General features: G+C 38.9%; 1 protein-coding gene across 1 annotated transcript; it reads right to left on the bottom strand.

The window, feature by feature from the left end:
- Positions 1 to 12,587: 12,587 nt before the first annotated feature.
- ST8SIA4 (ST8 alpha-N-acetyl-neuraminide alpha-2,8-sialyltransferase 4) lies at positions 12,588 to 68,085 on the bottom strand. The gene is made up of 5 exons (XM_005232819.4): positions 67,586 to 68,085; positions 62,934 to 63,065; positions 52,997 to 53,254; positions 39,965 to 40,258; positions 12,588 to 14,220 (listed from the first exon to the last, which is right to left on the bottom strand). Exons 1-5 carry the CDS (start codon positions 67,696 to 67,698, stop codon positions 13,938 to 13,940), a joined length of 1,080 nt encoding a protein of 359 aa, XP_005232876.1. The 5' UTR covers positions 67,699 to 68,085; the 3' UTR covers positions 12,588 to 13,937.
- Positions 68,086 to 113,410: the final 45,325 nt, after the last annotated feature.

The following is a 113,410-nucleotide window of genomic DNA, read 5'->3' as shown; positions in this document are numbered from 1 at the left end:
TATATATATATCTAATACATGAATAGAATCACCATTGTGCTTTGTCAATGCTAGCTAAAGCTCAGAAAAAAGTGTTTTGTCTTGCTTTTTCATTTCAATAGACAGGTGTAACATTGTGAGTTGTAACTAGCGTAATCTTCAAGGACCAGTAAACTGAAGGTAAAACCAGAGATGTTTATAAAGCTTCTGCATTGATGAACCTCATTTAAATAACTTAACTTTCAAACAGCTTCAGTACCGTAAATAACACTAATGGCTTTATTTTGCTGCTACTGTAAAACATACTCACACAGACAGTATATGCTAGAAGCACTTTAAAAAGCCACTCCTCTGTCACTCCCCTCCACCAGCCCCAAATCTCCTCAGATCAAAATTGACCACCAGCAGCTGCAACCCTGTCCCTTGCCTCACACCTATGAGGATGTTCTTGCAGCAGGGCTGTCCTAGCTGCTGGAAGGGGACATTTGCACAACTGACTGCACTCTGACTTACACAGCATCAGCAGCAGGGTCACACTATTGACATCAGCTTTCTAAGCACACACTGCCTCTACCTCTTGTTGCCTTTACAGTCCTCATAATTTTTTCATTAACTCATTATTACTGACTGCTTCTCCTGGACAAAGTTTCCTTTTACGTACTTATTTTTGCCATTGTTTTCAGTCTTTATTTCAGAATGCCTTTCCTAAGGCAGCAAAACCTCTATTGTTTGATTATATATATATATATATATATATATATATATACACAAATAGTAGCTACTCGTGACATCTGCCAAACATCACATCTTGGTCACTTTGCTCTTGCTGCATCTGCTTCCCATCCACACTCCAGGCTGACTGCAATGCAGTGGCCACAACATGTTCTAATTTCACTGTCTCCAGATGATACATTTCTGCTGGAAGGAAATATTTCAATTTATCCTACACACCACAAGAGAGAAGCTGCAAATACACTGTTGGCCCAAATCAAATTAGAAAACAAAGTATGTTTCTCAAATATCCACACTAAATGTTTGGATGTTTTGTGTGTGAGATGATACACTGACAGCTACTGGTTTTCTAAGGAAAAACTGGTTTCACCAACACAAGAAACTTGCAAACATCTAAAATCTCAACCACTTCTCTGCGCATATTTTATATGCTGTAGGATAAGTCAAGACCGTGACTCAGGTGACCCTGAGGACTTACCTCAGTCATCAAGCAACAGAAGTGTAAGCATCTTCCATATTACCTGAGCATAAGAAAATCAGGGGACAGCAATCCTGCCTACAGCATTATCAGAAAGTAAGCCGGCGACATACATAGGCGGATAGTCTAAAGTAATCACACCTACCCAATGAGGTTTTTTGCTCTGTTGTCTGCATAATATAATACATCTACTTTCTATCTGGCCTCTTTTTCACTTTAGATTTTGTCTCCATCATAAGAGAAGGAAAAGAGAAGCATTCAGGAGAGTTCTTTGCCAGCTGCATCATCAACCACTGCAACAGTGAGATCAGTAACAAGTGAGGGAATAATCCACAGTTCTGATGTATCACATGAGCTCAGTCTGAAGTCACATACATTATGGCTCTTTCCTGATTTACAATGCATTCTGCATTCAAAAGTAACAAATTTTGCCTTCTGCCAATGTGAAGTTTGGTTAAAATTTTTACTGATCAGCTTTATTGCTTCAAATGCATTTAACTGATTTGGATGGTCAGCAATATTTCTATACTTCATAAATCAAGTAAATATCTATCTGCATGTATTATCTATCCCACCCTGTGAAATATTTACTACTTTTGTCAAGGCAACTCAAGAAGAATTGGCTTAAATTAACACCTGTATGCTTCTCTTCTACAGCTAAGCAGAACAGTGCTACTGCAAACCAGAGTTTTTTTCAGAGCCACAGTCCTGCATACTGTGTCCTGCCAGAAGGTACTGTCACCTCCTGTGAAGTCCAAAGACTGATATAACAACTGAATCATTTGCCATAGATCTTTTACTGTTTCTTTCACACTGTCTGCACGTTTAACCTTCCTTTCCAGAATTTCGACCTTCAAGTAGGAAACTGTGTCTGTATGGTAACTAATGGTAGATTGCTCACAGTTACTGACTTCTTGCCCCATGTTACATAATTTTCACATTGATACGCTCTCCTGCCTAGCAAGGTGGAACTGAGGACCTTGCGAGGATGGAGTGATTGCCCTGTGACAAAAGATTGGCTGCACACTGGTTTTTTTTCCCAGTTTACCAGGTTTCCACTAATATTCCTCTTAATGGTTGTGGTTATATATAGGATATAGACCTTCTAAGTTCTGTAACATTTATCAAAGAAGCAAGCAAACAGAAAAACCAAAACCAAACACCTTCATTAAAACAGTACAGTGTTTTCTTAGCAAAATACCCCATACAATGAAGTCAGAGCACCATCTTCAAACTTTCCATTATAAATTTTCACTAACTAGAAGTATTGCTATAGCAGATTAGATCCTCTGCTTAGTGACCAAGATGCCATTTAGATGTGTACTATAAAAAATAGAAGGGCATTCATTTTTGCTACTGCTTTTCTGTCTTTCTGTTGTCTTCCACTATGGCAGCAAATATCTGAAACTGAAATTTATCAACACTTGGCTGTATAGTAGTTATAAAAAATAACTAGTTATAAAAAATAGTTTATACAAGCTATTTCTATGCCAAATAATTACAAACTAATTTTCTATTGCTATGTGCTATTCATATAACCCCACAAATAAACAGGACACAGAGATGAAAAATCTTTCTTTCTTTAGAGCGCTACTGGTTATCAAACCACAAAGTTCTCTTTTTCATATAACTGCTTGCAACAGAAAATTGGAGAAAATCCAAATCATCATCTTTTTTGGACATAAGTCTTTGCCTGCAAGCTGGCTGCCAGACTTATTGGTCTATTTAGCTCTGAAAACAAAGATCAAAACAAAGTCATATGTTTTTAATAGATTTTCCATGAATTGACACATTTCCAAAATATGAAAGTAACCAATACACAAGTGTACTTAGAATCACTTGCTTCATCATAATAACCTAAAGCTGGAAGCCATGCTAAGTCTATACAAATATAATCTGGTCTAGTGAAGCACAAGAAACTAGGAACAAAATTCTCCTGGACTGCAAAACAACTCTCATACTTGGAAAGCAAGTTACTCTCCCTATCAGGAATTGTGCATCATCTTTCCAAACTTTGTCATACACACCAGATAAGAAGCTACTAAAATTAAAGGGAAAGAATATGCACTGGATTTCTACTTACTTGCCTTTGTGTCATAACTGATACTCCAGTAAGGGGTTTCAAATACTAGCAGTAGTAGTAGAGACTAGGAACTAGTACTTACTTCTATTGAGAAAATAAATTTTCTTTAGGTATTTTTCTGTCCTATCTACAGCCACATAGCTCTGTCTTTACCTACAGCTCACTTCAGCCTGGTTTGCTAAGGCAGTAAGGCTTATATGATGCCATCACTTGCCTGTCAGTTCATCTTAATAACTTAGCCAGTGAGTCCAGCACAGGCTCATGGAGGAGATTAAGGGACAAAAGCATCTTTCGTATGAAGAAAAGCTGAAACAGCTGGGACTGTTCAGTCTGAAGAAGGCTCAGGGAGGTCTCATCAATGTGTATAAATACCTGATGGCTGGGAATGAAGAAAAGGGAGCCAGACTCTTCTCGGTAGTGCACACTGACAGGACAAGAGGCAATGAGCACAAATTAAAAGCTGGAAAATCCATTTGAAGACAAGAAAATGCTTTTTTTACTGTGAGGGTGGTCAAATACAGGACCAGGCTGACCAGAGTGGTTGAGGACTCTCCATCTTTGGAGGCTTTCAAAACCCAACATGGTCCTGAACAAGCTGATCTAGCTGACCCAGCTTGAGCAGCAGGATTTGGACTGAATGATCTCAAGAGGCCCCTTCCAAGCTTCTGGGATTCTGTACTAATGCCTTGATCAAATTCAGCCACATTCACTAGAAAAGTAGCTGTCTTAGACATCTAAAATTCCTAAAACATTTGGGAAATAAAGTACTTACAAAGAGAGTGAACACTGCTGCTGCAGCAAAGACAAGTAGCACTCTGCACTCCCTCAGCAGCAACAGTCCACTCCCTGAATGGGACGCGGGTTTGTGAGCATGGGCATATTAGTTGCATAGCTGCAAACTGGCATCACAGGCACCTTTACTTGCCTGGCTTGTGAGCTTCTCCCACCTTTGCAAGATAGGTCCTCTGTCCCATGCTGTAATGGGAGGGATGTGAGATTATTGGAAGAGGACAGTGACAGGAGTCTGGAAGACCCTGGAAGTGGAAAGGTGGAAGGTGGAAAAGCAGTGATGCAGCTGGCATGGGAGTAGCTAAGGTTACTTGAGGACGTAACTTTGTGTACAATCAGGCTTTACATGTTGTACTACTCATAAGGGTGGCTTCTCTGATGAACAGACTTAGACCTACTACAGCACTGAATGCTGTTTGTGTATCACTCAGCACTCTTCTATGCACTGTGAAAGCAGACCAGAGAGCATTACCATGATGCACTGCTTAGGCTACTCCAACCTTCTCATAAAAAAAGCAATTCATCCACATGGAGTACCATACTGCAATAGCTATTCTTCTTCCAAACTGGTGTAGTCCTGCATAACACTTCCTCAGGCTTCTAATAGTCTGTCTCAATACATAGATTTAGGAGTGTGCTTAAACTTGCCAATGGTTCAGCAGGAGTTAAGAACAGAGAGGTTGGAGAGCAAATGGACAACTCTGGAGAGGAAATGGTGAATGCCATGCAGTTGAGCATTCAGGAGAGGGGCATTTGAAAGCATCTGCTGTTATTTTATTACTGTTTTTTTTCTTGGTATCTTCCTGTGTCATAGCATCATTAACCTTCATTTTGCTTTCCTGCAGTCAGAGGATTATATAGGAAAACAATGTGAGAACTGGCTGCTCAGCACTGTTCTTGAACTTACTGAACCTGAAGCTGTTTATCATTAGTGCCATGAAGCAATGGATGAGACAAGGATTTGAATGCTCCAGAACATTCTGATGCTTCTGAGTCATCAAGGTGGGTCTGAGAAACTTGATAGTAAAACCTAGCAGATTAGTTGCATTAAATAGCATCTGTCAGTCTCTGAAAGGAACAGCTACTGAGAGTAATGTTCATGAGGTAATAGGGAAGCAGAACTCTTAGAAACACTATCTGGACAGCACAGCTAGCTCATCAAGGTGTTTGGGTTTTTTTTGTTGTTGTTGTTGGGGTTTTTTTTTTTGTTAAGGTACTGTTTGAAAGGTATGCACCAGTAAACAGAGAACTTACATCTGCCTACCAGCTACCATCCGGGGAGACAGCCCTTCTGTATTAGCAAAACACTTTGTGAGACTGAATTCCCTTTGCCAGGATTTCAGAGATCAAATGATTACTTAACTTGAGACAAGAAAACCACTAGAAAAAGCATATATGTCCTTAAAGAATGTTACAGATACACGTTCAGGATAATGGTGACTATTTGGAAGGATTCCTTCTGTATATAGAGCAAATTTTCAGACAGTGAGGGCTTTGGCTGACTCTCCATGCCCATTCTGATGCTGGGATGAATTACTTTCCCAGCTTTACTTTGGTCTGTGGTTTAACTCCTGGATTGCATCCCAGTGTGTTAATAAGCTTTCTTAAGGCGGGAGGATTTCCAGGAATGCCTTTCAGTGTCCATTAGAAGGGGACTATGTTTAAAGACAGGAGTTGAACTTTACTTCAGTAAGGCTCACAATTGTTCCCTGTAGTTATCCACACACTGACATGATAGTAACACTCAGAGCTGAGTAACAGAAGATTATTAATAATAAATTAATAATAAAGACCTACAAAATGGTCTTGTCCTGATGAGAAATACAACGGTCCCACGTAAGCTGTTCTGGAAGAACTGGAAGGATTCTTTTATGAAACATAAAAATCTGCATTCATCCTCAGATACACAATCCAAAATGCTATCACTTAGACAAAATATACTATTTTGATATTTATTTTTCTATTGAGCAAATAAAGAGCAGAGAGACTGAAAAATGTTTACATTATATTTAGAAATATCCATACATGTAGTTTTGATATTTTGAGTCCTAGCACAGCAGCTTGCCATTCTTGCCTGGAAATGTTTTGGTTTGTAATATTTGCCTGAGCTTTATAGAAGTTGTATTTTGGACCAGTGTCTGCATTTTCCACTCTGGGATAGAAAGGCAGTCTTCACACTGCCTGTCATAACGGAGAAGTCATGAGATGCCCCCTGGCTTTTCAACAGAGGCTGCTCCTTGGTGCACCGCAGGACACCCTAGTCCATAGAGAAGAAAGGGGACAAAAAATCCCATCTAATTCTAGACTGTAATTTTAATAGCAACAAAGTGAAGGCTGTGGTTTTATTCTGAGTTCTTGATGTGCAGGTAATATCTGACATGTCTATAGACCTGTTTTTTCTCTTTCTTTCAAAAGACTAAATCCCATTTTATTTTAAAGACACTCTGTGCTGAACAGAATCAGCTCCACTATTTCCACTCAAATTATGGCAATGTAAAATGAGTGGAAAAAGGTGAGAATACCCAGAGTATATGTATACAACCATCTAGAGAACATGAAATGACCGTGAGGACACTAAGGCTGACCTGTAATCAGCCTTTTAATGGGAGATGTTTCCTGTGCTCTAAAACAATGGAAGAGCATTGAGATTCAGGCAATAATGTCTCCTTTAGGGTGGACCATTCTCATTCCATCTTTCTCACTGCACTTCCCTTGGAATACCTTTTAGTCTACAGAAAAAGAAGTATTTTTCTTTGAGACCACAGCCTCACTACCGTGCTGACTAGCTACCTGTGCAGTTTGGCTGGCCCTGTTATCACCTGAGTGCCATAAAGGGACAACTAAATTACACTACCTCTGGCAGTACTCCTTTGAGAAGCAGTCTTTCATATTGTTGATCAGGTTTCTTAATGCTTAGAAGCAGCACTCGAATCATATCAAATATCTTTAAAGTTTTGCAATAAGAAATGGTGAAATTATCTCCTTGATTTATACATGTACTTATTTTGGGGCATAAAAATCAAACAGAAGGTAAGAAGGCATAAATAATAGAATACATAAAGGTGGGCTCACAAGGCTGCTTGTAAAGGCTGCAGGAGAAAGCACAGCTGAATATTGCTGCTGTAAGCAGATCTTCATTACAGTGCAAGAATTTTTCATGGCACAGTTACTGATTATCAATGATATTCTTATATGCTGTAGTAAGTAATCAAAAGACAGTGCTTTCCCAATAAAAATGGATGGCAATTTAAAATAATCTAATTGATACTACATAGGTATAAGTAGGATTCAGCAAAACATGGTCTCTTGTGCATTGCCATGAAAAAAGAACACAGCTCAGCAAAGTATGGACTGCCACAGCATTTCCAAATACACAGGTTTCAACAGTGTGTGAAGACTGAATGTACAACTATCGAATAAAAACATCAAATTCATTAGGGGAAAAGTTGGTAATTTTTTATAGTTTCTATCATCAGGGTGGAGTTGTGTATTTGCTTTTGCAGTATGGCTGGTAAAGGTTTAGAACGCTGTTGTTGATTGAAATATGATACTGATTAATAGGCATTAAAGCATAGTGTATGTTTTTTGCATTATTATGTATGATCTAATATTTCTTTTTTTTTTTTTTTTTTTTTTTTTTTAATTCTGAAGTGTCTACAGAAACTAATGCTGGCCCTCACTGGGTAAGTTTTGCAATATTGTATCAAACGGGCATTACAAGCAGCTCCCGATCCCGTCCGGGGCGGCTCCTGCCCAGGCCGAGGGACGCGGGTGGCGTCACCCCGCTGGCAGGGCAGCCAGGAGTGGCGCCGAGTGACGTCGCGGTGACACACCGGGCACACACACCCCGGGGGCACACACCCCCCGGGGGCACACACACACTGGGGGCACACGCACACTGGGGGCACACATACACACCCACACCCCGGGGGCACACACGCACACTGGGGGCACGCATACGCACCCACACTCCAGGGGTGCACACGCACACCCCCACCCCCACCCCCCGGGGGTGCACACACAGGGCACCCCCCCACACCCCCCCCGCACGGAGGGCAGCGCCCCCGGCCCAGCCCCAGCCTGCAGGGGCTCACGCACAGACGCGCACACACGCCCCGCCCCCCCCAACGGGCTGGGACCCGCCGTCCTGCCCCGGGCACCGGCCCGAGCCCCTCGCCTGCCTCGCTCGCGCCGGGGACCCCCAGCAGCCGGCGCGGGGACACGCGCCGCTCCTGCCCCACGGCCGCGGGTTGAAGCCCCCGCCGGCTCCAGCCACGGGCACCGGATCACGGAGCCCTTCAGGCTGCAGAAGACCTTGAAGACCAAGTCCAGCTGCCAACCTGCCAAGGCCACCCCTCAGCGTCCCGAAGTGCCACACGTGCGCTCTTAAAACCTCCAGGTGTGGTGACGCGGCCCCTTCCCTGGGCAGCCTGGTCCGGGGCTTGACAACCCTTCAGCAAGGCAGTATTTCCTCATCCGACCCAAACCTCCCGTGGGCAACTTGTCCTGTCACTTGTACCCCCCCCCAGCCCCGTTGCAGGTGCTCGCAGCGGGTGACTGGGCGCCCCGGCCTGTTCCAGCACCCGCCAGGGCCAGGGCTGCCCACGGCCCGGGCTGAGCCCAGCAGCCGGCACCCACTGCCCCGGCGCCAGGCCCGCCGCTGGCACGGAGGCCTCGCAGCGCCACACGCACGGGACAGAAAGGTGAAGCAGAGAGGTGGCTGAGAAAAGATTTAATGGGGAGTTAGGAGAGACTGCGGCCATGGGGCGCAGGGCTCAGCCAGACAAGCATACTGACCTGCCACAACTTACACACGACCAGCCCCTTTTCTGTCTGTTCCTCTGTTCTTCCTCCCCTGCACATTGCCTGTCAGTTTGCACATTCCCACCCAGTCCCCGTCACCATCCTGGACCCTCAGGTGTGCATCCTCATCAGTTCAAAGTCCCCTTGGCCTGCAGTTGCTTGATAGCTGTTCAATTACTGTGACTAACAAGGTTGGCTTCCTGTCTTTGCCTCCATTATTATTTGCCTGTCAGGCTTGTGTCTCTGTATACTTTATTGCTTCCCCCTTTTCCTTAGTACCCCATTTGAATAAACACACCTGCACTCCACATTTAGTGCGACCAATCAGTTTTGGTTCTTACCGCGGCCTCCCGTACAATTTGTCCGTCAGGTTTGTGTCTTTCTTTGTGTTCTTGTTTATGGCTTCCTCCTTTTTTTAATATCCCCCTTTTGTGTTGAGAAAGTCCTTGACCGGACACCTTAAAGAGGCAGACACTCCTCTTCCACATAGCCTTACAACTAGCGCACAATTGAAAAATATTATCATAACTGTGTTACAAAGGAATATGGAACAGAATATAGCAGAAAAAAACAAAAAAAATTTCTTTATTTTACACTTATACAAATAAGAAACAATCCCCATAGCTGTACTTGAAATAATATTAACAGTGTCAAACATGACAATCCTGACAGAATACATATCAATACTTTAAACCACAGAAATTGTATTACATATGCTCAGTAGCAATAGTACTGTGCAGGAATGAAGCTTTCTGTAAACGCTCTTTGTTTTATCTACATTTAGAACAATTGTGCTTTACCCTACACAAAGTAACAGTGCTCTTAAAAATAAATAATGTGCAATTTCAGAGTTATATCCTGAAATATGCTAATCTAGATCCCCATCTGAATCCTGGACATACCTCTCCCAGGAAAGTCACTGTAAAGAGTGCTCAGCACTTTGCTGGATCAAACACTAAAAAAGTTACTGAATGCACACCTGCTTTTCTTCAAATTGCAGTCAATTAGGTAAAAGGTGCTGACCTCAAGCACAGGTTGCTTATATTGTTTAACAAAAGAATTGTACAGTCTTTTTTACACATCAGATTGTGTAAACCAGCCAAGGTTTGAAAGGTTCAGTAGATCTTGTACCTGGAGAGTAGCTCAGAGCTGTGGGAGAAAACTGTCCCCAAAGCTGAAAACTTAACAATCAAATATATTTATCTATTATTTTTATGAAATATGAAGGACTCTCTGCTTCAGAAACATTAACATGTACATTAATAAACATTTTACAATAAAATTATTGAATGAAATCAAGTTGTTCAATGTAAAGCTGCCATAAGATTCAGAAAAATACACACTGCTGTCTTTCCCAGTTCTTATTTTTAACATACATTTAGGAACCATAGCCGTCAATTGATATGACTGATATGAGGATAAATTTGAGAAATGCTAAACTGATGGCCATTCCTCAGTTGTTCCTCACCAGGGCAGATATCATTACAATATCAGGGATCCTTTTTCTTTTTATGCAATCTACTTCACATTAGTTGTTGATAGTGTTGGATGATAAAAGTGGTAAGTATAATAAAGCCTGTTTATCTGACCTATGCCGTAGGCAGGACAGGAGGTATGAATGTACATAAAACAGCAGAAATCATCCAAGGCAGTTACGGAGGCTTGAGCTGTTGACTCCTGCCCAGTGAAGACCACGAGGTGAAATTTTTTCCACTATAAAATTCCTATACAGCAACTATGACTTTGGTGCTATGCCCCCAGTCACCCTTAGGGAAAAAGATGCGTTTTTTTAATTCAGGAGCTAGGGTGCCTCAATGGAAACGCACAAAGAGCCCCAGGGTAATACAGAGCCAGGAGGCAGAAAGGAAAGGTAAGTCAGGGTGTCTGCAGTAAGTCCACTGCTATAGCTTCCCAGCAGTGAGAGGGCTAACAACGAAGGCCATGTAGACTAACAGGAAAACCTCTGGGTATGTCCCACCTCAGATCACCCTAAAGTAACCAGCAACTCAAAACAGACATAAGCTTTAGGGCACACAGATACTACACAAGAGCAACAGAGTAAAATGACTCCTAGTGCTTGTGAAAACCTGTAGTGTCAAACACTACAACTGCTACTTGCCTCAGAGGATGGTTTAAAACCTACCACTCGCTACTACATCACAGTTCAGTTCAGAATAAGGCTGAGGCAGGTAAGGCGGTAGATGGGTTAGTGAGGAATCCTGACCATAAAAAGCCATGAGACCATGGCTCATGGTGCCAGTATGCAGTACTGAAAGCAGAAAGCCTGCAGGAGATGAGGTTAAGGCCCAGTTTTGAGAAGGTATTGCCAAACACTGTTGTCATGGAAGTAGGTGCTACTGTCATGTTTTATGCCAAAGGAAGTCAGACAAACCTTGCCCTGCATCACTCCGTTCTGTCAGATTTCACAATATGGTAAAAATTTGGACTCCATGGCTTGTGTACTAAAGCTAACTTCACTTGCAGAGAATCAAATGTGAAGCTTGCAAAAGAGGCTCAGGCAAATTTTTCTTCATCTGCTGACTTCTAAACACAAACTTTCTCATCTATTTTCCTATTTACATCTCATAATTTTAACTTTTTCAATTATACAAGTAATTTTTTTTGTTTACTACAGCAAAGAGTGTCTCTGTCTATTTTGCTCTGAGTGAAATAATCAATTGGTATATTAAAACCTTCCTTGAAGTGAAAAAAATCATCTGTCAGTTAACATTTTAGTCTACTTGAATTCCCTTTTTGTTGATGGCCTGACACTAAATGGATGAAAAGACATTCCCAGAAGAAAAGATAAAGCTAAACAAATGCTTCTCTGAGCTTCTGTGAGACTGGCAACTGTGAATTCTTTATCTCAACAGACATTCTGTTAATGTATATGAAATAAGTTTTAAAAGATCAACAGCAGCAAAACCCTGACAAAAAGAATAGGAATATGCCCACCTTTCATCAAGGAAATAACCTTGTATTAAACTGCAAGTTCACACAGCATACATATAACACCCTCTGGCTTAGCAACAATAAAATAAATATATACCAGTCTGTATTGCTGTTTAGTTCCTCGTGATTCCTTGGTTTCAGTGGTGATCATGTTAGGACCACACCCCACACCTTAGCATAAAGCCAAAGTAAACTGTACCGGGCAGGAGAGAGTGGTGAATAAGGGAAGACAGCAGTGTCTTAGATATAGCAGAATGACTTTCTATTTCTCATTAAGTTTTGGCAAAACTGTCTGCAAGGCAGTGATTTAGCTACTAAATTTGCATAATCACAGATGAAATACATGTGAACTTAAGAGGAAAAATTGGTAATAAATGGCACTTTGAGCTAGTAAATGTTTGAGTGCTGTGCTACATATGAAATTGCTTAAGTTAGTTCAGAATTCAATAGAAACACTAAATACCATATTCAGAGATGAGGACCTAACGTAGAGCTGAAAACAAAAATACCAATATATTGTATCTGCATGCTTCCTCCTTAGCCTAGCCTGGCAGGAAAATGATGGAACCATGGTAGTGCTGTTCTTCATTCACTTGCTCCAACAGCACTAGAACATACCGTGTGCAGACAGGTTTTGTATCTTTGTATATGCTGCATTGACAGTCCACCCTCTCCTACCTTCCAGTAATTTCTTGTTCTCTTTTCTGAAAAAAGAGAGTGAAAGAATTCTTGGTTTCATGGATAAACAAGAATGATGCTTAGAGAAATCACTGTGAGACAATGCAGATCTGTTATTTCCGTCAATTACGCGTCAGCTGATACAAAAGAGGTATATTAGAGAGATATCATCCAACACCATTAGAAATTTAAGTTTTAAAAGAACTGTTTGATCTACAGTTATTTTATTTTCCATTTAATTGGCTAGGTCTTTTCTTTTTTTTCTTTTTCTTTTTCTTTAGATGTGTTCCAATGCCACCTGAGCTCTTTTAGACTTTGTGTTTTCCTTTCAATCAGGAATAAAAATTGTATCTATATGTATTTGAATGTATGAAAGTTTCTTTACTCCTGCAGATTTTTTTGAAGAATTAAATTCTATATGCAAAGTCAGTAAAGAAGTTTTGTTTTGAGATGCTTAATTCAAAGATTTAAATAACATAAAGAATATGTTCCCTTCAGCAGCAAAGAAACATCATACTAAATCTACACCATTTCTTCAAGGGAAGGAAAAAATGTGTGCAAGAGTAATCTTTGGTACCAAAAATAAGGGCACCTTCTTGTACGTCTTCAAATCTGAACTCTATAGAAAAAAAAAAAAAATTCTTCAAAAATGCATCAAAATGATGTCTGAGTGGTTCCATGTAGTGGTATTAACAGTGGTAGCTAGAAAAATGATTGGGTCATTAAGGGTTGTGTGACAGCAGGACACAACACAATAATAATTGATGAAATATTTGATGTTTCCCTTCACCCTCCCACCCTTATGATTTTTTTTCCTAAGACAATTCCGTAAGATATACACTATTAATTACTCATAACATCCTCAAAATCCTTTAAGGGCTCCAATACTTAAAAGCAACAAAACCCAACGAACAGCAATAAGAAAAACAGCAACAAAAGCTGAGGTTATAATACAAGATCAGAAACGGTCCTCTGACTGAAGGCATTTACTGATTTGTTTGATCTTATGGACTTCACTTTCTCTACTCAATTGCATCATGACCTTTTCTGCCAAAGCCTGGTTTATTTGCTCAAGAAAATGTTCCATCCACTGGGGACTTCTGTGGGCTGTCAGACCACATTGGCAAGTCAGCAGTAAGCAGGCTGTATTTTTCTTCTTTAATTCATGATGAATGTGTCACTGGATCCTGTAAACACTACTGAGTATACATTCAAGCTTTGTTCTTAGTGAAAGTGGCACTTACTTGAACCCTTGCAGTCAAGATCTCTTGTTATATAGCACTTTACAGGTATAATAGCTGGTTATGTACTTCTAATAAAATTCCTTTTTCCGATGGCTTAGTGGGTATCGAAACATATCCTCACTGGGATCCCATTGCCATTCCACAACATCTTTATGATGAAGTGTGTGTTCTGTACTTCTTATTGTACTTTACATGTGCTTTATTGCTGTACGCATTTCCCTGTTGTTAGTTTAAGTGCTCCCCTGTTATGTAATACATACAACGTTTTAAACTCTAATGGCATCCTATGAGGACTGGCATTAGAAAAGTACCGATACTTCAGATCATCATAATAATGATACTTCACTGGCTTTCCATGTAAATCCTTTGGGAATGGCCAAAATCCATACAGGTGAATTTCATCACAAAATCTGGTGGCAAGTGTATACATAAGGAGACCAGTGCTGGGTCGTTTAATGTGAACCTTGTTTGTCAGCCAATAGCTGCAAAGAAAGAAAAAATACATTAAGAAACTCTCATACAACTTGATGCAAATAAATCCTGAAACTTAATTTTATCTATTATGCCATTCATTTTAACACTATAAAAAAGGAAAATTTCCTTCTTCCTTCTAAACTAAGGTAATAAATTATGTTTAAATACAGTAAAAATATGAACTGTTTTAACACACCTTTATTCCACCTAGAAGAAAAGTGAAACACACACAGTACTGAAGAAAAGCTGGCCAACTAACGTTCTTAGATCAGGCTTTAACCCTAACAAGAAGTCACGATGCCTGCTAATGCTAGAAAACTGCAGTTAACCTCCTCAGCCAGATCACGGAACAGACTTCTGCCATAAACTTTGACCTCTTGCAGTATCCAATTCACCTCAAGTCAGCCCTGCACTGAATACTTGATTGGCCTAGTGATTACTTCACAGTTTGCTTGTCTAAAGAGAAAGTAAATAGAAGTAATAAACACAACACATTAAGAATGTAATTTTCAGAAGTAAACAGAAGTGAAGATTTAATTACTTTGCTTGTGATTAAGTACTTAAAGCTTCCTGGTTGCTAACAGCAGTCTCCACACAAGCAAAATCTTACGTTAATAATTTTAGAAAGGTTTTGCTTTGTACTCAACAGTTCACAAATCCAACTGAAGCTATGGGACAGTTTTCCTGAATCAGTTGGGTTTAGAAGCTGCAGAGGTTTTTTTCAAAGAGGCAAATGGTGGATAGGTGCAGAAGGAACATGGGAACTGAATTCCAGCACATAGCTCACATTGGTACCTTCAAAATCTGCCAACAACATTGTTTTGCATAGTCATTCCTTAAAATCAAAATTTCATTAAAACGGTGTGAGCCTGTTACTGGTAAAACACTTCTGCCAAGCCTGATTCAACGGAAAGATTGTTAGTACTTTATAGAAATAAAAAGGGGTATTTAGAAACTTAAACCTAGTCATTCTACTGGTCAAACTGGGGGAAGAGGTGGCTGGCAAGTAAGGGAGGTAAGCAAATCATTACATAGCGTTACCACACAAACCCAAATCACTGCACTGTACTACTATATTCTTTGTCCGTGATAGTCTGTGAATTGTTTCTACCATAGCCTAGACATGAAGTCAAGGCAGGTAAGCCTCATCAGATCAGAGTTAGCCTTGTGTTAAACAGAGTTACAATAAAACCAGATTTCTTCAATGGCATTTAGTGGTGTACCAGAAGGAAACCCTCACCCCTCACTATGAGGCAGGATAGCAAACCCACGTCTTTTAATTAAAACTTAGAACATCTTAAAAGCGTCAGATGCTGTGCAACATTAAACATGAGCATCCCATTGAAACTGGCCTTTTCAGTTTGTCTTGTTTTCAGCCGGGAGAGAGTCAATTTTCTTCTTAGTAGCTAGTGTAGTGCTGTGTTTTGGCTCGGATGTGAGAACAGTGTTGGTAGGACACTGATGTTTTAGTTGTTGCTGGGTGATGTTTATACTAAATCAAGGACTTTTCAGTTCCTTGGGCCCTGCCAGCAAGAGGGCTGGGGGGGCACAGAAAATTGGGAGGAGACGCAGCCAGGACAGGTGACCCAAGCTAGCCAAAGAGGTATTCCATACCATATGACATCATGCTGAGTATATAAGCTGGGGGAAGAAGGGGGAAGGGGGGAGACATTTGGAATTATAGCTTTTGTCTTCCCAAATAGCCATTATGCGTGATGGAGCCCTGTTCCCTGGGGATGGCTGAGCACCTGCCTGCCCATGGGAAGCGGTGAATGAATTCCTTGTTTTGCTTTGCTTGCATGCGCGGCTTTTGCTTTACCCTTTTTTCCCCACCTTTCCATTTTGTTATTGTTATTATTGTTAGTATATTATTATTGTTATTATTGTTGGTCTTTACCTCTTTATTCTGTTTAAATTATTAAATTGTTCTTATCTGAACCCTTGAGTTTTACATTCCTTTCCAATTCTCCTCCCCATCCCTCTGAATGAGGGGGAGTGGGCAACTGGCTGCGTGGTGCTGGGTTGCTGGCCAGGGTTAAACCATGACACAGTTTCACTCCTTGCCAAAACTACAGGGCCTAAAGGCTCATGTTTTTGAATCACAGATATATGCATGTGAAAGATTTTTTTTTTTTTTTTTTTTTTTTTGCATTGTACTCAGTTTCCTTTTTGAAAGCTGAAGGACTCTGCAAACAGGAAGGAGTTCTAGGCTGGGTGATTGCTTCTCCAAAGCCAACCAAGGGAATGACTCAGATTTTTGTTTGGCTGTAAAAATAGCATGGTAAAAAGCATATTTAAGAAGCAAATGCAATCAGGAATGGTTACATGTACAAATGGCAAACGTATTTCATATAACTTTTTCATTGTTTTCATAAACCTGAGTTTTCAGACAGAGGTTTCTGAGATAAGTTTCTAAGTAGTCTGCTTCCTACTCTGAGAAACTACAACATTTTAAAACAAGACAAGCCAAAGGAGAGACTCCAATTCCAGAAGATTTTTTAAAAAATGTTTGCTTATAAAGAAGTTACTGAAGAAACAAACCTGACCACTTTTAGTACTTCATAACATAGATACAGCGAAACAGATTAAACATGAAAGCTAATTTTTTTTTCTAGAAACTGGTATTTGTCTCTTCAAAAGTTGGTACTGGCTATAATCACACACAGTCAGTCATCTACATGAGCGTCTCTAGCCAAACAGCAACCAAACCTAATGCATCTGGTACTACAGGGACAGGACACAACTACCATCCCAGCTGAATTTTATCATTCCGGGGATAGGATGATCAAGGCACAGAGTGAAATGAGTAGTAAATAAGCAGCTCTAAAATATCTGAAAAGGACACTACACCTTCTTACGTAAGAGTTTCTATAGAAGATTAAGTATGTAATGAACGAGCAAGATGTAATGAAGAGTCTCACAATTTCAGAACATAAACACAAATCTTTTCTTCTGCTTGTCATATTCAGATATCACACAAAACAGAAGTTTAACTGTTTGGTTTCTCTTAAAGATTAAAAAAATATCCAAGTTCTGTACTCAAAATATAGTACTTGCTGTGCTTCCTATAAAATTTTTGCAACTTGGGATCAATTCTATTTCAGATGAAAAAACACAAGTAATGCAATGAATGAAACAGTTAAGACACATTCAGTGCTCCAGGCTGAAGCTTCCTGCAGACCATCTGATCTCTGCAAATCTCTGGCTCCTAGCCTCTGATTGAATTGATAGTCCTCTTTGTGTGGTGTAACAAGTCTTTGTGATTTGGGCTAAAACACATACATTATCTTCTTAATCACTCAAGTAGCTACTCTAATATGAAACTTAGCTAAGGCTGATTTTTAGATAGACTGATGCTGTAAATGTTGCAACCAATGACCATTTTTGCACCTGCTTTCAGTTTCTGAAGTTTTGTTATAGCTTCAGTTTTAAGCCTAAAGATACCATTCTTACCTGTTTGTCTGGGATGTGCTCATTTTCTGTCTAAGATTACAATGTGAGGGAAGCAACTTCACAGACATCTAAAAGGGAATCTCTGGTTTCTCATAACTAATCTCTAGATCTTCACCCATACCAATTCCTGATTTTCAGACTGGATAGAGAAGTAAGTTTAACTGACAAAGGAATAGGTGCATCTTGCCATGTTAGAAAATGAAGTCTGCTACTTAATAAGCATGACTATTAAGCCCTTAAGTGGAAGGCTGTGGCCACACAGTGGACCAGTACAGTGCTTCAGTCGCTTGTTCTCTTGGCAGCAGTGCTAAACCAACTCTTGTGGGGCCACGCTGCGAAACAGACCACTGGATTTACCCAATGTGCCAACATGTTAACACAATTCATTTCCGTAACGTTGGTAACTTGAAGTTGCGTGGCTTGAAATCTCACTTCATATTACTTTTAATTACATGACTGATGGTAACTTAGTGAAGACACTGGTAATATATTATTACCTTCAGCTTAATACTCAGAAGGCAAAAATCCTCCAGTGGTAAGGAAAAAATTCAGCATCACTAAACATGAAAAAAAAGCATGCAAAAACAGAGTTATGTTGAACTATCTGAAATGAAAGGAAGGCCAGTACAGTACTTAGTTAATGTAGACAGGTTCATGTATGCAATTTTTATAAAATTACATTTAATTCTCAGGTTTGTAACAGGTAACCAAAACCAGCACAATGCACTGTAAGACTAAAAGACACCCTGCTGATAGCAAGGGGCCACTAAAACTCTCTCTTTCATGAAAAGAAGGTATGCTCAAGCAGGTACTGGTTCTTCTAATGATGCCCTTCTGCTCCTACTCCTTTCTTCTGATATCATCCTGTCTATTTTCACGTCAGCTCCTCATCCCAAATCCAAGCATTTTTGTCCCCAAAACCTTTTTACCTGCCTCAGACATATTATGTAGTAAGTCATGGCCACACACCTTAGACCTTCTCTTTCATCCAGTCCAATATAGATCTCTTTTCCACAATCCTTTCTTTTTTTACTGGGCGTACACACTTCAAAGATATTTCACGTGATTTTAGAATTTGGAACAGTGCATGTTTCACCGTAAGTTACATATAAAAGTGAAAATAATCAAAGACATATTTCAGTATTTCTGTTAAGACTGGAGATAAGTACTGTTCATAATGGATTTGTGCCAGTGTTATTTTAATACTTTTTGATGTTTTAGGCATAAAGAAAATGTTTTTTTCCTTCCTTTTTAATGGTATTATCTTACTGAAATGTAAGGCTTACAGGTAGTTCCACAGCATAAGTAAAAAGACTTGAATGTTTTAATATTCTGTATGTATAAATGCAATCGTCTTTATTTCTACCAAGATAATAATAAAAACTAGGGTAAAAGAGAAAGACTTCTTTGTTAGATAAAATAATTTTATTTTAAATTGAGACATGGGTATAAAAACTATACAACTCAGTGGTGAGTTTTATGAGAATCACAGGATCATTCAAGTTTAAAGGGACATCAGCAGATCTGTAGCCCAACCTCCTTCTCAGAGCAGGTTCCCTCAGCCACTGCTGACAGGGCCCACACTGCAACCCAGCTACCTCTGCAGCCCCCAGATCAACTTGCTGCAGCTGGCCATGATCCTTCCTGTACCGGGGGGGCCAAAACAGGGCACAGTACTCCAGATGTGGTCTAACAACTGCTGAGTAAAGGGGGTGGCAGGACTGGTGCGGAAATCACTTTCCTCACGTGACCGGCTATGCTTTTGTCAATACAGCCCCAGATATTTTTGGCTTTTTGCTACCAAGGAGCACTGATGGCTTGTGCTTTTGCTGCCTGCCAAGATGCCCAGGTTCCGTCCAACAGAGCTGACTCCAGCTCCTTAGTCAGCCCCCAGCCTGCACTGCTGCAAGGGTCAACCCTTCCCAGGTGTGGGACTCCACATGTGTCCTTGCTGAATTACATCAGGCTCCTGTTGGCCTATGCATCCACCCAATCATCCAGCTAGACTATGACCCCTCTAGTTGTCCAGTCATCCAGATGACAACATCCCAACCTGGATACAAGAATACTGTAGGAGACAGTGCTGAAAGCCTTGCTACCGCTGAGGTGTATGCCACCCTGTGCTCTCTCCTCACAAAGTGTTAGGATGTTTATAAAATGCTCAGTTATTTTACCAGCTAAACTTAGTAGAAGTGTACAACTGTCTCTTCACAAAGCAAGTCCATTTTAAAAGAAGCTTATCTTTGGCAGGTAAAATCGTGTTCTGTTCCTATTCATACAGACAACAGATTCTAATTGCTACTGTTAGAAACAAAAAGATTGTAACATTTTCTGGTGGAAGCTAATTTTTGTACCACTACAAGCAAGCTAAAACCCATGGCGTCTTTGTAAAATATTTCAGTTTCCTACTATCTAGGAGAAAAACTGGTTTGAAAACTATCATCAGTAGCCACTAGTAGTTCTCCACCAACAGAAAGCTGCACATACCACAGGTGGAAAGTAGAGAGTAAGAGTGAAAATACAAAATAAGCCTGACTGATTTGAGATGGGGGAAGATACAATCTAACGATCAGGAAGTCTAAGTTATGCAGAAAATTGCCTGCAAAGGCTGGCAAAAACTCTTCAGCTGGTACCTCTTCAGAGATGCATGTGGAGGTTAGAACTGTTTGCAAACTGCAAATGAGTCAACAGGGCAAACTACAGATACCTTTATTGTAACATGTTTCTAATCTGAGGTATTTGCATGCAAGTTCTTGACATCCCAGGAGCTGCAAGAAGGCTTTCCACTCCAAGTAAATTGATGGAGAAACTGGAAAAGTTCTTTGCCAGGAACCTCCAGTCCCACACTTGCTGTACCTCCATCAGAATCAATGGCATGACATTGGGAGACTAAGAATTAAAGAGTTTGTTTCTGTTCATGGCAACTAACTCTCAGTCTACTTGAGCTTTCTACATATACATCTAAGTATATTTCTGGTGGGATTTTTTAACATTTTATTGTGTCCTTCAGTCCCCACAGGTGTTCATCTTTTCTTAACATCTCCTGACCTCAAACTATTTAAGTCAACCTTGCATGAAAGAAATCTGAAATAAAGTGAAACCGAATGAAGAACAGAGTGTGAGCAGAATATAATATAAAACATTCCTTCTTTCATCAGGAGTAACCTTCTAGCAAAACGACTGCTCCCAGTCACTAGTAAAACACTTCAATAGTTACAACAGATTCTTTCAGGGTTCTGAAACAGTTACAATGCAGTACAAGTTATGAATCAGGTGTACTGTACATTGGTCTTAAGGCTACTATCAGCAGTAAATTGATGTGATTTGTAAAGATCTAGAAAAATTAAAGAAACTAAGAAGGTATTTTTCTACTCATACTCCTATCCTTCAATACTTGAAAACTGTACAAAAAGCAATTAAAGATGTAAAAGTCTGCTCTGATGAATATGAGATATACCAACTTTTTGCATCCACAATCACTGTTAAAAGATTGCTTTGATATTTACATTTGTCTTACTGTTTACAAAACCTCAGTATTTTGGCCTTTAAAAAATACTGAACCTGTTCCTCCCAGGTCAAAATATCACCTATGGTTTAACCTACAATCAAAATAACAAGACTTTCACCTATATCTAGCAGGAAACCTTTACATTTATAAAATTTGAATGTACTATCAACATGATTGCAGAAGAAATGTTAATTGAATAGAAAGTTGCTACCAGATAATGACTTCTTGCAGCTGAACTGACAAAAATTAAATTAAAATAAACATATAAAAACATAGACATCTGTTTTTAAAATAGTTGATGTTAAAATGATCTTCTGACAGGACTCTATTACAATGACTAATGCAACAATGGATGCTGATCATTATTACATTAAATGGATACTGGGGAATTCCAGTGACAGTCATCTGCTCTGCTACTGTGGAATAGATGACTTCTCACTAGATTAAAACACGAGATGTGCTTTCCCAAGGCTGTACTCAAAATCTTATGTGTCGTCTCAGACAAGGAAAACCTTCTATGATGAGCTACATTAAAATATCAGATAATTTAGCATACCTAACTTCTTTATTTGCTGTATCTACAAATTCCATAGAATTTCCAAGTATAAATGAGATTAGAATCTGGTTGTGTATATTTCAATGGAGTTTTAACTCACATCTCTCAACAGGCCTGACTCTGAAGAAACATTTAAGTTATAATCCTGAACAGCTCCAGAAGATTATATACCAAGAACTGAGTGGCAAGCTGATCTCAAAGTAAACCCACTCATACACATTTGCCAGTCACTGAAAATCTGTTCCTTCAACAGCTATTACAAGGCAAGAGTATTTTTTGAAAGAGCTTTCTGTTAAATCTTATATGGTATTTGAAAGGTTGAAGTATTAGCATTAATAAGAAGATAGGGGGAAAAGATTATGAGAACAAAGACAAAACATTTCAGTGTTACTCAAGAGTGTGTCAGTGGGAGAAGCTAGAGGATGTATACTGTCTTGACTACATTCAAAAAAATACAGGATAAGACACAGAGTAAAGCAACATTGGCTATCAGAAGAATGAAGTACCTTCTGTATGAGGACAGAGTAAACTCATAGCTTGCAAAAGACAACTAAGAGCGTGTATGCCAGAAAGCTCCAAAATTATGTAGTGTGTAAAGAAAGCAAACAGGGACTTAATAACTACTTTAACAGAAGCACTGTAACATAAAAACTATGGACCTATTGGAGTTACTCAGTGGCAGGTCTAAAATAAACAGATGAAAGTACTTTATTATACAACACACCATTGAACAGTGGAACTACTTGCAACAGGAGGTTTACGATGACAACAGCCAACTGAATAAAAAGATACAAATCGTTGAAGTTCACAAACACAGCGGTGCAGATGAAGCTCCTTCTCTTGGGTTTGATAAGCAGCTGGCCATGGGAGCACATATCACAGGGTAAACACTTGACATTTCCTCTGTTTCTAACTTTTCTTCTAAGCCTCTGTGCTGGTACCTGGCACACATAAGACCACAGCCTAGACAGGAATCTACTTAAACCAGCCACTTCTACCTTCTGAGTCAGCATCTGCTTTCTCAAGAAGGTGTTAGCTCAAATACCTTACTCAAACTCAGAGAGAATAAAGAATTTGCTTGTGCTTTTGTGTCTTCAGTGGGATTAATCACATTAACGATATGAACAACCCTTCAACTGGCCCCCTCAATTTATGTAAATGTATTAATTAAACATGCAATACTCATCCTTTTCTTACTGAGATATGCCTTGGGCAGGAGGCTGCACAAGGAATCTAGAGTGTGAAAGTATTAAAGAAGGAACAATAACAGAGTGTGACAGCCAGCACAGAAACACTGTTGAGTATTTGCACTAAGATCTACTTCACAGTTTTCAATGTACAATATTTTGAAATGGCATACACAAAATCCATTGACTTAAAAGGAATAATGTACTTTATGAAGAGCTGAAACTCCTCAAGATTGTCATTTGCTTTTTAGCAAACTTAATTCACTACTTCAGTGTTAAGGGTTGTGGGTTTTTTTGTTTGTTTGGGGTTTCCTTCCTTTACCCTGTAAATTACACCGTCAAGTAAATTCAAATGCTTGCTTAAAAAGCACATTTCAAGGACCACTCAAAGAGACTGGACTCTGCCTGGCAATCTTCCTTAGAAAGAGAAAGAAAAGATCAGTGATACCAGTGGTGAACAGAGTCACGTTACATACCTTGCACTACCACAGCTAAATCAAAGCATGGCCAGCAGGCTGTAATTCAGTGTCAGCGCTACCACAGAGAATTTTAACCAGTGTAAGCACAGTCCTTACCGGCTATGGCAAAATAATTTAGAATATGTTATAGCTCACTTTCGCCTATCTTAAAATAAAACGGTTCAGTTTCCCTGCTGTAGGAGACTATTCTGCTTTGCACCATTGCTCTAGCATGATCTGCTCCAAAAGCTGCTTTAATAAACTTTTGGAAAATCACCTCAATAGGAAAAAGATCTGCTAAAGATAAAGAAGTATCAAAATATAGCATAACATTGCCCTTCTATTAACAGCGAATTAGGAAACACAACTTGCTAAAGTTAAGACCAGCTAAGCCTATGAACTCTTTTTTCATACATAAAGATTTTGAAGCAAGGAAGCAAGGAGATGGATTGGAGCAAGATAGAAATCACCATCAGATTGGAAATGGCACAAGAATATTTTATGGGTTTTAACTACCTTTGCCTTCACAACTGATTTTCTATTCAGTAAAATAAGACAACCTACCAAACTTTTTCACACACAGAAACATATGTACAGGTGGGAGAAATAAGGCAAAAGAGAGAGTGAAAGTATGGAAAAATGACAGACAAAAGAAAATGTGTAGTGTATAGAAAAAACAGCATTTCCTAACTGCAAAATGAGAAGACAAGTCATAGAAGACAGGTATTTTACTTCGCTGAGATGTTCAGTTTCAAGATGCAAGCTAAACTTGTATTTTGACTCACAATCATGCTGTGCCTGTTTTTGAAGCAGAACTCTGTCCCTCTGCTAATGGAAAAGCTCTGCCCCGAGCAGTGATAATTGCTGGGAAACCATCCTATCCTCTCCGTTCATCTTCTGGGGCTCCTTTCCCTTTCAAAGGTGGCACGAGACAGCACGGCAGCTCCCTGCTGCTGGCACATTTCATGGACGGAGTGGTTGATCCAGACCAACTGTGATGGCAGGCTGGTTTCCTAAGCAGAAATTTGGTCTGTGGCATCAGCAGGGTTGATACCAGAGGTCAGACTCCAGCTGAAGGGTGGAGACACAAGCCTACACTGGGACCTCACCTACTACTGCTGGAGCTAAACCTGAGAAATCAGAACCCAAGAGTGTCTGATCTCACCTGGCCCACAGGGGCAGTATTAACAGGCAGAGGCCAGGCAGGGATAAATAAGCAGTCTGCTTTCTACCAGCCATATTTGTTCCTGAAAGAGCCTTTATTTATGTCTTAGAGTAGCTATTCAAGCCTCTGAAAGGCTACTGAAGTAGGCTCTTGACAGTAAACCTTCATAATGGCTTCAGTCAGCAAAGATACACAGCCATAAAATAAATTTGACTCAAGTCCTGCATAGTAACAACAAATCCTCTAATAAATAGAAAATGATAATTTTCCCACTGCATGACTATTAAATATCTATTATATGATGCAAATTGTACAGATTAACTTCTGTTATATCTGAAATATAAGTAATTTTGAATTTTAGTTTCAGTTGAAAAAATACACACCCATGTAATTGGAATAATATGTAAAACAACATAACTACATGTTCATGTTAATCTTGAACTTACATGCTTTGTCGAGCACCTAGGCACTGCATCTATGCATTTCTTTAAACACCTCCAGGGATGGTGATCCCACCACTTCCCTGAGCAGCCTGTTCTACTGCTTCACCATCCTTTCAGTAAAGAATTTTTTCCTAATATCCAATCTACACCTCCCTCGGCATAACTCGAGGCTGTTTCCTCTCATCCTGCTGTTTGTTAACTGGGAGAAGAGACCAATCCCCACCTGCCTGCAGCCTCCTCTCAGGTCGTTGTGGAAATCAGTAAGGTCTCCCCTGAGTATCCTCCAGACTAAACAACCCCAGTTCCCTCAGCTGCTCCTCTTAAGACCTGTGCTCCAGACCCTTCACCAGCTTTGCTGCCCTTCTCTGGACATGCTGCAGCACCTCTACGTCCCTCTTGATGTGAGGAGCCCAAAACTGAGCACAGGATTCGAGGTGTGGCTTCACCAGGGCCACGTACAGGCTATCACTTCCCTGGTCCTGCTGGCCACATTATTTCAGATATGAGCCAGGATGCTACTGGCCTTCTTGGCCACCTGGGCACACTGCGGGCTCATGTTCAGCCGGCTGTCAACAAACACTCCCAGGTCCTTTTCTGCTCCTTGTCCCTGTCTTCCAGCTCAGGGGGCTGAGTACCCAGAGGGAAGCTGGTTTTGTTATTAAAGACAGAGGCAAAGGAAGCATGAAGTACCTCAGCCTTTTCCTCACCCTTTGTGGTAATGTTCCTCACTGCATCCAATAAAGGTTGACTATTATCCTTGGTCCTCCTTCTGTTTCTTATGCATTTTTAAAAACATATTTTATTATCTTTTATGTCAGTGGCAGCCTGAGTTCTAGCTTGACTTTCGTCTCTCTAATCTTCGCCCTGCATAACCTTGTGACATCCTTGTGGTCCTTCAGAGCTGCCAGTCCCTTCTTCCAAAGGTGGGAAACACTCCTTTTTATCCTGAGTTCCAGCCAAAGCTCTCTGTTCAGCCAGGCCAGTCTTGTCTCCCACTGGCTCATCTTTTGACATATGGGGACTGCCTGCTTCTGCACCTTTAACACTGCCTTCTTGAAGAATGTCCAGCCTTCCTGGACCTTTGGCCCTTCAGAACTGTCTCCCAAGCCACTGTCAATCAGGCTCTTAAACAGGCCAAAGTCGGCCCTCCAGAAGTCCAAGGCAGCAGTTCTGCTGACACTCCTCCTTACTTCTCTGAGATCACTTTGTGATTGCTATGCCCAAGATATCCTCCAGCCACCCCATCACCCAGAAGCCTTTCCCTGTTTGCAAACATCAGGTGTAAACATCGGGGCTGGTTATCTTCCACACACTCCAGAAACCTCCTAAACTGTTTCCTCTCTGCTGTGTTGTATTTCTAGCGGACATCTGGTAGGTTGATGTCCCCCACAAGAACAAGGGCTAGCAATCTTGAGACTTCTCCCAGCTGCTTGTAAATGTATTTCTGTAACAGAAAAAATCCTAACTAATTTTCTCTCTTTTCAAAGCAATGCAAATGCTGTCACGTTCAGTAAAAAAAGAAAGAAAAAATATACGAGGAATAAGAAGAAAACAGTGATCCCACTATGTATATTAAGGAACTAGAAACACAGTAATGGAATTCCCTACTTGAACTGTTAAATTCTGTCTTTGTCACTTCAGAAAACCCTGGAAGAAGTTATCTGCTCCCCAGAACATCTATTACAGAGGTATGTATTCTTGAGATGCCATTTTCTAACACCTTACATCAGCTGTTAACTCCACCCTAAAAATGAGAAAAAGACACAACTATGGGACATTCTGCTGTGGAGTATATTCTGTGTTTCTTGACTAGGGGGTTATGTATAAAGATGATCCCAGGATAAGGACTATGCCCTGTACCATGGAGCATTTCATGAATGGCACTGGTACTGAAACTGACATCGAAAAATGTAGCCTAAAATGTACCTTGTGAACTTAAGAATATGTTCAGCATGTTCTTTGCTCGGTTGATGGATAAACAGGTTAAAACTGCTTTCAGCTTGTGCCCCACTTCCCTTGACAGCTGAAGTCAATAATGTCTAACATCAGCTCTGGATAGATACAGTAAAACAACATGTTCGATGCTATTACTCATTAGACTAACTTCAATTATACAGAAGAAAATCTGACCCCTTTTGATTTATTCAGTGCAATCTGAAGTCTCCCTTTTAGAGATTATTATATAAAATGTCCATTAAAGGCCCTTAAATTTGGTCAATGCAATGAACTAGAGCAGATTAATCAGATATAAAAGCTATTGATTTTACCATAATAAATCCCACAGCAGTCACTGAATTAACCAACTATAAGAACCAGACATCATACAAATAAAAGTAAACTACTTCAGTAGAGTAAGCGGGCAGAAGTTACTCCTTAGGATAAAGATTACATAAAATCTTTAACAGTTAAAAAGCATTCACTGAAGCATTTGCAAGCATGTGTTGAAGAACGTGACTGAACAGAAGGAATTTGCTGCATCACAACTTAATGTGGAGCTCAAAAGTGAGAGATTGCCTTACAAAGGCTATTAAGTATGAAAAGCATGCCCTGCCACACCAAGGACCAGCACCTTTAAAGAATGACTATTGCTCACTTTTCACATCCCATTAAGCCCTAGCTTCAGTGCAAACAACACCAACCAAAATGCCAATTAGTAGCAATGAAATGTGTTTGGAGTTCTGCCAAGCCTACCAACTGGTTTCACAAGGACACACGACATGCAACACACCAAGAAAAAAAAACTGCTTTCGGTCAGTGCTGCATTTGGTCAGAAACAAATACATGATCCTTATGTGAGAAGCTGCAGATCCCACTACTGATTTTACAAGCAGTAACTTCCTAACAGAAATTACTGTGGTTTTCAAGTAAAGAGATTAATGGCTGTTTTTTCTCCAGAAAGATTTCCTGTCTTTAGCTTGCTTGCCTCCAAGATTTGCTGATATGACAGCCTTCTGCATCAATTTCTCCCTTCTACTACATATTTCAGAAAGGACTACAGAGAAATATGACAAAAGGCTTTGCCAGGATTGGCTAGTATTTGCCAAAAAATTTAGAGATGTGTCCTCTCCATTGTGTAACTTATTTTATTTCTGTGAGTTTTATGCACTTTAAAATGTATCAATAGAGGCATACAGCAGGTAGCTGACCACCATTATAAAGAAGAGAGGAATTATGACAATCCCAAAATAAATCAGCTAGCCAGTTCACTAAATTGTAAAATTACAATAAAGAAATAATAAAAGAAAAAAGGTTGTGTGAATGCATATTAAAAATTATTTTTAAAGGAAAAGAAATACTTGTCACTTCCTTGATTAAAGCCTTTAAGCAAAAACTGAACTGTCTTACCATTACTTATTATGCTAAAAGTCATGGTACATTGCCAGTGGCTTTACTAAGTTACCATCAGCCATGTAATTAACAGTAATTTGAAGTGAGATCTTCAGTCTAAATTCAAGCTACTCAACTTCAAGTCATCAATGTTATAGAAATGAAGTATGTTTACACATTGGCACATTTCCCAGATATTTTGTGCCCGGAACTTGCTTTGCATGTTACAAACAAGTTTATAGAAATTGAAAACAAAACCAGAAAGACAGATTTCCTCTTCTCTTTGATCTGTTTCAGAGGATAATCATCATACCAAAATAACAACAATGGCTTAGCAATCCCACCAGGAGTTCTCAGGCAAATTTTGCACTCTACAACAGCCCTTCTGCATTACCCTCGTCATTGACGAGCCTACTGTTCTCTGAATGGATTCAGTAGAAAAAGGACAGATGTTCGCTACTAACAACTTCAGAGAGCTCAGATTTCCAAATGCATGAGCCAAATCTTTCTCTACTCAAATCCTCTCAAACCCATCCTTCTCACTCCCCAGAATTCGTTCAGTTCACCTTCTAATTGACTCCACAGCCAGCCAGCATCTTTTGTGTGGATCTATTCCCATTGTGAAAAGTCCCTGGGGACTCAGAGACACCCACAAACTACTGAAAATCAATTCCTGTATGAAAACCCATGACAACCCCCTTGCAGGTAACAGAAATCCCAAGTGCCATCAGCAGTCTGCAGGTTAAGCCCTGCATCTGTTTCCAGTGCCAGCTTACAGCAGTCCCCTACAGCTGGCCACACTGCACCATCTCCTTGGCACAGTCTCCACAGCACAGCGCACAGCTACACTTGTGAGATTTCATCCAGCCATGCAGCTTCCCAGCTCGTGCAGGCATGTGTACCTCACTGTTCAGAGAGAACACACTGCTGCACTGAGGGAGGGGTTCCCTCCTTGATCCTGTCTTTGTCAGCCCTCAGGATTTTGCTTTAGTGATTTTAAAATGACTGCTAGCTCTTGAAAGGAAGAGAAAAAGAAACACACTATTTTCTGAAAGCTTTTTGTCATCGAGAGCTATAGTCTGTAGCCTCACTTCTCACTGTTGCATCTTCTTCTATACTCTGTCTTTAATCTTACAGATTAAAGGTGAGAAAGGAATGTTCATGACAAACATGAGTTTTTCAAACAGTTTGCAAAGCCCACAAGATAGATCATACATTATAGGAGCAGCCTGGAACAAACTGGATACTGCCCTCTTAGCCCTCCTGTACGTTACATTTCACCTGAAGCTAAAGATTTTGATAGAAGCATAAGTTGTGCCACCTGTTGGTTTCAATATGACTAATACACACATTACCTCCTCTCTGCCAACACTTCTGGTGAGTATGCCCACATTTATACTGAAAAATAAAACATAAAATAACCCCTCACGAGCTTTCAAAGTGTTCTGACACCAGCAGCTGCACTTGTTCTCAGAAAGGTCTTATCTCAGATCCTTTCATAGGTCGTCCTTGCTTGCAACTTGTAAAAGAAAATGATGTCTCATTCTGGTTGGAAATTCTCCTATATCCCACTGTTTGCCAATTACAGTACAACTATGTTTAAAATGAAGCCGCAAGTTCTAGCAATAACTTTTTCTAAGTCAACCTTCTTTGACTAATTTACTAAAAATATGCTTCAAAAATGCAAAAGATTACTCTTGTTCCCACTAAATACAGAATGAAAAATGTAAATAAGCTGCTTCCACAGCGCTCATGAGGTATATCAACTATTCTTTCAATACAGAAATATTGTTTAAAAAAAGGTTGAAATAAAAGTAATGACTTTTTACACTTTAGAAGTAGTGGTTATTTTCTTAATTTTTCCTGTGGCTCATTAGTTCACTTGTTGAAAACTGAAGGAAAAATCTCAAAAAAGGACTTAAATACAGCAATCTCACTTTATTAAAATCACAATGTGAATCCATACACAACATTAATCTCCCACACATGTATAGACATGCCCTTGAGCCTATACATGAGCGTAAGAACAGCAGGACGCGTAAGAACAGCAGGACACCTAAGAACAGGATTCACAGGAGAATCTCTGCTCAAAGAGATGTATAAAACAGAATGCACAGAAGGGCAGAGATTTCAGACTAGCCTGGTAAGGAAATGAGGACTGGTGAGAGATTTAAATGTCATTCCATCCAAAATGCAGACACCTAGCAGCTAACTCAGCTATGGTACCCCTTCCAGCATCACAGAGGCAGAATCCAGACCCATTGCCTGATGAATCAGTTGTTTTCTTTCAAAACATGTTCTGTGCTTAAAACATCACCAGGTATGACAGCACTGACCTAACCACAAGGCCTCTTTTATCTTGCAAGTATCTGAAATACAGTAATGCTCACCCCTTTTCCTACCTTCTAACTCAAGTCTCTTAATTCTCTGATGCAAACTGGAACAGGCTAGTAGGCTCTCCTTAGTCTCTGAAAAGCTTGTACTCGGCTGATGTAGCGAATACTCACAAAAATTCCTTCCCTCTCACATGGTGGGATGACACTGGCCAGCAGCTGAGCACCCACAAAGCTGCGCTCTCAGTCCTTGCTCCCTCTTGGGTGGGACAGTCGAGAGAACAGGAAGAACAAAAGCAAGAAACCTAACGGATGAAGATAACTGGCAGCTTACTAGGTGAATAAAAAGGCAGGGGGGAGGAACCAATTGCTCACCACCACCCACAAGCAAACCAAGGCCCACCTCGTCTCACAGCAGCAGCCACCCTGGAAGACATTCCCCTAGGTTCTTCTGCTACCGCAGTCCTATTACTGGCTGAGCATGATGCTGTAAGGTATGGCATTTTGCTTCGGTCGGGCCAGGTCAGCTGTCCTGGCTCTGTGCCCTCACAGCTTTTTACCCACTACCAACCTACTCACTGGTGGAGACGAGTGAGACATGGAGAACACTTTGAGGCTGTGCAAGCACTTTTTCAGCAACAGCCAAAACATTGGCATGTTACTAACAGTTTTACCCACAAGTCTAAAACACAGCACCTTCATTTTGGCACAGGACTGTTACGAAGAAAGTTCACTCCATCCCAGCCAGAACCAGTACACCTCAGAAAGAGAAATGAACAGGAGCTTTTCTCCTGCACAGCAGAGAAATACTCTAAATCCTGGGCTCCTTGTGTAAAAGGAAGAGACAGACTCCTTCCCCATAGGCAGCGTTTGGGAGGAAGGTAGCCATTAGCCTTGGCATAAAATGCCCAAATGCTACTCAGTGCTTCTGACCGAAGCACTTAAGCCTTTCTCCATATATGAACAAAAACACAGGGACTTCAAACAAACCCATTAAAGCATTTTTGGAAGAAGCTTGTGTGCAAGAAAAAGTGAGGCTACAGAAGATACTAGGACAAACTGCTCATTCCTATACTGGCACCACTGTAAGGATTGTCTCAGTGTATTATTTCACTGAAGGACTGGACTGTTTATTCATTTTCAAAACTAACCCAGCGACCTGGAGTATAAGGTAACTGACAGCACCTGGTAGCACCATCTTTCATCTGTTATGATCACCTGTGCAGAAAACAATGCCATACTCTCTTCCTGATCTAACTCTGCTAACACCAATGTAGCAGCTAGAAACAGAAGATAAACAAAAGGAACAATCACAGGAATCCATTTGTGTCTTCTCTCTTGGTTTAGGCTTTTTGTTTTGTCCTACCACCACATCCCCCAAAGACATAACAAAGAGCAAAAGAGAAAACCTCAGTCTCAGATTTTATTTTTCTAACTTTTCTCTTTTCCTCTCTATTTTTATTATTTTTTCCAGATGAAGGAATCAATTTGGAAAAAACGTTTAACAAATACATTTAGAACTAATAGAATTTTTCATATAACATGGTATCATAATGATTCTCCACTGAAAGGTTCAGATCCAAAGGCATTTTTAGCCAGATGGTAGTGAGCAAAAAGCTAGGAAGGGACACAGTCAAGACAGCTGACCTGAACTGACCAAAGGGAAATGCCATACCATACAGCATATAAAGCTGTAGCTTTGTTTGCTTATTTCCATGTCACCTCAGTAACCAATTAAGCATTTGAAGAAATCTGTTACTGGCTGGATGCTCAATACAACTGCTCCTCATCACAATAGTTCAACGAGATCAAAGCTAAATGGACATGTCTTTGAAAGCTCTTACAATCAGAACAAAAAATAGAAGAATCAAAATTATTCTAAGGTTTACTTTAGAAACATAACTTTAAAAAACGAAGGAAACCAGGCAAATTCCTCATGTACATGTATCACACTGAATCAACAGACAGCTCACCTCACAGGTCTAAACAAATTGAGAAGCTACATTTCATCCTATTGGTACTATCTGCCCAACATGACTCTATGGACTTTAGTCCCCTCTGTACTTTGGTTGTCAAAGAAAGACTATAAAAACAGTTTCTGGTTTGCTTCTCAACTGCACAGCTCGAATCTTCATTACAAGAAGTTACATACAGTAAAATGAGAATTAATTTTGCACATTTTTATAGTTTTCAGAAACACAGAAATTAACAGATTTTATGTAAGGGAATATAAAATAAATAAAAACCCTAACATTGAAAAATAATAGTAGCAACACAGTTTTCAAAATAAATGTGTCGCAAATACACTTTTTGTATTTACTATATGTTATTTATTCCCTGCTTAGCTGCTAACAGTCATTAGCTTTAGGTACAGTGCTGTTGCTCATGGCAGATAAACTAAGCAGCAAAGCTTGAAAATGGGTGATTTCATTACTGTTCTTCTTATGACTAGTTCTGTTTGCTCTCATCTAGTTGAAACCTGAAATCCAAACTTAGAAGAGTAAGTTTTACAATTCTTAAGTATGTATGTTGCTGACAATCAGGAACAAAGGAGATGCCACAGCAAAAGAAACAGAAAAAACACCCACCCAAACCAAAGAATTTTATTATCAAAAGGTAAGGTTCTTTCCCTACAATCATGACCAGGTTTTCATGGCCTACTTGCAGAATGGACCAGGCAATGTAAAATATCAAAAGCAGTTTAGTGCATATTCAGTTTCCTCCTTGTGTCCTCCTCTACTCCAACCATTTGCTCCCATCACAAATGCTCTCCTTTCTACCAAAAAGTGGCGTATCTTGTGACAGACCTTGCTAAATCTTCCTGAAACACAATAAAATAGGAGATACTGTGCAGAGGAAATAAAAGCTCATCCTGAGAAACAGATGAGGAGGCACACTCATGAGGTGCACAGATCCTGCAGCCCCAGTAATTAGCTGCTAGGCCGGAAGATCAACTGTGGAGTGTAGCCACTTCAGGAATGGAAGAACCACCTCCTGCTCTCCTATTAGGACAGGATCCTGAGATCTGAACAGGTTCACACAACAGATTAAGTTCTGAACAAAAAAAAGTGGCATCCCATTTGTTCGTATAACTTACCAAACAAGGCCAGCTCTACTGATGTTATGCAGGAGCACAAGGATACGGTAATACAGAACTCCTGTTTTAAGATCCACATATATGAAGAATGGGACTGTACTCCACTGAAAAGTAGGGAAACATGATTCTTTTTTCCCCTAATACTTTGCATATTTATATGACATGATGCAAAATACATGATCATTTTATATTAAGTATAGTATTATATTTTTAGCTTAATGGCCACTTTTTACATTGCTTTCTACAGTAATTATTTATTCATCCATGCACTCCAAAATGTCTTTTCTGCAGAAATGTATTTTAGCATAAGGAGAAAAGTCTGTTAGCAGTAAGGAAAAGAAACAGAAGTGTTTACAATGTAGATTGCTCCCAGCAATTGTTTCTTTATTAGCACAGAGCTGCTGAAGAACTATTTGATTTCTGCATGTTTGAGTTTCTCCAAGTATTTTTTCTGTAATTCCCTTAGCAAAGGACTCTGGAGCCATGGTGAAGTTGTGTAAAAGGTCACTACATGCAAACAACAGCTGTTTGCTTTCACTAATAAAAAGACTGCACTGAAAAGCGACCATAAATAGGCACAGCATACTCTTTACACAGGGAAAACAGATTTCAGTGGGAATTCTGCCATGTTTAATGCAGGATCAACTCTAATACTGCTCTTTTTGCAGGCAGTATCAAGGAGGAAACAAGCTGAGCACAGGCAAATCCCACAGGATGTCCACATGACTGTTCCATACCCAGAAGACAGGAAGGAATCATGTGAAGCAATTTATATTTTTGCTGAGTGACTAGTAGTTCATGAGATGGCTCCAATAGGAAAGACAGCCAAGAAAACATTCCTACACACAAAGATGAGCGTGAGAATTTTGTTTTGTGGTGTTGGGAGAGGAAACATGAGAAAAAATTCTCAGAAAACTACTGTATTGTGAAAGACCGCATTGCTTGGCAGCGCGGGGAGATGGTGTTCTGCCTCTTCAGCAGCTACCTACAGATACTCGCCAGAGAAGCAGGAGAGCAGCAGCTGTGCAAGGCTCTCGGAGTTAACTCTGGCCTCCACCTAAAGTACCAAAAACATGCTTAAGTCTCAGGAGCCCTATCTACTCCCTCCAGGGAATTGCAAGGCAGGACCCATAGCAGAAAGCATCTGCTGATGCTACTTTCAGGTCTGGTTGTTTGCCACCAGTGGAAGCACACACCAAGATGCGGACTCTGATCCCAGCAGGCTCAGTTCCTGTTTGCCTGCCTTTCCACCCACTTCCCACTAGCATGCTGCTGTGCTGAGGGTCTCTGTGCAGACACTGTCCACACATCAAGGCTTATCATCTCACTTTGAAAATATTTTTTAAAGTAATCCTAATGAAATAATTCAGTATTAAACCTCAAGCCCATTAATAAATCAAAGTTTCTGAAATTTGTTGTTAAATTCAATTGGGGGCGGGGAGAAAAATAGTTGTGTGGTTTGCTTATTATAATGACTTTATAATTAACCTTCCTGACAGTGGCATTAGAGAACAAATACATCCTTTAATCAATTAAGCTCTTCATTTATAGATTTTAGTTCCATCTTGAGCTTTGTTATATGTATTGATTACCTCAATTATTTTGTCAGTAGTAAGTGCACAATTATATAAAAAGTTCCATAAACCAGCCTTTAGAAACACTTTGTGAAAACAATCATGCAGCTGCCCCCAAATTACTTTCCAAATCCCATATTCTAACTTGAAATACAAACTCACTGATCAAGAAGTACAAAAGCAAAATAAAGAAAATGAAAAAATCTAATCCTACTGAAGTAAAACATTTGACTCCAACAGCCACTTACAATGTAGTACTGATTATAAGAGTAGTTACCATGTTGGACTTAGTATTTACAAAATCTGTTCTTGAAACTTCAAATGCCTGAGATTCTAGAGAAGTGGCCATCACTCACAGAGGTTAAATAAGGCATCAAATCTGCATAAGAGAGATTTATTTTCAATACCACATTACCTTTTTTATGACCCCCAAAAAAGTAGTTTTTCAAAATGATCTCAGAATATAGTCATTATGCTGCTGTCTGACCAAAATCAACTCCCAAATACTATGTGCTGCTCAGAAAGTGTCTTTCATTAAAAGAGGAAAAATAGGAGTGAGAATTTCAGCGCCATATGTGATTGCAGCAAAACTGCCCTGTTTTTACATAAAACAGTACATAGTAATACAGAATCTGGCCTCACTAGATCAGAAAAGAAGTCTAAGAAGGTTAATTTTCTGTCTTTAGAAACTGCCTATGCCTTCTGCTTTAAAAACTGATGAAGGAAAAGCCAATTTTGCCTGAACAATTTAGCAGTGTGATACACACAAAAAGGAACTGAGACAATACTTTGCAAACTTTGTGGCCATAAGCCTGCACCCTTCAGCATTAAATATCTCTATTAGTACTTAATATGTCAGGTTAGAATTATGAACTTTACTTTATTGATGACTAGTTACTAATTGATTTAGCCCATAATATACCACATTTCTACATTTTTACTAAAATTTTAGGTGGATTAATTCAAAGAACTCCTGATACCAATTTAAAAAAATGGGAATTTGTTTATTCTTCAAAAAAAGATGACTTTATAAATGTAACTTTTTAGGCTAGACACTTCTCTTTCTATGCAGTTTTCAGGCCTTAGCAGAGCGTTTTATATTTTTAGATTATGAAGTCATGTAGTTGCAATATAGTATGTTGAAGTTTCAAATAAAAGCCTCATTTCAACCAGCTGAATGATATGGATATGGTATAGCCCTGTGGTATACCACATCTACAGGTGGTATAGGAAAAACAGCACGGGTGCATAAGTCTTCCAAAACAACTTAATGGAATTTTTCAGCTTATTAAACATAAAATTGCACCTTTTATTTGTCTCCATAAGAATATGCTTTCAAATTGAGGATAGTTCTTTAGTAGACCCTCCTGGTATTTATGCGTTTGGCATGGTCTAACAAAAATCTCACTGTGTTTAAGTCGTTATGAATTTGGGAGGGTTTCAAGATACAAAAAGCAACATAAGACCCACACTGACTTTCTTGACTGATTCTCTTATCATTAAAGTCTAACTTAAACCAGCTGTAACTACCTTCATATAAATTATTATTTAATGCAAAATTATGCGTATTCAAATAAAGAGTAAAGACAGAATGCTTTGGAATTACCAACCAAAAACCAGAATCAATAGTGAGTACTTACTTGTATGGAGTTTAAGAGGAGTTTGGGGATGTGAGAAGTATTAATACAGCACAGTGACTGTAAATGCTACATTCCCATGTGCCTGCTCTAAACTTTCGTAGCTTTTAATGAAAATCATTGAGTTACATTCAAGCACAAAGATGCAACTACCCGAGAATGCTCACAATATACGAAAGTTGCAGATGCAAGTAGCTTCCTTGTGTAAAGTCAGACAGCCTACAAAACCCACCTTCTTGCAGTTCAGCTTTCATTATCATGTTTTCATCAATAAATCAAACTCCATCTCCCTGCTACAGCTTAAGAGGCTGAAAGAAGCAGCATAAGCCTTGCATTCTCACAGTCTTGCACATATGTTTAGGCACCTATAAAGAAGATTAGGTGCTCTGCATGGGTCTTACTATGTGTTTTAAGGTGCAGGTTTTGTGGGTGGATTTCCTGTTTTTTGCTTGACATTCAACAGCAATCATTCTGTTTATTTTACCCTTTCTGTTTTGCAGCACCACAGGCCTCCACTAGGTCATCAATTAACATAGTCACAAAGACATACTTGCAAGCAGAGAGCTTGCAAAAGCATCAAATATACAAACAAATATATATATCAAAACAAATACACAAAAATAGTTCAGATTCATAAAACAAGGAGAATTTTATAGCAGTTCCTTTTAGGCAGTCCCTTCAGAGGTCATAAATCACTGGTTTACACTGAATTTGAAATAAACATGAGCACAATAGATAGAATACAGAATTATGAAGATTTTCCTTACAATTAAATATGTAAGTAGCACACACAATTTTAAGTGGCAGCTGACTGAGCTGTCCATTAGTTTCAAACTGAAGTTAGCAGTTTTAACTTGCTTGAACTTCCCCAGGTCTTACTGTTCAAAATGGACTGATTTGATAATCAGGTTATGCAGCTTTAAAATTTACTTTATTTTTTAAGTTACTTACTTATTTGTAGAAGATACTAATTTTTAGCTCAGGTACATTTTAATTTAATCACAATTTTTTCTTATTAATTTCTCATACTACCATGGTATTCCATTTAACATATAAACCTAACAGATCTTGAGAGATGCAATTCAACCTGTGAAGAGAAGACACTTTTTCCCTAGATTTAATGCTGCTATAATACAACTTCATTATTATGGCCTGGTGTTTTAAGACTGCCATCTAAGAAACCTAAAGAATGTTTGTTCCAAATGTATTACTGCTAACTTTATAATTTCCAAACTTGACTCACAAAGACATATTCACCTCAGGCACCTCACTTTGTAAAGTCAAGAGTTAGACCAAAGATAAAAATTTATCTTTGGTCTAACAAGATAAATTCTTGTTTTGTTCTTACTCAAATTACAAAAAGGAACAGTAAAGACATCATGATATTTGGCTAATTCCCATAAGAACAAAAAAAAAAAGAAAGAAAGGTGATTAAACAAGATTTTAAGTGGATGACCTAAAGTTTAGAGCACAGATTCAATAACCTGACAAGTCTGTGCAGTCATATCAGATGACCCTTGCTAGGTACAATCTGAAATACAGTATTAGTCTAATTTTCAAAACCAATTCTGATGGTGGAGCTTTTGTTGCCTTTCTTTCAGAGAGATAATGTAGGTGCTAATTCTTTTTTTAAGACAAAGCCGCCTAAAGGACCTTCAAGTCAGCCAACTGAAAGACTGCACATTCTGAATTACCATTCACAACTGATAATTTTGCCCAGATTTAACAGATGGAAATGAGAACAGCTGTTTGTAAACTGGTTTGTAAACCACCACACCCATCTAAGTGTTATAGGCATTTTGAACACTTGAAAATGCAAAACAATCAGGGCCCATAAATAGCTAAATTGTAACTGTATAACAAAACAACCATCTGAACAACTGCGGAAACTGAGCAACTCCTAAAAATTTAAAGGATTTCCAAATTCCAAAAGGGAACATACCAGTTTTTTTTCCAGTGCCAGAAGCGTACCACATGATACAGCCATTAATCTATTTGAAACATGGCAGAAGGAGAAAAGCACATTCAGAAGTCCCACTGTCCTGAAGAACAACATATTCTAGGTTTTGCTCTCATACGCTCATGCCAGACTGGGGTAACATTTCAAACATCCCCTCTAAGCTTATCTCTGCTGCTGTAACAGTAACAACTCTTCAGGCAGATACACAATCTGTGTACAAACTGGTGTACAAGCCTATTCCAATACTTTAAAAGGCATCTCCCCAAACCCCACAAACAGATACCATAGTTAAGGAATGCAAGCAGAATATTATCATACTGTCATAATTCACTGCACAGATACTGCATTGCCATCATCTTCTGAATGTTTTTTACGTATAGCCCTATATATCCTTACTTGTAGTGACAAAGAAATTGGAGCCTTCACCTGAGAGTCTCGTTTAGTATGGGATTAAAAAAAGTCTGCACAAATCATGGATGCATTTTATTTAACACCTGGTTACATTAATGTTTGAAGTGATTCTGATCAATGTTTTTTAATTGCCCGAGCATCTGGCCAAATTCAAAAGATTGCTACAAAATCCTAGACGTTTTAGGAAGGAGCTCATTATTTTCACATCTGCCAGACTTCATTATTTACATGGTTGTTACTTTAGCGCCTATGCTATTTAAATTATATCTATCTCCACAGTCTTCCCTAAAAGAAGACATGTAGCACTTTCAATGTCCTCTGATTTGATGACTCAACAGATATCCTCTGAATTCAGACTACTTTTTCATTAATTTATCACTATAATGATATTTTAAAAAATTGCATTGAAAGTGAAAAGTTGTTGTGCTAATGCATTTCAGTTTTTTGTACTACAGCAGGCTAAATAAGTAGATGACATTGATTACCAAACAAACTCACTTTATCATAAATGCAATCCATTAGAACAATAATGGAAACACCACACTCCTTTCAATGTTTAACATTAGCTTTTTTCTGTCTGCCAAGAGTTCTAGTTATGAGCTTCATTGTGCCAAGGACAGACCAGTCTTTTCCAGACACTTACCCTCTGACAGCATGAATAAGTCTCAGTGATGGATAGGCGGTTCGCACTCTCAATTTATTCTTAAGGATTAATGCATTAACCCACTCCACATGCTTCTCTCCACCTTTGACCATGAAAGCAGGGATCCAAAGGACACTGTCATTCAGCATGGATAGTCTATGCACAAATTTTTCTCTGTCACTCTCATTCCGAAAGCCTCCAAATGCTCTTTGTACAACTGATGGGTTCATGGTAATAAAATCAGATTTAGTTCCCACATCGGCAGCAAACTCCACCACAGGAGCTAGATTGCACCTGAAGAGGAAAAAATTAATGGAAAAATGAAAATAAATATGAAACATTAACTCAGAAAAATGTGTGCATGAAGGGAAAGCTGAAAATGAACATGCAAGCTTTTTTCAATTTAACATGAGAAATAAATACTAGTGGTAATAGGTGTGATTAGACATAGCATTTTACCCAACTTAAGGCACTCATTAGACACATTTTCAAAAAGCATTAAATGTACACAATGCTGTGAGAAAAAAAAAGTTCTTTGTACATTTGAAAACCATGTCATCATGCTTTAAAATGCACTGACAGCTAAAGTAGCACTTAGGAAGAAGAGTATGCTTCCTAACACCTGTTACCTTTCATCTGCGTTCGTTTGTCAACATGTTACCAACAGTTCACACTCTTAAAGGAAGCCATGCCAGTCAATTAAGGTATAATTTATACAGGTCATTGCATTATTTATTTTTTTTACAATAGAGGATTGAAATATCATTGACAAAAAACTTTACTCCATACTAAATGATTTTTTTTTATATTAGCACTACAGCTGATTGGATGTCTTGAAATTTAGTATTTTCATTTCATTTAGAAATGAAATTTTGGGAAAAAAGTATTAAACTTTCCTCAACGTCTGTTTAATTTTGCAACAACTTTGTGCCTTTTTCCTAGGCTTGACAAAAAGGTCTCATCAGGCCTCTCTTCAGCAGTTTTCTACCTCAGTTATATAAATACATACATATGTATATATCTATCTATAAAAAAATCACAGAGGGGCAGTGTTCTCCATGGGCAGCACTGGATGCAGATGACAAAACACAGTTCAGAAATTAATTAGGACTTCAGTCATCAGTATGGTCTGACTGAAACAAATAACCTCTACAACATCCTCAGTGAATTAGCCTGTAGCTGGTATGCCCCCAAATAAGTATCCTGTCACAACAGTATTTTCACAGTTTATTAAACTGCTCTGTTGAGGTGAAGGATGCTAAGAAGCAATGTCAGAATTGGGTCCTTCAAAACATTTGCATGTTATTATATTCCTAATATAAACAGTATTCTATTAGTTCTGCAATTTTTTCTGTTACAGTAAACTTTTTACTTAAGCTTATCCTTTAGCATCTTCTAATGGCCAGATCTCCAATGTCGTATAAAATTAACTGAAGTCAGCAAGGCAATATAGATTAACACCAACGGATGACATGACCTAGTCCTAAGTTCTTCAGAACATTTTCATTCTGTAATTATCAACTAAAGAAACGGTCCTATCTTCTCCAGAAAGAAATGTTCTGAAGACTGTAAAGCCTATACATTCTTCAGAGATAAAGCTGCCCAAGTTTCCAATATGTGGGCAGCTGTAAGTGTTCTTAGGGAACAGATTTACATTCTTCACTGTCTTTACACATCTATTCCACAAACCATCTGCATGTATTACAGGATGCTAAGAGTAATATCTTTTAGAAAATGGTAGTTAGGGCACAAGAAAAACACACTGATTTCAATATTGGCCTTGAAAATTCTTTCTAAAAATCTTAATGCATGAACCTGCCACCTGGAACTGTCAAAAGTCTGATGTCACATACAATCTAGAAAAAAAGTATCCAACCAAGGACGTAAAATTAACCAAACAAATTCACTAAATTAATTACCACTGCTCTTGAAAATACCTCTTTCAGGGACAGACTGAAAGTATGAAGGAGTATTGCACAGCAGTGGTTTTTTTGGCAGTCACACACATGCGCATGAAAACATCTATTACTTACAAACATAAGATAGAGCTTGACATTGCAAATCCTGCCATGTCCAACTTTGAGAAGCACCGATGTACCAACACCACCTTGTTGGAAAAGCTGTAAGCCACATGCAAAATGTGCACATATAACATAGGCCCTATGGTCCTAACATGATTACATGTCTTTCGACAGCGCCTTTCTAATCTACCAAAAGCATCAGCGCCTGAATCTTAGAAGTGTATATAGTTTGAAACTAGCATATAAATGTAATTTCACCCAAATACTGAAAAAAATCACCACAGGCATACCAAATACAAGTTATGCGTACCTTACATGCCATTACTGCTTCACTAGTAATATACTTCATATCAAATACAGTATTTTATAAAGGTATACAGCGTATGCAATATAAATTCTTAACACACTGCATATTCAGATTTTTCAAGTGTAACTTCAGAGAGTTATGAGTAATCCAAATGCACACAGTAACAGTAAGGTTATCTATGAACAGTTACTTTAGAATATTAGCCACATTTTTAAACCTTTAGTGTCTCAAATCAGACACCTAATTATAACATTAAAGGCAGGTAAGGCATTTTGCTTTCCAAACAGTAAGCACCTCTTAACCTTTGATCTTTTAAAAACTCAATTACATAAATATGGATTAGTAGCTGTGCTGGTTTGAAATAATGTGGTAAGTACATGTGCACTTTGAAAGGCTCTGTTTTCAAAGAAGTAACTAGATGCTGTTAGCAGTAAGATTGTTATTTTAGTAGAACATGAATACAAGACCCACTCTGCACATATTTCTAGCTCTGTTAAGAAAATAAACATTGCTAAAGTAGCTGTAGTTGACCAAGTTATAAACATATTACCTTACTAAGCCCCTTCTCATTTTCTTTAGAGGTTACTTCCTTCAAAGAAATTATTCTAGTGCTTGTTAAATTGGAAGTGTTAACACTGAGTATTTATGTATTCACAGAAATGGAAAATTAAACACACCTGCCAAAACCCATCAATTAAAATCAGCATATTCTTCAGTAGGGAGTAAATCGAGCACTTATGTCAGGAGTGTTTCTCCATGAGTTCAAGAGTTTATGTGCTAGTGACAAACGGTAATACTTAGCCTAAACTGCTAGTAACAGCTAATTATTTCCAGTTTGAGTTCAAGAAAATTTTATACAAAGGTATCACAGAATTAATCATAGGATAGTTTGGGTTGGAAGGGACCTTTAAAGGTCATCTAGTCCAACCCCCTGCAATGAGCAGAGACATCTCCAACTAGATCAGGTTGCTCGGAGCCCTGTCCAACCTGACTTTGAATGTTTCCAGGGACAGGGCATCTACCACCTCTCTGGGCACCCTATTGTTGTGTTTCACCACTCTCGTTGCAAAAAATTTCTTCTCTGTACCTAGTTTAAATCTACCCGCTTTTAGTTTAAAACCGTTACCCCTTGTCCTATCACAAAGGTCCCGCTAAAATATTTGTCTCAATCTTTCTTACATGTTTCAGGGCTAGTAAAACTAGCTATGGCATATTTGCATATAGACCTGACTATGTGTAAATAATTTTTGTTACCTGTTTCAGAGTTTTTATCTTAACATCTTATGCATCTTTATGCTATGGCCACAGTTTCATACAGTTGGAATTTTTAAGTCTGTTTTATTAGCCAATGTCAATAATCTCCTATCAATTTGAGGGGCTCTTTCAAGAAAACTTCATATTCAGAGACACACATAAACAAGTACTTATTTTAAGTCAAATTAAGAAGCCTGTTATCTGAACAGCTTTGAAATAGCAATGCCCTTGTTATAGTCTTTAGTTCTAGCTCATTTGTCGCAAGGCACAGAATGCTAAATATACCCTTAACAGTGATCAGGAGGGGCAGGGGACTGCACCACTAGCTTTACCTAGGAATTTGTACACAACAAATGAAACCATGCTTTTAAGTTGTTATTGCTATATCAGATCCAGCAGGAAGAAGACTAATTTAGTGAGCTTCCTCTCTCTCACATGCCACATTACTGATACATTGCGACTATATGAATGCTTAAAATATCACTCCAAAACATATTTTTCTGTAACGTACCATCATCTTCCATTCATTCTATAAAAACTTCAGTGTCACCTGCAAGTTAGTTAACCTGCAAGTAAGCAGGCTGATGGTCAAAGCTGAGGACAAACTTACTATGAGGTGACTAACGCTGAGGATATATGAACACTTTGTAATTAACAGTCACAGACAGCACTGAAGATTGATGACCAATTAAGCAAACAGCTGTAAATATAAGCACTGAGAATATACATCACATTCACCAAGGTCTGTAAACCTCTTTCTGCTGAGCCTAAGCTATTGACTGCTTCCAGAAAAAATGACGAAATGCAGCTTGCCCTAGCAAAAAGTTTTGCAAAATAATGGTTTCCATTAGTTCCTCTTTTTTCTTTTTTTTTCCCCCCATAAAAATTCACTATAAGTGTATTCTTTGAAACTAACAAGCTAGTGGCTATTCTATGTATTTTTTTTTAATCAGAAGCTCTAGCTCCTTCTTTTTTTCCCTTGCACTAAGCTAGCGAATAACAAGAGTCTTTATTTGCTCCCTTACTTCTAAGCACGATCTACAGCAGAAGTGTTCAGGAACTGTTCTAATGAGACAAAGCCTGGTACATCTGGGAGAGGGGTTTAGGAAAAAAACCCAAAACTATGTAAGTGGGATACTACCAATCACAGATTATGAATGTATCATATGCAACAATATATAAGGTGTTTCTAGTGCTGCAGACCTTGTTTTCCCCATGACATCAGCCCAGACCACATCCAAAATCCCAGCACAGCCATTTCAACAGGGTAGTTAGTCTAAACTTACTATCAGGCATCAATTACACCATTTAGATAATCAGTAAGTTTACAGGGCCACGTAATTTACATACTATTGATATATATTCATGATACTCAATTGCAAATATATATAGAGAAAATATTCACAGGAAAAATGCAGAGGTTCCCACACACAAGCTTGCAGTGTGACAGCAACAGATTTAACAGGAACATGCACCACAATGCTATCACTAAAGAGATCTGCCGTAAATGGAAAAAATTAGTTCACATCTGAAATACCACATAATATTTGGGTATCTGTAGAAATAACCGAGATGCTAAGACACAGACTAAAAAATCTCAGTGACTGCAATCCTGCTTCTTCCACAACCATGTGTTGCATATGTGAGTTACAGTGGGATATATTCAGAAAAAGTGTGAGGAAAAAAGAACCAGACAGCCAAAGGCTGGGCTTGCATGCCATGAGAAAAAACTGAAGAATGGAGTAAGCACTTTTATATCACATTTACACCAAAGTAACCAATACTGGGTCTGCTGTGACACCTTTATGGCCCAAACACATCCATAACATGCTTAGTCTTTTAGAGAGCAGAGCTTAACAAAGAAAATAATGATATCATATTCACAAAATAGACTCAAATGAGAAGTCAGTTATTCCACAGAGCTTCAGTTGAACATGTTTGGTCACTAATAAGCTTACAGCTCATGTATATGCATGTAAATGTCCAATACATAATATGCATAGGCCATATATCGGTATTTTCACGTTAATTTTATTTAAAAGCCATAAAAATTTGCTTGAGTAAAAGCGAGTACTGTTTCCACTTTATTTGACACTAAGAACTGAAAGAATATTCCTCATACAGTAACAATACAAGAATTGGCCATGAATCTGTATAATTGTTAATCCTTTAACAATCTACGCACTTAAGGTTTACAGGTTAGAATAAATATTTAGAAACCACTCCAAAGCCTAAGCTGCACAAAAGTGCCGTAAAGACATGCTTTGTTTCATTTATATCTTCTCCTTGTAGAGCAAAGCCAAAAATATCCACCACACAATATTACCAACATGCACTCTGATAAGCCAAAAATGAAAATTAGATTGTTGTTGGAAGACGTAATATTAAACCTCTCTGAAATATAAGGCATTATCTAAACTAGTAGCAATAACGCGCACTCTTTCCTCAATTGCCTGAAAGCTTTTATATTCAGGTTTCTATGCAGATTCCTGTAAGAATCAAAACTGCAATCTTGAATTCAATGATTCTTGTCATTTTAAGAAACACTTGGATATTAAAGTAAAATTCAAGGCTTAAGGACTTAGGAGGAAGAAAAAAAAAAAAAAAGTTGAGTTCAAGGCAGCAGACAACCTAACAGTTGGAGTATTCTCTACCTAGTCAACTTGCAGGAAGCACATCACCCTAGTAGTGCCTGTGTATACCAAGCACATCATTTCATCCCGAAGTTCAAACGAAGGTGTGCTGCACCACTGTCGCAACTTTCACATATGCATACACCCAAAAAAGGCATATGTATAAAAAAACCCATGCACAAACCTCATATCTTCCCCTGCCAAATCTAATGATTAGCAAAATGTATGGATTCGCTCATGTTCTGTATACTTGTTTGGCTGAAGATAAAACTAAAATTGCTTCAAATTAACCGTAGGGATCTGGATTAGCAGGGAATCCTCTGACATATCCCACTTCACCCCAGGTCCTTATCCTCTGCATGGCACAATGAAGAATGTCTCATGACAGCTGCAAGCTGTGTAGAGGCTCAGGTACAAAATAATTATGTATTCTATTCACACACAAGCATCACAACTGTCTTTTAAAATGTGCCATGTAAAATATACCATTATTGACCTGATACCCCTTTTATAACACGTCTACAAGAATCCTGAATTTATGATTGATTTAACTTTAGTTTGAAGATGGGATTTTTGTATCATGACCTGCTAATAAACTTCATTACTTCTTGTTGCCCAATCGACAATCTGTACTGATAATTATTAAATTCATTCTTCCTAGCATCTTCCTTAACACCAGTGACTGAAATGCAAGTTATCCTCAACTGACACAGCACAATGAAGTGACAGAAAAGTTACGTTATTTTAGAAACAGTGGCAAAACACATTATCTACCTCTTTATTGTGACTCCTTGCCGCAACATTACCCATGAATTAAGAGTTTCACTGCTCTTTCCAATACTATTACTTTCACACCAAAACAATTTCTATCACTGAAAGTTTGTAAAAAACCAAACAAAACCAAAAAACTTTACAGCAGTGAAATATTGAGAATATCTTAATGTAAGAAAACCTGAGAAATGGATCTACATCTTTGCCTTTTCACATGAAAATACCTTTAAACATTACTGTCTGTAAACAGCATATTCTACAGGGCAATTACCAAAATGCTACAGAAGTGTTACTATTCTGGTATAGAAAACTTTGAAACAGTTAGTTCTGCAACACCATGAGGATAGAAAGGGTTAAAAAAGTTGCATTATCATTTCAAAAAATTCAGGCAAAATCACTGTTTTTATTGTTTTGGAGAAGCACTTTTGGGTCATGAGTTTGGAATGTAGAAAAAAAGCTGTAGCTTGAGCACTCAAAACCAGAGAACAGCAAAAAAGGCAATGTTTAGCCTAAGACTGTTCTGGTCATCATCACACTACTTAATCAAAATGCTCAGTCAATGAACAAATGGATTAGTTGAGCCTTCCTGAATTTGAAACTGTTCAGAAAGCTACTAAATTAAAAGCTCTTATTATCAACAATAAGAGCAAGCAACTTTGAAATAATTTTATTCTTTTACCTCAGGGTAATTATATAAAGAGTCAGGCTAACCCTATATGCTTGACATTTGGATGCTGACAGGCAACTATTTAAGAAAACACTGGAATCTTTGACTATTTCTATATGGGTTTACAGAAGTCACTCCTTATTGATGTTTCCTAAGCCTTGTAAACTTAGGTCTTTAAATCTCCCCTATCATCTACCTGAGAATTAGCTTTGGAAGCTGCACTGAAGTGGGACTTATAAATGGCTATGAAGCATTCCCAATACTGTGGCTCACCAGCGTAGGTATCACCAGGTGCTATGTACTGACTGAGCAAGAGATTCAGCTTCATAAGAAGACATCTCTGTATCAGCTCACGCCCCGTGACAGGCTGTGCCTGGAGTAGTGGTCATACAAGGAACCTTCCAGCAGCTGAAGACATCACGAAGTGAAGCCAAAAAGGGAAAACGTGGCCACAAGAAGCCAGGCCTTCTCCAAGATCGTCCTGAGGTGGAGGCTACCCATGTCTAACTTGACTGGAAACACAAAACAGATACACTGGCACTCCCCCTTTGTCAGGCGCCCAAATCACTGAGCAAGAACAGCTGAAGATGATGGCTTTCTCTTTCTTCTGCTTTCATTTAATGTTTGAATGTAGTGTAACAACTTGTAGGAAGAGACAGAGGGCAAAAATAGAGCTGCCACATCTGAGAGCTGAAAAATATCTAATGAGCTAGTCATAATGTATTCAAATGCTATTTTTAAGGGAAGAATGATGTTTAAAATAAGTCCGTTAAATTAGCAACTTCACTTTCAACAGATGTGCTTGCTCTGAGCATCCAGTTTTACTGGCACAATGGTTATGCTCCAAGCAAGGTGTACTGAATAAATAATTGAATAGAAAAGCTTATACAAATTACTACAAAAAAAAATTAGAACATAAGTACATTAATATCTTAATTTTTTTCATTCAAGCAAATGATTGTCTTTCCACATCAAAGATGAAGGAACAATACAGAAGAAAGAAGCTACTCCATCACTTCTTGTTTACATATTAATATTAGCAGATAAATTTAAATTGTTCTTCTGAAATAAGTAACCACACCTCCATGTGGAGGTCAGGAAGTCTGTCCTTTTTTTCTTCCTGAACAGATACACTGTCTTCTGCTCATATCACAATTGCCTGCCCACAAAACCAAGATGTCAGGGAGGAAGTCAAACAGTTTATCCTCCTTTTTGCATAGGATAAAAGAGGATAAAACAAATTTATGAAAGGACTGTGCGTTTTTTCCATGTCAACGTCACTAACCCCAAGAATTGCCAAGTCAAAAAATGAAAGTCAAAGGACACTGGAAAAATAAGAGTTGCATTTGCCCACCAAAATTTAATCACCAATGATGGCAAAAATATTCATCTTGACTCCTACATGCTGACAGAGTTAGCAGAAAAACACTCCAATGGGAGAAATAAGCATTGTAACATATAAACTAGACACTTCAAAGAAAGAATTAATATCCTCTCACGGCTGCTCCTTGCCAGGGAAGCCCTAAGCTAGTCAAACAGCTTCACTGAACAGGCCTGTTCTTCATATGGTCCCACTGAAACGAAAAGGACTTTTCCAGGAGTAGTGTCACCATGAGAAAACCCACAAGATTATTTACTGGTTTGGGGTTTTTTTTGGCTGGTTGTTTTTTAACCAAATAACTCCAAAACTCTGCTTGGCCTCTGCTTTTGAATAGCTCCCATCATGAATGCTGAATTCCATTAATTTGAAAAAAAAAAACCCAGAAAATGTTTCTTCTGATCTTTAGCATTGCTCAAACTCTGAGCCCAAAGCCAAACTGAATTCTTTTTGGTAGTTATTGGCTGCCGGGAAGTAATTCCAGGAACCTGAAAGTTGTTACTTGGAATGTTTAGTTTTGTTGTTTTACATTCACCCAAAACGCAGTTGTATTTTTCAGGAAGTCCTATGTAACTATGCATTTTAAAACGTAGCACTTAATACAAGAAGTTCATCTGTTCTGTAAGATGTTAACAGCCAACACAGCCCTGGCATGAGAATTTCAGCATGAGAAAGTGTAGAAAATGGGGGAATAAGACTTACTGCATTTAAATTTCACAGGCAGTGAATATCATATATCTGACCCAACAACTAGAGGAACAGCTGAAATCACTACCATGCAAAACCCAGCTTCTGCAACAGCACTTGGCCATTTATACATTTTAAATGCAGTCTGGTTGATTATCTCATATTTTCATTCTAATTTATTTTATGGAATCAGATTTTTGAAAGCTTCAGAGCCTTTCTGAGTATGGTATCAAAACGTAGCATGGTTTAGCTCACCACTACAAATACAGCAAAGGTACAAGGATCAATAGTCACTCAACAGGGTGTAAAAATGAGAGTTAAAAAGCAAAGGAATATGGGAAACAGGAAATAGTTTATAGTCAGCATAGGGTTATTTTTAATAGGAAAGAGTCTCCTTGCTTCCCGTTTCAACTAGATGGGTCACATTTTCTGTCAAAACAGGCATGACTTCACTAAACTTGTGCAACTAATCCATTTTACCCTAGAAGGAGGTATGTCCCTAGACTCCTGATTTCTGATGCCATGAGAACAAAGTAAGGCCTTATGTGATCAAGTCATTAAAACCAAGCCACTTTAAAATGTTCAGTAAATACAGTAAATCTGCTTATGCTGACAAGATATCACTGTGTTTGTAAAAAAAGACCCTTATTTATGCACTTGCAGAGATGCCTAAAGAAGAATTGTATTGTTTTACTTGTAAAATTTGCTGACAGAATTGTATGTTGGCTTGCAGGCATGCTTATTATTTCACTGTAGTTTAGCTACCTTTTTTCAAACATTTTCCATAATAGAAGTACTCTAATTATCCAGTGTCTCTGTTGGATCAATGTTTTTTGAGAGGCATTATTATACAGAAGGCACTGAATATGCTGCAATGTCTCAAAGGAAGATGAAAGTTATTAGTAACTTTGGACGACTTTCAAAGACAACGACAGATAACTACCACTTCAATAATTTAAGTTTGGTAGTTATTTCTGTTCTTCTTTATCCTTAAAGCATATATTCTGTGTCTTTATCAGTTATTACTAACATCTTCATACCACCTTTATAGGAGCACTAAAATTCAGGATACTGAGTATATTATAGTAATGCAAATACCGCTCTATGTCTGCGGTGTCCTCTTCATTTTCACAGATCTTCACTATCAGTTTTATCATTAAATAAATGGTATTGTTGGTGTTAGATATAACACTAGAAATACTGCTCTAAGACACAGTTCTTGAAAACACACACTTTCTTTTCAGATCTCAAAAAGAACATATGCTACTATCAAAATCAACTGGATAATATATTCAACCAAAATAGAACGACATACTTGTCACAGCACATAGGCATAACGCACTCAGCATCAGGAGATTCTACAAAGATGTTCATCAGCTTATACACCTAGCTGCACACAGTACATAAACTGCTTTTCAGAACACGATCCGGTGGTGAGTAGAATGAATGCATTTTACTTTTAGAGAAATCAGCTGAAGGCAAAGAGAGTACAGTGACACTCTTACATTTTAGCACAAGAATTCTAACAGCAATAGACATGAGCGATTGCCAACTATGCTGGTACCATTAGATCACATGATTACGTATCATGTTGCATACAATTTTTTTTTTTAAGAGGAAGAGAAGGAATGTAGGAAACTAATTGAAAAATGCTTTGCCTTTTTAACTCAAAATACGAATGAATTCATTGCTATTTCCTTTGAACAGATGTTATGTACCTATGCACCAACCCAGATATAAATAAATGATTACCGTAGTTTAACCTATGAGATAATCTGTGAACTTTGAAATGTTTTAACTTTGATTTCTAAATCCAAAAATTTCACTGTATTAAAACTCTCCATAGGCTGCAGGATCAAGTATTCTATTCCCAGAACCTTATAAAAATTATTATACACAATATTGTCAGACTAACTAGTTGTTGCACTGATCACTTTAGTCATACACGGTATGAGAGATGTTTCTCCAGTCTAAATAACTGATTAGCGACATCAGTTCCTTGATGTTCCTATTAAGCTTCGTCATTCTTCATTCATAAACAAACCTTATAATATTATCTTTACTTCATGTGACTTTAATTAGTTAAAATCTCCTATCTGAAACCATCATTTAGTTTCATGGCTAGTTAAAAAACAGGGAAGAGCATAAAGATGACTTCAAAGAAATTCAGCCTATGATTTAAGAAAGGTATGTAGCTTGCCTTCTGAAAGAAAATTTTCATCCAGAAAATCCAGTCTCTAAATTTTTCTGTAGTACTGTTAAATGAATCACATTTAAACTCTGAGAGATAAGAAAAGCATGTCAATGGATTTTTTTGGTTCTTTCTGCAATAAGGATGCTAATTTGGAAGACAAGAGGTACAAGGAAAATGAGAGTGGTGTGTTATTGTTTCCATTACCACTTCCTAGTATACCTTCCAAATAAAATACAACTTTTATGTCTGTATCTTGTTTCAGTTTACGTACTGAAAAACTGCAATTGTTCTTTTCCATATCCTTTTGATATTTTTTGTCACCATCTTTCTTCAAGGTGAGAAAAGAAAAAGCAAGTAACTCATAATTATGACTATTTCTGTAATGTTTTCTCTCACTGCCCTTCTGTTTTCTGCCCTTTCACTCTTCTCAAACCAAACCAATTGAAACTTCTGCTTCAAAAGCAAAAGGACCTCTCTCTTGCCCAGCCTTCTCTATACCCATATAATGACAGGCTGTCAAATGAAGCCAGCTATTCCTCTTTATTTCACATTGATATGTGAACAAAAAATATTCTATTGTGCCTGTTTGAAGACTGAATAAAAAGTGAAGCATATCAACATTTTTGCCTAAAACTTTTCAATGCAATCTGAAGGGATTTAGATGTGTGACTTCCAATTACCTTAATGGCAGCCATCTGGGCTCAACATCAACACATGACACTGAATTTTTACCCTACAAGGAATGCAGTAATTTACAATAGGCCATATTTCTTGGCCAAGAATCAAGAAAGAATTGTTTTGACAGAGAAAACATTTTGCATTTATTCTACCAGGGCCTCCATAAGAATATTTATTTTGTCTGGCATGAAAACAACAAACAGCAAGAATAAGTAGCACAAACCTCTCTCCTCTGGCCCTTGTTTTACTTTCACTGTAAAAATAGTTTTCATGTCAACAATAAGGGCATGTATTTAAATTTGGGGAATCACACAATGCAAGATACCGTTTCAGATTAATTTCAGATAATGCCCGAAATACATATCTCAGATTAAAATATTTCTCCCATCTTTCCTCCAAGAGACATAGCAGGCTGTATCTTCAACAGCAGATGAAAACTCACCTTATAACAAAGTCATGGCTATCAATCTCTCTTCCACATCCGCTGTCCAGAAGGATGCCAGAATTCCCAACAACTGCACAGGTTTTAAATCGGCGATTCTTCATCGGGGAAACTTCAGGGAGAAGGCTGTGCAAATCCTGAGAAATGTTTAGGGTGCGACGTCTGTCCAGTACATAATGGATTACGTCTCCTGGCTTGAAGCTGCTTTTGACCACTGAGACATCTCGTTCAGCATCCAAGAATCGAAGAATGTTCTTTCTGGGTTGACGGAAAAATGCAGAGATAAAACCCAACACTCACTGCTCATGTGGAGTTTATCTAATAGTAACACAGACTGAGCACAGTATGACATAAAGTAGAGGGTAGATAGCGTTAAACAGGCTAAGGTCGTTTCCCATGCTCTACGATGGAGTTAAAGCAAAGCTGTTAGGATTGAGTTCAAATCTTGGTTACAATAGAATATGTAAATACTACAGCAATAGAGCTTAATGACTTCCTATAGACAAAGGCACTGAGAGACCAAGGGAAGATAACTTTGGAAATCAGAAGGCATCCTATTTTGAGTATTTTTACAAAATTTTGGAGTAAACACATATTTGAAAAAGGACCAGAGCAGTTTGTTTCTATAGAAACATAGTTAAATATATGAGATATTTATGATTTAGGAAATAAATGCTTCACTACAATCTCATCTCTCACAGATCAGCTTTTTTCAGAAAGGGCGTGTTTTCTTATAGATTCTTATTTCACCATAAGAATAACATAAGAAGTTTAACTTGCTCCTAGTTGACTGAAGTTCAGCCAAAGTTATCCTAATTAACTTGAAATAAGAACACCCACACAGTCTTTTGTACCAATTTAAATAAAATCAGCTTTAAAACATACAGCAAATTAAATTACTGCAGCTGAGGGGCTAATGAAGCTATTAGCTGAATTCATAGAAACACTTATGAACTCCATCGTTGCTTTAAATCACGTTAGTGCAATATTCGATCTTGCTTCTTTGCAATTAATTGTTTAAACTATTACCCAGGTTCAGACACATACAACTAAGATATGAGGGTTTAACAAGCTACCACAGGTCAAGTGAACTATGGTAATTAAACAGTTGTGTACTCTCAGTGCACAGCAAGTAACAGGTGAAGAATGACTGTTTAAACGTCAGCTGAAGACATTAAGTCATGGTAATTGAACCTCCTTAGAGGGGTGGGGGCATGCATCTAAAAACTGACACTTTCAGCACATAAGTTCAAAAAAAAATGCTTCTAATGACTGCCACTATGTAATGCCCAATACCTGCACTGGGCAGTGCTGAGCAGTTTTCTGTACACACTCATCCTTGGCATAAAAAGCTGGAAAGGACTCCAGGCCAGAGCTGCAGGAACCACTAGTAGCTCAGGACTGCAGCTGAGCAAAGCCTTACCAGCTTGTGTCCATCCCTACTCTGCAAAGCACATACCTTCATGAAAAGGCATAAATATCACCTCTGAACCTAAGCCTATACTTAAGTACAATACACTTACGGAACAGATGGCAAGTGCCGAGCTGGGGCAGGGTGTTCACTACATTATAATTTGAATACAAACTTTTGCCTCTGCAACTCTAGCAAGACAAGAAGAAAAACAGTAACTTAATACTTTCCACTGCTGTCAGCAGGTAAGGTGGAATTTAAAACAGAACAGACATTTCATTGAGTAAGAGAATGCTATTTTTACATAAGTTTCTAGAGCAGAACTTCCTTAGAGTAGATCAAAACAGGAAAAGGTAACTAGAGATGCCACTCAAGCAGCTGTAACATGCACTCAGAGACATAAAGGGGAAATAATCGCTCCTAAGTGAGAAGGGATGAACTACAGGAAAACCATGCTCACCACCCAGCTCTTGTGTCACTGCCTCAGCAGGGAAGAGTATGTCCAAACCTTGCAACCAGTGACACAAAATAGCCTGGAACTGACCTTAAAAGCCATAGGGGAAGTGAAAAATGATAGAAATATTCAAGTGTTTCCTGTCATTTCTTAAACTAGGATAAACAAAAAAAAAGAAATGAAAGTATGTTTTGGACTGTTACAGCTGTCACGTGTGAATGGAGCAGCATCAGAGCAAAGAGCTTGTGCTGAGGCATATGAGGGACTCAGAATAAAAGAGCAAGAAAGTGTTAAAATCCTGAGTGTCTAAAGCTTTTGGTAAGGCCAGGCAAGGTATTTCTGTAAAAGAAAGAAGACTCTACTTCAGCCTGCAAGCTGAATGGGCATAGAATCTCCATCAGTTTGATAAGTTCTTTTTGTAGGTACTCTGCAACAGATAGTAAATCACTACAAAAGGAGAAAGAGGAAGAAAGGAGGACTTTCCAAATGAGTATTAAAAATTACTAAAATTCTTCATTACCTAAGAACAGAGCTACCAGAGCTGTGGCTATAAAGGACAAGATGAATGCATCAAGTTACCAGTAGCATCAGACAAGCTATCTAAAGACTCATTTCACATGCGCTCGTAACGTGAGAATGATTGACCACAAAGTCGTCTCAAGAAGCAAAAGTAATTATGTGAAACATACAGAAACCTAGGTCTCTGACTAAAAAGTCATATGTGATCACCAGAAGATTCGCTTTAGTAGTTTAAAGTACCCATCCCTGATAACTAGAATGAATGGGCCCAATACTGTTTCTGTTAGCAAATAGCAATATCTGTGTGTGAATAGAACATCTTGTGTATTATTTTAAAACATAAAAGGAAGACAGTGAAGGTATACAAACAGTGCCAATAAAGTATAAGTGCCTTGGCTTCCATTATTAATTTGGTACTTACAGTCAAATTTCATTTATCACACTATGTGCTTACATACCCTCACAGAAGTCCTCCAAAGGGTTAAGTGGACCTGAATGAGATTCAGATAATCAACCACTTATTTAACAGAGCTGAAAAATCCAAATATCTAAGGAATTTAATTTTCAATAAAATTTTGAGATGGACAAAAGTCACTGAATCATAGTATCTTCTCACATTATTTAAAAATGTTTTCTTATCTGCAGTTGTCAGTAGCATATCCAATTAAATGTATGCACAGGTATTACAGTACACATAAGAATCCTTGTATAAGACGTGTAATAATGCTAACATTAAAGTATTTTAATCAATTCATCTGACTCTCCAGAGATCTTTTAATACTGAAAGAAATACGATAAAGAATGCAGAGTTCATGCTACAGTTTTAAGTTCCTCTGTGCTACTGACTCATCTGTACCATGGGGATAGTGGTACTTCCCACTTTCACATAAGTGCTGAGAGAAAAAAAAAATATATTAGGGGATATGACAAAAACTGAAAGAACATACATGAGTGTCTCAGTCTTGATGCTGGTTAATAATAAGAACTTGTTTAAACCTCTGTTCTGTGCCACAAAGAGCACTGAAAATAGCACAAGGTTATTCTGATTAAACAGACATGACAAAATAATTTAAAGAAAGTGCCAAACCACACTCAGCTACATATAAAATTCAAAAGTAAGGTCAGTTAGAGAAAGGAAAAAAACAGAATAATTTTTTGTAAACCTTAAAGCAAAGGTGTTCTGCAACCTTAAGCTAAAATGTGTAAAGAAACTTTTATTTGAGGGGATCTTCAGGTTTTGTTTTGATGAATAAAACCGGGATGTGGCCTGAGCCCTTTGTGGGCAGGTGGGGCAGATGTGTCTCACTTATCCGAAGCCAAGCAGCTGCTTGCAACATGTTTACATGACTTGCAGAAATACGGTGTCCAAATTGTGGCTGACCTAGGTTTTTTCTTTGATAAATATTATGAACATCTGGTTGTGGTTAAGTACCAACTACAACTCCTGGTTACCTGATAAGTACATGTTACAGACATCACTGTTTCTGAACAGCTTTCCAGGTGACAGAAATATGTATTGCTCTGGGGCAACACGGTGACATTTTTCTACATATGTACATTTTCTGGTTTTATTTTGTACCATAGTCTCTGTACTACACAACTATTCTCTAATGGCAAACTCTCCTTCATCTGCCTCAAAACTGTGTGGATTAAGGGAAGAAATAAATTGCTTGAACATTTGACTTTTAAGAACACAAGTAGACATATTTTTAGACATCGTCAGGAACACTGAAATATGGCCTCCAACAATTTCACCTGGGAAAATCACTCCTTTTGAGCAAGGCAGTGGCAGAAATCCTCACTGCTGGAGCACCTGGACTTGTCCGGACCCCCTGCGAGGGGAAGTCCTTGAAGGGCATTCTCAGTACCCAGGAAGCTGGGCTAGCTCACCAGCCACCACATTATGGAAACAGAGACAAAGCGATTACCTCATCCACAGTCTGCCCCCACTGAAGGTGTGCCTTCACCTACACCACCTTCAGCCCACGTTTAGCTAATATATTGCTTATAGCCTCCCTTGGTGGGGGCTCAGCAAACACCCCACGCCATCCACACTGGTGCTTCCCTAGCCTCAGCGGCAGCACAGCATTGCTCACGCCAGCTCAGATCTTCCCCACAGCAAGTGAAGCCTGTTCTTGTTCCTTGTACCCTGCCTGTACAAGGCAGAATATTCCTTAGTCTTGCCAACAGCCTTTGTTCACCTGCGGCTAAGAAGTCATCCACCTTTGTTATAAACTTCTGGTTTTTAATTGGACAGGTCATGTGTTGCAGATCTCTGGCCTCTCTCGCTCCTCTCCTGCAGGCCTTCTCTATTCACACAGGTCTTTACACCACTCGATTTTCCAACCCTAGCAAGGCCTGGCACTGCTTCGCACAGCCCAGCTGGAAGGCAGAAGGCAGCTCTCAGCCTTTGAAATCACCAAGGGCTACAACCCAGGCAAAGCATTTTGCCAGCTAAACTACAATTAAAAAGCAAAACGGAACAGGAGCAGTGTGGTAACACAAGGTCACAGCCTGCCCTTGCGGAGGGCTACAGCCCCTGCTGCTGCTGGCCGCCTGGGGCTGCCCCGGGGAACCATGAGTGTTTGCACCTGTGCTGGGTTTGGCTGAAAGGGAGTTTTAAGAACGCATCTTCAAGGAAAGCAGCTTTTAGAATCTTAGAACAGTCTGGGTTGGAAGGGGATTTTAGAGGTCATCTAGTCCAGCCCTGACTCAGATTTGTTAAAAACACACTTAACTGCAACTAACCACAGAAAGGTTCCTGGCATTCCCCAGCCCACGGAGGACCACAAAAACAGAAGTGCCACATTATGGAGGTTGTTCTCTGGCTCTCTCCCCATTCCACCCCTCCTCGTGCTCCTCACTCCACTCCCCCTTGACCAGAAAGGTCACTTCAGCAGCTGGAGCAGTATCAGTAGGTGAAGCAGTACTAATCAGGCACAAACCTTCAGTGGGGATGCAAAAGGGAAAGAAGCCTTTTAAATAGTCTGTGACTCAACTACTGTTTAAGTATGAAGGCTGGCCAGATGTCAGCTTTCACGAAGTTAAGCAAGTTGGAGTCCAAAGAAAGGAGTCAAAGAAGTTAATCATCCCAACTGAAGCTGACTTTTCAGTTGAGGCAAGGGTCTCAGGAGGCAAAAACCCTCAAGGTTTATTATGACTAAACCAGACTAAAAAGCAGCAGTTTGCATGTCTTAGAGACACATAACTTCTGAAGGAAACCAGGTAACTGACCCCAAAATGTTGCTCCAAATGCTTCAGAGCAATTCTACTGCTACATTGTCAGTTTGGTATTTACTGATTGCATTTCATGGTCTTGGAGCTATTTCATGTTAACTTGAAAGATAGAAGAATGATAACAATCTGAACCTTTCTAGAAAGGAAGTTGAATTTTTTTTCATTATTAGGCTGTTAATATCTTACAAGTTCTCATACTTTTCTGACAGGAAATTCCCACTCATCAAGTTCTCTGTCACACTGCAAACAGATAAATACATCCTCAAGACCTTTTTTTTTCTTCCCATTTTGCCTTCTTGCAATACAAAATCTTCATCTGCTCCTTCCAATGTAAACCTCCACATTTAATTAAAAATAAGTGGAAGAAGTCACACACTGAGACATCAGACTGTAGTTCATTTCACACAGGTCACAGATGCGCTGGCACCAGTCCTATGCAAAAGGCTTCCTGAGACAGATTTGTGCCACCTCAGCCACATCTCTTATTTCTGCAAGTATGAAAAACTGAAATTTCTTAATATTCACAACTGGAAAACCTTCACATTGCTACAGAGAGTAGAAAGGACTTAAGACATAAAACCTTGCAAACAGTGGATTCTCTCTCTTCATGACTGAAATAATTCACACAGAAAGGGAGCCAAGCAAACAATCTTCTTCCCTTAGGCACAGAAATTACCAATTATCCTTAAAAAAAGTTGTCAGCAATCAGAAGGTGGTATCAGACAGGAAAAAATCACTCTTCCACTAGACCAGTCATGACTGGCAAGGCAGAAAATTTGCTACAGTCTCAAATAATTAACAATATCCATCATTTCCACCTCAGTCACAGAAAAACTAGCTCTTTCTTCTAATGCCTGCTTAACATCTCCAAAGGGCTGCTGACCTACCAAGGAGCTTCTACACTCCCAAGACTGCCTCTTCTGGCTGCAAAGTCCTACAGAGCATCTTGTGACACCGCAAACCCAGTGGAAGCTTTTCATCCTCCCATGGGGTCATGATAAAGGAGCTTTTTCTCTCACTGACTCCTATCTGAGCCTTGCCTTGTGGAGAATTCATAGGACCTTCAAGGCTGATGGACTGATCACTAACCTGAGCAAAAATTAGACAGCCAGAGACAATGCCCATGGTCAACAAGGCACATAGCAAAGCATAATATTCTAGCTGCAAGGCAAACAGGTCCAGGCATACCACTGATCAACAGTCCTCACACAAAGGAAAACTGACTATGAAATATTTTCTGTGTTTTAAAATTGCTAACGTGGGTGTCAAGCCAACGTTAAGACACAAAAGTAGCTGCCATTTATGGGTGGTTAAGTTTTATGAAACATCTTTATACTGTACAGTAATGGTTTCACAAATTATTTTTCCACTGCTAAGAACTGATAACTTTTTATACATTATTCAGCTGTCTTTTTGTTTCCCTCTAACCATTACCTGCTATGGTCAACCTCACACCGCAAGACCCCCCCTTGCTCTTGTTAACAGTTGCAATAATTAGAGTATGAATCATCTTCATGGTCTACACAGTGCATGTAACGTACTTCGGAGAGCTGAGCAGTTAGTTTAACCACGAAAACATTCTAGGACATTGCTAGACATATTTGAAGTTAGTCCTGATAGGTCTGTAAATGTAAAAATATTTACGGCTAAGATGCTTCTTACTGCTGTGACAGGGAAGAAAGGTGTATATAGCAAACTGCCTGTAAAAATGAAAGAAGAATGCACATTGTTTAATCAGCATCAGACTGGAACACTTATTACAAGGGGCTGCATGTGGCTTACACAGGGAAAAGCATGCCGAACTCCCTCCCTCACTGCAGAGTATTGTAACTGAATATGCAAGGTATGTTAGCAAAGAGGATTTCTGAAAAGAGTAAGACTGGCGTAGTGCCGATTCCTTTCATGTACTTTATGTCATGTTTTAGCCCTCAGTCACATTAATCTAAATCAATAGTTTAGTGAAAACACCTGCTCTCTGCTCTAGTGTCCATGATAGTAGCTATTTTATCTTAAAACAAGACTAATAATGTGGGCATCTAAATGACCTCAACTTCATGCTCTCTACTGTACAGAAAATACACTGATAAAGTGGAACCCTTACTGCTCAAACCAGTGTGTAAGGTACATTATTTTCTTCACTGTACTAGTGAGATCAAAAAAAAATGCTTCACTGTACAATTTTTTTTAAAACACCATATCATGATGCTTCTTAAGTGTCCATTAGTAATTTACAAAATGAAAGAACTTCCCCCCCCAGTCAACAGTAAGGAAAAACCTGATTTTGAAACTCATTATCTTAGTACACTGAGATGATACACATGTAGTAACAGGCTTAAAAATAAAAACTAAAAGCATCCTCTACTCTTCTACCTCTTTGTCTGAATGATGTATTTTGCTTTTGAAATGGGTGAAAGATGAGCATAACCCAAGCTTTATTTTCCTCTCAGTTTTAATCAGAAACTCATTTTAGTAATTGTATTTGTTTACTGTTTGGCTTGAACATCAAGGTGTATTGAATTTAAGTGGTTCTGAAATACAACAGTTTTTCAACAAAATGACTGAAAAGAGTTACCTGCCTCTACTTGTAGTCACTCAGTGGCTTCCAAAACAGTTTACTTCACAAGCAGAACAGCATACTATTTTCTCTAATTGTCAGAACTATAAGTTATGATTTGAAATTTCAACAGTACTCTTCTGAAGTTATTCAGTACTTCTCCAACTTAAAAGTTGTCAGTTATATGCATACACATTTTAAATACTGTTACTGAGAAAGAAAAATCTGCTTATCTTTCCTAGAGTAACTTGGAGCAGAACTTAGCCTTTACGGAAGAACCATACTGGTCAAACAGACTGCATGTGAATAGCTGGTCCTGGAAGAAACTCCATTCCAGAAGTGCACCTCAGCTGCATTTTAGGGTGATCACCAGGTCTTCGCCAGCAGGAAACCCAGGCACCTGGGGAGCAGCCAAGTGCCCAAGGGTCCCTTAGTCCAGGCAGTCAGGAAGTGGGGACTCCACAGAGCGTTTGCCAGGCAGCTGAGATACAGATAGAGGCTTCAGAGTATTAATTTGCTGCCTGCCCAAACCCTGCCACGCTTTCCATCCCTGACACTGTTGCTTGCCTTTTGCAGCAGGGCTGTGCTACAGCCATCATAGCACAAGACTTCCAGAAGACCAATCCTTTACTACAGCTCTGTACCATTTCTGAGCTACTCGTACCTTCTGCATATTTTAGAATTGGGGATATAACCCAGCAGTCATTTAAAAAAAACAACCCTAAGGTTCCTCATTCAGAGAGGACATGCTTTCATACATGGAAACATTGCCTGTTCCAGGGTTTTGTAAGCTGTCCTTTAATAAAAGGAAAAAAGTAGAAAGGGAAATGACATAGAAACCACATTTGATTTAAATCAAATCCTTATTCAAAATCTTAAAATTCAGAAAATAGTCTGCTCTGCTATGCAATTGGTCCTAAAACCAGTTATTTTCTATCATTTTTCACAGAATGTGACACTCCTCCACACTGCCAGCCCACAGTCCACACACATCTCCCACTGGCCACCCTCCTGATCAAGACAGGGAAGATACGATGACATTACAACACACTAAGAAGATTCTACTTCCTCCTCTCTCAGGCCCCAAGGCGAGTAGACCCACAGTAACTACTAAAACACATCAGAACTATCACTCATTTTAACTCTACTGCTGTGTTTTCCCCCTCAACATGAGCCTAAGGTTCTTTTTGGCCCCTCTGACTTCAGGAAAGAAAACTGCGTAAGATAAGGGTATTGTCAGTGTCTGACCTTGCGACTTGGACCAGCCACAGAGAGGGTTGGATATGCAGCACCTGACATCCTAGCTCTCGAGTCCTACATCTAAGCTGTCTGCCTGAGCTCCCTTTGTAGTTAAAGGAGAAAAATTGCTATGTTCAGGGTACTTCCACCTGTTCTATTTCAGACCTTTAGGACAAGAGAAAATCATGTTCTAAAACTGCCAGTTTCTTACCACTGACTGCAAGAGAGTTCTAGGCAACCAGCTCAAATGTAGACTTGCATACTGTAGACACTGACTGCTTGGGTCTGACTGACCCAGCCAGATGAAAGTATTTTATTTATTCTGATGAAGGATGATTTGACTTTGGAGTCTAATGTAATTTAGTTGCATTTAACACTGAACCCTAAATACGTAGTTATAAAACACCCACCTGCAACTGTAAATCAAATTAATCTTTTCCAGACCAGAGGAATTATAGGCAACACAAAATGAAAATAACTGTAGGTAATATGAAATTAAATGCTTTTTATTTAAGACACTTACCTTATTTCCAGTACCAAAGAAGTATTGATTTTCCAACCTTCTACAGCATGCTGGAAGATTGAGGAGCCACCCTTTCGAATTATCTTATCAGAGCTATTGATCATTGATCTACTCAAACTCAGTTCACCATCTCTGCAATGCAATATAGAAAACACACAATTATATCAAGGCTACGTAAGTAATTTAAATCACAAGTACCAGTGATATATCCTTTTATTGTAAACAAAAAGAAGCAAACGTCTCTGCTTGCCAAAGCAAATAAACTGTACCCGTGAGGAATCTATGGCACACCTATATGTGATACTTGAATACACCATTTAAAAGCTTAAATATGTTTACATTTCTAATGAAACAACCATACAAAAAATTATAATAAACTGCAAATTCTGAACCTGGTTCAAACTCCAGTATGTTTGTAAGGCAGTTTCTGCATTTCTATGTTCCAAATTTCCAGTACTAAACTAAGAATTAAGGGTTAACTTTCTAGCCCTCACCCAGCAATTGCTCATGTTCTACCATAATGGCCCAACAGACTCCCTTTGCCTCCTATTGATACTACAGGACTTTCATGAAAGGAATTCTATATTTTAACAGCACGCAGAACACGAAATTTGCTCAGGACTTCCTGAAACTTGTGTATGCACATATCAGAACAACCCGAGTTGTCTTATCCTTCTTGTCAATCTTACCATAGTCATAAGTTTTGGTAAGGTAGCATTAAAAAACAGAAAAATATAGTATGCTGTGAATGATGACCAATGAACATCTCATGAGGTATCATAATGTTACCAGTCACAATGATATTACCCAACAGGGTCACACAAATGTGACAGAGAAGCTATAACACTGCAAGCACAACTTAAGGTGATAGGTCTAAAATCTAGTTTCATCTCTGTATGTTCTTATTATCTTCCATAATGTTCCATTTAGGTGCCAAAGAAACGTTCAGCTGCGTTCAAACATAGCTGTTAATCATAACTATTTCAACACTGTTGATATAGTAACATTCTACCATGCTGCATGTCTTGTATCCAGGAGTACATACAAATAGAAATCTCTTTATCTGTTAAATAAGCATGCTCTGAAGTACTGCCAATAGCAACAGCTTTACTTAGCTTGCAAACAGAACTTTTGACCACTAGTCATTCGACCAACAAAATGGAAAAGATGTGAGACTGTAAGCGTTCTACGGACTCGCTTGTTTTCCTGTGGCTGCAAGCTCTTAAAACAATTGGATCCCAGCCCTTAGCAAGAGCTCCAGCAACCTTAGTGCTGTGTACGTGTGTGTGTATATATATATGTATGGTAAGTATTATTATTTGGTAAATCATATAGCAGACTAAACTCAAACTAACCTGCAATGGGACACCAATTACACTAAATTAACAAAACTGGCAACTGTAGTCACTTGCAAAAAGCTCTATGATTGCAAAAGCCCCTGTAACTAATACACCAGTATTATACACTTCATCAAAAACAATCCACCGTTACTAACAACGCTCTCCCTCCCTCATCCCTTCTCACCCAACACACTGCAGCACCGACTCCACACTGACTAATAGCTAAGGCTGCCACCTACCGAAAAACTTACAACCTCAAGCAATCGAGCACCGCCTGTATGCAAATTATCCAAATCACACTAAGGTGAGGGCACGGGAGGATGCTTGCTGCATTAAGTCCCTAAATCCAATAACCAGAATATAGTTAATATTTTTTGCTATCTTAAAATGTTTTATTCTTACAAATTTTCCATGATGGTTGTAGATTTATGTATTACACATTTTCCTGCAAACCTTTTCTAGATGCATAGAGTGTATGCATCTAAAGGAAAATTACCAAAATACATCCAGGTAAAGTACTCAGCCTAAAAGTACTTCAGAGATGTCTCCAGTTTATGCTAGGTTAAACATTATCCAGTAGACAATTTAACAGTGACACAGCTGACAAAACCTGGCAACAAAATATGTTGCCAACACCTAAAGCACTGCAGCATTTGAATTGTCCTTGTCTTCCATGGTCACAATTTACATCTGCAGTGAGGTACAGAGATGGAACAGTACATGTTAAATCATGTCCTCATGAGCAAAAAGACAGTCCTTGGCACTTTGTGTTAAAGTTCTGTTATGAACACAGACGTGCTCACTTACATGCTCCTCTTCCCTTTATTGGTATTGTTTTATTTAATTTTCACTTAAAGTAACATCAAATAAACTAAGACATAAAAAGCTAAATTTACTCCAGAAAATTCTTCATTGTGCAACCAACTGTGAAATAGATATGGGCTACTTTGTATCTTCTAGAATCACTGAAAATCCTATCCAAGGTAAATGAAACAACTGCCACAGTGTGACAGCAACTTGTAGCTGACAATATCAAGCCTCACTCTGAATTACCTTCCTGTTTGGTCACCAAGGCAGTGCTAGTAAGACCATCTCTTCTCCTGAAGACAATTCATTAAGTATAAATAACTGTCTTCACGCATATTCCATATCAGTAGAAAGTAACACTGTTTAAGAAACACTGCATTTCACATGTGTGTTTCATTAGTTGCTTAACCTTTAAAAGGACATTACTCTCTAGTTAAAGAAGGTCATGCTTTTGCAATTACTGTCCTAGCAAACTTTGTTATAAGAACACAGCCTATGTAAGGTTTATCACATACTTTAGAACTGCACACACTCCATTTTGGAACGCCTGGTATTTACCTGCGGTGTCACTAACAGCCATAAAATGGGCCACTTTGCAAGTTCACAGTTCTATATTACTGGTACTGCTGGAAGTAAACCACGGAAAACTGACTTTGCTTGCTCACATGGCCAGTCAAAAATAACCAAATGGCATGAGCCCAGGAGAAAGGCAAGCATAACATGAATAGTGACAGCAGATACTAGTAGTACACATTGGTTTTTTTCATTACTGCTTCACACAGTAATGGACGAGATGACAGGCAGGAAAAAGAAAATATTCCAATATCCTCAGCCAAAGTGAGTAGCACCATATTGCACAAGAGGTCTCACTGATACCAAAGAAGTAGAGATATCACTAAATGACCTGGCAGAAATACATCACAGCTGTATTTTACAGTGTTATTAAGGACATAAGTATTTATTACTAAATACACTTATTTTCCTTCATGTAGTATTAAATCGTCAGTTTATTTTAACACCTCTGAAACAGTGTCAAACAATGTATCGTAAGCTGGAAGGGGCTTTCTTTTTGCAAATATAAATGGACTCTACCTAGTGACTAACTTCCGAATCATTTTAGAAACTACCTCTAGTCTGACAGGAAGGAGTACATAAGAAACATGGGTATCCTTAATGCTGACTCTCCCTCACACATCTGTTTTCACATTTATTTTTGCACACCTCCAACCCAAAAATTGCAAACTTCTGTACATCTCATACAGCATCTTCGCAGAAACTGGGCTTACACCAGGGCTGAACAAGAGGGAGAGTTACCAGCAAGTTGGGAAAATCTTTAATACCAAGGGAAACAAACACCACATCATTAAACATGCAGACAGGCAGGAGAGAGGCCACCGCTGCCCAGCAGCACCCAGCTGCCAGGGGAAGAGGGGATGCCCCTTCTGCCTTGAACTCTGGGGACTGCGGTCTAAGTAGGTTGTAACTGCCCCAGCTTCCTCCAGGCACTTACGGCCTCCTTATGCCTCCTCCTCAAATTAAGGCAAGGGCTTACACCACAGGACGAGAAACTGCTGTGAACGCCTCTGCCCCCAGTCAATCTGCACAAGAACAGAAAGTTTGAGCCCTCTCCCAGACTCTGCTGATTTCACTACGCCACCACGGAATTTATGCATCCCTCCTGTGAAAACAAAACATTACACTCCTCCAAGGAGAAATAGGCTTGGCTGAAAACCCAACACCTTCACGGGATAGCTGCAAGTTGGGAGAAAAATAAGGCATACAGGCATGCACGTATACAAACACAATGTGCAAGAAAGAGAAAGCTAAGGTGCAAACAGAAGAAGGGCAAGGGGCTTTCTGCCTTTTATTTCCAACCGAAGACCGGCAGGAGCGGGAAAATACGTAACGGGAGGTCGCAGCCGAGGGACAAGAGTTCCCAGCGGAGGAGCCTTGGAGCGAAGGGGGATGCCCTGCACACTCTCGGATCCCCGAGGCGCACCGAAGTTAAGGGCAGCTCTCGGGCAAACTTCGAGGACGGAGGCAGGGCTCTCTGGAGCTGCCAGCGGCAGCGCACCCCGGGCGGGCCGGCCTCCCCCGGGCTCCTAAAGAAGGAAGCCGGCTGCAGCACGCACCATCCCGCCGCCCGCGGGCAGCCCAACCTCCCCCGCCCGCCCCGCTGCCGGCGCTGGGGGGTAGCAGCACCGGCCGCGACCCAGTCCCCGGGCACCCCCCCGCCCGCCCCCGTTCCCCTCGCCCCACGCCCGCAGCCGCGGAGCTTCGCCAGCCGAAACCCGCGCGTAACCCGTCCCGCAGCGGTACCCCTCCCCCCGCCGAGCACCGAGAGCTCCAAGCCGCGATAGCACCGCAGGGGAGCGGGGTCACGGCCTGGGGGGCTCGAAGACCCGGGTGGGGCTGCGGAGAAGACCTCGAGCAGCGACACCGCCCCGCCGCTCCCCCCCCCCCCCCACCCCGAGAAGCCCTCCCGGCGCGCCTCCCCGCAATTACCCGGCGAGAGGTGCCTCCTGGCGCTCCTCCGTCCGCGCTATTTCTTTCGTCTTGTAAAAGATGAGGAGGAGACTGATCGTGCACACAGTCCACCTCTTCCTGACGGAACGCATGTCTTCTGCGAAACGCGGTCCCCCTCCCCCTTTTCCTTTGTTTGTCAGGGGTGTGCAGAAAACAACTCCACACGCGGCACAAATTGCCAAAAACACTGTAAATTTCTTCTTTCGAAATAATTAAAAAAAAAAAAAAAAGTCAGGCGGGTGCAGACGCCGGGGGTTGTTTGTCGTTGAGTTTGTCCGTCTTTCACCCTGTCCGCCCCTGCCCGCTCGGTTCGCAGGCGGCGGCCCTGCCCCTCGGCCGGGGGAGCAAGTCCGTGGCGCCGCCGCTGCGCGCCCGCCGAGCCCAGCCGCGCCGCGCCGCGCTCCTGCCGCCGCTGCTCCGCTCCGGCCCCGGCCCCGCTGCAGCCCCGTTGCGATCGTGGCGGTGCCGACGGCCCAGGGGCGACGCTGGCACCTCCCTCCTCGCAGCGGGGCGGTGGCGGGCGGCGCGCGGCCAATGGGCGCCGCGCGGGGGCGGCACCTGGCGCCGGGCCGCGACCGCCGGCAGCGCGCAGAGCCGGCGGCGTGGGGGCGCGCAGCGCGCGAGCGGCACTCGCCGGGCCCAGGCTGGGGGCGCCCCCTCTGCCCCCGCTGTGTTCGGGGGGGGCGCCTTCTCCCCCGGGGGCGCGCTGTACCCCGGCGCCTGCCGGGTGTCACAAAGTTTGGGGGAAAGCCCGCGAGCGCGCTGCCACTGAAGGGAAACGGCGCGCTCCCTTCCTGGGAAGAGAAGGATTTGGTTAATTTGGTTGATTTGGTTTGGTTAATTCGGGTTTTTTTTTATTATTCCCCCCCCCCCCCCCCCCCGTCGGTGGGCGGTTGGAACTTGGAAGGGGCACGGCAGGTTTCCCCCAGCCTCAGAGCACCGTCGGGAGACCTGCTGCGGGAGAATGCTGGCGGGGGGAAGGAGGGGGGCAGGGCCGCTGCCCCCACGGCTGGGGGGGTGGCCCCACCCCCCCGTGGCCCCCCGCCGCGCCACGCCGCCTCTTCCATCAGTCGACACGGTCACAGCATGGTCGGTACTTTCCTGCTTCTGCTGCGACCATTTCTCCGAAATGCACAAAGAGAACTCCGAAGCCCAAAGCAAAACAGAAACTTTACAACGTGTGACGCACAGTGCCGTACCCGCTTCGCGCAGTGTTGCTTTGTCCCCTTCGGAGTGACCAGGAGGTCCCGGGCGACCCTGACCCCGCGTGACCGCTACCCGCCCGCAGCCCGTCGGTTCGCAGGTGCGGAGCAGCTCGGGCTCCCGGCAGCGCTCTGCTCCCACGGGGACTAGGGTGTGTGTGACAAATGCAGTGTGGGTGACAGAACCTTCCCTGCGTCTGTTTGCTCTGGTAGGCAGGCTCTACAGCCGCGTGGTACAGAGCTTTCACGGCAAGGTGCAGGCAAATTTGCAGATAAGCTTCATACTTACCGTACTTCTCTCCTGAGAAAGTATTCCCTCATAGGCATTAAAAGTGAAGAAAGGTTAGAGAAATCCTGGAGAATATCAGGGCTGGTAACAGTTATGTCCTAAAACTCAATTTTGTTTAATAGGAAAGATTTAATTCAGCCTCAATGGAATGGAAACCGCAGTTTCCTTCCAGACACGCCAGCTCAAGCTGTGATTTCTGTGCTCTTCTCTGCTGTGGCTCTGATAACCTAGTCTTAGAAAGTGACCTCTAAACAGCAGCAGCAGGAACAGGAGGAAACCCTGTTCCATCTGTGAGCGTGAACTTCAGATTTCACTTGGTACGTTCATGTCAGACAGTCTCTTCTAGAACAAAGGTGGGTTCAATGCAAAACCCTATTAATTACCATTGTAAAAAATGCATCACTTGTTCAGTTTCAAAGTTAGGATTCCTTCACTCTTCTTGTTAGACCTGTTGAACATCTGTAGTACTCTTTTTTAATACATTATACTACTTTTGTATATTAGATTATTTTTATAGTTAGATGGGGTCATCAGCAACAGATACTGAAAATGTGTGCAGAGGGTCCCTAATTCACCCACCTTCAGTGGTGGTTTTACTGGGTTCTACCCACAACTACCAACGGCAGCTTGCAGTATCAGTTAGCCACAGCAGCTTTTGGTTTCGTGCCAGGTCATGTGCATGTTCAGAAAGCAGTGTGCCTTCATCTTCTTCCCCACTTCGTGCCGCGCTTCCTTCCCACTGAAGCTTAAAACCCAACTCCCCTGCTGCTTCACAGGGACTACCTCATGGGAGGCACCTTGCCCAGAAGTGCATTTTTCTCTCTGTGCTTAGCCTACTTGCAACCAGCTTGACTGAAACAGACCTCCACCATCTAGAGGGTCCAAAAAACCTGACTCCAAACTGATCCTATGTACCAGTAGCCACAGCAGCCTCATCCAGGCAAGCAGACACTTTTGGGAGTTTTTTATGTCTGTGTGGTTTTAAATACCATCAGCAGTTCAAGCATGTGCTCTGTGATGCTCCCCGCACCCTTGAGGAAACTATTTGATATTATAACTACAAGCTCTAAACCATCAAGGCTCCAAAACTTTTATTCAGTTATTAAAATGTAAACCTGCCAGTTTACACTTGAGTAAAATATGGAAAAAAAAACAATTCTCAAAAGCACACATTAATAATCGGTTGCCATCTTCCTAAAAATTCATGCCTGTCATTCTACTGCCATGAAAACACACTGCTGGGTCAGGAGAGGTCTATGGTGCCTCAGAGGTAACCCAGTGCATCCCCTGTCACAAGGCAGGATTTGGGTTATCACTTTACTTACCTGACTGTATCACCTAACCTGTTCTTCAAGACTGCTGCTGGCAACTCCACCACCTATCGTCTCCATCGATTTGATCCTGCAGTGATTCACTGTCCTCACCTTCTGCACATGCTGTTCTAAGCTCTGAGGTTATCTGTGTAGCGGGGTCCTGGAGTCACCAGAGCTGCTTAAAAGTTGATGGAGGGCAAGTTCCCAACTTGTTCAGTGCTCTTTCAAATAAGCCCTGATCTGCATTTCAGAAATAGCCTTACAGCTGTGACTACAGTGAGGAAGACCTCTCTCAGAGCTGTTCCAATGAGTTTCCCCCTCCTAAAATAGTCTTACTCTCTAGTTCTGTGATATACTCAAGTAATAAGCAGATGCATATAGTATGTAGCATATATATAACATAATTGAGCTGGGGGTACATATCATTTGAAATGACAAAGTTTATTATAACACAAAATGAGTTTACTGTATAGAGAACTTAAACATTCATATAGGAGTTCACCAGCTCCTTTAATTACCTTTCTTTAATGTGTCATCAACAGCACTTCATAACTCTTAACAAGCTATCTAAATTATGCTTTGAAATTATTTCCTCTTTCTCATACAAACTAGTGATATTTAAATAATGAATAGAGTTTGTATCAAATAATATGGTTTATTTTATATGAATTACAGGAATGGTTTAGCTCTGTGAACCCAGAAATATGTTCAGTGAGTCCTATTTCATGGCAGCTGGTAATGACAGTAAAATTTCTTTCATGAAGACTACTGGAGGAGCAAAAATGTGAATAATAAAAATAATCATACATTTAAGTGTTTCAAATTTCAGAGTGCTAATTAGTTCCTAAGGCAAAGAGTTCTTGAAAGGCTGCATTTCATGCTGAAGAAAGTAGCTAGAAACTTGAAACATTTACATTTGTTAAAACATATTGCCATATAAAGTCCTTTTTGCATTAAGAATATTTCATGTTGTGTGTGGGTGCCCATAAATACATTCTGACTGAATTCTGTCATTATTACTGAGAGTAGAGAAACACTAGAAGAGATTGACTGGGGAAGCAGTAATGTTTCCATTACCGGGTGGATGTCTTTATGACCAAGTTACACAAATCTTTGGATTCTTAACTCAAGGTAGAAGGATGGATGACATAACATTTTCAGCTCCCTTCTAATTATTTTTTATATTTAATTTTAATGTAAATCTGCTCAAATTACAGCGACTAGAGCTTTCAGATTCCTATATAATAACATTTAACAGAATACTCAATATTGTGGAAAGGTCATGTGTTTGCACGTGCTTCTGTTTCAGAAACCGGCATAGCTGATGCTTTATTCTTGCATTTACTTAACACTTTTAACTCTGGTTTAGTCCTATGCAATGTGTTTCATAGTATAAATTATTCAAAGTTTTTTGTAAAAAAGAAACACTTGTTAAAACAATGAATGATTCTTTGAGAAATTTTAAGTATTGCTACTTACCTCTGTTTTCATACAGATAGAAATATCCTTGAACATTTTCAGCAATGGCTCAAGCAGAGACACCTGTCATCCCTATTGTTTGCTTAATGTTAATGTGCATGGAACACTAATACTTTGCAGGAATACTCTTACAGCCAAACTTTTGAGTATCTTCTATGCTTGTCTTTATCATCATCCCTGCATACTTTTGTTAAAATGCCCTCTGAAATATAATTTACTTGCAAATGTAGTGAAAGTTTAGTCGTGTATTACATTTTTAGCATTATTGGTATTGCAAATACCATTTCAAATGCATCAGCTTTATACTGTAACAACTTTTCTATAGGCAACAGAATTAAAGATGATGCCATGTACTGCATTTTTGTATAGTTGTTCCGCTGTATAGGACTCAAGATTTGGGTTGATGGTGCTTAAATTTCACTTCATGTTCAGAGACACAAAAAACTGGTCATAATCTGTATTCCCTTTCCTTTTGTGACTAATGTGCAGTGATGACTTAGTGTTTGCAATCCCCTTGCAAAACCACCACAAGATCAGTAATGTGGAGACAGCTGCAAAAAGCTTACCAGAGTCTCTCAGTCATTTCTTTGTGTGTGTGATAGGGAGAGAACAACTTTTTCTTTAGAAGAAATGCTACAGCAATTCCTTAGAAAGCATTGGCACTAAATCCCAATGAAGCCATATTCTCTGTTTTACGTTCTTTTGAGCAGTAAGGTATTTATCCAGTGCAGAGGTCCCCAGATGAAGTTGCAGCATAACAGCAAGGTAGAATGTTTAATTTAGGAGCACACACTGTTGTGTTTAATGCACTGCAGTCTTCTCTGATCCAGGCACACTTTTTTATCGTAGTAAAATATAAAATAAACTACATTAAGATTTCAAGGAGAGTGATCATGCAGATATAGCGGCCAACGAAAAAGAAGACATTGTTAGTTGTCATGATCTCCTCCCTACTTTTGTGACATGGGCTATTGCAAATACAATACAATGCAAAAAATTTTGCAAATTGCAAACCCATAGATGTTGGTCATAAATATGCAATTTTTCTGCTAATTCAAAATGGCTATCAGCTAGTATGTCTTTCAGGAAGGCTAAAACCTCACTGCTTTACATCAAAATGGATAGCACATTCCTAGAGGCTGTATGTGTGAAATTTACTAATGATGAGCTGCACTATTTCCTATACTTTTCCAGTGAGGCTCAAGACAGTCTGCCCATAGGGAAAATAATCATCCGGTAGTTTTCCCAGTTGGGATGAAAGGAAAGAATGAGGGAACAGAAATAAGGATTACAAAACACTGGGAAACTAGCAAAAGAAAGAAGAGGAAGTAGATGCAGAAGAAGGATGGGGATGAAGAGGTTAAGGGGGTGGGAATTGGAAGAGAGGGAAATGGCTGTATCTTGTCTGATAAAAGAAATGGGAGAAAAAGGTTCAGAGAAGGTACAATAAACTATTTGAATGAAGGAGCATGACTAACTCAGGCCTACTGAAGAAGCTGAGGTAAGAAATGCACACAGTTGTGTCTCGATTTGTCCTTTTGTCTTGATTTGTCCTTCCTTTGAGAATAAAACCAATGTCTCCCTTGCTTAAATATGCCTAAGCCTGTGTTCAGGACCTAAGTTCACTGTTCAGATACAATTCTGTTACGAAATCTGAAGCATATATCATTCTAGAAGACAAAGCATGGTTCAGCTAGGGTACTGCTCTTTGCTTAAGAGTTTCTTTTTGGTGAAATGAAAGAAAGTCAAGAAAATCTGTAGCCATATTTCCATCTTTGCCATATAATGATCTGTAAATCACAAACACAATTAAAACATAGCTAGATAAATGATGACAGCTCCAGAAAGCACTCCATTCTGATTTCACCAAACCTCCAACTCCTTTCCTCATAAGGCATCTTTTCCTTCAGGCTCTGAACCTAGGCCTAGTGGTTTAAGTATTCCCAGTTGTGACTGCTGGGGGTTAATCAAGAAAACCTTCCCTACTGTCCAGCACCACCAAACTTTCCTTATGAGTCATGGGAAATTACTAAGAGTTTAAAAGGACTACAGAAACCTTCTTACAATGTTAATTGAGCTGTCCATATTGCAGAAGTGGAGGTGAAGAAAGACATGGCCGTATGTTAGCATTTGGTTAGTCCAAATTTTTGTGCTTGCTCATGCCTGCAGTGAAACCTTAGTCCAAAGTGGTTCCTCTTAGGAGTTAAGGTTGGGGCGGGAGGTCAGGGTTGCGGTTAGGGTTTAGAGTTGTTGAGATTATGGTTACAGTCATTAGAGTTTAGGCCTATGGTTGGAGTGTTAGGGTTAGGTGTTAGGGGCTAGGTGTTCCAGGTTAGGGTAAGGTTTAGGGGTTATGGTTAGGGTTAGGTTTCAGTTGCTGTGTTGAGTCTGTTCTGTTTTGAGGTGGCCTCTGATCAGTCATCCCAGTAGAGTCCTTTACTACCTGGGATATCAGGAAGACCCCAAACTTTTATTGTTTTTATATTGCTCCTGTATGGTGTTTCCAGCAGGTCTCCTGAGAAAGGAAGTGAGATCAGGCACAGGCAGATCATCTCTGCTCTTGCATACTCATTCAACATGGCAGAGGAATTCCAGGCTGGTTTAGAACAAGTTCAGATTTATATTTCCCCCTATGCTTTAAGCAAGCTTCTAGAGCTGAAAGACCCAGGATCACAGCAAGGTGAATTTAGGTTTCCACACAGCCCAGACCCACACAAAACACAGCAGTAAAGTACTTACTCAAAAGTAGCGTTGATTCAGTCTGCCTGAAATTTTAAGTCCTGCTCTCTGCTAAGAAGCAGTAGGCAAGCACAAGACTGGGAACAGCATAATTAATTGCAGTTAAGACTTGTCAGCACACCTGCTATGAGATTACTCTTCAGTTGCTACTGCAGAAATGAAGTTTAAGGAAGTATCTGAAAAACATAGTAATACTTGCTTTGCATCTGTCGATGTAAAGCTTGCACTTTGGGGTTCTTTTTCCTCCAAGTGAATAGTCATGGTTATAAAAGCAATTAACTCATTATTGCTTGCAGGATAATACATTACCTAAACATATTCTAGTGAAAATATAATATGAGAGACTAGTGCTTGAATTTTCCATGTCTGAGAACTGCAAAGAGATTTTCTGAGAAGCTAGGTGATGGATTTGTGAGGTTCTACTATATGTTAATAACTTTGAATGGCCACCCAGTGAGAACCATCATTTAACTAGAGTTCCCAGCAGGATACCCACCTAAGTTATATGGATTTGGAGGTGGGGAAAAAAACTTCTTGTCTGAATTCAAAGCACAGAAGGAGCCATTCACTCTTTGGGAACTAATTAATATTTTTATTATTGCTATTTTTAATTTTGCTTAATTTAAGTGTAGCTAAACTGTATATAAATAGATACTACAAAATTGCCTTACTTTTATTCCTTTATGTTAGATAAAGTCATAAAAAAGAGCTTCCCATATGCCGTCAGCTATATTTTCTTACTTACCGCTTTGACAATAACACTTTGAGACATTTGCTGAGATCAAGACTAGAGCTTGTGCATGTTTTTTCACTTTTTTTCTAATTGAAAAACTGTAATTTAACAATTACTTTTATGATGGCATTGTAAGCTTCAACAAAAGGAAATCTCCATGTCCAAAACTAAATTTCTGGTCTGTGGGAGAGGTAGGACCTACCAATAATTTAATCTGTTCCACACTCACCTGGCATACAAAGGATTTGAACACAAATCTCTGTTAGAGGTGTTTTTTGGCTGTCTTCATCAGCAGGTTGGGCAGATGAACAAGAAGTGACTTTCTGTTGACAGCTAAGGTAACTCAACATAATCTCATATTTGCTCCAGACAAAAGCATGCATGCAGACTGTTGCTGTATAACAATCAACAGACACAGCAAGTTCACAGTACACCATCCGCTCTGGTAACTTGTTTGTGAAGCTGTACTCTCAGCCTGCATTGCTGTCATCAGGTTCATCTGATAAGACAGGTTTCAGTGACTGTATGAGTGAGCGTAAGAAGCTTATACCATTGCCTAGTGCTTGATACAGGAGAAAATCCCTGTCCACCACATTTCAATTAAGGTCTTGGAGCAGTAGCCTCTTCAGGGCAAGTCATTCTCTAAAATGCAATAATATCCCCTTTTGGGTAGTAGTAGTAGTAGTAGTAGTAGTAGTAGTAGTAGTATTTCTTTGCAAACTAGGATTTGTTATTCTGCAGATGATGAGAGTCCTAGGTATTTAAATCCTCATGGGAAAGCCCACCTCAGAAATTACAGTCCACACAAAAGACACTGGTACCAACCAGGGTTAAAAAAAAAAAAACAACAGAAGAAAATGAGATTTTCCGTCTTTCACCCAGGTCAGTGGGCAGACGTGTGAAGCAGATCTAAGACTGAGTTTCTGACCCTGCTGAAGTAGATGTTAAAACTGTGATTGACTTCAACAGGGTTAGGCTATCACTTCAGCTTTCCTGCCTTTCAGTCCTATACTCAAAATAGGAAGCCACTAAAGGTAACAAGAACATGTGAAGAAATACATCCCCTAATTTTACTTAGTGTATTTCACTAAATATTATCTTTTAGGCTAAAAATTTTTTACAATTACAAAATGTATCCCATAGATATTGCACTAGTAATTTAATCCTATTACTTGTAGTCTGCTCAGAGACAGTATAGAGGGAAATATTTTTTTCCATATTTGATGACTCAGAAAAGTATACAAAATCTTAACCAGTCACAGTTACAGAAGTCCTTCAGAAGCTTTTCAATGTTAAGAAATTTTTCATCTGAGGAATTTAAGCACTGTATCAACTTCAGAGACTTTAGACGTTAAAAATGTGATTTGTGTTAAAGACAGATAACCTTTTATTTTTGCTTAGAATAATTTATGTTTTAGTGTTCTTTAAAGGAAATCACATCACCAAATTAAAAATAGCTATTTTTGATGGAAATGAATAGCACAATGACTATTTTCGCAGTTCAGAGAAATGCTGTGGAGAGTAAATTTGATTTACCAAGCTTATCACAGACTGTGAACTTTAACATTAAAGAGAAAAGAAGTCTGGGTTTGAAATCACTGGTTCAGCCCTGACTGAAATAATGTGTGAAGGAGAGGAATATATTATACACATACACATATATTTGTAATGTGCTGTAAGTCACAAGTTGTAAATATTCTCTAACTACAGAGGAAGGAACTAATCTGAGTCGGAAATGCTTGAACAGGAAATCACGACCTACCTGGGCAGACTTTTGAGAACTTATTTTTATGTCTATTTTGGCTGACTAGAAAGTGTGAAAATTTGTCTTGGTCCTAGGCTAGACAAAAGTGATAATTAATATAGATTTGTGCCCAGAAACAGCTCACGTGAAATGATTTTGCTCAGCTGCTGCAGAGTGCTGTCATCTGGCTGTGTGCTCTCAATGGAGAATTGCCACAGTGCAAAGCACAGATGTGCCACATCTAGGTCTCTGCTTCCCCTCCACATCCTTGGCTCAAAATAAAAAAATACCAAGCAGAGGGACAAGGAGGCAGAATAGAGCTGTAGTGTACTGTGGCAGCCCTCCCCCAGCAATGACTGAAAATTGCTTTGGAGACAGGTCCTACCAGCCTAGGCTCTGGTACAGAGTGCGGAAATATGGTGTGTTCTCTAGATGAGGAAGGCCTTAGGAGCCCTTTCTGTTAATAAAACTACAATATGATGAGGTTCAGGTGGTACTTTCTTTCCCAAAATCAATGGCTTGCAGGTTTTATATTATAATGCGGTTGTATCTCTCAGTATGAGTGTATTGACACAGTTTTCGTAAGCACCTGTGATGTGTTACCCTGTTTTGACCACACCACTGCAAATGGGCTGTAACAGCACCTTTCTCAGAATCTTTGTCTAGACAACTTAATGCTAGATGTGTCTCACCTCCAGGACTCCTCTTAGCATTTCTGTCAGCATCTCAGATTATCAGGATTTGAGCTGTACATCTTGCAAAGCAGCATTCTTAGGGCAATGATTTTAGAATTCAGGCTGATGATTTTCAAGAAAAACGTGCTTATTTGCAGGGAACTGGGTACTTTTACAGTCTGAGTAAGCAAGGAAGTTGGTGATGAATGAGCTCGGGCTTGCTGTGAAACATCTTTTTTTTCTAGGTTAACTTTTATCCCAGCTGTGCTATTCTGTTGTATTCCCCCAGGAAATTCTTTCTGTAGGGTAACCCAAAAAGCAATTTGAGGAAATGGACTCTCTCCAGATGAAACACTGTTGTTCACAGACCTCTTTCTCCCCTGACAGATCCTACACCACACAAACACACTTTTTTGTCTTCAATAGATAGTCTTTTCTGGCAGGCTACTAATTCTTTGGCTTTGTGTACAGAATGTTTTGTCCTTTGTTCTGACTCTTCAAGTCTAGTTAATTACCCCCTGCATTGCCTATTTGTTTTGCTTTGTCCGCTGTACAGCATAGGAAATTTTTCTAACAAACTGAATTGTATGTCATTTTCTTTGTTTCATCTTTAGATTTTACCTTACTGATGGCTTCCTAAATGCTAGGAAATGTCTTCAAACTCCTGTAAAATTAATTTGATCTTTTACCATTCAAGTGAAAGTAGCATTTTCGTAAGGTGAAGCTTTTATAACTATGCTAAAGAATACTGCTTAACAGTAGAGTCCTGTATTTAGGCATAGCTGTTCCATTCCACCAGAGAGATGAAAGTAGAAGTAAAAATACTACTTTTCAGCTTGCTTTGCAGCGGTCCTTTTCTTTAGCCACATTGTACGTGCTCTGTAGGTGCTGACCAGCCCATGCAAACACTGCTGCATTTCTTGCATTTTCTTTTCCATGTGCCAAGTAATGCCCTAATTTGCTGGCTGTCACAGCTTGTGTATCTTTATCTCCTTGTTTCTGATATTTACACCTCTGGATCAGAATTTTATTGTTTAAGCCAACTTGAACTTAACAATCCTTGTATCAAAGCAGTGTTCATTCTTATCTCCCAAGTTTCTTTTTGATCCAGTAAGTTCTAGTAGGTTTCATCTATCTGCCTTTTTAAGGGGTTGCTCTATATTCCAGCTATTATCATCTCTCTCAGGAAGGATTCATTTTATTCAATTAAGACTGCAAGACTTCTTTGTCGTTTCAGTCATTTTTTACTTTTCAGTTAAATACTATCACTTTGGTATGTTCCCTATTCATATTAAGTAAAGCAGACCTTCAATTTCTGTCTCAGGTCTTGAGGGAACATTAACGGAAACCAGCACTTCAGTCAGTCCCCTATAATTACTACGCTTAGAGCTCTGCTGGAACACTTACCTGCCCTCTCCTTCCAGCCACTGTGTTTCTACGTGTCCTGTGGGAATGAGCAGCCGGTCCAAGGCTGCTTGCCTATTCTCATTGCTGTGGTTTAACCCTAGCCAGCAGATGAACACCACACAGCTGCTCCCTCCCTCCCTCCCTCCCTCCCTCCCTCCCTCCCCAGTGGGATGGGGGAGAGAATCGGAAGGGTGAGAGTGAGACAGCTCATGAGCAGAGATACAGTTTAATAGGTAAAGCAAAAGGCATGCACCCAAGCAAAGCAAAACAAGGAATTAATTTACTGCCTCTCCATTGTCAAGCAGGTATTCAGCCATCTCCAGGAAAGCAGGGCTGCATCATGCATAGTGCTAACTTGGGAAGACAAACACCATCAGTGTGAATGTACCCCCCTTCCTTCTTGCCTCAGCTTGTATGCTGAGCATGGCCTCATATGGTATGGAATATCCCTGTGGCGAGTTTGGGTCAGCTGTCTCGGCTGTGTCCCCTCGCAACTTCTTGAGCTTCTCCAGCCTTGATGTTGGCAGGGCTGAGAAGCTGAAAAGTCCTTAACTTAGTATAATTATTACTTAGCAGCAACTGAAAACATCAGTGTGTTACCAACATTATTCTCATACTAAATCCAAACTGCAGCATTGTACCAGTTGTTAAGAAAAAAATTAACTCTATCCCAGCTGAAACCAGGACAGTTAGCCAGTGAAAGAAGTCTGCCAGTCCTCTGTAACTTGTGTGTTCATGATATCCTTCCTTAGAGTTTCTATATTGTAGAAGTGAAACAATTTAAAAGCAGAGTTTCTGATTGAAGTGGTACCTACCTTTCTGCAGTTGGTCTTCTGAATTGTTTAAATGAGGTTGAAATGGGAGGGGAGGTCTCACAGCTGCAGCCAAAGTGAGTATCTTGGCTTTTTCCACCTTCTAAAAAGAAATGGAAGGTAGTAAAAAAAAATCAGCTCCCTTGATCTTTTAAACTTACTTCAGTTCCCAGTGATGTCCTTCAGTACCCAAACAAGGCAACCTTTTGCATGCCTTTCTCACCAAGTGTCTGGGCTGTGAAACTAAGGAGATCTGTAGGAGTAGATGCTTAATTCAGCAGTTTTCAGTAGCAGAGGTAACACCTTATGCCATGAGACATTTGACAAAGCCCAGCAAATTAGATTTTTTCCTCTTGCCATCACTTTGTATGTAACATTTCCATAACACGGTTTGAAAAAGAAAACAAACACTTAGCAAAAGTGAAGTAAAGCCTCCACAGTCTCTCCCACCTCTGTCAGTCTGAGCCTCTGTAAAGCTTTTGTTTTCTTCCTGAAGCAAAGCATAGTGTAAAAAAATTGGATGTGTGAAATCCTACACATTTAAAGATCCAGGAACCTATGATGTATTGCACCAGGAGCAGGGAAAAATGCTAGACTGTTACTCAAAATTAAAAGAATTCTTTGATCAGTTTATAAAAGGTTGGTTTTGGGGAAGCTGCAAGATGCCCTGTGCAACTGCAGACCCATCTTTCTACAAGCCTGTAATATAGCTAAGTCATATATATTTGAATATCCCAATCAGAAGTTAGTGACCACGTTCTGCATGATGTAGAAGGCAACATACAAAGATAGCGTGAGGAAAGAGATTTACTCTGGAAATCCCACCATCTCCAGGGCCAGTGAAGAGTGTGCTTCACAAATGCTTTTGTTAGCAGGAAGAGGAAGAAATAAACTCCATCTAATTAAACATAAAAAGCACAGAAAAAAACATAGAAGGGTAAGTCAGTGACTGAAACAAGCTGTCTGTGCAATGAATGGGACAGTTTCCAAAGCAAAATACTGAGGCGTGCAGGACGATGCAATAGATCACATAATCAGTAACAGCAACATTAAGAACATGTGCTATTCAAAAAAAGGTTACTAATGAAAAAAGCAAAAATTTTGAGGTTGGTAGTGGTGCTGAGTCAGTTGTTTCTCAGGACTTGTAGCTATACAAGAATACGTCCTACCGTTAACTCATTTATTACAGCAGACTAAATAACAAGAGATAGGTTTCAAATAAAGACAGTAAAAAGTATTTGAAGAAAAGGTAATCACCAGAGACTGACCAGTCAAAAGGAGAAAATGGAGATCTCAATTTTGCAAAACATTAAGAAAAAATTATCCCATTGTTCTTAATTTAAAGCATGTGTGTTGTCTTAAAATGGTACTATGCATGCAGATGAGCCCGTTTTAAGAAGTTTTGGACTCACTCAGGGTTCTCAGGGTTTTACAGAGCTAAGAGTTAAAGTTCTCTTTTTCCTGGATGCATTTGGCTTTTTGATAGCAGGCTGAGTTATTTTATCACTCAGGACTCCAAATGTTTTAACATTTTAGGGAAAATAATAGCTTGCTAGAACAGAATCCATTCCAATAATTTTTACCCTTGGTAGACATAAATCATTTTGCTTCACGAAAGATTGAGGACAATGCACCATTTGAAAATAATTTTTTTGAGGGAAATACCTTACACAAAATTATCTGTAATCTGCCTATGTTATCTTTGACCTATCCATTCTCCTGTTAAGTATTATTTTTATATATACTAAAGCACAGATTTACTTTGGTTGTAACAATTTTATCTGAGCAGTAACTGAATCTTTAAAGACTGACATGGTTGGAATATTACCCTGGTCATCTCCATTTTCTCCCCTCACTTTTTAGGATTCTCAGGCAAGCGTCTCAAGGCATTTCAACCTAAAGGCAATTAGATTCATTTGAATAAAATAATAAGGGAGGAAAAAACTTACCACCACTCCCCTGTATACAGGCAATGGTTACTAAAGGGACTTTTTAGAAATCATTTCATCATGACTTGCTTTGTGGACACACTTACTAATCTCTAGGCATTAGATTAGCAGCATATTTGTGGACATGTAAACATCTACCAGACACTACAGTTAAATTTTATATAGTGACCAGTGCTTGCAAGCCCTTTATATGGAGTGATTTGTGTGTTCTTTACTGCTGTTTATAGTTGGCCTATGAAAAATACAACAGCTGCTGTCTTCTCTTGCAATTCAGAGTGGTGTGTGAGGTACTTCTTCAGACAGGACTCTACCATACTTTGCAGGCAGCAGAGAAAGTCAGACATATTTCATCATTGGTAGGGGATGTTCTCACGATATTTGGCTGTGCTTACAAAATACCAAGTGCTTAAAGGAAGACAGACCCAAGCATTGTGCTGCAGTATGTAGTAGACTGCATTTCCCCCTGTATTACGGTAGGAATTACATTCATAATAATTTGTTTATATTTCTGGATAGGGCTTTTTTTAACCGCAAAAAGTTTGGAAGGATTTCCAACTAAAGTACCCTATTTACGATACTGTTTAGTTCTTACAAATATTATTTCTGTGCTTCTATGTTTTCTTCAGATTCATTCTAATTTTTTGGTACATTTAAGAACAGATGGAGATGCTTTTAAAATGGCATAGCTTTATTAACAATGTAAAATTACTAACAGGGTGCATATGTGGTCTAATATTTATAGAAATAAATACAGATTAAGGACAAGTGCCAAATATAGGAGGGTTTGGGGTGTTAAAATCCATAATCAAGTTGTGTGTTTGGAAAATAAAAAAATCATCTAATGCATACATTGGAATAAACAGCAACCTACAGTCATCACATTATTTTCAAAGGCTTTGAATCCTTTGGAAGGATTTAAAGAAGGACAAGATATACTCTCGTGGTGCAGATGTGTAAACATTCTTTATTACTAAAAAAGAAAGCTGTAACAATCTGTTGAGTTAATATATTAAGAAGTTAAAATGCCAAAGCAGAGCAGCACACAGCCAGCATTACAGAAGCTGGTTCAGTCTGTGCCCACTCCTACCACACGATCAGCCAAGGGCAGAACTAATTCATATCTGCCTTGGATTTTACATTAATGCAATCCTAAGCACCTACTTGTCAGCCCTGGTCAACTTGTGGTGCCATGCTTTGGATGTTGGGGCCTGGATTAAAGACTGAGGGGTGAATAATGCTTTAAAGCTATATTCTTGCATCTTAATTTCAGCAAAATTTCTGCTAATGAGGAAATGCGATCCAAATATTACGTTTATGTTAATCCCATCATCTAACTATAGATTCAAAATGCAAAAAAACCCCGAATAGACTGGGTATGTTGACAGTACTACAGGAGGATGATTTACAAATGCAATACTGCGTGTTATTTGAACAGTTTCCAAGAAACCATACTTGAAAGCATCTGTATGTCAGACCCTAAAAATCAAGAGAAATAGCTCACCTTCTAGTATGTGAATAAACTACAATCCTGGCAGTTAAATATACCTGAGCTCTGAGTAATAACTCAGAAAACTACAACTGGCTGAATTTTAAAGTGTCCAGTTGTCTAGTAACTCCACATTTAGGTGGAATGTAAACATGATGTTTGAACAGTTAAATGTTTGAACTTTTCTGCCAAAAATAACTACTACATCCTTACATATACTAGTTCTAAGTCTACCACACATATCTTATTTTCAATCTAGTTCTAAAGCATTTTGGCTTCTTGTGAAATTCTATTTTGTTTTTTGGGTTTGATTACTTGCACAATTTATTTTGATTGCTTGCACAATTGTTTGCTTTTTTTCCTGTGTAGACCTAATTCAGAGAATTATTTACATCATAACAGTTTTCTCAAAGGGATACTTTTTTCAGTCAAGACCAGAAAAAAGCAGAAAAAAAATGTACTTATTGAACTGCTCAATTCTTTAATACCATCCCTCCCTGATTTCAACATGCCTTCTATACATATATTATTAATTTTAGACTGATAATGAGGATTCACCATGTCAATAAATTGCAACCTTATACTAATATACTAAAAGATTACGTATATCTGCAGATGACGTTCTTATTCTTTGAAGTAGTAAAACAGGCAAGGGAGAAACATCTCTCCATTTCTCAGCTTCAGCTGACTAATAACTGCAAAAAAGACGTTCTATTCTTTTTTTCAATCACAGACTTACTGGACTGAAGAGACTTCTGGTAGGTCATATCATCCAGACAGCATTTAATCTTTGATGTTCAAAGAGAAAACAGAAGAAAAAGAAAGAAGAAAAACAACAAAAAAAGGTATATATTCTTGACTCCACTAATAAATTTCAACTTATATGTAAATTCCAAATTATGTGAAATTTCTATTTTTTTCAACAGAAATTCTCTTTAATGTCATATGACCTGTAAGGTTCTCCTTTTCTGTGCTAAAAATGCTGTAAATAATTTCTTCTTTTCTTGTAATTCTGGAAAAATGTCAATGTGTACACATTGACAAATGGAATGACAGGGTTATTTTAAACCTTAGCTGAGAATCAACTAATGAAATTAGTGCTTTGCAAAGTCTACTTCCAATAAAAGAGAGAAAAAAATAAGTTTATTCTTGCAGTAAAGTTAAAATACTATCACTTTGTCTCGAACATGAGTAAAACAGGCCAATCATTTTTAGAGTTTGTCAGGGCCTTAGTTATTCCTAGCTTTTATAATAATAAGATCTCAAAGGGCAGAACTGCTAAACATGAAGTAAGATTGTTGGGACCTATTTTGCCTTTCATTTATGTGAAAGTAATTCCAACTTTTCTGAATTTATTTCTAGAATTATGACATTATTGAAGTATTAGGGGAGCAATTTTAAATACACAGCCTCAGGACTAGAGGAAAATATATAATGTAAAAGGGATAAACTTGCAGCTAGAATGATTTAGCCTCTGGAGTCTGTCTTTTCTGGTAAATTATCAGTTTTACCCATTACAAAGCTTTTCTCTAAATGACCTACACTGAATATGAGATGGAGTCAGATCTTTAAATAACTATTTCAGCCAATCTGAATACACCTAATTTATCCAAATTAGTATTTTTTTTTTTTCTTCTTTTCCTATTCCAGGCATGGTTCTCACTCCTTTGCCTCCAGTGCCATTTGGCGTATCCAGTGCACGTGGTTAGAAAATGGAAAGCTACCACACAAAAACCTTTAGCACTGGATTGTATAAAAAACAGAAACAACAAAAACCACAACGCTTTGCTATTCAGCTGCATGTAGCTAGCTCCCTTTGAAATAAAGTAGACACTTACCAGACTTTTTTCCCAGCTACATGGAGATCTGAGATTGGGTGAGAGTGTTGCCACTAATGAATACACTAGAAAAACTGAGATCTGTCATTACTTACCAAGCTAATTGTCTATAAAGTAATATTTTAAACTTCATAATAATAATTTTTATAAATGTTATACAATTCTCATTTTAAAAACTGCATTAACTTCCAACAATGAAGTACAAGGAGATTGAGTGCAGTAAAGCATCTGTTCAAGAGTTGCAGTTTGAGAGGATGCATTCATGATACAACTTAATTGCTTTACTTTAATATAACATGTCATAAATTTAATGTATTCCAGTTAATGCTTTCCTTACAGTTTCATTGAAAGTTACTACTATAGGAGCATGGCATGCATATTGAACATTAAACCTATTTATGTCTGGAGCTCAGGGTCAGATATGTGGTAACTGCTGGAGCTAATAAAAATATTTTGGAGGGAAAGTTATATTCTATGCAATTTCCATATTTTTTTCTTTCTTTTTTTGTTTTTTTTTTTCATTCTGTAGAGAAAAAAACGTTTCATACAAATTTAGAAATTTTCAGTTTGGGAATGTTATCATAATGTCTGTCTGATGGGAATCTATTTGTCACTGGTCAGTGACATTTGACTATTTGACTATTATCCCACATAGTCAAAATCTGCTGACTTGGACAGTGAGTGCCTTCTATGTGATACCATACTCTATCTTCCTTGATCAGTGTGATACAGACTGAAAGTCTGTTTCTGTTATTCCATGAAAGATGTAGTCCAATTGAAATAATAATTTTAAAAATATATAAAAATAATTTACAGGTACTTTCAATGATGGAGTAATTTTTAATTGGAATTTTCTTCAGTGTTAGTCCACAAATGGGGGTGTTAATTTCTCTGCCAGAGAGCTAATAGTTTTTCATTAGCACATAGGTTTTATAAAGGAAATTTACAAAAAGGTTTTTGTAAAGGAATCCAAAATCCTTTCAGGGACCAAAATTCTTTTTTGATTGCAAACATTCAATTGTCTCAAACCAGAATGTTGTAGTCTGTTATTTAGAAAGGCTGTTTAGAAATCATACAAATGAAATCTCCAAACAATAAAAATACCATTTCATAAAATAAGGGTAGGGGAAATGAACAAATGACAAGCTGGCAGTGGCAGAAGAGAGAAGAAAATATAATTCCACTGACTCCCCTGGTAGAAGAATGAGTGAAAGGTCAAAAGCCTGTCTTAAGAAAAATTAAGCTACAGAGAAGGAAAAAAAAAAAAAAAAAAAGCTTGGCATTGAATTTCCTGAACTGAGCCTTAATAACAAAAAGCCTGTGAGGAATCAGTTACTAAAGGAGAAACAAACACTACAGATAAGATTTCTGGAACATAAAATCAATGTCTGCAGAAACAGAAAGCATGCAGGCAGAGAGAAAACATGAAGGACTATAATGTCAAACATCTTGCAGTAAACGAATGTAGAGTAACAGAAGATGAAAAATGCAGTAAAAAGAACAAGATCATAATGCAGTTACAAAGGTAAGGTGGTTTTCTCTCAAAGAAAACCACATTAATTATAATTTCCAAAGCAGAAAAATTAGTCATGGTCTGGGAGCTTAATGGTTTTAAGCTGCATCTAAGCCACAAAATCAATAATGGTATGAACTGAGCAGCTGTAATTACAAGATCAGTTATCAGCTTAAAAAAGCCTTTCACACTGAAACCAACCATTTTATCTATAAAAATGACAGGCATCAATGCCAAGACTGGTGAGCACAACTATAGCAAATATTATGGGAAAATCATAGAATCCTAGAATCATACAGTGGTTTGAGTTGGAAGGGACCTTAAAGATCATGTAGTTCCAACCCCCATGCCATGGGCCGGTACACCTTCTGCTAGATCAGGTTGCTCAAAAATGTGATGTAAATTGCCACAGCCAGGATTCCAGACGTATAAGAGCAGTGCATCTGATCTCTGGACTTGCTTCAGAAGAGCTCTGCCCACACAAGCATGGATGTATGTTCCCAGTTAGTTCCAGGACAAAACCATAGATTTAAGAGAAAGCAGCTTTGTATGCTCCATGAACATAGAAAACCATCGTCCAAAGAACCAGTGTCAAGGAATGATTTCCAGTTTGCTGTAGAGCTTACCAGAATGGTATTGTAATCCAAAGAGAAATCTTTATGTGCACATATTATGCAATGTAGCTACACAGCTGGCACAGTTAGTGTGCAGAGGTAAGTAAACAGTTTAACAAGAACACAGGTGATAACCACAGCATGAGGCTTCCATTCTTACTATTTTTGTCTGCCGTTAACTGACAGGAAGCCTCACAGTTACAAGACAAACATCAAATAACTGGAAAGCATATATGTGCTTTATGTACTTTAGGAAGACTACAGCTTTTGTTCTATTACATGCATATTATACATGTCCACACTTTCTCTCATGATGGAGTTAATATTGCTGCCAACCATTAGAAGTTAGAGAATGCAGCCTTGAATTGTAAATCAAAATGCGCATTTCACTGTTGTCATAAGTGTTGGTGCTACCAAAAAATCGAGCAGATTGGTCATCTCCCTGAAATGGCATATTTAATAATGATAAACTTAGTGTATTTCAATGGAAACAGTGTATTAGCAACGAAATGAATACAACAGCTGAGCCAGTTCACATGTTCAGCAGTAACTGCACACTACTTGGGCTATGCAAAAGTAAATAATGTAAGAAAATGGCAGGTATTTTCAATTTATATGGTTTCATCAACTCGTTTGGTTGACAAAAAGCTAAAAATTAAAGGCAAAACTAAAGGTATGCATTCTCAGTTTACTTTCAAGTTCCAGGTTATCTTGTGGAAATGCAAGTTAGGAATACAGAAGACACCAACAGACATCTAACTGTCAGAGGAAAATACTACATGTTAGAAAGAACATGTTTTCAACACATGCTACGATTATCAGCGAGCTCAACAGTTCATCAGCTCTGAAATTACTCAGAAAAAAAGGGTGGATGTGTTTGGGATTTACTAAGAATAAGGTATAAGTGTCTGGAGTGCAGCTGTCTGAATGGAAGGTGTTGAAAAACTCTTTAATGCTGAGTAATAATTAGAGGGATAAAACCTATGAAAGCAACAAGGAAGAGGAGTCCAAAGTAGATAAGGTGAGCTGAGCCATAAAAGATAAAAAGCATGGGCAGAAGAGACTTAACTCCCTTTTTGCTATCTTGTTTATAAGATATACATTCATCAACCATCAGACCAAATACTGAAAAATAAACTGAAGCCTACCACTGCAGTCACTACTGTATCTACAAACACATCCAAAATGGAAATAAAATGTGCCATGACAGATCATTTGCAGAGAAGCAAATAGAAGCTTGGAAATATTCTCAGGTATGGCTGGCTCCTCAGCATAGTTTCATTAATTGTCTGATTTCACAGGAAGTGTGGTGATTTACAGTAGTGTCAGAGGCCAATACTCTGACCAGGTTCATTTAGATATTCCTGTGTGGAGGGGTATCTTTAATATCAAATTGACTTAACTGAAGATAGTGGATGTTACATGGGATTTCTGATCTAGTGGAGTGATACAAAATATGCTCAAAACACAATATAAATGCAAGTTACTTTTAGCAAGATACAGCAATTGCAATACACAGTCTCAGTAGCAATGTGATTGCCATTACTGCTCTCATCCATGCTCACAATCACAGTGCTCGGTCTCTCCAGTCACCAGGAAGGCATACATAGGCTGAAGCCAGCTCAAGCCCACTGCTCTCTTCAAAATTCTTTTGCTAGTTGTCTGATTTTTATACTCTTAAGTTGCACTGAGCCTCATATTCACTTCCCCTGCCCTGTGCTGGTCTGGCTGAGACAATAAGACTTTCACACTGTTTACCTAAAAAAAAAAAAAGCCACACTCCAGTTTCTTTTGTGTTGAAATAAAGTCAGGTTCTTTGTAACAGCTGTGGTCAGTCACACTGTGCATTATTCCCTGAGCTTCACCTGCACATTGCCCTTGCCCATCTCCTCTGAGCCTGCTTCCATGGTAGGGGTTTATTGGTCAGCAGCAAGTAGCTGTAGAGCTGGTACTGAAATTTTATTGTCATACTGCCCTCTCTTGAAGTTTCTGTAGGGGGAAAAAAAGTAATGAAAATAAAATGCAAAACTAAGGTGTGCAACTTATCAACAGGAGAAAGAGAAAAGGAACTAAAACTGGAAGACTATTTTCACTAGTATATATATACTTGAATAGAATTAGGTCAGGTCAGGTTACTACCTATTTGAATTTAAAGACTGTTGTATAGGTTCAGACCACTGGCCCATAGTTTGCCTTCAGCAGTGTCCTGCAATGCCTGTTCTCTAAGGCAAGCACAAAGTGATTCATCTGCTGGCATACCTTCCCAGGAATCAGTGGTTTCATGACATCCTGAGTCAGGTGATTGCATTTAATAGTCCTTACCTTCCATTAATTTGCCTAGTGTTTTCTTCAGATTCGTTTACACTTTTGGCCTCTACAACCTTCTCTGGAAATTAATTCCACAGTTTAATAGTAATATTAAACACACTGTGAAAAAACATTTTCCCTTTAAAAAAGGCCAGGAAAAAAAACTACTGCCTGCTCATTTCAGTGGATGCCTGCAGTTTTTGTGCTAAAATAAGTAATGAACAGGCTATTGTTACCTTGTCCTTAACATACATGATTTTGCAGGGACCTGTCACCTCTTGCTTTAGCATTTGCTTTTCCAGGTTGAAAAGTCCTAGCCTGGTTAGTTTCTTTTCCTGGAAAAAACATGCCATAACTTCAATGATCCTTATTACCCTTCTCTGTATTTTTGTACTTCAGTATTTTCAAAGAGGATTACAAGGCCTGCCTGCATATGGTGTTTAAAATGTGACAGTACAATAGTGATATTTTCCTGGATTATTCTTTGGTTTTCCCTAACATTTCCTAGGTTTTCGGACAGAACATTGAGCTGCCCACTACCATTCCTGGCTGGCAAATATGCCCTTTAATCTAGAGCTCATTGTCAAAGCAGCGTCCATGGTGTTTTATCTTGTGTTCATCGTTGTGCATTTATCAGCTCTGCATTTTATGTGCCATGTTATTTATTCTGTAGTCAGCTGGTATTTATGGCCATTTGTAGAGATTTTAATTTTGTCTTTTCTGAAAAATTTTGAGGCAGCATCCAGTTTAGTCCCTGTAGTGGGTGCAGGTGCACAGGTGCTGGCAGTAGGTGCTGCAGGGGTGACCCCTGTGAGAAGAGGCTGGGGTTGCCCTGTGCCAGACACATGCAGTTCCAGCTGGCTTCAGTGGACCTCCTGCATGGCACAGTTGAGCCCCTTGGCTGAGGTGGTGGTGCCTTTGTGGAAAGATATTCAAGGAAGGTCAAAAAATGCTGGAGAAAGAGAGGAGGAAGAAACGAAGCAGGAGTTAGGAACAATGGCAGGAGCACTATGGTCAGAGAAGGAGAGGAGTCTCCATGGCAGAGCAGGTCATCCCCCAAGGGGACTGCAGCTTCTGGAGGACCCAAAACAGCACAGAAGAAAACTGTGAGAAACAAAAGGAAGCAGAGAGACTGTTACATCCTGACCCCAAACATGCTGTGCTGCTCACAGCATCATTGATGGGACTGTTTGTATCACCCGTGCTATTAACAGAGATGATGTAAGGACTCCAGTGAAACAGGCTGGGAATATGGAAGGTGTTTTTCTCCATATGTGTCTTTATGTTTTTGTTTCCCAGTACCCCAAACAGTAACTAAATATATGAATTTGCAATAAATTTAAAGTCAAGCCTATTCTTCCCTCTACAGCAATTGTTAAACAATCTCCCTGCCTTTATTTTGACTCAAGAGTTTTCTCAATCCTGTTTTACTATTGCCTCCCCTGCCCACAGAGCAGGGGCCTGGGCAACAAGCAAGCACCTGAGTAGGGGCTTTGCTGCCAGCCGAGGCCAACTCACCATACTTGGCTGACTTTAAACTTCCTTCAAAGATCTTATTCACTTAAAGTCTGGATTGAAATGTCAGAGACAGGTGGGACAGCACCCAGGGAACATCCTGTTGTGAAAACTGACTGTACATTTTCAGCTTTATAATGGCTCCTAAATGATTGTTAAGACATAAGAAGATTGTCTTTTTATCCTATGAAAGGTAGGTTTTTTCTTGTGTCTTTAGTGATGGATATGTTAAAATTTGCTTGAATATAGGAGCAGTACATCTTCTGGATCCTCCTTAATTACAATGAATTCCCCTCCTTTTTTGCTATAATTTCAAACCATTTGCCTAATATGGAATCCAGACTCAACAATGTATTGCTCCATGATCCTCCTAAAGCACTTTTTGAGGTTTTGAGGTTGGTTTTCTGTTCTGGTACTGAGGCTTCATGAAACAACAGTTGCATACTACAGCTAATAATTTTGCAGTTTCATATTTGAGTTTCTTTCCTACTTTTGAGTGACTCTTCTGCTTTGGATACTGGGGATTTGTTACTGTGTATTTCAGTGATTAGATGAGTTTACTTAATTTCATTCATTAGATGGTGGCATTGATGAGGTGCCATTGCCTGTTTAGTTTGGGACAATACCTTAGGCTTTGCTCATAAAAAGTGGTTCCAGGGTGAGAACTTGCATGGCAGCTCTGATGCCTGTACCTCTCCTCCATTTAGCAATCCACTCTTTAATGCAACATAATCTAGAGTGGAGAAACATTAGGTTAGTTAGACCATGCAGCCCACAATATTCAATAACGCAAAGATGCATGTCAGCACACTTCTGCAGGACGCAGCCCACCCCTGGGTTAAGTGGGTGGACAGTTCTGTTCACTGTAAAGCTGAGGGAACATGTCCTGCATTCCCAGTTCCAATGTAGGCTCCAAACATCCTGTAAGGAAAGAAATATAGCCCTGTATTCTGTGGAGGACAGAAATGAAAATTCTCATCCTTCTTCCACAGAAGAACAATGAAATACTAGTGATATGTTGTCTTTAAAAGCTGATAAGCACAGAGCTTAGTGGAGTCAACAGACAATATACCCACACAGGTAAAAGGCAAGCCTGACCTCAAGTTATCAACAGTCAGAGCACTGGAGCATACATGTTATTTTAAAATGGACCTAAACCTGCTCCCTTTATCAAACCTGGCTGAATCAAGTCAGACAGTCCCTAAGAAGAGCATTAAGGACCATTCTCAGAAGGACTCTGTACCTGTCAAAAAGGATTGGGACAGTCTTATGGTCAGCCCAGGCCTGTTCAAGCATACAGAGCCAGTAAGAGCTAAAAACAAGAAATGTAAATGGGAAAGGGGAAAGGAAAATAATCTGACATAAACAAACCTGATTTAAAGCTTTATACTCAATTCACAGGGCAGCCTTATTGAATAATGCCAGTACTAAATTCTCATTTACTACCTTCAGATCAGGATTCCTCTGTAGTGACTGTCCATCCAAATAAAAGACAGACAGCATCTGATCTTACTCTGCACAATATACTTTTCTATATACTTTATACAGTCTTAGTATTCTCTTCCAGAATAACCACTCTAACTTCATCTTGCTACCTACACAACAGATTATTTACATGCAGGAGTTACATTAAAAATAAACAGGTGTTGCTAATATAAAAATGCACTTAGCTAAAATCAATAAGAAGAGATTACCAGCCCTGCTGTGGACACTGCTGAAAACTATGACAACGGAAAATGCAAGAAGATAAGAAAGCCTGTAGCATCAAATAAAGGGTTATACTTATTTGGGAGGAATCTACTCTAGAGAAAAATATTTATAGTGTTAACATTTAAGACATTTGTAAAATAAAATCTTTAATGCCTGTACTCCAAAACAAACTCCTTCAAACATAGCAAAATCTCATGTCCCTCTTTAAGGTCGTAACTGGTTTGGTTCCAAATACCTATATGTCATCATTTCCCGTGACCTGCCTGTTTTCTGCACTTTCAACCCAACACCATGCAGGATATGTTCCTATTTCCAGACCAGCTCTGAAGCTTAAAAGCTATATGGCTATCTAGATATGTACACACATACATACAGATATACATATATATATATCTATCTCACATTGCATTCACACACACATGTATATATATATATAATTATATATGACGTCTTAATTTTTTTGCACACAAAAAGTACTGGAGCCAAAATGGAAATGGGTACCTTGTGACTCCTTGTAGTCACTTAAAAAGAGGAGACATACCTGTCTTTGGTGGATTAGAAGGCTCTGTGGAGATTTTGACAAATGCTTCCTTCTTTCTGTTTCATTTTAAGCATACAAATTGTAACACATAAATGGGGCAAAAAGTGCTGCTGTATTCATTAAGAGTTTGGGTGATTATCTTAAACCCAACTAGGTACAAGTTGCCTCATATGAAGGAAACTCACTTTTGAAGCTGTCACTGGGTGTACAGTTTCCAAAGCAAGGCAGGTAAGAGCATCATTATTTGCAGATTTATGATTTACAAAGGAAATTTTTAAACTAAGTGAAGTATCAGGAAACCACGTTCCCCATAAGTTAGACATTGACACCATTCTGATGCTGATATCCATTTTTAGAGTTACATCAAGAATTATTTTCTGTAAAGCTGATTGGGAATTTTCAGCCTGTTCTCAAACTTGATTACATTCCTATGCCAAAATAAGTACAATGTAACCATTTGCTGTCTATTTTATTATTTCCTTGTTGATTCTTACACTTAACAAGTTAAAAATTAAACCAGTGATTTCAATGCTTAGAGAATGCAAGGGGCTTGTAATGAACTTTCCTTTGAGGTAAAGACAACAAATAACAGATGCAGTAACTGTGAGAGTGATCCCCTGCAGTGATGATGTACAATGTATTTGAAAGGAGATTAAAAAACATGTTTAAAGACTTGCAATTTAATTCTCATTCAGTCCAAATCCCTCTGAAATTATCTCTTGATAAAGAAATCAAAGTCCACAATGTTCTATTGCAGAGCAAAGATTTTTTAATAAAAGCTCCTTCAACAATTCCCGTTTACCAGTCAAAAATCAGAACAGTGTAATGTTTTATGACATGTAACATGATATTTTTAAAAAAATGAATGTCATTCCCTGCACAATTTATTTTGTGTATGTAAACCTAAGTTTCACATCCCCAAAATAATGTAAAAATGTCTTCTGAAGTGCTTTTTTGGTAGTTGCCTGGTTTTTTATTTTGTTTTTGTTTGTTTGTTTGTTTTGTTGGGTGGGTGGGCTTTTGTGTTGTTTTCTCTTAGCAACCTAGTACAAGATGTAAGGCAGTTTATCTTTTGTCTGTCTATGGGAATATATCTACATGCTTACCTCTCAAAGAAAATTAACTGAATGATCAAGCTACCAGAGCTTATGATAGTCAAGTTGTGTTAACCAATTAGTTTAGGACCAAAACATAATCTGTCAGAAAAACAGCTTCCAGCAGCACTTTCACTGCCTTTATCAACTCACAGTTGTCATAAAGAAGCAATGTCCGTCATTGCAGCAAAACTACTGAAAAAATTCTATCATTATTGAGATAATATTTTTATTTTTCCCAAGGTAAGCAGTCTAGACCTAGGGAAGATCACCATTAAGTTTCTTGCATCTTAATTTAGTTCCAATAATGTTAGGACAGGTAAAATATGTTATTTATTCCATATTTTTTTCCTATGTCATTCAGTGTGTCCTGGTCTCATAGGATAATGGAACGAATGACGTGTTTAGTATGAGAATGGAGCAAGGGAAAAGCTAAGTTCTAGTTAAAATAACTGGCCACTGCCCCGGAGTGCTAGATCCTGCCCTTCCCTTGGCCCTAGGGCTCCTTCCTATAAGGACCACCTTATTTCCTGGGAAATGTTATTAAAATAATGTGTCTATGCCAGTGCAAAATATAGCCAAATTCCCAGCTATTTCCCATGCATTGAGAAAGCTAGCATCATACCTTGTAGGGCTTGGCATGGGCTAGCTAAGACTTTGTCAGTGCCAAGGAGACAGCACAAGCCAGAGACCAGTCACAGCAGGTGGCAGGGGTGGGGGTGGGGGGCACCCTGGTTATTTTTGAAAGGGGAGAAGGAAATCAAAGTGATCAGAGAGCTCTGGAAATAGGATTATAAACCCCATATACATAGACTCTGATTTGCAATGTCAAGCACTTATGGAAGTCACCGCTAAAGTCACCAGGAGTTGTACTTTTAATATATGTACAGAACTCTGGTCCTAACACTTTGACCTTGGTAGCTAATGTTGTGGCCAATTGTGATATCACTCCCTCACCTCCAAGTTATGCTGTGAAAATAGTTAATTAGCATTGAAATCATAAGGATAAATACTACAGCAATTTCAAGAGTTGGTTATCAACATTGTCCCCAGAGCACAGTTTGAACAGGAGATCATTAAGTGAAGAGTATCTACCGCTAACAGTGAACGAAGCAGGAGGTCCTGTGGAAAATACAATATAGTGCACTCAGCCAGGCAAACTAAGTTTCCATAGTCAATACTCATTCTGCTGTTTCTTAACTTTCAAGTAACTAATTCTGAGATCCCATTAATTCTTTTTTAACAATTTTGTGTTTGTTTAATAAGCTAGCATACTACAACTAATATACTAACTTAACTAAAGACATGCCAGCTTGAGAAAAGCCTGTGGTCAGCCACATATGCACTCTGCAATTGTAATTCAGTTTATCCAATTTACTGGGTACTTAGTTCCACTAAAAATGCTCATTTCTTGTAATTATTTCAATATATGAGAATGCATAAGCAATAGAACTCATGCATTATATATAAATCTATACCTATTCAGCCAAAGAAACCTGAAGAAGTTAAGCTTTACTCACAACTGTAAGATCAAATTAATTTTTATTTAAATAGAAGCATTTACTTCCCAAATTAGTTACAGATAATCAACAGTGACAGAAAGAAAAGGAAGGTAGAACTTTATCTTAACTAAAAATATATTTGTTTAGGAAAAAAATAAATTTCTTGCAAAGCAACAAGATTTAATACAGAGATAGAAATACTTTTAAGATGTCTCTCATAAAATAATTTCAAGGAAAAAAATAATAAATGCTCACTTACTAAACCAGCCACTACCTTCAATAGCTGAAAGCCTAAGCAAATAAAAAGACTGGACTGTATTGCCCCACTAAATATCAAGCAATACTCTACTGTGATGTTTTCCTTGAAATGTGATGGCATAGGCCACTTTCCATTTTAAATTAGTTTTAGACCAGATTCAATAATATTCAACTGTTGAATCATAGGCAAAAAGACTTCAAAAGGGAAAAAATATTGTGTCACAAAGAGAACCAAATGTAAAATTAGAAGTCATAATTCATAGGGGAGGGGAAGCACAAAAACAGAAAAAGAGGGAAAAAAAAAAAAAAGAGAGGAAAACCAAAAAAGAAAAAACCCTAGAAGAAGGGCAAAAATAAAAAGGACAAAAGAGGAAAGAAAAGAAAAAAATGAAGAAAGAATACTAGTACAAGAATGGAATAAGTGTCCTAACTGTTAGAGCTTGTTTAAGTGTTTTTTTATTTATTTTCACATGCTGGATAAAGTTTTTAATCCTTAACTGAGAAAAAAATTTGTTACAACTGAAAGCCTTCTTCATTAAAAAGTCAATCAAAATACAGAAGTTCCACTTGGCCAGATATGAGGTTTCATTTTTTTCATTCCACGACATATAAATACTGAAGAATGTCTCACAAAATGAAATTTCAAAAGCCAGTTTTCAAATTGCAATTTCTGTTTTATTTCAGAATATTTGCATGGTTATGTTTTACGACATCAAGATCCACGCAAAATTTTAAATGCTAATAATTTTCAACTGTTGAATCATTTCAGTACATATATAAAATTTTTGCAGTATTATAATGATTATATGTTAATATATTAACTTTTATTACATCCATGTTAGTTTAATTATATGACCTACTAAAACAACTTCTCTTTCAGAACTGTGCCACCAAAGAAAAATACCTTAAAATAAATTAAAACCAAAAGCCAAACAAAATTCAAAAACATTCCAGCATCAACTGCAAAGATTACAATAGGTTCTTTGAAATCTGTTCCCTTGAAAAGTTTTTGAATAAAATTGAGACAATTTCACAAAATTATATTAGAACAGATTCTCCAAGGAGAAAGAAATTGTTTTGTTAACTTGTTTCTAGCTAGCTTTGAGGAGCATAAGGTAAGACCTATGGCAGTAGTCTACTGAAAGGCATCTTTCATGCATAATTTGACATTAAGCGAAATAGTCAGGTTTACCTTTAGTATTTGTCTTCTGCTAACTGTTTATTAGCTGAGATCTTTAAGTCCAGTGGGCAGAAACATTTTTCCACAGGGCATTCTTTCCTCATGTAATCCTTGTGAGAAGCATCTAAAGGAGCTGTAATTAGAAGTGTTTCTGTAAGGAACTGTCAAATAATGAGGATTGTGGGCTCGGTCTCTTGGTCATTCCTGGGCAGGCTTTGCCTCCTTTTGTGGAGGCTTTGATAGCCTCTGTGCTCGGTGCTTTAACAAGCTTTACTTCATGACAACCCCTTCCTTCAGATCAACAAATGATGAATCTATTTATAGTAATCAGTTTCAGCAAAGGGATTCAAGCAAGAGCCACCCCTTGACCACTAAGCTGCTGATCAGAAGCTGTGATCCATACACTATGAATGTATCGCCAGCCACTCTTTCTAAGAACAGATGGAGAATCATAATTTCCTGCAGTGCTATTGTTGTCTGCTTTTGGAAATAAAGTACCCCCTTTCATACAGCACTTACTGTTTAAAGCTCTCACCCAAACAACAAGACCTGGACTGAATTCCCTCCTCACCCTGGGGAGTTCAGACAGACACTCCTAGCCCTTGTGGCAATGCTCTGACAAATTTGCTCTGATTGACAAAAGCCCTTGCTGAAACTGTCATCACACAAAATTGATTATACAGAGTCCCAGGAGGACACACCCAAAAGTATATCAAAAGCTAATCCGTGTGTCCAAGAGAATGATTCTATACTCAGATACTCACTTAAAATTCCACTTTAAGCAGCGTTCCTTGGATCTGATGCTAGCTTTTGTAATTAGATTGAACATTTTGTATAGCTGAGGTGTAGCTTTCTTCTATACGAAACACTCTGAGTACATTTTTAACTCCACTTCTGACCCCATAAACTCTCTTTCCTACATTAGAAGGCAGGTTTATTTCACTGAAGTCTATGGAGCGCACCAGACTCAAAAGTGGTATTAGGGAGATTTCAGGGCTCAGTTATAAATGGGAGCATGCCTGCTGCTCAGTCTGGCCATAAAGACCACAGAAGTGAATGACCTTTGGTTGTAGAATGGTACTTCCAAAGTTCTTCTGACAGAAAACCATAACTCATTTCAAAAAACCAAATAAAACAAGAGTTCTGTATTAACTTATTTGGTTATCAAGCTTGATAATACTGCAGTTCCACAAAGAAGACAGTGTTCTTGGAATGGGTTTTCAAGGTCCAAAGTTAATTTAAAAAAGACAGATAGACAGACTTTAATTTATATTGAAGATTCACATTGTATTCCACCCACTTCATGCTTTCCACCAAGTCAAAAAACTCTTGTGAGTTAAAACCAGACTGAATTACAACAAAAGTAAGTATCACATTCATCTATCAAAATTATTAACATTTATACAGCTTTATTTCCTTTTATAAAAAAGTTCAACTCAGGTTGCTATTTTCAGGTAACATTCCAGAATTTCTTTCCTGTTAAATTTCTTCCAGTACTATTTAAAATGAAGTAAGTTAATTTTGTATTTCTGTAAAGCTACACAGACTTTTAAAATTTATTTTCACTCTTTTCAGGCTCAGATGTTCTATTTTTTTCAGCCAAAGTAGGAAGTTTTGGTTTTCTTATAATGATATACATTACCCTGTTTGCTTTCCACAATTACTATTTGTGTAGAAGCTGGCAGATAATGACAGTTTAAAAAAAAGTTAATTCAGTGGTTCTCTAAGGCTTCAAGTTTGGGGCTTTTCCTAGTAACTCTGCTACTCTATAGATGTAGAGACAAAAATCTGGTATTTAAAGATTCCTCAGCATTGCTGTGTGGCTATAAGGCTCCTTCCTTACCCTTCAGCCAAAAAGATGGTTACAAACTTTTCAAACAAATTTTCCTAGTCCACCAGAAAATGCTAGCGTAGTTTATCTAGTAGTGAACATATTTAAGCCTCAGCAAAATCCTACTGATTAATGGAGAACTAGTCAAGCACATGAAAAAAAGATCCCAGGATCAGAGCATTCCTTTTGTTTTGTTTTGAGTTTGCTTTTTTGTTTTTAAAATGAGATTTTACACTAAATCTTCATATCCTAGATAAGTATCCTAATCATCAAATTGCTGGTTATATTACTGGAGAACAGTGGAGCATGTTCATATTTTGTGTTTACTGCTGAGTTCATCCACTAACTACTCTAGCTTCTTAAAATCTGAATAGTACTTTAGGATTGGAAAAGCTATCCTTACCTGTAGTTTTCCAAGCTAAAATTCTTTTTCTGAATACTTTTTAATTTGCCATACATTTCAATAACACCTGGATTATAGAAATTTCTTGCAAAATGCCAAAGCTAGAAAGGCACTTTTTTGTTCAGAACAGAACTCAAATTTCACTTTGATGAGATTTTGATTTTTTTTATTTATTTTGATTTTTCATTATGATGATTAGAAGTGACTTTTCATTTCACAAGGACAGGATTTTCTGTATGCATTAAAAATAAATATGCATAAATCATTTTCAAGAACAGTGAGGTGTGTTTAACCACTTACATTTTTTCACTATTTCTTTTCCAGTTTTAAGCCCATTAACCCATCAGCAAGCGTATATTAACTTGGTAAAACACTATGACTAACTGAAGAGACCGCCACTTAGAAAAAAGCTGAAGAACAAGCTTAATTCCAACTATGCACTGAAATTAGAAGGATTTAAGCAGATAAATGTACTGCTAATCCTAGGATTATGTCACTGAAGACCCAAAATGTATATAAAAGCCAATCAGCTTTCTTCCCACCCGTACCTGCCCATAAATACAAATTATCTAATTAGTGCTATTGTTTTAACCATGCTAAATGCAATCATATATGTTAGGGTCTTGGGCAGACTCTTGGAATTTTCATTTCCTTGCTGTGTCACAGACTTCTGCAAAAATCAATTGTGCCCAAATAGTCCAAAGACTATTTATTTGCCTGTCACATCACAACATCAAACATCCTTGAGAATATCAGCTTTGCAGAAGCAGTAGCAAATGGAAAAAACCAACACAATGATGCACAGTCACGTTAAATATACTACAGATTGGATGATGCTGAAGTGGGGACAATTTAGTGAAGCATGTACAAATAAGTTAGAATATTTTTGATTTTATACCACAGATTAACAGTACACATATAAAGAACAATATAGCTCCACATTCTTGATTTCAATGTCAAGATCAGAAAAAAAGAGAAAATAACTGTATTCAACAGTATAGCAGGGCATGTTGTTCCATTATTGGGAATATGCAACTGGGGAACACATTCAGAAATGCATACTTAAAAATGCTTGTATAAATCCAGTGATTTACATCTTTATAAACTTCAGTCATCTGAAGAAAACCTAAGTTCAAGTCTAGAAAAGCCAGACACAAGGTTTAACATATATTTTCGAGCAGGCACTGTCAGGAATACTAAATACAGCAATGGTTATTAATGTTCAAGTAGCAGGGTAGTAATAAACCCCACCTGCAGTTTAGATGACTGCTTGGTAGCTATTGCAGTGTCTCTGGGAACTGTGACAATTCATCTACTCTGCCTCAGTTTCCCCATGTAGTAGCCCAAACTTGCTATAAAGATTGCTAGGTTCTCAAACCAAAATGCTACAAGGAACCAACTGAATCTTCTACAAGGAAAAGAGAAAAAGCTTTTATTATGGTAACCAACTCTTTTATGAAATTATTATGTTTGTAATTAAAAATAAATATTTATTCTATCTAGTCTCTTAACAACCTCATTACTGGTCTGCCCTCATGTGAAATAACATCCCTCAAACTGTTCAGCTTTCTGTTATTAACAAATTAAGATAAAGTTTAATCAAATCTGGCTAAGCCCATTCCCTTATACCAGAGTGTTCAAACTTCCAGTAGCAATTTCTTACATTGCTTGGGAAAGTTAAAGTGAGATATTTTGGTTCTTCTTGTGTTGCCCCTGTCGTCTCAGGACCTTTCATTGCTGATCTCTTCTCTTTTAAAGGACTCAGGCATATTTTGAACTGTCACTGGACCCAAACCAAGCACCTCTCATTCTGTACCCTGTCTACAGCCCTGTTTCCAGGGCTGCTAAGGAATCCCAACATAGGAAGCTGAATCTAATTCAGCTTTGCATCCATTACACAATACCACCATACTAATTTTCAAGAGCTGAATGTTTAGTTCAATTCATTGGATTAGTTCAATTCAAAGTGAAGTAGTTTCCTTTCTGTGATTATAGATGTTTTCATATTTAATTCCAAGGACAATTTTTCCCTGGGGGGAAAATTTTGCACCATTTTACTCTCTTGAGAAGGTGTGACAAATTGCAGTAAGATTCCGATTTGTGTTCTGCTGCTAAATATTCAGAATATACTGGAAACTCACTAACTACGTTAGGAGACTAAGACAGGACCATTACCTAGCACTGAGACCAGCTAGCAATGAACAACCTGTGCCTGCACTATTAAACTATCTTTTAAAAGGTGTCAGAACTGCCTGCTAAAAACGTTCTTCTACCCACAACTATCTGCTAACAAATACACAGAAAGACAAGGGAAAGCCCTAGCTGACACAGTCCCAAAATAAACAAAGAAATAATGACAGGGATTTTTCTAACAGTTTAATAGCAGAGAGGATTGAATTCTATTGCCTGGGAGCTTTCCCAATCACTATTTAACATGCTAGTATAGACATAGCTATAATGTCTTGAGTACTGTCAACCCTGCTACATCTCCTCAAGCAGGTCTGCCTACTTTGGAGAGCATACAATGACTAATGTTATGCTTTAAAAATCGTAATGCATTACTATTTCTTCATATCAGTCAGACCATTAAATGTCCACCTGGCAGCATCTAAGCTAGATTTATTCTCTGAACAGAAGCAATGCCTTAAATTCCTGTATGATATCCTTCAAGGTCTGAAAGACTGATTAATTCTTCTATGCTTTGCAGAGGTAGAGGAGTTTACAGATCCTCTAAGAAATGCTTTTGCAGCAACCTTCTAGGTTAAAGAAGGGTAGCTGTTGCTAATGTTTTTTGTCTCAGTAAGTAGTTCAGAATAATTTTCTAACCAATTATGAAATACAGGTCATTTTTTCCTCCAGAACTTCTCTGGAGAGAGATGGAACTGTAGCAGAAGCAACTGTAGCTGTTAGCATTAAAGGAAGTGAAAACGCTGCCAATATCAGCATAAAAACCTGCTGGCACTCTAAAAAGTTTTCTAGAAGTACCTGTCAGAAGAGAAGACTCCAGAGGCTGAAAAAGGATGGTGGAAAGAGAAGAAGAGAGTTTATTGCTGCTATCATTAGCCTTAGGAGTAAAAGCAGCACCTGAGTATACTTAAAAACAGGGTATCTACATTGTGTGTTAGCAGGTTGTATAAGACCTCTGCAGTGACTTCAGATGCACTCCCTAGGTACTAAAGCAATGAGAAACTCTCACAGCTGGAGATAAACAGGACAAAGTAACCAATAATACCAAGCAGCTGGAAGGATGTTGGAAAATGTGTGAATCTGTTTAAATCTACTTGAGGCATCTCTACACTGGACTGCAGCACAGACTTCAAGTCTGCGCTGCACACATGCAGCATTCAGGTTTTTATCTCAACTAATTGCCCTCTCAAGAAGACAAGTGGAGTCTTTAGTTATGACAGCTGTTCTATTCCACCCAAAAGGCTTTTTCTGCCTCTGGTACATCAAAGTGATCCTGGGCCACCTGTAGTTTGAAAGAGAGTGCTGCAACTGGATGCTTTCTCCTTGACATGGCTACCAGATGTGTTAACACTTCTTGGGAAATAACAGTGATTTAAGGAACAGGTGAAATGATTGATTTTTGTGTTAAGTGGCAGGTTAAAGTGAACATATTGTGCCTATAATAAAGTCTGTAAAAGTTTTAACTACTATCCATATATGGGTTCCACTGTATTCCCATAGTGGAAAAAGAGTTGGGGGGAGAAAGAAGTATGATAAAACTACTTTTAGCAGCTCTTTCCTATGAGAAAGCTTCACGTGAATCCCAGAAGAGAAACAAATTTATCTGTGGGAGCAAAAATAGTAATTCATGGGCTTATGTCAAGGTTTATGTCAAGTAAAACCAATTGCTAACTGATGAGAAGAGAAAGCCTACCTTAAAATGAAAATATGCAATCCTAACCCCTGTCTAATAGGACTTTATTCATAGCCAGAAGTCAAGATCTTCTAACAATCAGAAGAAAAACTGAATAGCCCTAAACCTTGTTCATTGGCTTCCAGGCAGTTGTCACACAGTAATCTATCCAAGAAAAACACCAGTAAGCCCTGAGTAACCCAGTCAATAAATACTGAAGTAGAACGACAAGAGTAAACTTATTTTTACTTCACCATCCTTCATCTGTATGTCATTCAACAATATTTCTCTAACTTGAGCTTTAAAAAGAGTTTTTACAATCCGACTGAAAGAACTGAAATGGGCTACATGTTTTGTTGGACTGTTATTCAGGAGTCATATCTGTTATCTGTCAAAAATGCAGTATGGAGCAGGCCAACACTATCCTGAGATGACAATAACTTTTTTTCAATACCTGTCTAAGAAAAGAGAATAGAAGAATAATCATAACCTGTCACTGAATACAAAACAACCTGTCCATGTTAAAATCCAGATTTGAATGAGATATAGGAAAGGTATCAATGCAAGACGTGATTATTATGGTATCAATAATACTGCAACTTAGACTGGGTATCACTTGACAAGAATCTAAAAATGCTAAAGGAATAACATGACAGAAAGAAAGCTAAAAAACCTACATTACACTATGGGATAAATTGACTTATATAACTTGTAGCTGTAAGGCTAAACAGAACATATGCTTGTTACCAATGCATTCCTTTAATATAAATAGTAAAATGAATCATTTGTTCATTTTCTGTACCTTTTAGAGCGAATAGCAGACTATGACTCTTTTGTATTTACTAGAAGCAGACACTGGGTACACAGAAAACATGCTTGATTTTTATGAGATTTTAGGAACTTAAGGGTGTAGGAAAATATTCTCAAATGCTTGTCTCTCAGTTCTTGATTTCAAAATACTCTTTCTTTTCTTTTTTTCTTTTAAAGTTTTTCATGTTATCTTTGACATTGCTCAGCTATAAAATGACAAGTCTTTGTCTGTTGTCATACAGGAATCAGAAATTTATGTGCTGCAAGCTCAGTCTTAGTTTTATTTTGGCTGTGGTTATACTGTGAACAAAGTTAAGCTCCTCTTCCTGGTTACTAGCACCACTATGCAGGTATCCAAATGCTGAATTTCACATGACCAAAGCCTACTTGTGTTTATTTGCATCATTGGTACTCTAGATGGAAACTCTAGTCCAGGGGCCCTCACACTTTTTAACCAGGGGCCGGCGCGGATGCAGTGGCAGGCAGCCATCTGCGGCGGCTTGGTTTCCCCCCCCAACCCCCGGCGGTGGGGGCGCGGGGGTCTGTAAATACCGGGGGCCGGATTGAGGACCCTGGGGGGCCATACCCAGCCCACGGGCCGCAGTTTGAGGACCCCTGCCCTAGTCCTTGTGACAGTAGGATAACCACAAAGTAACTGCCCAGGCCATCACAGCTGCCCAGCATTTGCAGGCTTCCAGGAATCTGATTTAAAGTTTACGTCTTAAAGGACAGAAAACAGATAAAACCTTAGCAAAAAAGTTTATAAATCAAGTATACTTAAGAAAGAAAGCATAAAAGAATATAGATTATTTTGAGAACAAATATATTGATGTATTGATATATTTACAGCTCTGCCTGCTCCTGACATGCCATAGATAAGGTCTGTAGTACAGCTGTGCAGGGTAAAACTCACCTCTTCACCAGTCCTCTGGCACATAGGCAGTAATACTCATTTCACCCTGTCACTTCAGATTTCTGCAGGGCATGTCCCATTTGAGCTGCCAAAAATGGCCAACCAAAAATGTCAAGCAGCTTCCAGCCACCTTGAGCTCTGCATTCCTCAGTCTGGCAACCAAAGCTGCTGGTCCAGCCAGCCTTATTGTTGGGTGGCAACACTCCTTGTAATAGATAATTTGTTTTGGATACAAAGGTGTCTTTATAGCAGATGATGATTTAAACAACAGATGGTAGAAAACTCAGCAAAAACATGGTATGAGATAATGAAGTTGATGCCAATTTAATTTAGATATTATCTGTGATAGAAAAATGATTTTGTGTAATCATTTTTATAATGTATATATAACTATAAATCAATTACTAACAAGGGGATTTTTTTGCTGCATAATAGTGGATAGACACATTTAGTATAAATTCTCTTTGACTTAAAGCATTAGCAACCACATATTGCTCTTAGAAAATTCATCTGTTTCTAAGACCAGGACACTTGATTTCTAGCTCTACAGTGTAGTATTTTAATACAGATATATTGGGCAGTGGTTTGATTTATGACCATCACAGCTTCTACTGCTGAGAGTCCCCAGTTAGACCAGAATACCATTATTTGTTTGGCATTCTCTTCTGGGATAGGATTCCAGGATAACTTATCCCATAGAAATAACAAGTTGTTGCTGCAAACTCTATTGAACTTGGGAACACTTTGCAGTGTTGGACATTAATACAGCTGTGCTAGCAGAGTCCATCTGGAATGATCACCTAGACCTGAGCTTTCCATCATCTCTCTGGAAAAAGGTGGCAGTCTGAAAAGTACTTTTGTCCCATACACTTCGACTTAGAACTCTTGTGCATTGTTAAAATCAGGGACCAGATTAATTTCAAGTGATGTTAAATTCAACTCATCAGTGTTACAGTTCATTATATAGCACTTAATTTGCAACATCATTCTGGACATCTTGAAAATGCAGGAGAATCTTGTTTGGTTTGCACTGTCTTGTTTCTTTTTGGGGGGAAAGAGGGTGAAGATGAGAAGAAATTATGTTGAAAAGCTACTTTAGATAGTGGGAGCTAAAGTGATTAGTTCCTACATGCATATGAATTTCATAGTTAGTCATATAGTTCTGAACTATTGACATTCTAACAGTTCTGCAGAAAAAAATCTCTTTTTAGAGATCAAAAGCCCAGAAGTCTTCAAGGGAGCCAAATACATGTTTTTTCAGTTTCTCTATCTCCTGGGTCTGAACAAAATTGAAGTGTCATATTTCATCAAGAGAAAAATGCCAGACAATCTGAAAATAACTCAACCTTTTTTATTTCTTTTCTATTATTTTTTATATAAAAAAATTAAATATCTGACAAAGATGTCAGTCAGCCTCAGACAAGTAAGTCTACTTTCTCACAGAGAAAGGAAAATTGCAACACAGGGCTTCTACTAAGAAACTGCATGTTCCCCACCGCCAACATTTACTTCTGTAAAAAATGCTTCTACGAAAAATGCTAATCTGATAGGCAGGCAGTGCAGCGGGTTGTGGCAAACCTAATCACTAGAAAATTCATCAGTTTGGTTATGACAAGATCAATCTGCTAAACAAGAAAACAACCCCCCCAACACAGGAGCCACAGAACATGAGAGGAGTCCAGTGATCAGTTTCTGGCAGTGGCCAGCCTTGTAGAGCAAAGTACGAGATGCTTGTGGAGCAATCTTTGAACTTACAGTGTAAGCTGTATTTTTCTGGCAGTTTTCTTCAGTTACCTAATGATTTCTTTACCTTCTGTATCAAAATCCCTGTGATTTTTCCTACCCAACACAATTCTTGATGTTCTAATTACTTTATAAATATCTACTCATTTGACTCTAGCCATCTTGTGGGAAATTAATTAATGAAAGTAAATAATTATGCATTAGATAATGAAGGATTTATTTGCATAATTCCTACGCTTCCCCTTTCTGTTTCATTAGGTGTTCTTGGTACCTGCATTCTGTGGAAAGGAAAGTGGAAACTGCTGAACTAGCTACTCTGTATTGCTTGCTGTTTCAGATGACTTTCACATATGTATACATTTATATGTCTGCTTATGTATATACATTTGTCCTGTTGAAGCTGATAATAAGCATGGGAAAGAAAGGGAAAAGGATACATTACCTCATATTTACATCAGCATAAGACTGTGCAAACAGGCAGTTATGGCTGAGAAAAGAAATCCCGCAGGTTCACAATGCACTTTCTGTTCTATTGTTTTTTCTTATGCTTCATCTCTGAAATACAGTGGGTTTAGTGCTGTCATACTTAAAGAAGTACATGTATGTTTGCAAACAAACTTTGAAAAAATAAAAAAAAGTAAGATCCCCTTTTAAAGGCCAAAAACATTGTGCAAATTGATCACTAAAGTGTTTTTTAGAAGTCCTTCAGACACTTCCACTTATTATTGTGACTTTACTACAAAAACATTTGAAGCATGATATGGATTTAGAGGGACTGCTTCTTCACAGTGACACCAATGAGTGTGGTGTGCACTGCACCAGTAGTGAGCTACTTTCCTGTCTGCTACAATGCCAGCATTCATATCTGGAGGATCTAATGTGCTAATGTCCTAATGCTATTTATATCACAGCAACTTAATCACATAGTTTTCTCATCAGGCACCTAAAGACTTTTGAAAATTTGTCTGTAAGAGGCTCTTAAGCCTCAATCTTATTTTCAAAATTGACTTAGTTATTTGAAATCTAAGTTCCTTTGGCATGCAATGAGACAAGGCACAAAGACTAACATAAAATATTGAGGAGAGAATAGGAACAAATGTCTGAAAGTTTGGTATCATAACTCATGATGCTATTTTAAAGACAAGGAAGCCATAAAAAGAGGATTGGGGAATTTAGGGAGGAAATGAAACCTCAAAATCCATGGTATCGTTTGTTTATAGTAACATTGCTCTCCTGACTTCACTTCAAATACCTTATTCCCAAACAGGGAATATGCATGTATTATACCATTTTTAAAACTGCAAGTAGATTCACCTCTACTCCTCTCAGTTTGAAATGTTAACACATGTATTTCTGAGGTTTGGCATCTGTTCACCCTATTTGTTTTTTTCATGCAAATTTGTTTGTGCACACACATACAAGACTGAAAAGATTAAAACTAAAATTAATATGTTGACCTACAATCAGTACTCAACTGCATTTCTCTATATAGTGCCTTCCATTCCTCCTACTCACTCACTATTGCAAAATGTGGCTAAATGCAAGGATAGTGGTCTGTCACATCAGAAAATTATGCTTACAGAAGAAATACTCTGCAAGAGACACTGGTGGAATAAACCATCCAAGAAGAGCAATTAGCTAGTGACAAATGATTTTTGGTGTGCCAAGAAACAGTCATTCTCTCAGCTAACATGGGAACTCCAACACAATGCTGGCAGCTGCTATATAAAAGCAGAAAATTTGAAATTTCTCTGCTGAATAATAAGATATTAGGTATACATTTTTCAGTGTGCATCTGTGCCTAAGGAGATCTTTAAACTCACTGTAAGCATTTATCAACACTTTTTTTCAAATTCCCTTACCTTCAGAAAGTGTTTGATTCCATCCTAAAATAAGAATCTATGCTGAAGAGTAGAGCTGCTTTCTGGAGGTGCCTTGCTAGAGAAGAAATCCAGGTAACTGGATCAAGCTGGGCACCTGACTTCTACACAGTTGTTAAGTGATTATAGTTCTAAAGGATTAATATATTTTTTTCCTTCTTTTACACTTGGGAACTATCATAGTCAATACAAAGCACTTCGCAAAAAGTGCACTAAATTTTATACCTTTCTGTGCAACAACAGGATTAGTTGCACCACTGAACTGCCAATCACTGACATCTCTGCAGAATCACTGAAATCATTTAAAGTAATTGGTTTCTACAAGTGTAAGGGAAGGCATAACTCACAAGTCTTTATTTTTGGTGATATAGTCCAGAAGAAGGTAAGCATGGACTTCTTTTCACAACCTAAGATACGCCTGTATGGCATTAAACATTGAAACAATACTTTTGAAAAATGAGAAAGAATTCAGTTCAGCTATATCAATGAGACTGCTCATTTGAACAGTTGTTTGCAGGTTAGTGGCTTTGTTATAATTCTTACCAATTTCTATACTATTCCATGCCTTAAACCTTGACCAGACTGTCTATATACACACACATAAATACTGTTCAAAACTAAGTGGAAGCCTGAATTTATAGTGGCTGGCACATATTCATTTTAAAATCTACTGTTTTTCATTCCTCCGTCATAATTGTATTTCTTAGGCTGGGAAGCTAAGTGAAAAACTAGAAATAAATGACCAAATTTGATGTTGCTTACTGTGGTGTGTTGACCTTGGCTGGCTGCCCGATTCCCACCCAGCTGCTCTGTCATTCCTCCTTCGCAACAGGATAGTGGAATTTAATTAAATGAAAAAAATCTCACAGGTCGATATAAAGACAGGGAGGTCACTTACTGATTACCATCATGGGCAAAACAGACTCAGCTTATGGAATATTAATTTAATGTATTGCTAGTTAAAATAGATTTGGATGGTGAGAAACAAAGACAAAACCTACAACACCTTCCCCATACTCTCCCACTTTTTCCCAAACTCAGCTCTTTCATTCCAGTCTCCTCTACCAAGCAACATAGTGGGGTGGGGAATGGGGTTTGTGGTCACTCCATAACAGTTCTTTCCTGCTGCTCTTTCCCCCTCACACTTTTTCCCTTGTGCAGAGCAGGTCCTGTTCGTGAGCTGCAGCTTCTTTCATGGAATATTCACCTGCTGCTCCAATTAGTCCTCCATGGGCTGCAGTGAGACAAACTGTTTCACTCTGCTCTGGCGCCTGGGGCACCCCCTGCCACTCCTGACCTTGGTGACTGCAGGGCTGTTTCTCACACTGTTTTTCCTCACTCCTTTCTCTGCTGTGCAGTGTTTTGCCCTTTCTCTAATGTTTTCCCAGAGGCACCACCACCTTGACTGAGGGGCTAAACTGTAGCGGGTCTGTTGGAGAAAGCTGGAACCAGCAGTGTCTGGCACTGGAGAGCCCCAGTCTCTCCCCACAGAGGCCACACCTGCAGCCCCCAGCTGCCATTACCTGGGCACCTACACCCCATACCTGCATCTACTTCTAGTAGGCAGTAGGAATGCAAAATGATGGAAATCTCTATAAAGAGAGCTAATATTAACGGGGCCTCTTGGTGTTGTTGCCAACAACTTGTGTAAGACAGACTAAATGCACAAAATTTCTGCCTTGCGAAAAGGTTTTAGTTATAATACCTCTTTACTTTCTAAGTCAAAAATGGTGACTCCTAACCACAGAAATGTGAAGAGCTACCATGTCTCTCCCCTTGTGGGATCATACATAATCTTGGACTGGTATGTAGAGCTCGAAGGACTGCAAAGGGATCTTGCTGAGATTGTTATGCATCTTCAGTAAGAAAACATAGATTGTCTATAGCTATGCAAGAGATGTCTAGGCTTCAGGAAGCTCACAGCCCTTGCAAAAAGAAAATTAAAATGAAGACAAATGATGCATTATAGGTAAAATTTGCTAAGTAGAATAACTGCATGAGTACTTTACTTGTGTCATAATACCAGTCTCCCTCCTTGGCTTTCCTTAATTAACTGTAGAGAAAAGTTGTTGGGGTTTGGAGAGTTGAGTAGCTAGTATGTCCATATGTCAAACTGCTGCACGTCGCTAATGTTACAGATACTCTGTGTAAATATTAAAATAATTAAGACTGCTCCTTACAACAGAATTCAAAGCTGGTGGGTGTTTCCAACAACACCAAGCTGTCTATAGCAGCAACTGTACTGTCAGGAGAGAATTCAATGTGCTTGCACCTCAACGTATTGTAGCACCCAAAGATGCATTTTGATATCCTGACCAGAAGAACAGGCAGGCAAAATGCCACACAGCAGCTAAAAATGCACTATTATTTCTTTCCTCTTCCTCAAGATTCAAAATCTCCAGGAACAGAATTGGCACCTCTGTTTCATGTACTTGTTTGCTAAAAATTACTTCAAAGATTATCCAACAACAGAAAGCAGGAATGTTCTTTGCTGTATTATTTGTTTATTTTTTCCTTCCTGGGTAATTCAGAAGCTATCATCATTCATAAGCAAAATCCTGATATATTTCACCACAGTCTAAAGGGTGATTATATGATGTATTTTTCTGTCCCAACAAGCAATGTGATAGACTAAATTCAATCTGAAGAGTATGCATTGCTTTTGCTGTTGGTATTTACTTACAGACTTCTTCAATGTATCCATCTTCCATGCTTAATGGGCATACATAAAATAAATACAGGAATATATGATTTGCCTTGGCATGGTACAAGCATTTTACTTGCAAAAAGACTTATCTGAAATGTATGTACAGTCTGGGGTTGTGTGTAAATACATGCATGTGTACATTTAGTGAGGTATGACATATCACATTGTTTTCCAAGTTCTAATATGATCCAGAAGCTGTTTCAACACTCACTTACCTACCGGAATAAATTTATTTGGATCAATATGGTGGTATGTGATGGTACCTTCAGCCATCATTGGAATAAAGTGCACATTAGAAGCATTAGTATCACAAAATAAAAGAACTTAGATCAGTACAACCAAGCATAAATTTCAGTGGCGACAACAGCTGCATTAGAAGCACAGTATCCCAGGACATTGTTTAAAAGATCACAACAACATAGAGGAGAAGCTTTCAGGTCAGTTGTAAAAGACCTGAGCATATTTCCAGCGTTTTCTGTTACCCATTGAAAGCAAATGTTGTTCTCAAGCAAAGTTACTCTAAACAAAGTAATTATCCTATGTAATTTAACTTCTGTCCTTCTACAAACTGACCAAGGCAAATCAAGCTTAATCTTCAGTGAGTGTTGTCCTGTCCCCATGTCAACTATCATTAGCTGCTTCAGCTGACACTGTAAAACAACTCAGGTCCATTTACTGTTTATAAGATGTGACATTGATGATTAGTCTACTGTTTCCAATTTCAGCATGCATCAGCCTGTGCCATGCACTGATTTCAGAGTACAGAGGAATAAATGAAGAGGGTTGTGTATCTCTCCAACAATACAAAGTAATATGTAAAACATATAAAATAAATGGAGAGAGATAGATCTAGGGCATAATGAAACTTTACAATCTATTTTATAGTGAACTGGAGCCCATACAAGTACTGAAATGAAACATTCTGTTCTCAGCTTATTTTAGTGACTACTTGACTTTTGAAATAGATTTTCAGACCTTTTTCTCTGAGTGTTCTGTGAAAATGTTCTTGTGATAGTATTTGGTAGTTTAGGCTATATGCTCAGGAATTCCTGCTTCCTCTGTGAAAGAAAAAGGCATGTGGTGTATGTGGTGCACAATCATTTCTACTGCACAGTAATTTAGAAGCTGCAGGTTCAGCAATTTAGAAGCTGTGGGTTTCAGAGATTTTGAAGACAGTATCTTCCTAATGCCATGTGTCACAACATTAAGAAACCAGTACTGAAAAGAGTTCAGAGACTGTATATGTGAAAGGAAAAAAAAAAATATCTGTGGGGGAAAAAAGACAATTCCAAAGGCCCAGACTAGTCTTGTAATTAGTGGTCTCAGGACACCAATCAATGTAAGCTCTTCAGCAATGTTCTGTGAATATTCTTGAACAAGAAGAAATGCTAGAAAAGGAATATTTCAATACGCAGTCTGAATCTGAAGCCTCCAGAGATCTGCTTTTGTTGTGAAATGCAGTTTATGTCAATGAAGACAGGCCACTGTTTTGTCTCATTGGTCAGTAGGAAGCAGGCAGGATTTACAGCTATTACTGACAAAATCATCAAACAAGGAAGTAGTTTTGTCAGTATTTTGTAAAGCCTGGAAAAGAAGGAAAATCACAACTGCTGGTAAACTCTATCATAAAGTAACCTAGAGTATTCTCTACATAGAAGACACAGAAACTCCAGATTTGTTTCCAGTTCCAGCTCCTGGGATCCCTGTGCACTCCCTGCCTGGCCAGCTTAATTGTCCTTGTAACTGACATGGAGATTAA

Source organism: Falco peregrinus, chromosome Z, assembly GCF_023634155.1.
Source record: "Falco peregrinus isolate bFalPer1 chromosome Z, bFalPer1.pri, whole genome shotgun sequence".
Lineage (NCBI taxonomy): Eukaryota > Metazoa > Chordata > Aves > Falconiformes > Falconidae > Falco > Falco peregrinus.
Note: the sequence above shows the minus strand (reverse complement) of the source record. Positions and strands in the feature narration are given on the sequence as shown.

Excerpts from the sequence above, each read along its gene's own strand:
- ST8SIA4 (XM_005232819.4), bottom strand. The coding sequence starts at position 67,698 with ATGCGTTCCGTCAGGAAGAGGTGGACTGTGTGCACGATCAGTCTCCTC. Across the intron at positions 40,259-52,996 it reads AGCCATGACTTTGTTATAAG|GTGCAATCTAGCTCCTGTGG; the intron begins GTGAGTTTTCAT and ends TTTCCTCTTCAG. Across the intron at positions 14,221-39,964 it reads CTTATTCATGCTGTCAGAGG|CTATTGGCTGACAAACAAGG; the intron begins GTAAGTGTCTGG and ends CTTTCTTTGCAG.